The sequence below is a fragment of the Triticum urartu genome, chromosome 3A (genome assembly GCF_056163025.1).
Source record: "Triticum urartu cultivar PI428250 chromosome 3A, HENAU_Tu73, whole genome shotgun sequence".
In the NCBI taxonomy this organism is placed as follows: Eukaryota; Viridiplantae; Streptophyta; class Magnoliopsida; order Poales; family Poaceae; genus Triticum; species Triticum urartu.
Window position 1 is genome coordinate 716649025 of NC_141875.1, and position 144179 is coordinate 716793203.

General features: G+C 47.5%; 1 pseudogene; it reads left to right on the forward strand.

The window, feature by feature from the left end:
• The first annotated feature begins 35539 nt into the window (after positions 1-35539).
• On the forward strand, positions 35540-96866 carry LOC147982085 (uncharacterized; annotated as a pseudogene).
• Positions 96867-144179: the final 47313 nt, after the last annotated feature.

The window sequence follows — 144179 nt, forward strand, 5'->3', positions numbered from 1 at the left end:
AATGTTTGGACCAAGCACGGAGAAAGAGGGGTTATGATGGAAGACAATGAAGAAGAAGAGGACGACGACAGCTATCCTGGCCATGGGTTCCCTGAATACGATGATACAACAATAGGGGAAGAAGTTGAGCCGGTAATGCGGGAAGAAGCTGAGCCGGCAATGCGGGAAGAAGCTGAAGAAGAGGCATCAGATGAGCCCATTGATGATCTAGTTCGGGCCATTGCCGATGCAAAGAGAAACCGCGCAAGTGATTTGGAGAAGAAGAAGTTGCAGCGCATGTTAGAGGATCACAAAAAATTGTTGTACCCGAATTGCGTAGGTGATAAGAAAAAGCTGGGCACCACACTGGAATTGCCGCAATGGAAGGCAGAGAATGGTGTATCTGACAAGGGATTTGGAAAGTTGCTGGTAATGATAAAGGATATGCTTCCAAAGGACAACGAATTGCCCGAGAGTACGTACGAAGCAAAGAAGGTTGTCTGCCCTCTAGGGTTAGAGGTGCAGAAGATACATGCATGCCCTAATGATTGCATCCTCTACCACGGTGAGTACGAGGATTTGAACGCTTGCCCGGTATGTGGTGCATTGTGCTATAAGATCTGCCGCGATGACCCTGGTGATGTCGAGGGCCGGCGCCCCAGGAAGAAGATTCCTGCCAAGGTGATGTGGTATGCTCCTATAATACCACGGTTGAAACGTTTGTTCCAAAACAAAGAGCATGCCAAGGCGATGCGATGGCACAGAGAAGACCATAAGAAAGACGGAAAGTTGAGAGTACCCGCTGACGGGTCGCAGTGGAGAAAAATCGAAAGAAAGTACGGGAAGGAGTTTGCAGATGACGCAAGGAGCGTATGGTTTGGTCTAAGCGCAGATGGCATTAATCCTTTTGGGGAGCAGAGCAGCAACCATAGCACCTGGCCTGTGACTCTATGTTTGTATAACCTTCCTCCTTGGTTGTGCATGAAGCGGAAGTTCATTATGATGCCAGTGCTCATCCAAGGCCCTAAGCAACCCGGCAACGACATTGATGTGTACCTAAGGCCATTAGTTGAAGAACTCTTACAACTGTGGAATGGAACAGGTGTACGTGCGTGGGATGAGCACATGGGGGAAGAATTTGACCTAAAGGCGTTGCTGTTCGTGACCATCAATGATTGGCCTGCTCTCAGTAACCTTTCAGGACAGACAATCAAGGGATACCGCGCATGCAAGCACTGTTTGGACGGTACTGACAGTATATATTTGGCTAATAAGAATGTGTACCTGGGTCATCGTCGATTTCTTCCGAGCAGGCATCCCGTAAGAAAGAAAGGCAAGCATTTCAAAGGTGAGGCGGATCACCGGACGAAGCCTCGCCACCGTACTGGTGCTGATGTACATGATATGGTCAAGGATTTGAAGGTGGTTTTTGGAAAGGGTCCTGGTGGACAACCTATTTCGAAGAAGAAATCTATATTTTGGGACCTGCCCTATTGGAAAGACCTCGAGGTCCGCTCCGCAATCGACGTGATGCACGTGAAGAAGAATCTTTGTGTGACCCTGCTTGGCTTCTTGGGCGTGTATGGGAAGACAAAAGATACACCTGAGGCACGGGAGGACCAGCAACGTATGCACGGAAAAGACGGCATACATCAGGGTCATGCAAGCTACGCTCTTACCAAAGAAGAGAAGGAAATCTTCTTTGAATGCCTGCTCAGTATTAAGGTACCGTCTGGCTTCTCGTCAAATATAAAGGGAATAATAAACATGGCAGAGAATAAGTTCCAGAACCTAAAGTCTCATGACTGCCACGTGATTATTACGCAACTGCTTCCGGTTGCATTGAGGGGGCTTCTACCGAAAAACGTTCGATTAGCCATTGTGAAGCTATGTGCATTTCTCAATGCAATCTCTCAGAAGGTAATTGATCCAGAAATCATACCAAGGTTACAGAATGATTTGGTGCAATGTCTTGTCAGTTTCGAGTTGTTGTTCCCACCATCCTTCTTCAACATCATGACGCACGTCCTAGTTCACGTATGCGAAGAGATTAACGTTTTGGGTCCTGTATTTCTATACAATACGTTCCCCTTTGAGAGGTTCATGGGAGTCTTAAAGAAATATGTTCATAACCGTGCTAGGCTAGAAGGAAGCATCTCCAAGGGCCGTCAAAATGAGGAGGTCATTGAGTTTTGTATTGACTTTATTCCTGACCTTAAGCCGATTGGTGTTCCTGAATCGCGGCATAAGGGCAGACTGGATGGAAAAGGCACGCTAGGAGGGGAACAAATAATATGTATGGACGGACATTCTCTCACTGAAGCACACTAAACAGTTCTACAGAATTCCGCCTTGGTGGCTCCGTATATGGATGAACACAAGAATTTGCTACGCTCCAAACACCCGGAGCGGTCTGATGACTGGATTACACGTGAACAAACCAGGAGTTTCGCCAGCTGGTTGCAAGCACGTACCATGCATGACACCTCTATTGAAGATGACCTGTACTTGCTGTCCCAGTTACCATCTTCGAATATAATGACTTTCAAAGGGTACGAGATAAATGGTAATACATTTTACACGATCGCCCAAGATAAGAAGAGCACCAACCAAAACAGTGGTGTCCGCTTTGATGCAGAAACCAAGACGGGAAAGGAAACATATTATGGTTATATACAGGACATATGGGAACTTGACTATCGACGTGGTTTGAAGGTCCCTTTGTTTCGGTGCAAATGGGTCAATATGACACGAGGCGGGGTAACGGAAGACCCGCAGTACGGAATGACAACAATGGATCTCAACAATCTTGCGTATGCAGACGAACCATTCGTCCTAGCCAATGATGTGGCACAGGTTTTCTATGTGAAGGACATGTCTACCAAGCCAAGAAAAAGAAAAGATAAGGAAGCGAATGCATCGTACGATGAGTCAAAGCGGCACATAGTTCTTTCTGGGAAGAGAAACATCGTGGGAGTGGATGACAAGACAGACAAGTCAGAAGATAATGAAAAGTTTGATGAAATTGCTCCATTCACAGTGAATATTGACCCGAGCATCCCGTTAAATGATGAAGATTTTCCATGGCTACGACGCAAAGGGACACACGCGAAGAAAAAGTTTCACACCCAAAGATCTGGGATGTGATCGGCTTAACTATCATCACTTTCTTCTTTGTTTCACACCCAGGAGGGAATCTCTATAATAGTTAGGGTAGCTAGTTATGTGTTTTGGCATTTGAAACGCGAAGAAATTTTATGTGCAAGCAAATTCTTTCATGCATTTATTGATTTTTTCAGCTAAATGACCCTGAAATTGAAAAGCATTTCAAATGAACTCAGAAAAGGATGAAAGTTGGCATGGTATCATCATTTCACCCACATAGCATGTGCAAAAAAGTAGAGAGGGTTACCGCAAAAACTGGATGCACTTCGTGTACAAAATGGACAATCTGTTTCGAAGTACCAAATTGAATATAATGATAAAACACACTAATATTAAACATAAGAAAAAAGAATCACTGGAAAATGTATTTTTAAAGTTAAGTTACTCACAAACTAGTGATTCACACAAATTTCAAATAATTCAAAATTTAAACTATTCAAATTTAAAAACTACCGGCACTAACTGAAAGTTTCTAAAAACTATCAAAAATATTCACAAAGAAACTCTAAATACAGCAAAAAACAACTAAAAATAAATAAAACAAAATAAATAAAGCAGAAAAGAAAAAACTAAATGAAAAAAGCCCACCTACCGGGCCACAGCGGCCTGCATACGACTAGAAACCCAACCTGTTGTTGGGCCAGGATGTAGGCCCACAAGCCCGACAGGCCCCATAGGGCAGAGTAGTTGAGGTAGGCCAAGAAGGCCTGCTTTAGAGAGGAGCTCGAGACAGCAGCGGCGGCGGGGCTTATAAGCAGGTGTGAGCGCCCTTCGGCTAGCGAGGTGGGACTAAACTTCTGCGCCCCTCGCCTGGCAGCGCACCCCCTTTAGTACCGGGTCGTGGCACCAATCGGTACTAAAGGGGGGGCCTTTAGTACCGGTTGGAGCCAGGAACCGGTACTAAAGGGGGGTGCTTCCCGCTGCTTGGCCTGGCCAAAACAGGCCTTTAGTAAAGGTGTCCCCTATATAAGAAACACTTCGAAAATTTTCAGTTTCTCATCTCCCACTTCTCTCTGCCGCCGCCCCGTCGACCCGCGCGGTCGCCGCCCCCGTCGCGCTGTCCCCGTCGACACCGCGACGCCCCCGTCCTCGTCGCGTCGTCCCCGTCGACTCCGCGGCACCCCCGTCGCCGTCCCGGTCGCCGATCCCCTCGCTTCGCCGTCGCCGTCGCCTTTGGATCGACCTCGCCTCCCCGTCGCCGTCGCCTCGACCTTGCCCACGCGCTCTGTGAGCCCCTCCCCCGGCCCCTCTCCTCCCTCCAACCGATCGTAGCGCACACTGGCGCCGGCGCCGGCGCCGACCGTAGCGCACACACACACTACATGCACACACACACACACACTACACACACACACTAGACGCGCACACACACACAATTTTTCTGTTTTTAGCTTTTAGTTTTTTCTGTTTTTCTGTTTTTCATACAAAGTTTTAGATGAATTAATTAATTAGATTAGATTAATGTCAAATAGTATGTAGAAATGTTAGTTATAATATATATAATGTCAAATGTTATAGAAATGTTAGTTATATAGAAATGTTAGAAATTTTGGAAATGTTAGTTTTAGCTAGCTAGATGAATTAGATTAATTTCAAATTGTTAGACGATGATCGATGTTTTTTTAGTTTCTTATATTTTTAGTTATAAAATTTAGAATTTGCATATATGAAATCATCACAATCCATCATTTAAAAAATGTTACTTTACTTTTACGGCATATAGTATTTTGTTGTCAACGATGCCCGGCCCACATCCTCGCCGTTGACACGTCCGCGATGATGTCCTGCTTCAGAGGACCCATGTCCGGGACTGGACTCCGCTGGGCTGGCACTGGGAGGTGCTACCTTCAGGGGCGCGACGCTTGGTGAGGAACCCGGCCCCGGGTCCCGTCATCGACCCTCATCTCCTTTGGTGGCATTCGCGTGGGCCACTTCCGGTGCGGAGGGAGCCGGCCCCGCCGGAGGTGGTATGTCGCCGTGTCAGGGAGGAGGACGAGCACGTCCATCGCTACATGGCTGCTATGGACGTCAGGTTCTCCAATACCTGGCAGGTTCTTTAGGGAGATTACCCGAGCTATGATCCAGTGATGGATCCTTCTCTTTGGGTGTCCACCGCCCGCACCTCAGGAACCGCGAGTGGCCTAGATTACTCTGTAGTATTCGATCTTTATTAGCTTGCTAGCTAGCTAGCTAGTGATGTATTCAATATTATATCTATTATTCGAGATGATGTATTCGAGATTATATCTATTATTCGAGACGATGTATTCGAGATTATATCTATTATTCGAGACGATGTATTCGAGATTATATCTATTATTCGAGATTATACTAAATTGTTTTATATTTCTTTTGGCATAGTTAAATAAAAGCTATGGCGGACAATACCGACAGAGAGAGAGAACAGAACATGTTCGGTATCATACACGGGCCAGATGATGAACAGAATGAAGAAGATTTTGACGGCTCTGAATTTCTAAACAACACCGGAGAGGGTGATATGATATTCGATCGCGACGACCGAGAAGATGAAGTCATGAACTACGACGAAGAACATGTTGATCCTGAAACAACAAACACCGGCGAGGTATATATATTTATATAAGCAGGAATCTGGTGATCATCGCATGTTTTAAATGAGTTGAAGATATATTAACGAATCGATCATTCTTCTTTCAGCCATTCGGATCGAGCAAATCTTCCGGCAACAGGACGAAACGAGGCCCGAACAAAAAGTTGAAGGAGGGCGTAAAGTACAATATCGAGGCATTCAAACCTAATGGCGAACCATTAGCGCCTAAGAAGATTGCGGACAAGTTCGTTCGTCAGTGCGGAGTTCTTGTGAAGGACCAACTCCCGATCTCCCTTCAAGAATGGCGAAAGCCAGCAAATCCACGTCCAGATGTTACTTTTGTCGACGAGAATCAAAAAAATCTGCTTTGGGATACTCTCATGGAACATTTCACCCTACCAGATAATTTCACAGAAGCAGATGTGCGGAAAGTCAAGGACGCTGCTTTTAGGAAGATGGCGGTTGCATTCAAGAACCACAAGAGAATGACGTGGGAGAAGTACGTCAAGGGAGGAAGGAAGACTCCAGTATTCGAGGGGATACTAGAAAATCAAAGTGCTCATTGGGACGATTTCGTGAAATTCAAGGATTCAGAATTAGCTAAGGAACGGTCGAGAATAAACAAGAAGAATGCCGAAAAAAGGATAAGTTCCATAAGCTGGGGCCAAGTGGCTACGCTGTGGCAATGCCTAAGTGGGATAAGTCTGAGAAAGAGATGGAGGATGCAGGTGTCACTCCGGTTACTATGAGCTGGCCCCCCAGGTGCAGGACTTGGTTCTATGCGCATGGGGGGGAGTTGGACCCGAAGACAGGCAATGTTTCGACGAAGGCATGTCTGAACGGAGCCGACGATGCGCTACTTGTTGCAATAGAAGAGGCTCGATCGGGGGTGTTCCAACCCAACAGAGAGAACGACGAGCTTACGCGTGCCTTGGGAAATCCTGAACACCCGGGAAGAACACGAGGCAAGGGCGCTCTTCCGTGGTATGAGGGGTTTTCGGACTGGAACGCCGACTACAGAACCCGTGCGAGAAAGGAGATTGCGGAGGAGAAGAAGAGGAATATGGAGGAGGAGCAGAGGAAGCAGGACTATGAACGCCTTCAAGGCCTAGAAGCAAGTCAAGCGGAATTGGCAGCTAAATTCCAGCGGCAGCAGGAGCAGATCGACTCACTTAGCCAGCAAAGGGGGTCTCAGCATCTGCAGCAGCTAGCGGATGATCCAGCATTGGATACCACCGCCCCATCCATGCCGAGAAGCAGCGTGGGTTCCACCCCGGGCGACGCAGTAGTGCTGGATAGATACCCCGTGGATGACATCACGGAGAACACTAACTGCGAGCTACACTTCAAAATAAAGAACATATCCATGAAGGTGGCGGACGCCGTTGCTTTTTCAAATTCCCCTGAGGCAACCTTCCATTGCAACCCGATTCCAGCGGGCTATGCTCGTGTCTTGGTTGATGAGGTGGTGGACCCATATTCGGAGCTACAGCTTGACATTCCTGGAGGTGACGACGAGCACACATTGGGAGAGGCCATACATCGTGTCATCCTATGGAGAAAGGATTGCATCATCTTTCGAAGGCCACCGACACCGCGTCACCCGACTCCTCGTCGAAGTCCGCCACCGAGTCAGCAGACTCCCGCTCCTCCAAGTCCACCAACGCGTGAGGCCACTCCTCCTCCTCCAAGTCCGGCAAAGTGTCAGGCCACTCCTCCTCCAAGTCCGACACAGCGTCAGACGTCCACTCCTCCTCCAAGTCTGGCACAACCTCAGGCCACTGCAAGTCCGGCAGAGCTTCAGGCCACTCCTCCTCGTCCAACTCAGCCCCGTCAGCCGTCTCCTCCGCCTCAGCAGTCGCAGAAGAGACACCCCACAGCTATGGTGCGTAGCGGTACGAGTCGAGGTCATAGTACAGGAAGTACAGGCGGAGGCAAGCGATATAAATATGGTCCAAACCTCACTACTCATCTTCCTGTGAGGGCTTACGACAGGACCGAGGAGCAAACCAATGCCATAGTGCAGGCAGAAGTCGACGCCCATTTTGGACCGAAACCGCCACCGCCGCCAAGGGAGAAAGTGCTTGTGAAGTAGTTGAACACTTCATTCATATGGCTCAACCACCAGCTCCAAAGCCTGTTGACTCAGACTATGAGCGCCACATCAGGAAGTGACATCGACGACGTCTACAGAAGGAGGCGAGCTCGAGCTCGAGCAAACAACAAGCAGCTGTCAAAAAATGCAGGAAAACCGTTGCCCAGCTGGGAAAACAGGCGGCGCAATCGACCCCCCCCCCCCCCCGCGCTTGTTGTGCCGCCAACAACACGTGACAGTACGCGCGCCCAATATTATTGTGGCCAAACAGTTTACGTTCCTGAGGTGGGCGATGTGGTAATAACCCAGGAGCATATAATGCAGGCTGAAGAACTCAAGATCACTGTTGGACAACTCCTCGAGATCTAGGACATGCCTGGGATTACAGAGGAGGAAATAAAACGGAAATATGTCCGGGGCCAACCTTTGGTCGAGCCAGAAGATGTCAACAAGCTCCCAACGAGAATGTATGAATTGCATCAATGGTACATAGACATTACCAAGAGATCCAATCGAGAGTCCCTCATGGTGAATGTCAAGAAGGATGATTACTACCATGAGAAAGCTGTGGCCGTTGAGTATCCTAAACTGTTTCAGTTATACAATCAAGACGCACTTGACAAATCTATCGTCAGTTGCTATTGTCTGTAAGTGATTTCTTCCTGTAATTATCCTCACTATATTCTTTTATGTGGTATTATGCAGGATGAAGATGTATGAAATGAGAAAAGGTAGCCACCCAAACACCGTTAATGAATACACATGGAAAATGAACAAGCATCTAGAAAAAGAGGTAGAGGACAGCATGCTAGAGTTCTTGAAGCGCCTCAAATACAATGAAGATATACTACTTCCTTACAACTTCCAGTGAGTCACACTTTCTTGTACTACAAATTCTCTGTTTTTGCCTACTAGCTAGCTACATGTTTTTGCTTACATATGCCCGCTTAATTAAGACATGCAAACGTGTGTGCATGCAGATTTCACTGGATCTTGTGTATCATTAAAGTTGATGCCGGAACAGTTGACATACTGGACTCGCTACTCAAAGCAAATAGTGATTATAACATCTTGTTTGGGATAGTCAACAGGTAATTTCAATCATTATTAACTATATATCTCGGCCTATTTAGTTCGTCATTAATTTCATGATATGAACTATTTAATAACCCCTTTATTCATTTTCTTTGTCGGCGGGCAGGGCTTGGGCAAGGTTCATCAGCGTCACGGAAGGCGAATGGAAACCAAAGCTGAAATGGTTTCGATCCAAGGTAAGTAATTAAGTAGTACTTGCTAGCTAGCTAGCTGCCATCTCTTTAATTATCATGCTTGATAAATTATTATCTTATCTAATTAAATTCCATTCTCGTAATAAAGGCCCTGAAGCAGGCGCAGGGGACTGATCTGTGTGCATTCTGCGTTTGCGAGAACATTCGCATGATGGCGTCCGAAAGGAGCAGATCTCAAAGACAGGAATGGGTACGCTTGTCAGAACACTATTCACAATTTTTACACCATTATCGATATCTAGTCACACAACTAATACACATGCATATTGATCTCCTTCTTAACAGTTCAAAGAGGTGCGGGACAAGCTCCCACCAACGGAGCGCATAGAAGCACTTCAAGAGGAAATAGCAGGATTTTTGCTCGACCAGGTCATAAATTCGAAGGGAGAATACTATTACCCGCTACCGCCCCCCTGAACCACTTCCAATTGTCATCGTGCTCCGAAGGCACCAATTAGGCTAATGCCACTGGCTCCGAAGGCAACATGCATATGTAGGAGAAATTGTATATAGCTATACACGTGTGTATGTGTAAATTAATATGGTGGTTTGTGAGACATTGATGATATATATATATATGATTGGTTCTACTAGAAATTCTATATATATATATATATGCATAACGTGTACAATGTGTAGTACCGTAAAATACCAGCAAACGAAAAAGAATTAAAATGGAAAACACAAAATTAAATGAAAAAGAAATCATAAAACCAAAAACCCCACAACCATTTAGTACCGGTTGGTGTTACCAACCGGTACTAAAGGGCTCCCGGCCCCCGGAGCTGGCTCGTGCCACATGGATCCCCTTTAGCACCGGTTCATGCTGAACCGGTACTAAAGGGGGGGGCCTTTAGTACCGAAACGTTAGTGCCGGTTCCTAAACCGGCACTAAAGGGCCTTACGAACCGGTGCTATTGCCCGGTTCTGCACTAGTGAATTCTCATTGGTGGAATCATTTGTGCCATGGATTGCTGACATGGAAAACATGCTGCCATTCATTCCCAGCACTCCCACCGTCCACTCATCCATCCATCCATCTAAAAAAGGAGGGGGAAAAAGGAGAAGCCCAACGCACCAATCTCTCCCTCCCTCTCTCGTGCGAACTCTCCTTCCCACCCTACGATCTCCCCGCCGCCACCAACCATGCCGGCCGTTTCCGGCGAGCTTAGGCCACGCACAGCACGACCCTGAGCTCCCCAAGATCTTCCCCCTCTGTTCAGATCCACGCCTCAAGGCCCGCAACCTCGCCCGCTGCTAGGGTTTCTTAGTCGGAACCCGCCACAATCGGCGATGGCGAGGCCTAAGCTCGCGAGATCTGTCACCGGCATTGGCCAGGTAGGCCCTTCCCATCCTTCCTTGCCTAGACCCACCCTCTCCTCCTCATCTCACCTTCTCCTCCTATACGCCCATTTACTGCAGGCCACCATGGCGTGGAGATAGCGACGACGGCAGGTGGGCGCAAGGCCTTGCCCTGCTCGACGAGGAGCATGGGCGCACCTAGCCACCGGCCATGCTCTGCTCAAGGAGGAGGGGCGGGAGGGGTCTGCTGCTAGAGAGACCAAGAGATCCTTCCCGAGCTCAAGCACGGCCACGACGACCCACTACGGTAGGTAGCATATCCCTCCCTCTCTACCTCTACTCACTAATGAAGCTAAGTTAAGGAATATTTGATGCAAATCCTGGTTGCCTCGAGGAATTCAAGAGGGATTAGTATGAACAAGTCCATTTTTTTTATTTAGTTAGTTAGTGCCAAACAGAGAGAGAAGATGAGGTCCAGATTGGTCAATTTGGCTGCCACTTCATGGATTTGTATCTATGCAACCATCTCCCTCCTGTTTGTATGGTTTGGATTGCAAGAAATTCAGTTTCGGGTGACCTGCACCTAGTTTAACTTCTCTGAATAATGAACCATATGACATAAATATGTTGTGTACATTCTGAATCCCTAACATGACAACAATTCAATTACTAGTGTTTGTGAACATAGCCTACCTGTTCACCAAATGAAGAATCCACCCAAGATTCTGGCCATGTCGGCAAGTCCACCCCGTCCAAGGACCTCAATACCATGCCTCCCTGTCTCAGATATTGATTTCCCCACCTTCAGGCTTGCTCCACTTTCCCTACAGGCTCGGCATGCAGCTCCAAACCATCACCATTGACTTCTAGAGGGCCTTCCAGGTCCACATCAAGCTCTACACCGGCCTTGTCCCTCCCTTTTGCCTCTATGGGTAAACTTACTTGCTACAAATTATTCACAATTTCTCCATTGTTAGCAGCATCTGCTTAAGTAGAATTTTACAACAGGTCATTAGCTGAAATTACAATAGTTAATTCTTTTATCTGTACGTTGCCTGATCTGTTGCTTGTTGCCAGATTCTTGTTATACCAAGTTTGTCTTGATTATCCTACGATTGTAGATTTATTTTTCTCTTGAAGTTAGGTTTCTTTTCATGCATGTCTAACATATACATGGAATTCTTGAGGTAAATAATATAAGGAGATTTTTTTGTGGTACATGTGCATGAACCTATAGTCGGTTATTATCGGCTGCCCTTTTTTTATTATATGCGGATCATTGTATAGAGGCTTATCTATGCATTAGTATTTGATGCTCTATCATGTTAGTTTCCTTGATCTGCTTTCTGGGCCTTACTGTCGGCATCAAAACCGGCGGATCTCGGGTAGGGGGTCCCGAACTGTGCGTCTAGGCCGGATGGTAACAGGAGGCAGCGGACACGAAGTTTTACCCAGGTTCGGGCCCTCTCGATGGAGGTAACCCTACGTCCTGCTTGATTAATATTGATGGTATGGGTAGTACAAGAGTTGATCTACCATGAGATCAGAGAGGCTAAACCCTAGAAGCTAGCGTACGGTATGATTGTTGATGTGTATGTTGTCCTACAGACTAGCTAGAACCCTCCGGTTTATATAGACACCGGATAGGGTTAGGGTTACATAGAGTCGGTTACAATGGTAGGAGATCTGAACATCCGTATCGCCAAACTTGCCTTCCACGCCAAGGAAAAGTCCCTTCCGGACACGGGATGGAGTCTTCAATCTTGTATCTTCATAGTCCAAGAGTCCGGCGGAAGGTATAGTTCGGCTATCTGAACACCCCCTAATCCAGGACTCCCTTAGTAGCCCCTGAACCAGGCTTCAATGACGACGAGTCCGATGCGCAGATTGTCTTCGGCATTGCAAGGCGGGTTCCTCCTCCAAGTACTTCATAGAAGATTTTGAACACAAAGATAGTGTCCGACTCTGCAAAATAAGTTTCCACATATTGCCCTAGATAGAATAATAATATTAACACAAATCTAATCTGCTTACGTATTCCATGGTGCGACACGCCACGGCCAAGCCTTTATCTAAATCGTTTCATTATCCCATCTCAGCGTGTTATGCGAGGCAGTTTCCTTGCACGTCTTGTCAAAGCAGAGATCGTGTCCCTTTATTCTGGGATTCTCATCAATACGGGTGTGGGTAACCCAACCGCGCCATTGATTATGGCGCTTCGAGATAAGCGAGTTTTACCAGGTTGGTGGGGACATGTTTCCTCCTTTGCCTATCCATTCTTGCGCACTCGAGCTCCAGCGCCCAAGTCCGCACTACCACCTCAACCTTCTCCAGTTATGTCCGGAGCGGGAGGCAAGTGGATGGTCTCCTCCATCATGGAGGGACACATAAAAAAGTTGAGGAAGGCCGGATATCTGGCCCGCGAGAAGGGGCAGCTCATCCCCACTCCTAGGCCCCATGAGAGGGTGGTATTTCTCCCCCATTTCCACCGCGGACTGGGCTTCCCTCTGCATCCATTTGTCCAGGGGCTCATGTTCTACTACGGCCTGGATTTCCACGATTTGGCCCCGAACTTCGTCCTCAACATCTCCGTGTCCGGTGCGTTTATCGTCGTGTGCGAGGCGTTCCTCCGCATCCGCCCCCATTTCGGCCTATGGCTTAAGACTTTCAACGTCAAGCCAAAGGTGGTGCACGGCAGCCAGGCGGAGTGTGGCGGCGCCATGATTGGCAAGATGGCCAACATCCTGTGGCTCGAGGGCTCCTTTGTGGAGACCCTGAAGGGGTGGCAATCAGGGTGGTTTTACATCACCGAGCCGCGCGACGCCGAATGGGTCGCACCCCCTGAGTTCCGATCCGGCCCCCCCACGCGGCTAACCTCCTGGAAGGAGACAGGCCTGTATTGGGGTAAAAAAGGAGAGCTGACCGGACTCCAAACATGCATCCAAACCCTAGTGGACAAGAAGCTCAAGCTTGTCAACATAGTCCAGGTTATGCTTGTTCGCCTGATCCTCCCGTGTCAACGACGGGCCTTGAACCTTTGGGAATTCGACCCGGCGTAGCATCAAACTGTTAACAGGCTCTTCGACACGACGTATGAAGATGCCTGGAGGGTGCTTTTCAAGGGCGCCCAGGCTCCCGCATCCGCTGCCGAGGATCGCAGATTCAGTACTCAGAATCACGCTCATGTGGTAAGCTGTTTTTATCCTTTTACAGGGTATCAGTTTTTCATAGTCTGACTTTATGCGGGATCTGAGTTCCCTTATCTTGGATAGGATTGGGTGGTGACGTCCGGACAGATCAACTGTCCGGCTCCTCTGCCCGAAGGCCGAGCGGACGTTCGCTTGGCGAAGCTGCTGGTTCCGGCGCCCTATGTGGTGCCGGAGAAGAAGGCCACGAAAAGGGCCACAGAGACTCGAAAGAGTGCCCGACGCCAGGAGGTGTCGGATTCGTCATCCGACGGTCCCGAAGCGCCTTCCTCTCGTGAAGACAAGGAGGAAGAAGAAGAGACCTCTCCCCCTCCACCGGGAGGAGAGAAGAAAAGGAAGGTCGCCCTCTCCGAGGAGGCCGGAGGGTCCAAGAAGGGGAAAACCCTTCCCCCGGACTGCTCCACCGACGCCGACGACGACGAAGAGGAGTGGCAGCCTAGGGCCAAGCCCCTGGCGAAATCGTAAGTGTCCGGATACCGGGGTAGTTTATAGTATTTGTTTTTTGCACAGCTTTCCCTTATGTCGAATATGTTTATGCAGCCCACCCAAAGACCAGCTCGATGCATCGTCGAGTGGCTCACGGGACCCGTCGGAGGTGAACTCGCTTCCGACGGCTTCATCCCCCCGCCCTGCGGACGACACCGAAGTGTTGTCCCAACAGGTTCCAAGCCGGGAGGAGGTGGTCCTGGAGGCGCCACAAGGCGACCTCCCGGACTCCAGGAGTAAAGGGGATGAAACCCCCTAGGGCTCCAAGTCTGACTTAAGGCCGGACACAGCTCCAAAATCTTCAAGGGTTCCAGAGTCCGGTGGGCGACCTCCTTCCAAGAGGAGCAAGCCTACCGTGCCGGTGACCTCTGCCCAACCGGAGGCGCCGGACAATATGTTGGAGGCGCGCCAAGGTGCCTCCATCGATGAGGCGCACCACACCATTATGAGTGCGGTGATCCAGAAGGTTCAGTCCGCCAAAAGCGGCGACGGGGACGATCGAGTAGGCGGGGCTCGAGGCAGGGCGGACGACGGCGATGAGGAGGACGATCGAGGAGGCGGGGCTCAGGGCGCGGCGACAGCGACGGCGACGGCGATGGGGCAGGGCGTAGCGATGGCGACGAGTAGGACGAGCAGCCTGGCGGCGTCGGCAATGGGGAATGGAGCAGTTGGCGAAAATTTCGCAAGGGTTGTATATATAGCCAGAGCAATGGTCCCAGTTTGTGGCACAAACCGTGACCAATGCCCCCCTTTGGTCCCGGTTGGTGCCACCAACCGGGACCAAAGGCCAATTTTCGGCAGCCCAAAGGGCGGGAAGCGGCGGCCTTTGGTCCCGGTTGGTGGCACCAACCGGGACTAAAGGGGGGCATTGGTCACGGTTGGTGCCACGAACCGGGACCAATGCCCCCTTTAGTCCCGGTTGGTGCCACCAACCGGGACCAATGCCCTTGTGCTGCCAGCGCCCAAAAGTTTAGTCCCACATCGCTAGCTGAAGGGCGCCGGCACTGGTTTATAAGCCCTGCTGTGCCTCCCCATTCGAGCTCCTCTCTAATGCAGGCTTTCGGGCCTAAACTTGCTACTGCCTGTGGGCCTATTGGGCCTCTGCGGGCCTGAATCCTGGCCCATGTAGGGTTTCTAGTCGTATTCAGGCCGTGGAGGCCCAGTAGGAGGCATTTTTTTTGGTTTTTTCTTTTTTATTTCTACATTTTTTGGTTTTTTATTTTTTTATTTCTACTTAAAACTAAATACTTATAGTTTTTTAGTGATTTCTTTTTGCTTTTAGGTCACAAAAATTATAAACTTTCTGTTAGTGCCATGTTTTAAATTTTGAATAGTTTAAATTTGAATTTTTAAAAATTTGTGTGAATCACTAGTTTATGAATAACTTTACTATAAAAATAGAATTTTTTTTCTATTTATTTTTTATTTATACTTACAACTAAATACTTATAGTTTTTTAGTGATTTCTTTTTGCTTTTAGGTCACAAAAATTATAAACTTTCTGTTAGTGCCATTAGTTTTAAAATTTTGAATAGTTTAAATTGGAATTTTATAAAATTTGTGTGAATCACTAGTTTATGAATAACTTTACTATAAAAATAGAATTTTTTTTTCTTCTTTGCTATTTATTTTTTATTTATACTTACAATTAAATACTTATAGTTTGATTTTAGGTCACAAAAATTATATTCTTTTTCCTATTGAAGAATATTATAGTTTTATTTTAGTTGATCATAACATAATATTTTAATTTATTGTTTTTATTTTCATAAAAGTTTTGTAGTTCATTCTGTTTGCTATTAATTCATTCTTTGAGCTAAATGACACTGAAATTGGAAAGCATTTCAAAATGAACTCTGAAAAGGTTGAAAGTTGGCATGGTATCATCATTTCACCCACATAGCATGTTCCAAAAAGTAGAGAGGGTTACGACAAAAACTTGATGCACTTCGTGTACAAAATGGACAATCACTTTCGAAGTATCAAAGTTTCGAAGCATAAGACATGAAAGCATTTAAAATGAACTCTGAAAAAGTTGAAAGTTGGGATGGTATCATAATTTCACCCACATAGCATTTTCTTATTGCGGGAGAAAGTCTTCACTTTTTCTTCGCTTGTGTCATTTGCTTATTGCGCCGTAACCATGGATAATCTTCATTGTTTATCAGGATGCTTGGGTCAGCCTTGACATTGAAGGGAGGAATTACATGAAACTTTTCATAATCTTCAGACATGTCTGTCTTGCCGTCCACTCCCAGGATGTCCCTTTTTCCTGAAAGAACTATGTGGCGCTTTGGCTCATCGTATGATGTATTCGCTTCCTTATCTTTTCTTTTTCTCGGTTTGGTAGACATGTCCTTCACATAGATAACCTGTGCCACATCATTGGCTAGGACGAACGGTTCGTCAGTGTACCCAAGATTTTTCAGATCCACTGTTGTCATTCCGTACTGTGGGTCTACCTGTACCCCGCCGCCTAACAGATTGACCCATTTGCACTTAAGCAAAGGGACCTTAAAATCAGGTCCGTAGTCAAGTTCCCATATGTCCACTATGTAACCATAATATGTGTCCTTTCCGCTCTCGGTTGCTGCATCAAAGCGGACACCGCTGTTTTGGTTGGTGCTCTTTTGATCTTGGGCGATCGTGTAAAATGTATTCCCATTTATCTCGTATCCTTTGTAAGTCAATACAGTCAAAGATGGTCCCCTGGACAACAAGTACAACTCATCACAAACAGTGTTGTCACCTCTGAGACGTGTTTCCAACCAACTGCTGAAAGTCCTGATGTGTTCACATGTAATCCAGTCGTCGCACTACTCCGGGTGTTTGGAGCGCAGACTGTTCTTGTGTTCATCGACATACGGGGTCACCAAGGTAGAGTTCTGTAGAACTGTGTAGTGTGCTTGAGACCAAGAATATCCGTCCCTGCATATTATTGAGTCTCTTCCCAGAGTGCCTTTTCCAGTCAGTCTCCCCTCATACCGCGATTTAGGGAGACCTATCTTGTTAAGGCCAGGAATGAAGTCAACACAAAACCCGATAACATCCTCTGTTTGATGGCCCATGGAGATGCTTCCTTCTGGCCTAGCGCGTTTACGGACATATTTCTTTAGGACTCCCATGAACCTCTCAAAGGGGAACATATTGTGTAGAAATACGAGCCCCAGGATGACAATCTCGTCGACTAGATGAACTAGGACGTGCGTCATGATATTGAAGAAGGATGGTGGGAACACCAGCTCGAAACTGACAAGACATTGCGCCACATCACTCCTTAGCCTTGGTACGATTTCTGGATCGATCACCTTCTGAGAGATTGCATTGAGGAATGCACATAGCTTCACAATGGCTAATCGAACGTTTTCCGGTAGAAGCCCCCTCAATGCAACCGGAAGCAGTTGTGTCATAATCACGTGGCAGTCATGAGACTTTAGGTTCTGAAACTTTTTCTTTGGCATATTTATTATTCCCTTTATATTCGACGAGAAGCCAGTCGTGACCTTCATACTGAGCAGGCATTCAAAGAAGATTTCTTTCTCTTCTTTCGTAAGAGCGTAGCTGGCAGGACCTTTATACTGCTTCGGAGGCATGCCGTCTTTTTCGTGCAAATGTTGCAGGTCCTCTCATGCCTCAGTTGTATCTTTTGTCTTCCCATACACGCCCAAGAAGCCTAGCAGGTTCACGCAAAGGTTCTTCGTCACGTGCATCACGTCGATTGAGGAGCGGACCTCTAGGTCTTTCTAGTAGGGTAGGTCCCAAAATATAGATTTCTTCTTCCACATGGGTGCGTGTCTCTCAGCGTCATTCGGAACAGCTAGTCCACCGGGACCCTTTCCAAAGATTACGTAGTGTAAATCATTGACCATAGCAAGCACGTGATCACCGGTGCGCATGGCGGGCTTCTTCCGGTGATCTGCCTCGCCTTTGAAATGCTTGCCTTTCTTTCGACGTTGATGGTTGGTCGGAAGAAATCGACGATGGCCCAGGTACACATTCTTCCTGCATTTGTCCAGGTATATACTTTCAGTGTCATCTAAACAGTGCGTGCATGCGTGCTATCCTTTGTTTGTCTGTCCTGAAAGGTTACTGAGAGCGGGCCAATCGTTGATGGTCACGAACAGCAACGCCTTAAGGTTAAATTCCTCCTGTCTGTGCTCATCCCACGTACGTACACCGTTTCGATTGCACAGCTGTAAAAGTTCTTCAACTAATGGCCTTAGGTACACATCAATTTTGTTGCCGCGTTGCTTAGGCCCTTGGATGAGAACTGGCATCATAATGAACTTCCGCTTCATGCACATCCAAGGAGGAAGGTTATACATACATAGAGTCACGGGCCAGGTGCTGTGATTGCTGCTCTGCTCCCCGAAAGGATTAATGCCATCCGCGCTTAAAGCAAACCATACATTCCTTGGGTCCTTTGCAAACTCATCCCAGTACTTTCTCTCGATTTTTCTCAACTGCGACCCGTCAGCGGGTGCTCTCAACTTCCCATCTTTCTTTCGGTTCTCACTGTGCCATCGCATCAACTTGGCATGCTCTTCGTTTCTGAACAGACGTTTCAACCGTGGTATTATAGGAGCATACCACGTCACCTTCGCAGGAACCCTCTTCCTGAGGGGCTCGCCGTCAACATCACCAGGGTCATCTCGTCTGATCTTATACCGCAACGCACCGCATACCGGGCATGCGTTCAGATCCTTGTATGCACCGCGGTAGAGGATGCAGTCATTAGGGCATGCATGTATCTTCTCCACCTCCAATCCTAGAGGGCATACGACCTTCGTTGCTGCGTATGTACTGTCGGGCAATTCGTTATCCTTTGGAAGCTTCTTCTTCAATATTTTCAGTAGCTTCTCAAATCCTTTGTCAGCCATAGCATTCTCTGCCTTCCACTGCAGCAATTCCAGTACGGTACCGAGCTTTGTGTTGCCATCTTCGCAATTGGGGTATAACCCTTTTTTGTGATCCTCTAACATGCGATCGAACTTCAGCTTCTCCTTTTGACTAATGCATTGCGTCCTTGCATCGACAATGACCCGGCGGAGATCATCATCATCGGGCACATCGTCTGGTTCCTCTTGATCTTCAGTAGCTTCACCCGTGGCAGCATCATTGGGCACATCGTCGGGTTCCTCTTGATCTTCACCAGCTCCCCCCGTTGCAGCATCACCGTATTCAGGGGGCACATAGTTGTCATCGTACTCTTCTTCTTCGTGGTCTTCCATCATAACCCCTATTTCTCCGTGCCTCGTCCAAACATTATAGCGTGGCATGAAACCCTTGTAAAGCAGGTGGGAGTGAAGGATTTTCCGGTTAGAGTAAGACCTCGTATTCCCACATTCAGTGCATGGACAACACATAAAACCATTCTGCTTGTTTGCCTCAGCCGCATCGAGAAACTCATGCACGCCCTTAATGTACTCGCGGGTGTGTCTGTCACCGTACATCCATTGCCGGTTCATCTGCGTGCATTATATATAATTAAGTGTCCAAATTAATAGAAGTTCATCATCACATTAAAACCAAAGTGCATACATAGTTCTCATCTAACAACATATAGCTCTCCAGAGCATCTAATTAATTAAACCATACATTGAAACTATGTAAAACATTTCAATGCGAAAACAAATGCGATCATAATCGCAACCAAGGTAACAATTGATCCAACGGCACAATGATACCAAGCCTCGGTATGAATGGCATATTTTCTAATCTTTCTAATCTTCAAGCGCATTGCATCCATCTTGATCTTGTGATCATCGACGACATCCGCAACATGCAACTCCAATATCATCTTCTCCTCCTCAATTTTTTTATTTTTTCCTTCAACAAATTGTTTTGTTCTTCAACTAAATTTAACCTCTCAACAATAGGGTCGGTTGGCATTTCCGATTCACATACATCCTAGATAAATAAAATCTATGTCACGTTGGTCAGCATAATTTTCATAAACAATAAATGAACCAATAGTTATAAAGATAATATACATACCAAATCCGAATCATAGATAGGACGAGGGCCGACGGGGGCGGATACCAAAACCATCGCACTATATAAGATGCAATAATAAATGTAAGAAAATGATACAAGTATCTATCTAAACATACAAGTAAGAATATTTTTCCTTTCAGAAAGAAGATAAGAACAAGAGGCTCACCACGGTGGTGTCGGTGATGAGATCGGCGCGGGTGATCGACGGCGGTGAAGACGGGGACGGGGCGTGACGGACCGCTAAATCTAGACAAATCTAAAGGAAAATGGAGCTTGGAGGTCGAGCTTCGAGAGGAGAAAGCTTAAGTAGTGTGGCTCGGGAATTCCATCGAACACCTCATGTGCATAGGAGGTGAGCTAGAGCACCACAAAGCCCTCTCCCCCTCGGCCAGAAAAAACAGAGCACTGTGCTCTGCTCTTACGCGAGGGGGTATATATAGGCACCTCATTGGTCCCGGTTGGTGGCATGAACCGGGACCAAAGGGGAGCCTTTGGTCCCGGTTCAAGCCACCAACCGGGACCAATGGTGGTGGGCCAGGAGCGAGGCCCATTGGTCCCGGTTTGTCCCACAAACCAGGACCAAAAGGTCCAGACAAACCAGGACCAATGGCCCACGTGGCCCGGCCGGCCCCCTGGGCTCATGAACCAGGACCAATGCCTACATTGGTCCCGGTTCTACACTGAACCGGGACTAATGGGCTGAGCCGGCCTGGACCATAGCCCTGTTTTCTACTAGTGTTTAGGGACTCGAAAAAACCTCTCGAACAGCGACCAACTCTCGCTTCATCATGACAGTCGGTTTTAGCTTTCTCCACTTAGGTGCTCGGCCCAGCTCAAACTGGGCACAATCGCAGTGGTTCTCCTAGTGCTACCTTAGCCAATATAGCGGAACGTAAGGCACCAAAACATAGGAGCCGGGCAAACCCAACTATTGACCCAAGACATGATTCGGACCCGATGCATATAATGCTATAAGTTCGGGGTGCCGCACTTTGTTAAAGTGCTCGGACTTCTCACACCATGTTGAGGGGTACTGAAGCCCCTGGCGTATTTAACATGTCTGCTTCAGGGGCAAGCTGCGGGATAGTATGCGAAACGGGTATACTGCTCGTGATAGAGACCACCTGGGATTTCCGTAATGCGGCATGGCTTGTCTGCTTCCCTGGTCCTTGCATCGTTTGTGTGGCAATTGAACTGCCGAACAAGCCTTCCGAAGAGTAGAGTCCTGGAAGTAAGAGAAAAGAGTAAAAAAAGTCGACAGCCCCTGGTGCAGTTTAAGCCATGTTTTGGGCGTGCCGTGATGGTGCCCCTCCCTTTATGCCCATGGTATTTCTAGGGCGTAGTTATGTACGCGAAGTACTGGCGTCGCCTTTTTGCGGGGGTTGGGGTTGGGGCCGCATTGCTACGCCTGCTCGGAACGTGCTAGGCGGTCTTGTTGTAGGTTACTCCGGGCGCGCTTGACTGTGTCCGGATGTTTAATGGCCGGACTGAAGAACTTCCTAGAGAGGCTGCTTTGTACTTTCGCTGCAAGGGCCGCCATGTGCTCCTCCGTTCGGAGGGAACGTTCGGTGTTTCCATTGACCGTAATTACTCCTCGAGGTCCTGGCATCTTGAGCTTAAGGTATGCGTAGTGCAAGACCGCATTGAACTTGGCGAATGCGGTTCGCCCGAGCAGTGTATGGTAGCCACTGCGGAACGGGGCTATGTCGAAGATTAACTCCTCGCTTCGGAAATTATCCGGGGATCCGAAGACCACTTCAAGTGTGACTGAGCCTGTACAACTGGCCTCTACACCTGGTATTATGCCTTTAAAGGTCGTTTTGGTGGGCTTAATCCTTGAGGGATCTATTCCCATTTTCCGCATTCTATCCTTGTAAAGCAGGTTCAGGCTAGTGCCGCCGTCCATAAGGACTCTAGTAAGATGAAATCCGTCAATAATTGGGTCGAGAACCAATGCGGCGAATCCGCCAAGACGGATGCTAGTGGGATGGTCTCTTCGATCAAAGGTGATCAGGCAGGAGGACCATGGGTTGAACTTTGGGGCGACTGGCTCTACCGTGTATACTTCCCTTAACGCGCGCTTCCGCTCCCTCTTCGGGATGTGGGTGGCGTATATCATGTTCACCGTCCGCACTTGTGGGGGAAAACCCTTCTTTCCATTATTGTTTGGCGGCCGGGGCTCCTCGTCATCATCGCTATGCAACCCCTTGTCTTCATTGTCCGCGCTTAATCTGCCTGCCTGCTTGAACACCCAATAGTCCCTGTTGGTGTGATTGGCCGGCTTTTCGGGGGTGCCATGTATTTGGCACAAGCGGTCGAGTATTCGGTCCAAGCTGCACGGGGCCCTGGGATTCTTTTTGAATGATTTTTTCCGCTGACCGGATTTAGAGCCTCTGAATCCGGCATTAACTGCCTTATCCTTACCATTGTCGCCGTTGATGCGGCGCTTCTGTTGGTTGCGACGCGACCTTCCACTAATGTCCCTGGTGTCCGAATGACCAGGGTTCTTGGTCATATTGTTGCTTCGAGCGAGCCAGTTGTCTTCTCCCGCGCAAAAGCGAGTCATGAGTGCCATGACAGCTGCCATAGATTTCGGCTTATCATGTCCTAGGTGCCGAGAAAGCCACTCGTCACGGATATTATGCTTGAAGGCTGCTAAGGCCTCTGCGTCCGGATAGTCCATTATTTGATATTTCTTTGTTCGGAACCGTGTCCAGAATTGCCTGGCCGATTCATCTGGCTACTGAATTACGTGGCTTAGGTCGTGAGCGTCTAGGGGTCGCACATAAGTGCCCTGGAAATTGTCGAGGAATGCGGCTTCCAGGTCCTCCCAACAGCTGATTGACCCTGTTGGCAGGCTGTTAAGGCACTGCCGAGCTGGTCCTTTAAGCTTGAGTGGGAGGTATTTGATGGCGTGGAAATCATCGCCGCGGGCCATGTGGATATGAAGGAGATAATCCTCGATCCATATCGCAGGATATGTTGAGCCATCATATGACTCGATGTTTACGGGTTTGAAACCCTCGGGGATTTGATGATCCATTATTTCGTTTGTGAAGCACAATGGGTGTGCGGCGCCTCTGTATTGGGCGATATCATGATGTAGCTCCAATGAGCTTTGTCTACTGTGTTCGGCCCTGCCGAATCTCTAGCCGGCATGACGGTTGTCGTCTCGAGCCGTGGGGTGCCTACGCGATCCATAGATCGATCTTGTTTGCCTTGTCTTGTCCTCCAACATGTCTCGTAGGTCCGGCGCATATTCCCGTGACTTGGTATGGGGTGCGGCTTGGGTGGAGGGCCATGAGGCCTCTCTGTCGCGACCATGAGGTGGCCTGTCGGCCGCGTCGAGTGCTTCCTCCTCTAATCGGGGTAGCAACCTGCGCTTCGGGTAGCGCTTGGAGGGGCGTTCGGGTTTATGCTCTTCGGCCGGAAGGACTTCAGTCCATCTATCGACTAGCCGATCTTGATCAGCTTTAAGCTGTTGCTGTTTTTTCTTGAGGCTTCTTGTCGTGGCCATAAGCCTGCATTGAAAACGCTCTTGTTTGACGGGATCCTCTCGCATGGTGAATTCGTTGTCGTCGAGGCTTGCCTCGTCTTCGGAGGGAGGCATACAATTATTGTCCTCGACCTCTCTGTCGGCCGCTCTCTCATGAGGGCTGGTTTCTCCATCCTCCTGTGTTAAATCTTGCTCGGGGGGAAGTTCTTCGGCGCTTTCCGGGGTATTATTATCTCCCGTGCTGGAATCGCCGTTTTTGTGTTGGCGGGATTTTGAGCGGCGCCGCTGACGCCGGCGCTTTTGCTGTTTCTTGGAGGGGTCATCCTCCGCTGTTCCATCACCCTCTCCCTCTTTTGGGGTGTCCACCATGTATATGTCATATGACGAGGTGGCTTTCCAGGGCCTAGTGGGCGCTGGTTCTTCATCGTCTCCTTCATCGGTGTCCATACCGTCGATGTCTTCGGAGTCGAAGTCGAGCATGTCGGTTAAGTTGTCGACAGTGTCTACAAAGTGGGTGGTGGGTGAGTTTTGAATTTCTTCATCATCCGTACCGCAACCTTGCTGACCGTAGTCCGGCCAGGGCTCTCCTGTCAAAGAGAGAGACTTCAGTGATCTAAGGATATCGCCGAAAGGCAGGTGCTGAAAGACGTCCGCGGCCGTGAACTCCATGATCGGCGCCCAATCGGATTCGCTCGGCAGGGGCACGGAGAGTTCGGAGTCCGGAGAAGAATCTGGCTCCATGGAGTCACGAGTCTTGCAGAGTACGGGGCTGGTGTTCGGCTCAACCACCGTTGGGATCGCGGCCCCCGAGGTGATGTCCAACTGCCCGTCCTCGATCGACGCGGTCGGCTCCGAACTAGGGGTCGGAGCCGATGCGGGTGCGGCCTCCAGGGCTCTGTTCGGTGGCAGAGCTAGATCATGCTCGTCCTGACAGAGCGGCACGCTCGGCAGTGGTTCAAATCCGTCGAAGATCAAGTCCCCGCGGATGTCGGCCGTGTAGTTTAAACTTCCGAATCTGACCTGACGGCCAGGGGCGTAGCTTTCGATCTGCTCTAGATGGCCAAGTGAATCGGCCCGCAGTGCAAAGCCGCCAAAGACGAAGATCTATCCGGGGAGGAAGGTCTCACCCTGGACTGCATCGCCATTGATGATCGTAGGAGCCATCGGGCCTGACAGCGACGGCATAGAGGAAGTCTCAATGAAAGCACCAATGTCGGTGTCAAAACCGGTGGATCTCGGGTAGGGGGTCCCGAACTGTGCGTCTAGGCCAGATGGTAACAAGAGGCAGGGGACACAAAGTTATACCCAGGTTCGGGCCCTCTCGATGGAGGTAAAACCCTATGTCCTGCTTGATTAATATTGATGGTATGGATAGTACAAGAGTTGATCTACCATGAGATCAGAGAGGCTAAACCCTAGAAGCTAGCCTACGGTATGATTGTTGATGTGTATGTTGTCCTACAGACTAGAACCCTCCGGTTTATATAGACATCGGATAAGGTTAGGGTTACATAGAGTCGGTTACAATGGTAGGAGAACTAAACATCCGTATCGCCAAGCTTGCCTTCCATGCCAAGGAAAAGTCCCTTCCGGACACGGGATGGAGTCTTCAATCTTGTATCTTCATAGTCCAGGAGTCCGGCGGAAGGTATAGTTCGGCTATCCGAACACCCCCTAATCCAGGACTCCCTCACTTACCATCATTTTTTTCTTATACGCGGCAATGGCGGGAGTGCCATATTCGGCAGAGGAAGAGGATGAGAAGAAAGAAGGCTTGGGCGTCAGTGGGTGTTAGGTGGCGGCGGCCTTCCGCTACCTGCCCCATGGCACCTCACTCTACCGCGGTGGCAACTATGTTGGGGAACGTAGCAATTTCAAAAATTTCCTACGCACACGCAAGATCATGGTGATGCATAGCAACGAGAGGGAAGAGTGTTGTCCACGTACCCTCGTAGACCGAAAGCGGAAGCATTATAACAACGCGGTTGATGTATGTCAGGACCCCGATCCTAAGTCACACCGATCTAGCATGTAACACTTCATATCACTTTGCGGCCTCACGCACGGTATTCCCACGGGTGCCACCTTACCTGGCCCGGGAGCGTTTACGCCTTTTTTCTCACGTATATGATAATGTCGCTAGCATCCATATGATAGAGAACCCGGGCCGACATGGCTAGTCGTGAACCCAAAGCGGCACCAACCTATGGGGACAGGCATACATGAATCACATCGAGCATGTCGGGCAGCAGCGTGTGAATCCGGGCTGTAGCACTAGGCTAACAGGACTCCAGTGAACCGGGCTGTAGCAGGCTAGGCAGGACTCCGGATGTCACCGCGTGACATTTCCCCGAAGGGACAGACACAGGAACGAAGTGAAACACATGTCGTCCAGTCAAGTGTCCTGAGCAGTACTGCTGGGCTAGCAGGACTCCGGTGAACCGGGCTGTAGCGGACTACTATGGCTCATGGAAGCACTAGACTACATTTCCCCATAAGAGAGGCTGCCAAGGATAAACAACTAGATTGTCGGATCCCACACATACCAAGCATTTCAATCATACACACAATATGCTCGATTTGTGTAAATACAACATGGCATCACAACATAACTCTACGACTCAAGTATTTATTCATTAGGCTCCGAGGAGCGAGAAATTACAAACATGGGTCTCATGACCCAACAATCATAGCATACAAATCAAAGCACATGCAGAAGCTTAACATGTCTGAGTACAGACACCTATAAATGAAAAAGGCTAAGAAGCCTGACTATCTACCAGATCCTGCTGAGGGCACAAGATCGTAGCTGAGGTATCAAGCTAAACGTCGAAGTCCACACGAAACTACTAGCAAGACTGACGTCTCTCTGCAAAACATAAAAATAGGCAAACATGAGTACAAATGTACCCAGCAAGACTTACATCAGAACTATCTACATATGCATCGGTATCAATAAAGGGGGTGGTGGAGTTTAACTGCAGCAAGCCAGCTTTGACTCAGTGGCTAACCTGAACTACGACTACAAGCAACTCTTTTGAGGTGGCGCACACGAGTCCACATATTCACCATTCAATACACCGCTATAGATTCGCTCCCGTCTCCCTACAAGAAGGCCATCCATAGCACTCACACTTATCTTGCGAGTTTTAGAGTATACACTTTCACTTGTCTATGAACTGTTATAGGCAACCCAGAAGTCCATTACTGCGGACACGGCTATTCGAATAGATGATGTTTACCCTGCAGGGGTGTACTTCTTCACACACGCTCTCACCACTTACCGCTGTTTACATGACATGTACTCAGCAACCTTCAAGCGGAAGCCCAATGAGGGTGTCGGCCATGGCCTACCTAAACATTCAAGTCTCTATTCCAGGTTTAGCGCCTATCCAGGTTCCATCCGCAGGGAGTCCGGCCGAGGTTTCCACATACGGCCCCGGACGATGTGTACAGGGTTCCGAGAGACCTAACGGGCGCCCGGCATGCCCGGCCACGGTGTATCTACCGCATCATAGCCCACCCCTAGGGTCAGCATTACGCACGGCCGCCAACACATATCCTATAAACACCAGAAACTAGTTGCAACTCCTGGACAGTGGACAAGGGTGATCAAGAAGCCGAGAGGGTCCGTTGGTTTCGGGCCCAATGCGTGGTAGTAACTGTTCATGGATCACAAACACAGAACTTAGTTCCTCTCACCACAACCTTTACCAAATCGTGTTCACACACTTAGCTCTCAACAGTAGGACATGTTTACACACCTCTGATTCATCCCCGATGAATCAAACCTGACTCAACTCTAAGCAGTAGCAGGCATGACAAACAAACATGAATGAGTAGGCACATCAGGGCTCAAACAACTCCTACTCATGCTAGTGGGTTTCATCTATTTACTGTGGCAAAGACAGGTCATGCAGAGGAAAGGGGTTCTACTACCGCAGCATGTCACAGTTGAATCGTTGTTGTCCTAATGCAGTAAAAGAGAGCAGGAGCGAGAGAGTGGGATTGTATCGGAATGAAAAAGGGGGTTTTGCTTCCCTGGCACTGCTGAAGATAACATAGTTCCTCATCGGTGTCATCGATCTCATCGTCGAAACCACGTCTATAGAGAGGGGATAAATACCGGCAATAGAGAAAGAAACACAATCAATGCAATGCACAATACGATGCATGATCATGACATGTCAATATGCTGTGGTTTGAGCTAATGCAACTAGCAACATGTTAAATGGAGTTGGCTTGAACCCTAGGTTCAAATTCAAACTCCATATGTGAGAGTTTAAATTCCATTTATATGAATTGGCCTAATCAGCAGCCATAAGTTGTTCTAACATGCATGATAATTTTTTAATAATTTTTCTAATAATTTTTCATATCAAAACTATTTCATTTGGAGTTACGGTTGATTTTATATGATTTTTAGAAGTTTAGGATATTTTCTGAAATAAATAAATCATTTCTGATTTATTTATAATCCTGAAAACAGATTACTGCATCAGCCTGACATCATCATGACGTCAGCAAGTCAACGGGGCACGGTCCAGGTCAAACCTGACCAGTGGGGTCCACTAGTCAGTGACACAATGTTGTTTAGTGTCAATGACAGGTGGGACCTGGTCAACGGACACGTCAGCACAGTCAATGCTGACGTGTGGGTCCAGGGTAATTAGATTAAACTTAATCTAGTTTAGTTAGCCAGTTAGTTAGGATGTGGGGCCCGGCTGTCAGTTTCACCGGAGGTTAATTAGTGGCGCAATTAGCTGCTAATGGTTGTGCCACGTCAGCACAACCGGAGTTAGCCGCCGGTGAGGTCAGTGACGGGGGAACGGCTCGGGTTTGGCCCATGGGCGACCAAACCCGCGGAGGAGGGCATCTACGCGTTGCTGGAGAACACGCGCATCCAACGGTGCAAGCAGCACCTGCTAGGGCGGCCGGAAACGACGACGGCGTCGAGGTCAGCGGCGACCGGGGCTCGGGCGTCGATGGATTCGGCGCTACGGTGAGCAAGGTGTGCGTTGCTTGGCATCTACGGCAGCTGCAAGTGCTAACGGGGCTGTTGGGCATGCTAGCTTGACAAAAGGATCAACGGACTGACGCCGGCGATGAGCTCGGGCGGAGGTGAGCTTCGGCCTCGTTGAACACGACGGCTACGGTGTGCAAAAGGACGCTGTGTTAGGGGGTAAGTGACCGGAGGCTCACAGCGCGTCAATTGAAGTACTCGTCGGGCTCGGGGAAGGCTTGCAGACGACGGCGATCGCCGGATCCCGCGGAAGAAGACGGCGGCGTTCAGGAAGAAGCAGGGCTTCCCGACCCGCGTGGCTCGGCAAGGAGGAGTAGGGCGACGGGGTGGTTCTTCTAGACACGACGGAGAGGCGGGGCAGTGGCTCTGGCCGCGACGAACGGCGTCGGTGGCGGTGGGCATGCTCGGCCATGGGGACGGAAAGCAGAGGAGCGAAGGGGGGAGAGAACCAGAGAGCGAGAGAGAGGAAGAGAGGTGCGTGGCATCTCCAGGGCGACGTCGGGAAGGCGGCAGCAAGCAGGAGGTGGCGCGTGCGTGTTGGCCCGCGTCGACTGCAATGGGCTGGGCCAGCTGGAGTTCGGCCAGATGGGCTGCCAGGAGGTAAGCGCCAGGTAAGGTTTTCTCCTCTCTCTATCTTTCCTTTTTATGTTTTCTATTTTCTATAATTGTGTTTGGCTTTATTAAAAATGACAGGGTATCTCCAAAAATCATGAAACTGCTCCATGTCACTGTTTGGAATATTTCCAACGGCAAACATTTCAGTTTGTGATTATTTGAGCATTTAAAATATTATTAGCAATTAAATGCCCAAATGCAAATACTATATAATTTAATTCAAAAATCCAGAATGGCCTAGAAAATGTGCACCATTTTTGGGAGAGGTTCTAGACCAATTCAAAAATGATGAACTTTTATGAAGGGCATTTTGGATTCATTGAAATGTTTTTCAGTTCAACCTAGTATTTTCAGGGGGTGGTGGGGTTTATTGATCCCCATTTCAGGTTTAAGAGAAATTTAAACATGATGCAACACAAGACTAGCTAACCCAGAGCAGACCAGAAGTAGGGATGTGACAATGTAGTCGTACGTCTTCACGGCCCGAACGATCAAGCACCGAAACTATGGCACCTCCGAGTTCTAGCACACGTTCAGCTCGATGACGTTCCCCGGACTCCGATCCAGCAGAATGTCGGGGAAGAGTTCCATCAGCACAACTGCGTGGTGACGATCTTGATGTTCTACCGCCGCAGGGCTTCGCCTATGCACCGCTACAATATTATCGAGGATTATGATGGAGGGGGGCACCGCACACGGCTAAGAGATCAATGATCAATTGTTGTCGCTATGGGGTGCCCCCTGCCCCCGTATATAAAGGAGCAAGGGGAGAGGCGGCCGGCCTAGGAGGAGGGCGCGGCAAGGGGGGAGTCCTACTCCCACCGGGAGTAGGACTCCTCCTTCCCTTGTTGGAGTAGGAGAGAAGGAAAGAGGTGGAGAGAAACAAGGAAAAGGGGGCTGCACCCATTGTCCAATTCGGACCAGAGGGGGGTGCATGCCTCCTTCCTTTTGGCCTCTCTCCTCTATTCCCATATGGCCCAATAAGGCCCATATACTGCCCGGCGAATTCCCGTAACTCTCCGGTACTCCGAAAAATACCCGAATCACTCGAAACCTTTCCGATGTCCGAATATAGTCGTCCAATATATCGATCTTTATGTCTCGACCATTTCGAGACTCCTTGTCATGTCCCCAATCTCATCCGGGACTCTGAACTCCTTCGGTACATCAAAACTCATAAACTCATAATATAACTGTCATCGAAACCTTAAGCGTGCGGACCCTACGGGTTCGAGAACAATGTAGACATGACCGAGGCACGTCTCCGGTCAACAACCAATAGTGGAACCTGGATGCTCATATTGGCTCCCACATATTCTACGAAGATCTTTATCAGTCAGACCGCGTAACTACACATGTTGTTCCCTTTGTCATCGGTATGCTCCTTGCCCGAGATTCGATCGTCGGTATCTCAATACCTTGTTCAATCTCGTTACCGGCAAGTCTCTTTACTCGTTCCGTAATACATCATCTCGCAACTAATTCATTAGTTGCAATGCTTGCAAGGCTTAAGTGATGTGCATTACTGAGAGGGCCCAGAGATACCTCTCCGACAATCGAAGTGACAAATCCTAATCTCGAAATACGCCAACCCAACAAGTTCCTTTGGAGACACCTATAGAGCACCTTTAAAATCACCCAGTTACATTGTGACGTTTGGTAGCACACAAAGTGTTCCTCCGGTAAAAGGGAGTTGCATAATCTCATAGTCATAGGAACATGCATAAGTCATGAAGAAAGCAATAGCAAAAAACTAAACGATCAAGTGCTAAGCTAACGGAATGGGTCATGTCAATCACATCATTCTCCTAATGATGTGATCCCGTTAATCAAATGACAACTCATGTCTATGGTTAGGAAACATAACCATCTTCGATCAACGAGCTAGTCAAGTAGAGGCATACTAGTGACATACTGTTTGTTTATGTATTCACACATGTATTATGTTTCCGGTTAATACAATTATATCATGAATAATAAACATTTATCATGATATAAGGAAATAAATAATAACTTTATTATTGCCTCTAGGGCATATTTCCTTCAAAGTATGTTTTACTTCCACAACTCCAGCCTCCTCTATGTGTATGTATATACGCCACCGACCACAAACCCTAGATTTAGCTTGCTTGTATAATATGATGTGAGTTATGCACTGTCCTCTCATTTATTTACTATAATGGAGATTTCAAATATGTTGTTATGCTGGAGGACAAGTCTCGTTAGGCCAGCAAAAGTGGGGAGCTACAAAATTACCTTACCTGATGTGAACTGTGAGCACCTGATCATTTTGCGTGTGCAAATGAATGGAAGTCAAAATGCTTTTGGTTGTGACTTACTTTTCCTTAGCAAATAATGTATGTGTTAATTAAACTTGAATCATTGTTTTATCCTATGATGCTATGTGATTCAGTAATAAATTAGTAGACTAGAATATTTCTTGTTTTGATCAGTTTTGTGTGGAAGATATGACCTTCTTTGAATACCCTTCTCATTATATGTTGCTCAAAGGTTCGCTGTCATAGCTCTTGTTCTTGTTTTTCTTGATCTAAGAAACATCTTGCATGCTATAGAAGTCCTATTAGCTAAACTTGCCTTGTAGTAGTCTCCATAAAAGTGGTTGTATTTTGAATTTAATTCTATTTGTTTGCTGAAGCGGAATGCTCATCACCTCATAGGGAAGATCTGAACCAAGTGACTGCAAGGGTTGTTTGGCAATGTGTAGGTCAATCTTACCCTTGCGGACAAGTAATATTTTTCTCCAGATTTAGTCTACATTGTCCAGGTTGTATACTTGGCTTGAGAACCATCAAGGTAATCCTCTTACCCCACATATTGTTCTACAAGAAAAGTATAAACAAGATTCAAGTGAGCGTCTATGGTGTTGCTTGTTCATATGATTTGTTCATGTGCTTCATGTTGTAATTCCAGTCAAGTAAAGACAACAGAAACATGGTACCCTCTTTACTACTGAAGTTTTGCAACCATGTTAATAGTTAATGCAAATTGTTGGGACTCTTCTGAGAAGATTATTTCATTAGTTTATTTGTGTAACTATTTCCTGTTCAATAATAAAGGTTGAGATCACTGCAAGAAATGGTTCTGATTGGTTCTACATCTGAATTATGTTAAATTCTACATATGAGGTTGTGTTTCCTCCATGTATACTTTGTGTGCATGTGTTTTTTGTGTTGAGGTTAACTATAGTTTGCAATCAGTTTGTTTTGGTTGTTTATGAGCTGTTTTGTGTTGTACTTCTCATGGTTCTGCTGTTTATTATACTGTGTTAAAGTTACACGATTCACATATCTTGATCTTGGAAGTTATTGATGTGAGATTTTTTTGCACAGTGTTGAGAGCTAACAGACGAGTAATCTTGCAAGTCCTGAAATTTCTATGGGAGTATGTCTTAAAGTCTTGTGTTTCTGTTCATTGATGTGAACTTTTAAGTCTCACTGTTGAATGTAAAACCACCATTTGTCTTTCGTTTGCTCATATTTTGTATGCTTTCTTATGTTTGATTATTCCTCTTACCAGGATGATCTGAATCACTCAGAAGAAGCGGATGGTAGAAGGAGGGCACAAGAAGCTTCGTTTCTCATTGCTGTTATGTGTGATAACTTAAAACTTGTGCTTCTCATCCAATCTTTGTAGAACTATGTTGTTGTGCGCTTGTGCACTTGTTGGATCCTTTTGTTGTGCACTTGCATATGTAGAACTATTTTTCTGTACACTTTTAGAATCATTTTGCTGTGCACTTCTTGGGCCTTGAACCTTGGTGTGTAGAGGAGTCGATGGATGATGTATTTTATTTCATGTGATGTGCTACTGAAATGAAATATACAGTTTATCTACAATATTGTATTTTTTGTACTTGTTTTTTAATGGGCCTATCTTGAGATATGCATGTTGCTGACAAAATAATGCATCAGCCCAAATAGATTAGACATTTTTTATAATAAAATATGTATTGGGCCAAGCCCATGTAGGCTAGATTGGTGGACTAGGCTGTGAAATTTATGATGATTCCTTTGGTCACTAGCAATTCCATGTCAGCTCAGCCACATCAGATCCTACGTGGCTCAGAGAAATGGGTAATGACCAAACCAAAATTTTGGTCAATAGAGAGCTGCGGCCAAAATTTTAGAAAGGTCATGTTTGTTCGTTCTTGACGACCAACTATTGACCTTTTGAATTTGGTCAAAACAGGGTCATAGAACATGAATAATGACGATTTAGTGACCTAAATGGAGGGTCAACAATGAAAAAATTTCTTGTAGTGCAAGTTCTCGAGGATTTAAGCGCCAAACAAGAGAAAGTTAATAAGCTTGCTAAGCATCTTGCCAGCATTATGGGTACCCAGGATATTGTTTCTTGAGCTCTTCTGAAGTGGTTTCAGTTCTGGACTTTTTTTGCTGCGGTGTTTATATGCTGCTTTGTTCCCTATATGTGCACTAGTGGCGAACTTTGATGCCCAGTGGATGTAATATGTGTAATAGCCGTGATAGCCTAGCGTAAGTTGCTTGCCTATTTATTTCCTTATTGTCTTGTTTATTTGTTTTCTTGTAGTCAGTGCAGTTCTTTTTCTGCGGTTTTCTACTGGACGCAATAGCCTATTTTTTAAAACTAGGCCACATTAACCATGGGCTACATATTTACTATAGTTAACATGGGCCTCTTACGAGCCGTAGACACAATGGGCCTTCTACGGGGCGTAGAAACAATGGGCCTTATACAGGCCGTAGACACAATGGGCCTTCTACAGGTCGTATCATCTATGGGCCTTCTACGGGCTGTACGATCGGTTGGCCAAACATGGGCCAATAACAGACCACATTATGGTCGTAAATGGGCTAGAGTTGAAATCGTCCGTTCATGGGCCGACCATAACAGACTGACCATAACGGGCCGTCGTTAATCGGCCGTATTTGATGATGCTATGAAAATGGCCCAACATATTAACGGGCCACAAACGGGTCGACTGTAACCACGGGCTGAATTTGGCCCACAAGTAGAAAATGACAGTAACGGGCCGAAAGTAAACGAATGATGGAAATGAGCCCAAGAATAAATGAGTCCTGAGAAGGCCGAAATATAACATGGGGTGAAAAAACGGCCCAACGGAATAATGGGTCGTTAATGGGTATAAAGTGATACACTGTTCATTACGGGCCAGTTTCACCACGGGCCGTTAATAGGTATAAAGTGATACACTGTTCATTACTGGCCAGCTTTACCACGGCCAGGCTGTTAATGGGCCAAGAGTAATAAGGGCCACATATGGGCCTAAAGACGTCATGGGCCATACATGGGCCGAAAGTTAAAATGGGCTGGAATTATATTGGACGACCCATATGACGCTACTGGGACTAATTCGGATAGGCCGTAAACGGGCCCTGGGTTAGCGGGCTGTAAATGGGCTATATGCGAACAGGCCATTAACAGGCTTGCCTTGGGCCGGCCCGCCACCTTCTGACCAAGTCTAACGGGCCGGCCTTTTCACAGGAATGGGCCTCTATAGGGCCGTGCCAGGTGTCGTCGTATCATAAGCGCGTTGGGTCCAATGAGTGGATGACATCTGTCCCAGCGGCGAGCCGACACGTGTTCCCTCTAGCCAATGATGATTTTACACGTGGAAAATCCCCATTGGTCACGGCTGTTAACGGGTTATCGGATCCAAAACCGGACTCGATAACTTAACAGCGTTCCGTTACGGTGGATGCCACGTGTCTGTCACCCTTGATGAAAGCACTTCTTTGACGCGTGATTTATCGTCATGGAAGTGGACACTTCCGTGATGATAATTTTGGTAATGTCATGGAACACTTCTACGACAGCACAGGTATGACTATCTTGATTCTGTCATAAATTTGTCATGGATGTACATGCATGACAGAAAACGTGACCTACTGTGACAAACACATATCATCACAGAAGCGTATTTTTTTGTAGTGGTCAAACCTGCAAAAAATTAGGCTTACTATGTAGTCCCCATGGGCCGGTTTAATCAATATGAATGAGCCGGTCCTTCACATGCTTGTGCAGAATATAGTCCTTGTGTTGATTTAACAGCAATATGCATTAGCCCCCAAGTGCCAAGTACTCTTGCTTGCAAAGTGCTTGGGAATTTACTCTCATGAACCGCCGCATAAATAAAACCTTCGTCCAACATTAGCCCCCAAGTGCCAAGTGTTGTTGCTTGAAAATGGCTTGGGAATTAATATTGTATGTGGATACTCATAATTGTGACCCGGAACCTTGCGCAGGGCATCACTACTGAACTGCAATAAGAAGTATCTGAGTTGAAGAAATGGATGGAGGCACAAGAGACTGAAACCCAAAAAGACAACTACAAAATTGAATTCCATGTATCTGAACAAGAGAAACTGAAAAAAGTCTTTGAAGCGGAGAAAAAGGCCTGGGCTGAAGAAAAGATCGCTTTGACCCATCGAGCTGAGAAAGCGGAGGTGGCTCTTGAAGAGGTGACCACTGAATTGTCCGGCTTAAAATGCCATGTCTCTCAGATGGTGTTAACAATATTTGGTAAGTCCCCCTGCAAACATCAAATATTGAATCTTTCGAATGATCACATGAATTGTTATTGACTCACCTGATATTGTTATGCAGGGCCCAAGAGCACAAATCTTAATAGAGACATGCTGGTGAAACTAAAGGCGGTTTACACGCTCATGGAACAACTTTACACATCATCTCAGCGTGCCTTGGCCACAATTGCCCTGTCAAATGAAGTCCCCACACTCTTGGCGGATGTGCTGAAGCGGCTTTCTCTGCTGCCCAAGCGGTTCAATGAATTAATGTGGTCATCTGCCATAGTCGGAGCCATGGCTGCTTTAAGCCGGCCAAAGTGTGGCTACCGGAGTTAGACCCAGCCGACATCGCCATTGGATGCCCAAGCCTTAAAGAGGACGGCACACCATTTGAACAGAAGGACTTCACCACTTGTGTGAAGGAAATACGCCCTATATCTACCCGGATGACTGATGTGGCGGATCTCACTAAGTGCCAGCCGGGTTATGATGCGGCAAACCAGAAGATTCCAACGCCGCATTACCAAGTGACCAACATGATCCCTCCAATCCGTAAGAACACCTTCGCCCCTGAAGTTGACCCGGCCGGACTAATTGATGATGAGGCTGAATTTGAACCTTTGAATGGCATTGACTGGTCATCATCAACCTTCCAACTTTATTCATTATCATAATATATACATCGTCAAAATATGTATATCATGAGAGCCGGTGGCTCAAGTATAGTAAGGCCGAAGATGTGCGATATTCCACGGCCGGCGGGTCTCTTCCTCCGACTTACTTGAGTCTTTATGCTCTTGAACATCGATAAGATAGTATGACCCATTGTTCAAGTTCTTGCTAACCACAAAGGGTCCTTCCCAAGGTGGGGATAACTTGTGCGCATTAGTTTGATCCTGGATGAGCTTGAGCACCAAGTCACCTTCTTGAAAGGTTCTGGACTTAACCCAGCGGCTATGATCACGGTGCAGGTCCTGTTAGTAAATCGCCGAGCGGGCTACTGCCAAGTCACGCTTCTCATCTAACAGGTCAAGTGCATCCTGACGGGCTTGTTCGTTATCAGCTTTGACATAAGCCACCACGTGGGTCGAGTCATGAGGGATGTCACTCGGTAGAACCTCCTCTGCACCGTAAACCATAAAGGAAGGCTTGTACCCTATAGACCTGTTGGGGTTAGTATTGATGCTCCATATCACAGAAAGTAACTCCTCCACCCAACAACCCGGCGTCTGTTGCAAAGGAACCATTAGCCGGGGCATCATGCCTTTCAAGATTTCATCATTGGCTTTTTCAGCTTGACCATTGGATTGGGAGTGAGCTACTAATGAAACATCAAGCCAGATATGCTCACGTTGACAGAACTCCTTCATGGCACCCTTGGATAGATTAGTACCATTGTCAGTTATAGTGTTGTGTGGAAAGCCAAAACGAAGGATCACCTTTTTCATGCATTAAACCACCGTGGCTGTGTCACACATACTGACTGTCTTTGCCTCAACCCACTTTGTGAATTTTTCAACCGCCACCAAGAGGTGGGTCTTTTTATCTTTGGACCATTTGAAAGGCCCAACCATGTCGAATCCCCAAACTGCAAACGGCCAAGTAATTGGAATCATCCTCAACTCTTGAGCCGGCACGTCAGCCCGTCGTGAGAATTTCTGACAACCGTCAAACTTACTGACCAGATCTTCCGCGTCAGCATGAGCCATCAGCCAATAAAATCCATGACGAAAAGCTTTGGCAACAAGGGACTTTGAACCGGCATGATGGCCGCAATCTCCTTCATGAATCTCACAAAGAATTTCTTGACCTTCCTCAGGAGAGACACAACGTTGAACGCCCCAGTGACACTGCGATGATGTAACTCCCCATTGGCAATCGTCATTGACTTAGACCGCCGGGTTATCTGCCTAGCCAAGGTTTCATCCTCGGGCAACTCACCCCGGGTCATATAAGACAAATATGGCACTGTCCAATCTGGGATGACGTGAAGAGCCGCCACCAATTGTGCTTCCGGGTCTAGAACATCCAAGTCTTCCTCAGTAGGCAACTCGATAGAAGGGTTATGCAGAATATCCAAGAAAGTATTAGGTGGCACCGGCTTATGCTTAGATCCCAGATGGCTTAAAGCATCAGCCGCCTCATTCTTTTTGCGATCAACATGCTCCGCTTGGTAACCCTTGAAGTGTCCAGCAATGGCATCAACCTCACGGTGATAAGCCACCATGAGGGGATCCTTGGAATCCCACTTGCCTAAGACTTGCTGAGCCACCAAATCTGAAGACCATGGAGCAAGGCCTCATACTCAGCTGCATTGTTAGTACAGGGAAACATCAACCATAGCACATAACAAAATTTGTCACCTCAAGGGGAAGCTAAAACAACTCCAGCCCCAAGCCCTCCAATTGCCTGGACCCATCAAAGTGAATAGTCCAATATGTGTTGTCTGGCTTCTCTTCAGGCATCTATAGCTCTGTCCAATCATTGATGAAGTCCACCAGTGCTTGAGACATGGTAGAAGTGCGTGGCACATACTTTAGACCATGAGGCCCAAGTTCAATGGCCCACTTGGCAACTCGTCTTGTGGCTTCTCTATTTTGAATGATATCCCATAAAGGAGCATAACTAACCACAATGACGGGAATGACCCTGAGAGTATTGCTTAAGCTTCTGGCTTGCCATGAACACACCATAAATGAGCTTCTGCCAATGTGGATATCTCTACTTGGATTCAATAAGCACCTCACTGATGTTGTAAACCGGCCGTTGAACTGGCGTGTCTGTGTCAAAACCGGTGGATCTCGGGTAGGGGGTCCCGAACTGTGCGTCTATGGCAGATGGTAACAGGAGGCAGGGGACACGATGTTTACCTAGGTTCGGGCCCTCTTGATGGAGGTGATACCCTACATCCTGCTTGATTGATCTTGATGATATGAGTATTACAAGAGTTGATCTACCACAAGATCGTAGAGGCTAAACCCTAGAAGCTAGCAGATGGTATGATTGTATGTTGTCCTACGAACTAAACCCTCCGGTTTATATAGACACCGGAGGGGGCTAGGGTTACATAAAGTCGGTTACAAGGAAGGAGATCTACACATCCCTATCACCAAGCTTCCCTTTGTTGGGGATCGTAGCAGAAATTTAAAATTTTCTACGCATCACCAAGATCAATCTATGGAGTAATCTAGCAACAAGGGGAAAGAGAGTGCATCTACATACCCTTGTAGATCGCTAAGCGGAAGTGTTGCAAGAATGCGGATGAAAGAGTCATACTCGTAGCGATTCAGATCGCGGTTGATTCCGATCTAAGCGCTGAACCACGACGCCTCCGCGTTCAACACACGTGCAGCCCAGTGACGTCTCCTACGTGGTGGTGGTGGTGGTGGGAAGACTCCGTGTAGCAGCAGCACGACGGCGTGGTGGTGGTGGAGGAGTGCGGTACTCCAGCAGGGATTCGCCAAGCACTACGACAGACGAGGAGGGAGAGGGGTAGGGCTGCGCCAACAGGGAGATCGAATTGTGTGTCGGGCTGCCCCTTTGCCTCCACTATATATAGGGGGAGAGGGAGGGCTGCGCCCCCACCTAGGTTTCCCATCCCAAGGGGTGCGGCAGCCCTAGATCCCATCTAGGGTGGCGGCCACAAGGGGGAGAGGGGGAGGCGCACCTGGGGTGGGCCTTAGGGCCCATCTGCCCTAGGGTTTGCCCCCTTCCCCTCTTGGAGGCGCCTTGGGCCTTGGTGGGAGGCGCCCCAGCCCACCTAGGGGCTGGTCCCTTCCCACTATTGGCCCATGTAGGCCTCCGGGGCTGGTGGCCCCACCTGGTGGACCCCCGGACCCCTCCGGTGGTCCCGGTACACTACTGGTGATGCCCTTAACACTTCCGGTGGCCAAAACCATACTTCCTATATATCAATCTTTACCTCCGGACCATTCTCGAACTCCTCATGACGTCCGAGATCTCATCCGGGACTCCGAACAACATTCGGTAACTGCATACATACTTTCCCTATAACCCTAGCGTCATCGAACCTTAAGTGTGTAGACCCTACGGGTTCGGGAGTCATGCAGACATGGCCAAGACAACTCTCCGCTCAATACCCAACAGTGGGATCTGGATACCCATATTGGCTCCCACATGCTCCACGATGATCTCATCGGATGAACCACGATGTCAAGGATTCAATCAATCCCGTATACAATTCCCTTTGTCTATCGGTACGATACTTGCCCGAGATTCGATCGTCGGTATCTTGATACCTTGTTCAATCTCGTTTCCGGCAAGTCTCTTTAGTCGTTCCGTAACCCATCATCCCGTGATCAACTCCTTGATCACATTGTGCACATTATGATGATGTCCTACCGAGTTGGCCCAGAGATACCTCTCCGTTTATACAGAGTGACAAATCCCAATCTCGATTCGTGCCAACCCAACAGACACTTTCGGAGATACCCGTAGTGTACCTTTATAGCCACCCAGTTACGTTGTGACGTTTGGCACAACCAAAGCACTCCTACAGTATCCGTGAGTTGCACAATCTCATGGTCTAAGGAAATGATACTTGACATTAGAAAAGCTTTAGCATACGAACTACACGATCTTGTGCTAGGCTTAGGATTGGGTCTTGTCCATCACATCATTCTCCTAATGATGTGATCCCGTTATCAATGACATCCAATGTCCATGGTCAGGAAACCGCAACCATCTATTGATCAACAAGCTAGTCAACTAGAGGCTTACTAGGGACATGGTGTTTTCTATGTATCCACACATGTATCTGAGTTTCCCATCAATACAATTCTAGCATGGATAATAAACAATTATCATGAACAATGAAATATAATAATAATAACTAATTTATTATTGCCTCTAGGGCATATTTCCAACAGTCTCCCACTTGCACTAGAGTCAATAATCTAGTTCACATCGCCATGTGATTAACACTCACTGGTCACATCGCCATGTGACCAACATCCAAAGAGTTTACTAGACTCAGTAATCTAGTTCACATCACTATGTGATTAACACTCAATGAGTTCTGGGTTTGATCATGTTATGCTTGTGAGAGAGGTTTAGTCAACGGGTCTTGCCATATTCAGATCCCTATGTATTTCGCAAAACTTTATGTCATATCATAGATGCTGCTACCACGTTCCACTTGGAGCTATTCCAAATTGTTGCTCCATTATACGTATCCGGTATCTCTACTCAGAGCTATCCGGATAGGTGTTAAGCTTGCATCGACGTAACACTTTACGTCGAACTCTTTATCACCTCCATAACCGAGAAACATTTCCTTATTCCTCTAAGGACAATTTTGACCGCTATCTGGTAATCCAGTCCTAGATCACCTTTGTAACCTCTTGCCAGACATGTGGAAAGGCACACATCAGGTGCGGTACTCAGCATGGCATACCGTATAGAGCCTACGACAAGAGCATCTGGGACGACCTTCGTCCTTCCTCTTTCTTCTGCCGTGGTCAAGCTTTGAGTCTTACTCAACTTCACACCTTACAACTCAGGTAAGAACCCCTTCTTTGACTGATCTATTTTGAACTCCTTCAAAAACATGTCAAGGTGTGCTTTCTTTGAAAGTATCATCAGGCGTCTTGATCTATTTCTATAGATCCCGATGCCCAATATGTAAGCAGCTTTATCCAGGTCTTCCTTTGAAAAACACTCTTCAAACAACTGTTTATGCTTTCCAGAAATTCTACATCATTTTGAATCAACAATATGTCATCCACATATACTTATCAGAAATGTTGTAGTGCACCCACTCACTTTCTTGTAAATACAAGTTTCTAGCAAATATTGTATAAACCTAAAAGCTTTGATCACTCCATCAAAGCATATATTCTGACTCCGAGATGCTTGCTCTAGTCCATAGAAGGATTGTTGGAGCCAGCATACCTTTTAGCATCCTTAGGATCGACAAAACTTTGATTGTATCACATACAACTCTTTCTTACGAAAACTGGTAAGAAAACTTGTTTTTGACATCCATCTATCAGATTTCATAGTCTAAAAATACAGCTAATGCTAACATGATTCAGACAGACTTAAGCATCGCTACAGGTGAGAAATTCTCATCGTAGTCAACTTCTTGAACTTGTGGAAATACTCTTTCCCACAAGTCGAGCTTCATAGACGGTAACATTACCGCCCACGCCCGTCTTCTTCTTAAAGATCCATTTATCTCAATGGCCTGACGATCATCGGGCAAGTCCACCAAAGTCCATACTTTGTTCTGATACATGGATCCTATCTCGGATTTCATGGCTTCTATCCATGTGTCGGAATACGGGCCCACCATCGCTTCTCCATAGCTCGTAGGTTCATTGTTGTCTAACAACATGATATCTAAGACAGGATTACTATACCATTCAGGAGTAGTACATATCCTTGTCAACCTATGAGGTTCGATAGCAACTTGTTCCGAAGCTTCATGATCACTATCATTAACTTCCTCTTCAACAGACGTAGGCGCCACAGAAAAACTCTTTCTGTGTTGCATCACTCTTTGGTTGAAGTAAAGGTTCAACAACCTCATCAAGTTCTATCTTCCTCCCACTCAATTCTTTCGAGAGAAACTCCTTCTCGAGAAAGGACCCGTTCTTAGCGACAAACAATTTGCCCTCGGATCTGAGATAGAAGGTATACCCAACTGTCACCTTTGGGTATCCTATGAAGATGTGTTTATCCGCTTTGGGTTCGAGCTTCTCCGGCTGAAGCCTTAAGCATCGCAGCCCCAAACATTAAGAAACGACAACTTTGGTTTCTTGCCAAACCAATGTTCATACGGTGCCGTCTCAACAGACTTATATGGTGTCCTATCTAAAGTGAATGTAGTTGTCTCTAATGCATAACCTCAAAATAATAGCGGTAGATCGGTAAGAGACATCATAGATCGCACCATATCTCATAAGGTTCGATTACGACGTCCGGACACACCATTACCTTGTGGTGGTCCAGGTGGCTTCAACTGTGAAACAATTCCACAATGTCTTAAGTGTTTGCCAAACTCATAACTCATAAATTCTCATTGATCAGATCGTAGGAATTTGATCTTCTTGTTATGATGATTCTTAACTTCACTCTGAAATCGCTTGAACTTCTCAAATGTTTCATACTTGTGCTTCATTAAGTAAATATACCTATATCTACTCAAATCGTCAGTGAAGATGAGAAAATAGCGATATCCACCGCACACTTCAATTCTCATTGAGTCACACACATCAGCATGCATGATTTCCAACAACTCACTTGCCCGTTTCATTGTATCTAAAAACGGGGTCTTAGTCATCCTGCCCATGAGGCATGGCTCGCATGTGTCAAGCGATTCAAAATCAAGTGACTCCAAACATCCATCGACATGGAGATTCTTCATGCATCTTATGCCAATATGACCTAAGTGGCAGTGCCACAATAAAGTGGTACTATCGTTATTAACTCTACATCTTTTGGCATGAACATGTGTATTACTACGACCGAGATTCAATGAACCATTCACATAGGGTGCATGACCATGAAAGGTATTATTCATGTAAACAGAATAACCATTATTCTCTAACTTAAATGAATAACCGTATTGCAATGAACATGATCTAATCATATTCATGCTCAACGTAGACACCTGATAACATTTATCTAGGTTCAATACTAATCCCGAAGGCAGATGGAGCGTGCGATGGTGATCTCATCAACTTTGGAAACACTTCCAACACACATCGTCACCTCACCCTTAGCCAGTCTCCCTTTAGTCCGTAGCTTTTGCTTCAAGTCACCAATAATAGTAACTGAACCGGTATCCAATACACAGGTGCTACTAGCTAGGAGTACTAGTGAGGTACATATTAATAACATGTATAAATTTTGTTGAAGTTGCCAGCCTTCTTATCTACCATGCATTTGGGGTAATTCCGCTACCAGTGACCGTTCCCCTTAAAATAGAAGCACTTAGTCTCGGGTTTGGGTTCAACATTGGGTTCCTTCACTGGAGCGGCAACTGGTTTTCCATCCATGAAGTTTCCCTTCTAGCCCTTGCCCTTCTTAAAACCAGTGGTCTTGTTAAACCATCAACACTTGATGCTCCTTCTTGATTTCTACCTTTTGCGGTCTTAAGCACCGCGAACAGCTCCGGGATCAACTCCATCCCTTGCATTTCATAGTTCATCACAAAGATCTAGTAGCTTAGTGATAGTGGCTAGAGAACTCTATCAATCACTATCTTATCTGGAAGTTTAACTCCCACTTGATTTAAGTGATTGTAGCACCCAGACATTCTGAGCACATGCTCACTAGCTGAGCTATTCTCCTCCATCTTGTTGGCAAAAGAACTTGTCAGAGGTCTCACACCTCTCAACACGGGCATGAGCCTGAAATCCCAATTTCAGCTCTTGGAACATCTCATATGTTCTATGGCGTTCAAAACGTCATTGGAATCACGATTCTAAGCCGTAAAGTATGGTGCACTAAACTATCAAGTAGTCATGAGGATGTGTCTGTCAGGTGTTCACAACATCCACAGACGATGTTGTAGGGGTTTGCACATCGAGCGGTGCATCAAAGACGTAAGCCTTCTGTGTAGCAGTGAGGACACTCCTCGGACTACGGACCTAGTCCGCATCATTGCTTACAATATCTTTCAACTTAATCATTCTCTAGGAACGTATTGAAACAGGGAGATACAACATGAGCTATTTATCTAAAACATATTTGCAAAGACAATTTAGACTATGTTCATGATAATTGAGTTCATCTAATCAAATTATTTAATGAACTCCCACTCAGATAGACATCCCTCTAGTCATCTAAGTGAAACATGATCCGAATCGACTAGGCTGTGTCCGATCATAACGTGAGACGGACTAGTCATCAACGGTGAACATCTCATGTTGATCGTATCTTCTATACGACTCATGTTCGAGCTTTTGGTCATCCATGTTCTGAGGCCATGTCTGTACATGCTAGGTTCGTCAAGTCAACCTAAGTGTTTTGCATGTGTCCCGAGGCCATGTCTGTACATGCTAGGCTCGTCAACACCCGTTGTATTCAAACGTTAGAATCTATCACACCCGATCATCACGTGGTGCTTCGAAACAACGAACCTTTGCAACGGTGCACAGTTAGGTGGAACACTTTTCTTGAAATTTTAGTGAGGGATCATCTTATTTAAGCTACCGTCATTCTAAGCAAATAAGATGTAAAACATGATAAACATCACATGCAATCAAATAGTGACATGATATGGCCAATATCATTTTGCTCCTTTTGATCTCCATCTTCGCGGCTCCATGATCATCGTTGTCACCGGCATGACACCATGATCTCCATCATCGTGTCTTCTTGAAGTTGTCTCGTCATCTATTACTTCTACTACTATGGCTAATGCTTTAGCAATAATGTAAAGTAACTACATGACGTTTAACTTGACACGCAGGTCATCAACAAATTAAGACAACTCCTATGGCTCCTGCCGGTTGTCATACTCGTCGACATGCAAGTCATGATTGCTATAGGTTTCTAGCAAGAAAGTTTCTTACCTATGCGAAATCCACAACGTGATATGCCAATTTCTATTTACCCTTCATAAGGACCCTTTTCATCGAATCCGATCCGACTAAAGTGGGAGAGACAAACACCCGTTAGCCACCTTATGCAACTAGTGCATGTCAGTCGGTGGAACCAGTCTCACGTAAGCGTACGTGTAAGGTCGGTCCGGGCCGCTTCATCCCACGATGCCGCCGAATCAAGATAAGACTAGTAACGGCAAGTAAATTGACAATATCGACGCCCACAACTGCTTTGTTTTCTACTCGTGCATAGAAACTACGCATAGACCTAGCTCATGATGCCACTGTTGGGGATCGTAGCAGAAATTTAAAATTTTCTACGCATCACCAAGATCAATCTATGGAGTAATCTAGCAACGAGGGGAAAGAGAGTGCATCTACATACCCTTGTAGATCGCTAAGCGGAAGCGTTGCAAGAACGCGGATGAAGGAGTCGTACTCGTAGCGATTCAGATCGCGGTTGATTCCGATCTAAGCGCCGAACCACGGCGCCTCCACGTTCAACACACGTGCAGCCCGGTGACGTCTCCTACGCCTTGATCCAGCAACGGGAGAAGGAGAGGTTTGGGAAGACTCCGTCCAGCAGCAGCACGACGGCGTGGTGGTGGTGGAGGAGCGTGGAACTCCAGCAGGGCTTCGCCAAGCACTACGAGAGACGAGGAGGGAGAGGGGTAGGGCTGCGCCAACAGGGAGATTGAATTGTGTGTCGGGATGCCCCTTTGCCTCCACTATATATAGGGGGAGAGGGAGGGCTACACCGTCACCTAGGTTTCCCACCCCAAGGGGTGCGGAAGCCCTAGATCCTATCTAGGGTGGCGGCCACAAGGGGGAGAGGGGGAGGCGCACCTGGGGTGGGCCTTAGGGCCCATCTTCCCTAGGGTTTGCCCCTTCCCCTCTTGGAGGCGCCTTGGGCCTTGGTGGGAGGCGCACCTAGGGGCTGGTTCCTTCCCACTATTGGCCCATGTAGGCCTCCGGGTATGGTGGCCCCACCTGCTTGACCCCCGGACCCTTCCGGTGGTCCCGGTACACTACAAGTGATGCCCAGAACACTTCTGGTGGCCAAAACCATACTTCCTATATATCAATCTTTACCTGCGAACCATTCCGGAACTCCTCGTGACGTCCGGGATCTCATCCGGGACTCCGAACAACATTCGGTAACCACGTACATACTTTCCCTGTAACCCTAGCATCATCGAACCTTAAGTGTGTAGACCCTATTGGTTCGGGAGTCATGTAGACATGGCCGAGACAACTCTTCGGTCAATAACCAACAGCGGGATCTAGATACCCATGTTGGCTCCCACATGCTCCACGATTATCTCATCGGATGAACCACGATGTCAAGGATTCAATCAATCCTGTATACAATTCCCTTTGTCTATCGGTACGATACTTGCCCGAGATTCGATCATCGGTATCACGATACATTGTTCAATCTTGTGTCCGGAAAGTCTCTTTACTCGTTCTGTAACACATCATCCCGTAATCAACTCCTTGATCACATTGTGCACATTATGATGATGTCCTACCGAGTGGGCCCAGAGATACCTCTCCGTTTATACGGAGTGACAAATCCAAGTCTCGATTCGTGCCAACCCAACAGACACTTTCGGAGATACCCGTAGTGTACCTTTATAGCCACCCAGTTATGTTGTGACATTTGGCACACCCAAAGCACTCCTACGGTATCCGGGAGTTGCACAATCTCATGGTCTAAGGAAATGATACTTGACATTAGAAAAGCTTTAGCATATGAACTACACGATCTTGTGCTAGGCTTAGGATTGGGTCTTGTCCATGACATCATTCTCCTAATGATGTGATCCCGTTATCAATGACATCCAATGTCCATGGTCAGGAAACCGTAATGATCTATTGATCAACGAGCTAGTCAACTAGAGGCTTACTAGGGACATGGTGTTGTCTATGTATCCACACATGTATCTGAGTTTCCCATCAATACAATTCTAGCATGGATAATAAACGATTATCATGAACAATGAAATATAATAATAATAACTAATTTATTATTGCCTCTAGGGCATATTTCCAACAACCTTCCACGCCAAGGAGAGTCCCATCCGGACATGGGACGAAATCTTCAATCTTGTATCTTCATAGTCCAACAGTCCGGCCAAAGGACATAGTCCAGCTATTCGGAGACCCCTGAATCCAGGACTCCCTCAGTAGCGCCCGAACCAGGCTTCAATGACGATGAGTCCGGTGCGCAGATTGTCTTCGGCATTGCAAGGCGGGTTCTTCTCCAAATTCTGAATATCTGCTGAGTAGTGTCCGGCTCCCCATAAATGTTGCACTTCTTGGCTTCTGCGCCCAATAAGGGCTATCTTCCACGTGTCGAGCGAATGCGACGAGCCAAGGCATTTTTACATTCGCCACCCTAGCCATGTAAGTAAATTGTCTATTAAAGGGGCAGGTATTCTTAGATCCAAACCACACCATCCTCCCATGACGAGTATCCATCGGAGCGCGCTCGGAAAAATGCATTCCAACATGGTCGGCCATCGCAGCTCCTCTTCCCGCTCCCGTAGCCCTAAGCCCGGTGATTGGGAGAAGTGTTCCGTCCCGCATAGCCAATTAGTAGAGTTATAGACCCAGGGATTTCTCCCTCCAGCATACATGGTCCCCGTTCGAGCCGGGCTCGCCACTTATAATGGGGAGAAAGCGGAGAGCTTCCCCAATCCCTCCAAGGGGGAGCGGGTATGCCGTGTCCCTTATTTACTAAGGGGACTTGGATTTCCAATCCATCCGTTCCTCCGCGGCTCCTGGAGTTTTACGGCCTCCAGTTGCATAATTTCACCCCCGCTTCCATATTACACATCGCTGGTTATGTTGCCCTTAGTGAGCTGTTTCTGGGCTGCAGAGTTCATTTCATGCTGTGGAAGAGGCTATTGTGCCTTGTACCCCATACACAGGAGGGGTCAATATATCAAGTGGGCGGAGCCGAAATATGGCGCATCACCGGGATCGGATACCTGTCCGGTACCCTGAAGAAGATGTCCGAAGACTAGCCTTTGGAGTGGTTTTACATGGAGGACGTCCCCCTTCTAGACCCTATTCGGATGGGTCTTCCGAGTTCGACAATGCCCCTTTGAAGAAACACCGAAGCTGGTGTCTACGGAGCCCTCGGGAGGAAGACAAGGGAGAAGTCCTTTACTTGATGGGCCAGATAAAAGTGCCGGCTCAATCAGGATTGACAATAATCGAGGTTATGTCAATATGTATAATGCGGGGGGTGCAACCACTTCAATATCGAGGGTACCCCATGTGGTGCTTTAATGGGGAAGATGATGCCACCCGCTGCGGGCGTAAAGGACCGGACTTCGCTGCCGATTTAGCAAAAATTCTGTCAGAGTTGTTCAAGGGAGAGGAAGAGGAGTTCATTTGTATTAAGCCACAGGATGGATTCTCCATGTACAACCCTCCAAGCTGGGTGTGCTGTCACTTTTTACTCCCAACCTCCCCGCATTCCTCGTCATAAATACTCACCTTGGCGTTTCATGGCAGGAACTGCGAAAAGCTGTAAGGGAGGTCAACAGCCCACCTTCACAATCGGAGGACCCTGACCGGGCCCTCGATCCCAGACTCAAAGAGGATCCGGACATATTTGTGGAGCTGATCGACAGGACATTCTATCTATTGAGCTGCGATGATGCCATGGTGGCCATCATAGCCGATATCCTGGGCTACTCCCTGCATCGCTGGTAAGAAAATCTGGAGTCCCAACATTCGAGAAGAATTCCCTTTTATGCACTTCACCTACCGTACACATATGTTGTTTTACAGGGAAGGCCCTCAGGATGCCATGCCGAACCCGCAGTGACTTGCCAACGAGGGACACCAAAGCCGGGTAGGCCAAAAAGGAAGGCGGTCAGGACTGAGATGCCGGCGTAGAGGTATGATACAGAACCTCGCTCCGTGGTTGTCATCTTTCTTAAAATATAACGATGTCCATGTTTCCTGGTAGAGGTTGCCAATCATGCCTCCGCCTGTCGGGCTGCAGGGCCGAACATAGAGGAGGAAGCTAACACGGGGCGAACGTGGATGCGGATAGACTATCCGCTACAAATTCCGAAGTGGAGAGCGCCATGAACCACAGGTGTCGCCGGGTCGTACTCCGTGACGCTTGTTTCTCCCAAGAGGCATTCGATGCCTTCAACTCAGAAGACGCGTACATCCGTGCTTCTCAAAATGGTCTTGCCAGAGCCATGGACCAGTATGTAAAGGATATACGGGTAAGAAAATCTGACAATTATATCTATCAGTAGCCCCTAAGACTTGAAATAGTTTACAGAACTGATTTAAGGATCATTATTTGTGCAGGTTCTTACAGAGAATAATACCCAATTGTCTCAAGAGCTGGAAGAGTGCAAAGCCCAGCTGCGGGCCGCGGTGGCCGCGTTAAAGGAGTCCGAGAAGGCCCCCTCTGGTAACACTTGTTTCCATTGCAAAGAGTGACATGTACCAGATAGTATGCGGCATGCATGCATATCTAACCATAGATGTTGCACATGACTTCATAGTTAAATCGGAGACTGTGCCGGAGGATGCGCAACGTGCTAATCGACAGCTAAATGCTGGTGAACGCGTGCTTACGCGGGTCAGGCAGGAGAAAAATAATCTCTAGGATGCCAATATCCGGTTGGGCGTGGAACTGAAAGATGTCCAAGCCCAACTTGCGGACTCTGTGAAGGAGCATAAGCAGCTTCGATGCGGCATTTTCGGTAAGTGCTTGAACGAACTTTTGAAAGATTTCGGTGAAGAAGCCGGCTAATAGAGTTATGTCTGCAGGTATGCTGACGGGTCGTCCCACGGAGGAGATGCCCGGGTCTGCGGGTGATCTTCTACCAGAGCTCTCACAACTGCACGAACAAGTTCGACAGGTGATGCAGGGTATTATCTAAGCCTTGTGGCCATCCACCTCCCCGCTAGGAGGCATGGGGGAGCTTATAGAGAAGCTCAAGGGAGCATGGTGGAGCTTCCGATTATGGAAGATATCAGCCCGCCGACAAGGTGTGAGGGAAGCCTGGGCCATGGTGAAGACGCGATATACCAAATCTGACACAAACCACATGGCCGAGGTCGGACCTGTGGGGCACGATGGGAAAGAGATCCCCGTTAGTTTGGTGCATGACTAAGTAGAATTAGCCGCAAACTATTCCCACCAGGATTGTAGGCTAGATAGCCTGTTGGATGGTATAGAAGAAGAATTTAGTCAGTCTAAGTGACTGTGTACTTTAAGTGACATATATAATGTCCCTAGCCGGATTGTAAATCATTTGTCATGGCGGACCTTTTCGCTTCGACATCTGGACCCGATAGTCTGGAGTGTATCCGAATACCCGCCCGGTTATGTAAAAATTGGGGTATGCGTGGAAACCAGGCGTAGGGGTCATATGTGCTTGAACAAACAAGTACCCAACTAGCTATGTTATATTACATGGATAGTAAGAAACATCTTCTAGAGAGAATACTTTCGTTAAGGTTTCCTTTCCCTGGGTACGCATGCCGTAATGTGCATGTCCGAAATGTGAAAAGAGACACAGGCTATAACATCTGGGGGCATGTATCAAAATAAATAAAAGTCATCTTTTGTTCACCAACCGCATATTCCCTTAAGAACGCTAGCTTTCAGCTTCACCCAGTCTTAGGTACACATCCAGCTGACCCGGCAGTAACAATCGCAGAGATGCTCCCCTTATGACCTAGCCGAATTAACGGGAACGTAGGGCATAAATACAAGAGCCAGGCAACCGAGCTTGGCCAAAACTTAAGTCATATCGATGCATATAATGGTGAAAAAAGGTACATGCGGAAGAATAACACATGTGTGGGGCATAAAGCCCAGAAAAATAGTTATATTAAGCTTCTGTGTAAGAAGCCCCCCGGTATAATGAGAGCGGTTAGCGCGTCAAGATTGTGTAACAAAGACACAAGTTAGCCTTTTAAGGTCTTGAGGAGAAGAAAAAAGAAGAGAGAAAGAGTGAAAAGACAGATAAATGATACGTAAAAAATTGACGGGGGTAAGGAGACGAACATAGAGTCCAGCACTAGGCGTAGAATCTTTAGAGTATGGCTGCGTTCCATGGGTTTGGCTCAAGTCGATTGTCCGATGCATCCCGCAGATGGTACACTCCACCGGTCAGAACCTAGTCAATAATGAAGGGACCTTCCCATTTGGGCATGAGCTTGTTCTTTTTCTTCTCTGGCAGGCATAGAAACAGTTTGCCAACGTTATAGGTTTTGGCCCGTACTTCTCCGCTTTGATACCTTCGAGCCTGTTGTTGATAGAATGCGGAACGGGCTTTTGCTACGTCGTGCTCCTCCTCCAGGGCGTCCAAACTGTCCTGTCGATCGAGCTCGGCCTCTTTTTCTTCGTACACGCGCACTCAAGGTGACTCATGAATTATGTCGCAGGGCAGAACCGCCTCTGCGCCGTACACGATAAAGAACGGTGTGTATCCGATACTGCTATTCAGCGTGGTCCGCAGCCCCCATAGTACGGAGTCGGGCTCCTCTACCCAGTGCGTGTTTGATTCCTTTAAGGACCGCACTAATCTGGGTTTGATGCCGCTCCTGATAAGACCATTTGCTCGCTTGACTTGATCGTTGGTTTGCGGGTGATAGACGGAAGCACAATCGAGCCTGATGCCCATGTTGTTCCACCAAAGTTTCACCTCGTCGGTTGTAAAGTTCGTGCCGTTGTCAGTGATGCTGCTGTGGGGGATGCCATAACGGTGTACAACCCCAGATATAAAGTCTATCACCAGTCCAGATTCAGCCGTTTTGACAGGTTTGGCTTCTATCCATTTGGTGAATTTATCCACAATGACCAGTAAGTATTTTTTCTTATGGGTTCCCCCTTTAAGGGGTCCGACCATATCAAGCACCCAGACCGCAAAGGGCCGAGTAATGGGGATTGTTTGGAGAGCGGTAGGTGGCATATGGCTTTGGTTTGCAAAAAGCTGGCAACCGACGCAATGTTGGACCAGATACTGTGCATCTGCTCGGGCCGTCGGCTAATAGAAACATGTACGGAAGGCCTTGCTTACAAGGGCCCGGACTTTGGCCTACTGGCCGCTGATTCCAGCATGGATTTCTACCAAAAGCCTTCGTCCTTCCTCTTCGGAGATGCACCTTTGAAGGACTCCGGTAGTGCTTTTCTCATAAAGCTCTCCCTCGTGGACCTTGTAGGCTTTAGATCGCCGCACTATGCAGCGTGCCTCATTTTGGTCCTCGTGTAGTTCATGCCTGGTTAGGTAGGCCATGAACGGTTCTGTCCACGGGGTGATGGCGGCCATTATCATGTGGGATGAAGGTGTTATTTTGATGGCAGAGCCTCCGACTGTGTCAGAGTGTTCGGTATCTGGTGTTGTGGCCCCGTCCGGACTAGTGTTACCGGTGTCCCCTTCCCATACCACGGATGTCTTAAATAGGTTTTCGAGGAAGATGTTAGCTGGGACAGGGTCATGCTTAGCGCCGATACGGGCGAGGATATACGCCGCCTGATTGTTTTCCCGAGCCACATGGTGAAATTCAAGCCCCTCGAACCGAGCTGACATTTTGAGGACGGCGTTGTGATATGCCGCCATTTTCGGATCCTTGACATCAAAGTCTCCATTTATTTGAGATATTGCGAGGTTTGAGTCCCCACGCACCTCCAGGCGTTGAATGCCCATGGAAACTGCCATCTGGAGACCGTGTAATTGGGCCTCGTATTCGGCTACGTTGTTGGAGTTTGTGTATAGTATTTGGAGTATGGATTGGATTGTATCTCCGGTGGGGGACGTGAGGACGACGCCAGCCCCCAGACCAGCCAGCATTTTAGAGCCGTCAAAGTGCATGATCCAATTGGAGTATGCGTCGTACTCTTTAGGGACTTCGGCTTCTGTCTATTCGGCGACGAAATCGGCCAGTACTTGCGACTTAATGGCTCGCCGTGGTCTATATGTTACGTCGAACGGGAGGAGCTCGGTAGCCCATTTGGTAATCCGACCTGTGGCATCATGGTTGTTTATTATGTCATTGAGTGGTACTTCTGAGGCCACCGTAATTGAACACTCTTGAAAGTAGTGTCATAATTTCTGGGATGCCATTAATACTGCGTATGCTATCTTTTGATAATGTGGGTACCGTGATTTGCATGGAGTGAGGACAGTGGATACATAATATACCGGCTTTTGAAGTGGGAATTTATGTCCGTCCGTCTCTCGTTCGACGATGAGCACTGCGCTTACAACTTGGTGAGTTGCCGCTATATATAACAGCATTGGTTTGCCGACATTTGGCGCGGCCAAGATTGGGTTGGTGGCTAAGATGGCTTTTATTTCTTCCAATCCGGCTGTGGCTACTTCCGTCCACTTGAAGTGTTTGGTGCGCCGAAGATGGCGATAGAGGGGAGTGCCTTTTCTACTAATCGGGGGATAAAGCGGCTTAAGGCCGCCACACATCTAGTTAATTTCTGGATTTTCTTGAGGTTAGTTGGGATAGCCAACTGCGACAGAGCCCGGATCTTAGCCGATTTGCTTCAACTACTCATCAACCCGTGCACCTGCACGGGCTAGTTATTTCAATAAATATTATTAAACTTTTTTGATATAGAATAGTTCTATATAAACCAAAGGCAGAATTGATGAATACTAAGTTCAGTAATAATCTCTCAAGTTTACTATTTAAAACACAAAAACACATAGCTTGTTGTCACAGCCCTAGAAATCTTTTGTAATTAGTGGCATTGCATCCATGCATCATTTTCATTTTCAATTAATCTTGAAATGGGGATGCTTAAACCCTAGCACCAAATGAATCCAACTAGGGTCAAAATAAAATCTTTTTCATTGCACTCAAAATGCCCTCTAAAAATGTTCAGCATTTTTGGATTGAGGTGGAAGCATCTACCAAAAAATGGTTTACATTTTTGCAGGACATCTTTGGGCTTTGAATTAATTCAAACATATTTGATTTGGAGCTATTTAAATGCTATATATATATATTAAGTGCTCCAAAAATGCTGGAAGTTTTTATGGGTCATTAGAATAACTCAGATAGCACCCCTAATTATTTCCAGGATTCTATTAAATGGTTTAGTATTTTACCAAACCAAAATAGAATAAGAAAATAGAAAACAGAAACTAAATCAAAGAGAGAGAGAGAGAAGGACTAACCTGGAACTCACCTCGGCCCACCTACCTGTGCGGCCTGCTGTTGAAGCCGGCCCAGCCCAGCCACCCCCCCTGCCAGTTGTCTTCCTCCTCTCGCCAGAAGGCAGAGGAGAAGCTAGCCACGGCGCTGCGGCGTGCCACGCCGACAGCTGCCTGCCTGACTGCCTCCTTGTCGCTCTGGCCCTCCCTCGCGACGCCATGCATCCCCCGACCTCTCTCGCACTCTCCCTTGCCCTCATCCCCTCCTCTGTCTCACTCTCACGCGCACGGCCGAACGCTACCATCGTCGCCGCCTGTAGTTGCCGCAGCCAAAGCCACCTCCGAGCCTCTCCGACGCACCCCCGAGCTCCGCCGTGACGCCCCGGTCCTCTCTGCCGAGCCACATGACGCCGGACGCCCTAGAGCGCCGTCATCGACGCCATCGCCGTCCTCTGCCCCGACGATCGCCGCCCTTTGATTCGCCGCCTCCGACGCTTCCCCGACCCCGCTGGGCTTCTCTGCGAGTCCTCAGTGAGCTGCTCTTCCGTTCGCCCTTCTCCCAGCCGCCTCGCACCTTCCCTAGCGCTAGCGCTGCCGTGGCCGAAGCTCACCGCCGCCCAGCCATGTCGCCGCCGTGGCCACCGTCACCTAGAGCCGCAACCGAGTGCACCATCGTGCTCAGCATGTCTTCGCGCAACTGTAGCCACCCCCAGATCCTCCTGCCTTGCACCGTAGCGCCGAACCCGTCGTTGCCTGAGTCCCGGCCGCCGCCACGAGCTCAACTCCGGCGAGCTCACTCCACCGCAGCCTCTCTCGCTTGCTCCAATGGATGCGTGAGAGTGCCAGCTCTCTGTAGGTGGTCTCGGTCGCTAATTTGGTCACCGAAGGGAAAAATCCGTGCCCCTCCGCCGTATCGGCCTCGCCGGCAACTCAACGCCGGCAAGGTTGACCCCTGTTTGACCTCCCCAGCGTCCTGACGTGTGGGCCCGGTCCCTTGTTTAATTAGTGCTAGGTAATTATTGTTAATTAACTTAGTTAACTAGATGAGCCACTGACATGCGGGCCCAGCCCTAGATTAGTTAAGTTAATCACCTACTTAGCACTAACAGGCACTGTTAGTTAGATGTGACACTAACACGCGGGTCCCACAGGTCAGGTTGGACCTGGACCGGGCCTGTTGACCTGCTGCCGTCGGCATGACCTAATGCTGACGCAGTATTACTTTTTTGGATTTAATTTAATTCAGGAAATTCCAGGAAATGTTTAAAACTTAGCTCAGAATGAAATAAATTATATATGAAAAATTATGAGAAAAATTCAAGGAATCTATTTATGGCATTTTCATGCATGTTTGAACAATGTTTGTCCTCTGTTTTGGACAAAACAAATAAATGGCATTTAACTAATCATATATGGAGTTTGAATTTGAATCTTGTATTCAAACCAACATCATTTAATTGTGTTGCTAGTTGCACTAGCTCAATCAACAGCATATTGCCATGTCATGATCATGCATCATGTTGTTGCATCGCATTGATTGTGTTCTTCCTTGTTTGCCGGTAATTGTCCCCTCTTGGTAGACGCTGTTCCGACGCTATTATTGATGACACCGATGAAGAGCTATACTATCTTCAGAAGTGCCAGGCAAGCAAAACCCCCTTTTTCATTCTGATACAATCCCACTATCTCGCTCCTGCTCTCTTTTACTGCATTAGGACAACACCGATTCAACTCTTACATGCTGCGGTAGCTGAACCCCTTTCCTCTGCATGACCTGTCATTGCCACAGTAAATAGATGAAACCCACTAGCATGAGTAGGAATTGTTTGAGCCCTGATGTGCCTACTCATTCATGCTTCTTGTCATGCCTGCTACTGCTTAGAGTTGAGTCCGGTCTGATTCATCGAGAATGAATTGGAACGTGGTGAACATGTCCTACCGTTGAGAGCTAAGTGTGTGAACACGATTTGGTAAAGGTAGCGGTGAGAGGCCATGTAGGAGTACATGGTGGGTTGTCTCATTGCAGCCGTCCTCAGGAACTGAGCCCTGTGTTTGTGATCCATGAACAGTTACTACCACACATTGGGCTCCGGGCGCTCCAAGCTCTCTCGACTTATTAATCAACTTGATCTCTGTCCAGGAGTTGCAACTAGTTTCTGGTGTTTGTAGGTAGTGTTAGTAGTCTACCAAGTGGCACCCAGTACAGGTGGGCTTGGGACAGACTAGGCACAGTGGCCCGGTGTACCAAGTGGCACCCGGATGGTGGGCTTGGGAACCCCGTACACATCGTTTGGGGCCGTCAGCGACACCCCGGCCGGATCTCCTTGCGGATGGAACCCAAATAGGCGATAAACCTGGACTAGAGACTTGTGTGGTTAGTCAGGTCGTGGCCGACTCCCTCACCAGGCTTCCGCTTGAAGGTTTCCGAGATACACGACGTGGCGAGAGCGTGTGTGAAGAAGTACACCCCTGCAGGGTTATCATTATCTATTCGAATAATCGGATTCCTCGGATATGGAAACTTGGACCCCTTGCATAGTTCACAGACAAGCGAAAGTGGATACTCTAAAATGCGCAAGATAAGCGTGAGTGCTATGGATGGCGTTCTCATAGGGAGACGGGAGCGGATCCATAGTGGTGTATTGATATGGTGAATATGTGGACTCGTGTGCGCCACCTCAAAAGAGTTACTTGCAGTCGTAGTTTAGGGTACCCACCGAGTCAAAGCTGGCTTGCTGCAGTTAAACTCCACCACCCCTTTATTGATATCGATGCATATGTAGATAGTTCTGATGTAAGTCTTGCTGGGTACATTTGTACTCACGTTTGCCTATTTTATGTTTTGTAGAGAGACGTCACTCTCGCTAGTAGTTCCACGTGGACTTCGACGTTTAGCTTATTACCTCAGCTACGATATTGTGCCCTCGGCAGGATCTGGTAGATAGTCAGGCTTCTCAGCCTTTTTTTCATTTGTAGATGTCTGTACTCAGACATGTTAAGCTTCCGCATGTGCTTTGACTTGTATGCTCTGAATGTGGGGTCATGAGACCCATGCTTGTAATATCTCGCTCCTTGAAGCCTAATGAATAAATACTTGAGTCGTAGAGTCTTGTTGTGATGCCATGTTGTATGTACTCATATCGGGCATATTGTGTGTATGATTGAAATGCTTGGTATGACTGGGATCCGACAATCTAGTTGTTTATCCTTGGTAGCCTATCATATGGGGAAATGTAGTCTAGTGCTTTCTGAGCGATAGTAGTCCGCTACAGCCCAGTTCACCGGAGTCCTGCTAGCCCAGCATTACTGCTCGGAACACTTGACTGGCCGGCATGTGTTATACTTTGTTCGTGTGTCTGTCCCTTCGGGGAAATGTCACGTGGTGACTTCCGGAGTCCTGCCTAGCCTACTACAGCCTGGGTTACCGGAGTCCTGTTAGCCTAGTGCTACAGCCCGGATTCACACGTTGATGACCGACATGCTCGATAGGATTCATGTATGCCTGTCCCCATGGGTTAGTGCCGCTTTGGGTTCACGACTAGCCATGTCGGCCCAGGTTCTTTGTCATATGGATGCTAGCGACACTATAATATACGTGAGGCAAAAGGCGCAAACGGTCCCGGGCCAGGTAAGGTGACACCCGTGGGAATACCGTGCATGAGGCCGCAAAGTGATATGATGTGTCACATGCTAGATCGGTGTGACTCAGGATCGGGGTCCTGACAACTTTGGTATCAGAGCCTGACTGCATGTAGGATTACCAAGCCAAGCTGGTCGAAGTCGTGTCTAGAAATGCTTTAGTTATATAAGGGAATTGATTGTGGAAGGGAACGTAAGGCTCTTTTTACTCCTTATCCTCATGACCTTCTGATCTGAGTCATCTTATCTTTTCTACGGGGTTAAGAACTAGGCTTCTCTTCTATCTCTCAGGATGACGTGTTACTAAACCGTAGTTGCCTAGGATTGTTGAGTTCAAGCCTCAGTTCAGTTCCTACTACTTCCATATGTTCATTGTTGGCCTCAGAACCTTGATATGGTGATGTTGAGTGGTTATGCCACCATTTTTGCAGGATGTCCCAAATCATTTTGAGCATTTACAGCCGTTATGCTGTCCGAGTCATCCCAGGTTTCTAAAATAGTCTGATGCATTTGCAAATCCCTTCTTTCCGTTCCCGATGTTTCTTTGGGCCAGTTTAACCACACTAATTGCTGAGTTGAGGTATTCTATTGCCTCGACATATATGTTGGAATTATTATTATGACCCTAGGTGTCCTAGGGGATCATCTAGTAACCTAGCCATGTTTTGTATTTCTAGTGTGATGATTCTGGCCATTATTCTCGAAAGCATCTCGTGATGCCATCTAGTAGTAGGTATTCCACTCCTGTGTTCCTGACCCAAGATCCACTCTACTTACCTCGTGTTGATAGTGTTGCTCGTACCTTTAGGATATTAGTAACCTTTGCGATAGTCCTCGAGGTCTGTGGTATTTCCTTCTTCCAAATACCATGAACCATTAAGGCAGAAGTTCTTTGAACCAAAAGATCACCACTAGAGTACTCCTGTGGAGTTCTCCATTCATAATTGTGACTCTACCAGTCCTACCTCTCAGCATGGGTTATCCGGAAGGAATATGTTGAACTTGTTCGACATACTAACCTATGCATCCACAACTCAGAAAGATATGTGTTCCTTTGAGTTGTCCCTCTGTAGTTGTATTCCGATCCTTGTCTATCAGTTGATAGACAAGTTTATGTCATGCATTCGTGTTATCAATGTCTATTATTCTTGTGGTCCATCGAGCCATTCTATTCCGGAATGACTTGGAGAAACAAACTCCAGCACCTCATCCATTTCTTGGACTGGTCAAAGTAGTTGTATTCCGCAGATCAAAATGCCAATCCAGCTTTTGTTCTGTTCTACCTCGGAGTATTACCCCCTTTATGTCAGGATTGTCATAGGAATTGCAGCATCTCTCATGAATTCTTGACATAGTGATACTCTCTCCATCATTATTCATTTCTCGGTTTTCGTGTTGTTGCAACCAGAGTACCGACAAGTGAACCGTGATGTGTGAAATCAATACTCCTAGCAACCCCATTGCTTGGTGGTCAATGGATGATAATCTCATTCTTGGTGTGTTGATTATGGAATCATCATTCTAAGATTGATCGTGCTACCTAGTCCATTTTCCTGGTGCACTTTTCGATCAAGAGTTGGGATTATGTCTATCCTTGCTTATTTGATCATATTATCCTGCCTAAAGAGCAAGATTGATCTCGGGCTTAATAACATGTCGGTGGTTCGTGATTTTCCAAATATCTTCTCGGAAGTATTTCCAGGTTGTCCCCTGACCGCTATGTTAAGCTTGTGATCAATTTGGTTTGTTGTAACCACCCCTTCTCCAAGAATCTGTGTTGAATACCCTGAGCTAGTTGGTTAAGCTGAACAACAACTTGGAGAGTTGGAAGATAAAAGCTTGCCTAACTTAGTTCATTCCAAAGGGATATTCTTGTGTAGTGTGTGTTGAAGAAAGATGATATCTTCATCGATTGGTCCATGTGATCAGTTGTTGGACCTATTGTCTTATCAATCCTTTGATTTGAGTGCGGGCTATCGTCAAATAAAATCAGTACCAATGATGTTCGTAATGTTGTCTTACTCGTGGTTGATCCCTCGAGCATACACCATTACATATTTTGGTCTGACCAATAGTAACACATTGTTCACATAATGGTGGAAGTTCAGTGATGTGGAGATTCCGATGAGTTGCTGTTGAGCCCAACCGCAGCATCTTGTCTCCTCCATGATTCATGTTGAACATTGAGCTAGTGTTGGAAACTTTTGAAATCATTTTCTTCATACTATCTCATGAAGGATATGTTTGATGTAAGTAGTGACTTCCTCTAAGTTCACGTGCATTTGATGCAAGTTGCGGCCGTGAATTCGAGAAATTTTGTTTTTGCCTCCTCCGGAATCATCCCAAGTCAGTCATGCATATGTGCGAAGTATTCTATGGTTTGGCAGATTAATTACCTCCACTCCATTTGTATTCCTAGCACACCAAGCCACTGATTGATTTGTTCAAGGACAAGAAGTTCCTTCTTAAGAGCTAATCATGACTTATGCAAGGACTTCGATATCCTCAATGATGGTCCCCAACCTGAACTCAATAGTGTTTTATTATAAGGCTACTATGTGGTCATGCTTCTCTTGGACATCATGTTCACACGCTTGTAGCAGAACCCGCTCATGTTTTGGAGCTTGCTACCAAGTTCATCTCCCGAGAATCTCGCAACGCCATCTCGTTGGTTTGTGTTGCAAACTTTCCTTTTCCGGACATGCTATCTGGAATACCCTGTTACCAACCAGATCTGAATCTCAGGCAGGTATGATGGTTGGAAAATTCCTAGCATTTGCATTTTGTTCCCAGCTTGCACCGTCATTGTGCCATTCTACTTTGGGTCCCTCCATATCCGGTGATAAGCAAAGATCATCCATTGCGTTGTCTTCAACAAGGTAGTCCACATCGTCCATCCTAGTCCGAGTATGCGATTTCTTCGAGCTCTTTCAAAGGATCGTTGTGATTGCCTTAGGCTGGTATAAAGAATTTCAATGATCTTTGTATCAAAAGTAATTCTTTTTGCCACTTAAGGGAATAGTTCTTCGAGTCACCTTCCCCGAGGTGCCCCGTTACGGGATCATGGCAATTATTCCCTCGCCACCTTGACACCATCCACCATCTCTCTAAGCGTGGGATTGTTGCCCACCAAATCAAACCTCGTCGTTTGTTCTTCCATCCCTCTCGATGTGTTTTGTGTCTCAACTGGAGATGTTTCAACATCTCATTCCGCGAGTTGATCTTGTATAGCTAGATCTTCAAGAAGATCAATCCTAGTAGAGTTTCTTTCCGTCGTCATCGCATGGATGAAGATCTGAAAAGCGAGGATGTCAAGATCAACGTATGCAATGAATCAACAACCTTATGAGGTGCAACCTGGATCGTGAAGATTGTGTTGGTCTTGTGCCCCCTCTGTCTTCTTACCTCACGTCTTGAATCTCGGGACGAGATTCTTGTTTAGTGGGGGTGAGTTGTCACAGCCCTAGAAATCTTTTGTAATTAGTGGCATTGCATCCATGCATCATTTTCATTTTCAATTAATCTTGAAATGGGGATGCTTAAACCCTAGCACCAAATGAATCCAACTAGGGTCAAAATAAAATCTTTTCCATTGCACTCAAAATGCCCTCTAAAAATGTTCAATATTTTTGGATTGAGGTGGAAGCATCTATCAAAAAATGGTTTACATTTTTGCAGGACATCTTTGGGCTTTGAATTAATTCAAACATATTTGATTTGGAGCTATTTAAATGCTATATATATATATTTTAAGTGCTCCAAAAATGCTGGAAGTTTTTATGGGTCTTTAGAATAACTCAGACAGCACCCCTAATTACTTACAGGATTTTATTAAATGGTTTAGTATTTTACTAAACCAAAACAGAATAAGAAAATAGAAAACGGAAACTAAATAAAAGAGAGAGAGAGAAGGACTAACCTGGCACTCACCTCGGCCCACCTACCTGTGCGGCATGTTGTTGAAGCCGGCCCAGCCCAGCCACCCCCCTGCGAGTTGTCTTCCTCCTCTCGCCAGAAGGCAGAGGAGAAGCTAGCCATGGCGACGCGGCATGCCACGCCGGCAGCTGCCTGCCTGGCTGCCTCCTTGTCGCTCTGGCCCTCCCTCGCGACTCCACGCATCCCCTGTCCTCTCTCGCACTCTCCGTCGCCCTCATCCCCTCCTCTGTGTCACTCTCACGCGCACGCCCGAACGCCACCATCGCTGCCGCCTGCAGTTGCCGCAGCTAGAGCCACCTCCGAGCCTCTCCGACGCGCCCCCGAGCTCCGCCGTGACGCCCCGGTCCTCTCTGCCGAGCCACATGACGCCGGACGCCCTGGAGCGCCGTCATCGACGCCATCGCCGTCCTCTGCCCCGACGATCGCCGCCCTTCGATTCGCCGCCTCCTACGCTTCCCCGACCCCCGCTGGGCTTCTCTGCGAGTCCTCAATGAGCTGCTCTTACGTTCGCCCTTCTCCCCGTCGCCTCGCACGTTCCCTAGCGCTAGCGCGGCCGTGGCTGAAGCTCACCGCCTCCCAGTCATGTCGCCGCCGTGGCCACCGTCACCTAGAGCCACAACCGAGTGCACCACCGTGCTCAGCATGTCTTCGCGCAACCGTAGCCACCCCCAGATCCTCCGACCTTGCACCGTAGCACCGAACCCGTCATTGCCCAAGCCCCGGCCGCCGCCACGAGCTCAATCCAACGAGCTCACTCCACCGCAGCCTCTCTCGCTTGCTCCAATGGATGCGCGAGAGTGCCAGCTCTCTGTAGGTGGTCTCGGCCGCTAATTTGGTCACTGGAGGGCAAAATCCGAGCCCCTCCGCCGTCTCGGCCTCGCCGGTGACTCAACGCCGGCAAGGTTGACCCCTGTTTGACCTCCCCGGCGTCCTGACGTGTGGGCCCGGTCCCTTGTTTAATTAGTGCTAGGTAATTAGTGTTAATTAACTTAGTTAACTAGATGAGCCACTGACATGCGGGCCCAGCCCTAGATTAGTTAAGTTAATCACCTACTTAGCACTAGCAGGCACTGTTAGTTAGATCTGACACTGACACGCGGGTCCCATAGGTCAGGTTTGACCTGGACCGGGCCTGTTAACCTGGTGCCGTCGGCATGACATAATGCTGACGCAGTATTACTTTTCTGGATTTAATTTAATTCAGGAAATTCCAGGAAAAGTTTAAAACTTTAAAAATTCATAAAAAATCAACCATAGCTCAGAATGAAATAAATTATATATGAAAAATTATCAGAAAAATTCAAGGAATCTGTTTATGGCATTTTCATGCATGTTTGAACAATGTTTGTCCTCTGTTTTGGACAAAACAAATAAATGGCATTTAACTAATCATATATGGAGTTTGAATTTGAATCTTATATTCAAACCAACTTCATTTAATTGTGTTGCTAGTTGCACTAGCTCAATCAACAGCATATTGCCATGTCATGATCATGCATCATATTGTTACATCGCATTGATTGTGTTCTTCCTTGTTTGCCGGTAATTGTCCCCTCTCGGTAGACGCTGTTCCGACGCTATGATCGATGACACTGATGAAGAGCTATACTATCTTCAGAAGTGCCAGGCAAGCAAAACCCCCTTGTTCGTTCCGATACAATCCCACTCTCTCGCTCCTGCTCTCTTTTACTGCATTAGGACAACACCGATTCAACTGTTACATGCTGCGGTAGCTGAACCCCTTTCCTCTGCATGACCTGTCATTGCCACAGTAAATAGATGAAACCCACTAGCATGAGTAGGAATTGTTTGAGCCCTGATGTGCCTACTCATTCATGCTTGTTGTCATGCCTGCTACTGCTTAGAGTTGAGTCCGGTCTGATTCATCGGGAATGAATTGGAACATGGTGAACATGTCCTACCGTTGAGAGCTAAGTGTGTGAACACGATTTGGTAAAGGTAGCGGTTAGAGGCCATGTAGGAGTACATGGTGGGTTGTCTCATTGCAGCCGTCCTCAGGAACTGAGTCCTGTGTTTGTGATCCATGAACAGTTACTACCACACATTGGGCTCCGGGCGCTCCAAGCTCTCTCTACTTATTCATCAACTTGATCTCTGTCCACGAGTTGCAACTAGTTTCTGGTGTTTGTAGGTAGTGTTAGTAGTCTACCAAGTGGCACCCGGTACAGGTGGGCTTGGGACAGACTAGGCACAGTGGCCTGGTGTACCAAGTGGCACCCGGATGGTGGGCTTGGGAACCCTGTACACATCGTTTGGGGCCGTGAGTGACACCCCGGCCGGATCTCCTTGCGGATGGAACCCAAATAGGAGATAAACCTGGACTAGAGATTTGTGTGGTTAGTCAGGTCGTGGCCGACTCCCTCACCAGGCTTCCGCTTGAAGGTTGCCGAGATACACGACGTGTACATGGTGGTAAGTGGCGAGAGCGTGTGTGAAGAAGTACACCCCTGCAGGGTTATCATTATCTATTCGAATAGCCGGATTCCTCGGATATGTAAACTTGGACCCCTTGCATATTTCATAGACAAGTGAAAGTGGATACTCTAAAACTCGCAAGATAAGCGTGAGTGCTATGGATGGCGTTCTGGCAGGGAGATGGGAGCGGATCCATAGTGGTGTATTGGTATGGTGAATTTGTGGACTCGTGTGCGCCACCTCAAAAGAGTTACTTGTAGTCGTATTTCATTTTAGCCACTGAGTCAAAGTTGGCTAGCTGCAGTTAAACTCCACCACCCTCTTTGTTGATACCGGTGCATATGTAGTTAGTTCTGATGTACGTCTTGCTGGGTACATTTGTACTCACGTTTGCCTATTTTATGTTTTGCAGAGAGACGTCAGTCTCGCTAGTAGTTCCACGTGGACTTCGACGTTTAGCTTGTTACCTCAGCTACGATATTGTGCCCTCGGCAGGATCTGGTAGATAGTCAGGCTTCTCAGCCTTTTTTTCATTTGTAGATGTCTGTACTCAGACATGTTAAGCTTCCGCATGTGCTTTGACTTGTATGCTCTGAATGTGGGGTCATGAGACCCATGCTTGTAATATCTCGCTCCTCGGAGCCTAATGAATAAATACTTGAGTCGTAGAGTCTTGTTGTGATGCCATGTTGTATGTACTCATATCAGGCATATTGTGTGTATGATTGAAATGCTTGGTATGAGTGGGATCCGACAATCTAGTTGTTTATCCTTGGCAGCCTATCATATGGGGAAATGTAGTCTAGTGCTTTCTGAGCGATAGTAGTCCGCTACAGCACAGTTCACCGGAGTCCTGCTAGCCCAGCACTACTGCTCGAAACACTTGACTGGCCGGCATGTGTTTCACTTCGTTCCTGTGTCTGTCCCTTCGGGGAAATGTCACGCGGTGACTTCCGGAGTCCTGCCTAGCCTGCTATAGCCCGGGTTACCGGAGTCCTATTAGCCCAGTGCTACAGCCCGGATTCACATGTTGATGACCGACATGCTCGATGTGATTCATGTATGCCTGTCCCCATGGGTTAGTCCTGCTTTGGGTTCACGACTAGCCATGTCGGCCCGGGTTCTTTGTCATATGGATGCTAGCGACACTATCATATACGTGAGCTAAAAGGCGCAAACGGTCCCGGGCCAGGTAAGGTGGCACCCGTGGGCATACCGTGCGTGAGGCCGCAAAGTGATATGATGTGTTACATGCTAGATCGGTGTGACTTAGGATCGGGGTCCTGACACTTGTTTTGTTGCAAATGAATCTCATAACAATTATTTCTCCATTTCAAGAACACATGGGGAAACCCGGTCGATAAAAATAGAACACATAGGGAATCAAAATTTTAAATTACGTATACCTTTGACTATATAACCATAATCTTGTTATGCCAATACAATTTTGAAATATAAAGATTAAAATATGTCATGCTGCGAATGATTCCTCGGAAGGTTGTGCTGCTTTGCTCAATACAGTTTCTGTCTATTTCCATTTTTGAAGAGTTTCCTCATAAATAAGGTTTAATCCGCTGCCGTCGTGCATGAGCACTTTAGTAAGACGGAAGGCGTCCACAATTGGAGTGAGGACCAGTGCGACTGTTGCTTGGGCTGTTCGAAATTTAGGTTCGTCACTGGCATTGAAGGTGATAGTCGTGTCGCTCCATGGATTTATTGCTGCCACATGGCAGACTTCGGTAAGGCTACGGAGTGCTCGCTTACGCCTATTATTTGAGGCAAAGGTCTCGAAGACTTTCAATACTGTATTGCTATCCAAGGGATGGTGCTCTGCGGTGTTTTGGATGAGGAGATCCTCACCGCTCTTGGCCACCTGCCGGAGTACCGAACATGCTTTAAGGTTGTGTGTTGGTATGGTATCCGCTGTACTATGAATTTTGCAGGGCCCGTTAAGCCATCCCACCAATACGGTTCCACGCCATGTAGTGGGCTTTTGCTTCTTTGTGATTGAGTCAGGCGACTTATGAGAGTGCACCCGTTTAGTTCGGACTGGGGGTTTTGTCAGAGCCGGATTATCCCAAATTTTTGTTTGGGTTTTCCTGGCGCTTTCCATCGCACATTACTTCCGTACTATGGCCTCCAAGTCAGCAAAGTGTGCTATGTCACGGCGACTTATGGCGTTGAGGATTCCCATGTCTGTGCAATTGTTGCAAAAGAACGAAATTGTGTCTTCCTCACGACAGTCCTTGACCTTGCTCATTACAAGGACGAATCTGGCCCAATAGTGATGTACTGTCTCTTGGGGCTCTTGCCTAATGTGGGAAAGATCATTTATATCTGGGTGGGTGGGTGGATTTAAGTCCAGACATTGACCCAGTCTGAGACTCAGGGGCGGAGGAGTTTCCGATCTTGAAAGTTTGGGCTCCGGGATGTAGCCCCGCAGGTTTGGCATGCAGCCTGATTCTAGGTTCAGGTTTAGGGTGATGTCCTCCCGTGGACGGGTATCCGGCTCAGAGAGTTATGGAATCCGGACATAGTTCATCCTCAGGATAGAGGAAGATTCGCCACATTGCTCCTCCACCACCGCTATCTAATGGGTGACCGGCGGAGAGTTAATCTCCCTTTGGTCGGGTTTAAGCCCAATCCGATCGTAGTCCATAGCGACTCCCAGAGTTGTGGGCGATAATAGTCATACTACTTACCAGCATGTCATACTTTGATTCGGCGATATTGTCAGATGAAGCGGCCCAACCGACATTACATGACCGCGTTCATGAGACTAGTTCTACCGCCGTGCTTCGCACATAGGTGGCTAGTGGGTGTTTGTTTCTCCAACTTTAGTTGAATCGAGTATGACTACACCCGGTCCTTGTTGAAGGTTAAAACAGCACACTTGACGAAAAATCGTTGTGGTTTTTGATGCGTAGGTCAGAACGGTTCTTGCTAAACCCGTAGCAGCCATGCAAAATTTCCAACAACAAGCATAGGACATATAACTTGTTTTTGCAGGGTATGTTGTGATGTGATATGGTCAAGACGTGATGATATATCAATTGTTGGATGAGATGATCATGTTCTGTAACAGTTATCGGCAACTAGCAGGAGCCTTATGGTTGTCTCTTTATTGTATGAAATGCAATCGCCATGTAATTGCTTTACTTTATCACTAAGCGGTAGCGGTAGTCGTGATAGCAATAGTTGGTGAGATGATAACGATGCTTCGATGGAGATCAAGGTGTCAAGCCTGTGACGATGGTGATCATGACGGTGCTTTGGAGATGGAGATCAAAGGCACAAGATGATGATGGCCATATCATATAACTTATATTTATTGCATGTGATGTTTATCCTTTATGCATCTTATTTTGCTTAGTTCGGCGGTAGAATTATAAGATGATCTCTCACTAAATTTCTAGGTATAAGTGTTCTCCCTGAGTATGCACCATTGCTACAGTTCGTCGTGCCGAGACACCACGTGATGATCGGGTGTGATAAGCTCTAGTTCACATACAACGGCTGCAAGCCAGTTTTGCACACGCAAAATACTCATGTTAAACTTGACGAGCCTAGCATATGCAGATATGTCCTTGGAACACTGAGACTGAAAGGTCGAGCGTCAATCATATAGTAGATATGATCAACATAGTGATGTTCACCATTTAAAACTACTCCATCTCACGTGATGATCGGACATTGTTTAGTTGATTTGGATCACTTGATCACTTAGATGATTAGAGGGATGCCTATCTAAGTGGGAGTTCTTAAGTAATATGATTAATTGAACTTTAATTTATCACGAACTTAGTACCTGATAGTATTTTGCATGTCTATGTTGTTGTAGATCAATGGCCCGTGCTACTGTCCCTTTGAATTTTAATGCGTTCCTAGAGAAAGCTAAGTTGAAAGATGACGGTAGCAACTACACGGACTGGGTCCGTAACTTGAGGATTATCCTCATTGCTGCACAGAAGAATTACGTCCTGGAAGCACCGCTAGGTGCAAGACACGCTGCAGGAGCAATGCCAGACATTGTGAACGCCTGGCAGAACAAAGCTGATACTACTCGATAGTTCACTGTGCCATGCTTTACGGCTTAGAACCAGGACTTCAACAACGTTTTGAACGTCATTAAGCATATGAGATGTTCCAGTAGTTTAAGTTAATATTTCAAGAAAATGCCCGGATTGAGAGATATGAAGTCTCCAATAAGTTCTACAGCTGTAAAATGGAGGAGAATAGTTCTGTCAGTGAACATATAGACAAAATGTCTGGGTATCATAATCACTTCACTCAGCCGGGAGTTAATCTTCCGGTTGATAGTTTCATTGATAGAGTTCTTCAATCACTGCCACCAAGCTACAAAAGCTTCGCGATGAACTATAATATGCAAGGGATGGATAAGACAGTTCCCGAGCTCTTCGCAATTCTAAAAGATGCGGAGGTAGAAATCAAGAGGGAGCATCAAGTGTTGATGGTCAACAAGACCACCAGTTTCAAGAAGAAGGGTAAAGGGAAGAAGGGGAAGTTCAAGAAGGACGGCAAGCAAGTTGCTATTTAAGTGAAGAAGCCCAAATCTGGACCTAAGCCTGAGACTGAGTGCTTCTATTGCAAAGCGACTGGTCACTGGAAGCGGAACTGCCCCAAGTATTTGGCGGATAAGAAGGATGGCAAAGTGAACAAAGGTATATGTGATATACATGTTATTGATGTTTACCATACTAATGCTCGCAGTAGTGCCTGGGTATTTGATACTGGTTCTATTGCTAATATTTGCAACTCGAAACAGGGACTACGGATTAAGCGAAGATTGGCTAAGGACGAGGTGACGATGCGCATGGGAAATGGTTCCAAAGTCGATGTGATCGTTGTTGGCACGCTACCTGTTGGGGATATTACTACTGGGCATAAACCGGCCTACCTGGGCCGGATTAACTCCATCAGTAGTTCAAAGATGTTAAAGCCCAAAGAGGCAGATAAAGGCCCAGGGCCCGTAGGCGGTTTTACAACCTGTAGCCGTACATCAGCTTTGGGCATATACTTGTAATATAAGTTAGGAACAAGGAGAGACCAACCCGGATACGAGTGTGAACCGGTGTTGGGACTCTCTGAACCGGCAGGCGTCACCCATGTATATAAGGGGATGACCCGGCGGCGGTTCAGGGACGACAGACAACAACTCGAGACATAGGCGAAGCTTGTTTGCTCCCTAGTCATTGAAACCCCATCACAACTAGACGTAGGCTTTACCTTCCTCGAAGGGGCCGAACTAGTATAAATTCTCTTGCGTCCTTGTGTCCGCTTTAACCCCTTCAAGCTAACCCGTCGCGATGGCTGCACGACTAAGTCCTTTCTCTAGGACATCTGCCGTGACAAAACCAGGATAGTTGGCGCCTACCGTGGGGCTATCGCATGATGGTTTCCGATTCTTGGAGGGCCGCTTTGAAGGACTCGAGGGCTATGCTGTAGGCCGGATGACTAAGAGTCGTCGCGAAAGGCTCTACATCGGCGATGCAGGCTGGGGCCCCGAGGCCGGCTCAGTTGAGTACGGGTACCGGGTCCCCTTTGGTAGCATTCACGTTTTCATTGGTAAGATCGGCGAACCGGACCCTGAGCCGGACATCTGCACCGACCTCGTCGAGACGGCTCAGCGTGCGCAATCCGCCCGGGTTAAACCGGCCATGAAGCGTGCCTTCGTGGGAGTCATCCATGGAGGAAGTCATGAGGACGGATCGGGATTTCGCGGGGCGACTGTCATTTGTTCCGGTGACGAATCTTCGACCGGAGAAACCGAATCTCTTTATCAGCTACAAGATGGCCGGATTGGGAGCTGTTCTGATGGCGACAGTATTCCGGACCCCTCTGATCTACCCAACCAGGTTGGAATATTCATGGCCGGAACACAAGCAGCGCTTCATTCTTCGACAGTTGCGGCAATGATTTCCGGTTCAGCAGCAGCAACGGCCGCCGGGGCAGGAGGTCCTGTGTGCCCGCCGGCTCAGGTTCTATCACAGCTATTTGATGCGTTGGCTGTGCTTATGGTGGAAGTTAATCCGCCAGATCAGGACGTTCACAAATACATAGATTGCAAAGGTAAAGGAACAGATCACCCAGGCCAAGGCGGATCTGGCGGCTGAGGACACCAGGATGGCCGCACAGCGGGCTGCTTTAGACGCACAGGCCTACAGGCTTATGTTAGACCAGAGCGCATCACATGAAGTCATGAGAAGGAAGCACCGATCCCGCTTACCTCCGGTTCTCGTCGCCAGAGACCTTTTCAACACTCCAGGGCCAAGAGCCGGCAATCCGCTGGAGGGGAACCGGGCAGAAGCCCCTGGGACCGGTGCACCGGTTCAGCCTCATCAGATCGACCTGCCTCGTCAAAAGACCGTTATACCTCGGGATTCTTTAACACCTCCGGGTCACTACTCCAACCCAATGGACAATCTTGTTGCCGCTGCTGCATGGCTGGAGGCCATTCCAGTTGAAGGTGACTCGCCACAGGCAGTAGAGACGCGACCGGTCAAGGAACTTCTGAGGACAGCTTTGGCCCAACAGGAAGCGTACTCGTACAGCCGCGACCGGATCCACTTGACCCCCCGTCCAAGCCGGAGTTATAGCAGACATATGGATGAACCAGCAGTGTCGAGTAATGAATGACGTGGAGCACCCCGTGGTAACAACCCGACGGGTGGTGCTGATGACGCTAAGGAAGTGGGGAACCGGGCCCGAGCGCGCAGGGAGGCCGAGTTAGTCGCACAACATCAGGCTCGGCAGCTCACACCGGTTCGTCCAACCATTTCGATCGAGCCTGGTGTTACTTCTAGTTCTTTGGGGGCGCCTTGCCTCGTCCCCACTTTATGCAACGTGCGCCTGCCCAAGGATTTCAAAGGCCCACGCAAGGTACCAAATTATACGGCGGATCAACCACCAGAGACATGGGTAGAGAGCTATGAGATGGCCATGGAGATGCTTGATGTGGATGACACGGCATGTGCGAAATACTTCACCATGATGCTTGAAGGTACAGCCCGTACTTGGCTAAAAGGCTTGCCCGCTAATTCTATCAGCTCGTGGGCACAATTACGAGCCTGGTTTATCAACAATTTCAAGGATACCTGTAAACAGCCTATGTCGATAGTGGACTTAGCTGCATGCGTCCAGGAGGAAGGAGAGTCAACGACTCATTGGGTGCGCCGGGTTTCACAAGTGTTGCACTCCTCAGACCGCATCAACGCTGACACTGCAGTATTAACCCTAGAAGGCAACTGCCGGTTTGGGCCCCTGAAGTTGAAATTGGGACGGATGAAGCGTCATTGCACCGACATGGGAACCCTCATGGCCGCTTTGGTAAAATATGCTGATTCTGATAGTACCAAGGATCCCGAGTCTGATGATGACAAGACAGGGAAGGGGAAGAAGAACAGCAGCTCCAAAGGTCAGCAGCATCACCGGGTGGGTAATGGCGGAGGACGCAAGCGTAAAGCGGATGGCAACATGGATTTTGTGGCTAATACCAACGTACAGGACAATGGCCAGCGGTGCAAGGGCAGGCCGAAAAATCATAGTGGAGCACCCAACCCCAACCCAAACCGCCTGAACTATTTGCTAAACCAGCCCTGTCCAAAACATGGGATGAAGGAGGAGCCAGCAAACCACCTTTGGAAGGATTGTTTTATTATGCAGGAGTTCAAGAATTCTAATAATTTCCGGTATGATCACGGATCTGGCGGCGGCTTAGGATCCGGGCCGGGTTACGGTGGAGGAAGTTCCGGTTCAGGATTTAATGGTAATCCGGGCGGGCTTAATGGTCAAAATAGTCAGAACAACCAAGGTGGTTACAACCAACAGCAGCAACAGTCAGGTTACCAAAGCAACCCAAAGCAGTTGAGTAGTGGGCAATACCATGTCTTTACCACTAGTTTGGACAAGCGAGACCGGAAGGTTCAGAGGCGGGCAGTCAACTCTGTTGAACCGGCCACACCCCGTTATCTACGTTGTTCTAAACAACCAATCATATGGAACAGAGAGGATCACCCACTCCAGGTCGATAATCTGGGTCAGTTGGCTCTGGTGGTGGTGCCTCAGGTGGGAGGTTACAAGTTCACCAAGGTGCTCATGGATGGAGGGAGCAGCATTAACATATTATACTATGAGACCTTCCGCCGTATGGGACTAACAGATAAGAATCTCAAACTGCCCAATACAGTATTCCACGGTGTAGTGCCTGGCAAATCAGCATATCCCGTTGGTAAGATAGCTCTTGAAGTGGCCTTTGGGGGTGATCATGATTCCAGGTTGGAGACATTAATGTTTGAAATGGTGAAAATCCAAAGTCCATATCATGCCCTGTTTGGGCGTCCGGCATACGCCAAGTTTATGGCTCGGCCCTGTTATGTGTATTTGCAGCTCAAGATGCCGGGTCACAAGGGGACAATAACGGTTCACGGAAGCCGCAAAATTGCTTTGGAATGCGAGGAAGGAGATGCGGCTTATGTAGAGTCGGTTTGTGCCACTGAGGAGTTGAAATACTATAAAGACAATGTTGATCCGGCGGACATGACTCCGTTGAAGAAGCAAACTACGGAGCACGATCCGGCCCTGAAGTTCAAATCGGCAGCAGAAACTAAGCTGGTTGACTTCGTACCTAGTGATTCGTCCAAACAGTTCAACATCAGTGCCAACTTGGATCCAAAATAGGAAAGCGCCCTCATCGAGTTCATCTGTGAGAATCGGGACATTTTTGCATGGAAACCCTCTGACATGCCAGGTGTACCGAGGCAACTCGCTGAGCACACACTTAATGTGGATCCTAAATATAAACCGGTGAAACAGTTCCTCCACCGGTTTAACGAAGAAAGACGCAAGGTAATTGGAGAAGAGGTAGCCAGGCTCTTAGCAGCTGGCTTTATTATTGAAGTTTTTCAGCCTGAGTGGCTTGCCAATCCGGTGCTGGTCCTTAAGAAAAACGGCGCCTGGCGCATGTGTGTAGATTACACAGATCTTAATAAGGCTTGTCCAGCAGATCCTTTTGCCCTCCCCCGTATTGATCAAATCATTGATGCTACGGCAGGTTGTGAGCGTTTAAGTTTTTTGGACGCATATTCTGGCTATCATCAGATCAAGATGGCAGTTAAGGACCAGGAGAAGACGTCATTCATAACTCCCTTTGGAGCCTTCTGCTATGTGTCTATGCCTTTTGGGCTCAAAAGTGCCCAGGCAACTTATCAACGGTGTGTACAAAATTGTCTTCACAAGCAGATTGGCCGTAAAGTACATGCTTACGTGGATGATATCATAGTTAAATCCAGGGAGAAGGAGACTCTGATTGATGATTTGAAGGAAACCTTTGATAACCTAAGGACATACAAGATCATGCTCAATCCGGACAAGTGTGTCTTTGGTGTACCGGCGGGCAAGTTATTGGGTTTTCTGGTGTCCAACAGGGGAATTGAGGCTAATCCGGAGAAGATCACAACCATCACCTCCCTGGCTAAACCAAAGTGTATCAATGATGTTCAACGCCTGGCAGGCCGGATTGCCGCGTTAAGCCGGTTTATCAGCCGCCCTGGGGAGAAGGTGATTCCTTTATATCAGATGTTAAAGAAGATGGATCAGTTCATCTGGAGTTCTGCTGCGGATGAAGCATTTGAGGACTTAAAGCGGCAATTGGCCAATCCGCCTGTGCTCGCCGCTCCCATTGACAAGGAGCCGTTACTACTATATGTTGCTGCTAATGCTCGTGCGGTCAGCGTGCTATTGTGGTGGAGTGAAAGGAGACAGGTAAGGAGCATCGGGTTCAACGTCCGGTCTATTATATCAGCGAGGTACTCATTGAGTCCAAGCAAAGGTATCCGCATTGGCAGAAGCTGGTGTACGGAGTTTTTATGGCAAGCCGGAAGCTTAAGCAATACTTCCAAGGGCACCCAATTACAGTGGTCAGTTCTGCTCCTTTGGGGGATATCATCCAGAACCGGGAAGCAACGGGCCGAATTGCAAAGTGGGCTATAGAGCTGGGACCGTACGGTTCGAAGTATGTGCCTCGAACATCGGTTAAGTCTCAAGCACTTGTTGATTTCATCAATGATTGGACGGAAATGCAAGCACCTGAAGAAAAGATGGATCATACGTATTGGACCATCCATTTTGACGGATCCAGGCAGTTGGAAGGCTCGGGGGCTGGAGTCGTATTAACTTCCCCACGAGGTGATAAGTTTTGTTATGTTCTCCGTTTAATGTTCCCTTGTACTAACAATGCAGCTGAGTATGAAGCCTTGCTCCATGGTCTCCGGATGGCTAAAGAGATGAATCTAAGTCGAGTTAAGTGCTTCGGTGACTCGGACCTTGTGGCTCAGCAAGTGTCTGGCACTTGGGATTCAAAGGACCCACTCATGGCAGCATATCGTCGGGAGGTGGATATTGTTGCAGGTTATTTCCGAGGCTATCAGGTGGACCACGTGGACCGGCGGAAAATTGAAGCGGCGGACGCTTTAAGCCGACTGGGCTCTCAGCGCAAACCAGTCCCGCCCAATGTTTTTCTGGATGTGCTGCACAATCCGTCGGTGAAGATCCCTGGTGAAGAGGATTTGGCTATTCCTGATCCGGAGGCTCAATTGGTGGCAGTTCTTCATGTTATTCCGGATTGGACGCTTCCTTACCTGGCGTACAAGAACCGGGGTGAGTTGCCAGAAGATGAGATTCTGGCCCGGCAGATAATCCGGCGATCCAAGTCCATGGCTATCATCAATGGTGAGTTGCATCATTGCAGTGTGTCAGGAGCTTTTCAACGTTGCGTGTCTCCTGAAGAAGGCCGTGAAATTTTGCGTGAGATCCACGAAGGAGATTGTGGTCACCATGCCGGTTCAAAGTCTCTGGTGGCTAAAGCGTTTCGCCATGGTTTCTATTGGTTAACTGCTCATGCTGATGCGAAGGATCTAGTCAGACGATGTGATGGTTGCCAAAGGTTTTCAAGACGTGCTCATGTACCGGCTCAAGAATTGAGGATGATTCCAATTACTTGGCCGTTTGCGACTTGGGGGCTGGATATGGTTGGGCCTTTCAAAAGGTCCAAAGATAAGAAGACCCACGTCCTGGTGGCGGTGGACAAGTTTACAAAGTGGGTGGAGGCAGAACCTGTTAGCAAATGTGATGCGGCCACGGTGGTTCAGTTCATCAAAAAGGTGATTTTCCGGTTTGGATTTCCGCACAGTATTATCACAGATAACGGTACCAATTTGTCCAAAGGTGCTATGAAGGAGTTCTGTGAACGGGAGCACATCCGGCTCGACGTTTCATCAATGGCACATCCACAGTCCAAAGGTCAAGCAGAAAGAGCTAATCAAGAGATCTTGAGAGGCATCAAGCCCCGGCTCATGGTTCCTTTGCAGAGAACGCCGGGTTGTTGGGTAGAAGAATTACCATCTGTGTTATGGAGCATCAATACAACACAACAGATCAACAGGATACACACCGTTCTTCATGGTTTATGGAGCGGAGGCGGTTCTCCCCAGTGATATCCGTCATGACTCACCTCGTGTCACGGCTTATGTTGAAGCGGACAATGATACAGCACGGCAAGATGCTTTGGACCGGTTGGATGAAGAGCGTGACATCACAGCCGCCCGGTCAGCGATTTACCAGCAGGATCTCCGTCGTTATCATAGTCGCTGAGTCAGAACCAGAGCCTTCCAGGAAGGAGATTTGGTGCTTCGGCTCATCCAAGATCAGACTGATATGCATAAGCTATCCCCACCTTGGGAGGGGCCTTTCATGGTAAGCAAGAATTCGCACAACGGGTCGTACTATCTGATCGATATTCAAGAGCATAAGGACTCACATACATCAGAGGAAGAGACTAACAGGCCATGGAATATAGCTCAACTTCAACCTTACTATACCTAAGCCATTGGCTATACTTATGTACATACAATGTATATATTATGATTAACTATAATAAACCGGAACCTCAGCTAAAGCGAGGTATCTGTTCTTTTACATCATGTGAGGTTACACGGAGTTGCTCTAAAACGGCCTCCGGTTTACCCCTTGAGTTCGCTTTGCTAACAGCATCGTGTTATATCACTTGGAGGATTGGTCGTGTCCGAACCAATACCATGCCTCTTGATAGGCAAAAGCCACCAGATCACTTGGGGACTTGGTCATGTCTGAACCAGGCACGCCTCTTGGTCGGCCTAAGGCCACAAAATCACTTAGGGGCTTGGTCGAACCCGAACCATGACCACGCCATTTGGTCGGCATAAATGCCACAAGAATCACTTGGGGACCTGGCTAACCAGAACCATAGTTACACCTAACGGGAGCTTGGTCGTGTTTGACCATGGTTACGCCATTTGATCACCTTAAATAAATCTTTTTTGGCAAACGTTTTTGCCGTTGCTTTTGCTTCATACTTTTCTTTGAAGGGGGGTTTTTGCTTTTTATTGTGTTCTTTAAACCAGCAAAGTTTTTTAACAATCAATTGACGGAACACAGTTCACGTCAATCCGGAGACTATTTGCCCGGTTTGATCCTTGTTGTTAACATCCTCTTACGGAGTAACACGGTGTTTATCACAACCCGGCACGGTTTTATTATAAACCGGCACAATATGGAAGGAATTATCAGTACTCAAATTTTGGGTTATCACCCTTACTACAAAAAGTTGGTAAAACCAACGATGTGATTCAATGTCACAAGTATGATATATTTCATATTTTATTATACATATATACAGGAGTCGTTATTTCCTCCAACAGTGCGGGTTTACAAAACTCCGCTTCAAGGTTGGCCAAGCCAACTTCACACTCAACGGTGGCAGGTATTATGTATCGCAAATTTTTTTGATCATATACACTTAAAAATTTTGTTTTGGATGTTTTGACTTTATACGTACAGACATCATATTCCGCCTGACGGTACAACCACGGTGGCACTTAACGAATTTCTTATTTCAGAAAGTATTTTGGAAAGTTCATTACCACAGGAAGAACACGTTATGCACGAAAGCATATCAACGTCAAAGGTATCAGCTAGCCTATTACAAGGCAACACGGTGCCCATAATAACATAATTGTTTTTCACAAAGGAGAGACAGTTTCAAAACCGGCTTCCGGTTTAAGATCGGCCACCAGCCTGGCCTAATAGTTGTGGGTCATCCTGCGCCGCTTCAGCTTCCATTTCTCAACCCAGTGGCTGGAAATCCACAGTTGTCCAGTCGATTCCCATTAATGCTTGAAAAACAGCTTCGTCATGGATTAGCAAAGACGGAGCAATATCAGGAGCGTAAGTATGCTTACGGATTGGAGGGATCAGGTTTTCCAATTCATGGATTGGTGCAGCTATTCGCTTGTTCTAGCTGTCATATTTCGTTTGATAATGAGACAAATCTGCCTCCTCAGCCAGTTGACAAGCTAGCGGACGTACCTCCCGGTTTATGGCTCGCAAATCCGCTTCACCAAATTCTGACCCGTCTTCCTTCAAGCTGGGATAACCCTGAGCCGCTTCAATAGGATCAAAATCCGGCACCCAGGCTTTTGCCCGGATTAAAGCATTGATTGCACCGGTTCGAGCAGCAGATTTCTTCAGCTCTTCAACCCGGGCAGGAAGCACTGACAGTTTCATCAGAGTATCTTGAATCAAATTGGGCGCCGGTTTGTTATGAGATGCGGTGCAGATGATCCGCTGGGCACCAGTGTACAATTGTTCAACTAAGGTATAGGCGGCTTTCAGTTTCCCTGAAATACCATGTGACCAATGCGTGTCCCTGAAATACCATAAAGGGTTAATAAACCGGCGACCCTGTAAAGAAGGCAGAACCAATTCAGAAGACAAGATGGCTTACCAAAGATAGCAGTGGTCATGGCATGAACGTGCCGCTTTATGCTGGTCAGTTCATCTGTCACTGGTTTTAATGCAGCCTCGGCATCCTCTGCTCGTTTGGTCAAACGGACTTTTCAGTGGCCCAATCCGCCCGTTTCTTCTTGAAGTTCTCCTTAAGTTGTTCCATGGCGCTTAAGGCACTGGCCAATTCCTCTTTTGCTTTGGAGGTTTCAGCTTGTTGGGTTTTCAAGTTTTGTTGAACATCGACGACTTGGTTTTCTTTCGCCTTCAGCTTCGCCTGCAGGCAGACAGATATATGTTTCAACAAATCAGCAGAAGGATTCAAGTGCCAACCACATAACAAGTTATGTGCTTAACACTTGGGGGCTAATGCATATTCGATCTTCTTCTTTCAATTGTTTACAAAGTCCCAAGCTCAATACAAGTATTCAACTTGGCACTTGGGGGCTAATGGCTATTTGATCATATGTATTCTGATGCGGCAGTTTCATTTACTTAAAGCACCGATTTAACTATGCTAAGTTGAACCGGCCCTTGGGGACTACATCAGCAAATTTCAAAGCATCCAGATTCATATTATTAAGTCCCGGTTTGAAAGAGTATTTCAAATCGGCCCTTAAGGGCTAGGAGAGTCAACAAGAATGAAAGCATACAAGCAAAAAGGAGCATATGGAAGTTACCTCATATTTATCCTTCATCATATTAACCAGACCGACTTCATAGTCATGGCTGGTATATAGCCGGTTCAGATAGCCGGAATGGATATCTCGGGCGTTCAGAGCAGCATAAGCCGTCAGATCAGCATTCCACTTGCCTTTGCCAAAAGCAGCTAATTCCTCCTTGGCAGAATGTTTGGATAAAGCGATAGGGTTGCTTGGCTCAGTATGGCCAGTACCAGTAATGACAACTTCATCATCATTCGTACCGCCGGTTTGCACTAGAGTTGTTGGCTGGTCAGTAGGTTTCGCGAGACCGGTGGTGCTTTCAACCTGGAGGGAACCTGTGGGCTGATGGATAGGACCTGAGGTATCGGTAGGTCTTTCCTCAGCAGTAAGATCATCATCTGGCTGCGGTGGATCATTGGGAATATCCTCAGGAATAGCCGCTTCAAGATTGGGTGTTGTGCCTGGTTCAAGAATGACATCTTCTTCGGCTGCTTTATCCAGGCGGGCCTTCTTGCTCGGCCTAGGTTTGGCCCTGAGAAAAATAACAAAATTAAATACAGCATATGTTCTAAGGCAATATACTGCAAACATCACAAAAAATATAGCTTACCCAAGCACCATTTTGAGCGGTGGGAGCTGAGTAGCCGACGACTCGCCGGAAGATGAGTGGGAAATAGCCTGATAATCGGAGTCAGACGGATTAAGAGGTTGACGAAAGCAGCCCGCTTTAGGACAAGTACTGACAAGTGAATTAGAGACCTCGGAATGACGTTTCCGAACCGGACTGTTTGGTAAACCGGCAGAGGTAACTACCTGGCCGCTGTGCCGGGTGGTGCGGCGAGCTTCGTGTTGTTGAGTCTTCATAAGAAGTTTAGGATCCAAATAAGCAAGAGGATGAGAAAATTTAACTTTCCGGTTTGCCTGACGGATTTTTTGTGAAGGCAAAGTTTCTGAATCGGAAGAGAGAATAATTACCTCTGCAACATCCGCATGGCTGGCTTCGGCATCATCCTGACAAATATCATCATCAATAAGATGCATGAAAAATAAACCAAGTAAGTCAAGCTCTACCTCAAAGTCCGGATTATCCACCTCGTCATCAGGGGCCAGATTAGAAGATGCAGTGGTTCTTTTCCGATGGGCAGTCTTCTTCATAGCTTTAGTTTTTTGCCGGGTTGCTCTTTCCGATTTATCTGTTTTCTCTGGTTTCTCCTGCGGCAGCTTTTTGCTCCAAAACGGATCATCACCCTGATTATGCAGACACTGATATTAGAAACAATGGCCAGACATATCGATAACATATTCAGCAAAGAGAAAAATCAAAGTCTTACAGTTGGCGGTTTGTTGGTGGCGCTGAAGGGAAGCAGGCCGGTTCTAGCGCAGATGTGCTCCGGTTCATTCAGTATCTTACGCATAGCCTCCGTGATTTCTTCACCGGACAGCTGGAGTCTTGAATGTCGCAGTGGGTCATCCACACTATCAGTATATTCGCACATCAAACCGGAGCGCTGACTAAGGGGCAGTATGCTCCATGATATCCAACAGCGAGCAAGATCAACCCCTCTTAAACTGTTGGCCATAAAGGCTCTGAGCTTTGACAGCTGGGGAGCATATTTGCTTCTCTCCTGGGCAGTCAATCGTTGAGGAAAAGGATGGGTATTGCTGAGCCACTCTGAACGAAAACCAGGCAAGGGATTCTCACCAGCAGGGGAGGTGTCTTTGCAGTAGAACCATGTCTGATTCCACTCCTTCGGGTGACTATGCAGCTTGGCGTGAGGGTATGTGACCTCTTTCCTTTTTTGAATCGCCATGCCACCCAACTCCGTATTAGAGCCATCAGTAAACTCAGTACGGCGGTTTAGATGGAAAAGATCTCTGAATAATTCCACTGTGGGCTGCTCTTGAAAGAACACCTCTCAGAGCACTTGGAAGTGGCACATATTTGTAATAGAGTTGGGGCCAGTGTCTTGCGGATGGAGTTGGAAATCAGCTAGAACATCCCGGTAAAATTTAGAACCGGGCAGTTTAAAACCCCGGGCTAAGTGGTCTACGAAGACAACAACCTCTCCTTCTCGAGGTGTGGGGGGGCATTCTTTGCCAGGAGCCCTCCAATGGATGGTGTCTTTGCTGCCCAAGGCGCCAATCAGGACTAAATCATCCAGTTGATCCTCTGTGACATGAGAAGGGACCCAGTTGCACTCATACACTTGCTTGGCCATGATGAAATCTACAAGGTACATTGACATGTGCAACGTTAAACCGGAAGCAGATCTATCTAAACCGGAGTTTTATGAAGCAACAACATATGGCGGTTCAACAAGGGGACTAATGGCATATACCGGTTTGGAAAATTTTCTATCAGGTTAAACCGCCTGATCTAAACATTGAAGCAATTGAGATTGCGGATGGTTAAGTATGCAGAAACAGGTTTCACATGGTCTTGTTACGGCGTTGGATCTGAAGCAAGTTCAGAAAATAAGAAAAATAGTAGAAGATCAAAGCAGAACAGTATTGAATGAATGGGCAGAAGTATATGTGAGATCTACGGTTTTGGGCAGGAAACTAACGGCGGATACTAAAAGTTACCGCTACACAAAGCAAGGGTTCACATGTGCATCCAGGAGCTAGTACATGAGTATGAACAGCTGATGAACACCGCAAGAACACGAAGCCCTAGATCAGATCTATGTTGAGAAGAGCAGAAGACCTGCCAGAGCTGAGGAAGACGCGGAAGGTCGCCGTGGTTTTCTGGTGCGTTCAGGTTGATGCAGCGGCCAAAGATGATGCAGAAGACAATGACGGCGATGGAGCTCTGAGACTGGCAACGCGAAGAAGGCGAAGAGGAAGGGCACGAAGGGGAGAAAGGAAATGACCCTTCGGACCTATTTATAAGGCAAAGGACATGTGTCAGGCGCGGGGATCAAGGGACCGCCGATTTTGTAAGTAGGGCGGTCACCTCGGTCATTGTGAATCTATTAAACAAGAAGATATCATGGATGTTTTCTTTATGACAGATGATGTCACGCCGGTTTACAGCAAACAGAGAAGATGACGTCACGGCGGTTCAACAACTACAAGAAGATGTTGAAGACGAAGATTTTTGCTATGGTTTGACATGAACCTGTTCAAATCAATCTGGGGCCTAATGTTGGGGATATTACTACTGGGCATAAACCAGCCTACCTGGGCCGGATTAACTCCATCAGTAGTTCAAAGATGTTAAAGCCCAAAGAGGCAGATAAAGGCCTAGGGCCCGTAGGCGGTTTTACAACCTGTAGCCGTACATCAGCTTTGTGCATATACTTGTAATATAAGTTAGGAACAAGGAGAGACCAACCCAGATACGAGTATGAACCGGTGTTGGGACTCTCTGAACCAGCAGGCGTCACCCATGTATATAAGGGGACGACCCGGCGGCGGTTCAGGGACGACAGACAACGACTCGAGACATAGGCGAAGCTTGTTTGCTCCCTAGTCATCGAAACCCCATCAATTCCATCACAACTAGACGTAGGCTTTACCTTCCTCGAAGGGGCCGAATTAGTATAAATTCTCTTGCGTCCTTGTGTCCGCTTTAACCCTTTCAAGCTAACCCGTCGCGATGGCTCCACGACTAAGTCCTTTCTCTAGGACATCTGTCGTGACAAAACCATGACACTACCTCTACATCTACCTTCAGGATTAGTATTAGACCTGAATAATTGTTATTTGGTGCCAGTGTTAAGCATGAAGATTATATCTGGATCTTGTTTGATGCGAGACGGCTATTCATTTAAATTTGAGAATAATGGTTGTTCTATTTATATGAGTAATATCTTTTATGGTCATGCACCCTTGAAGAATGGTCTGTTTTTTTTTTGAATCTCGATAGTAGTGATACACATATTCATAATATTGAAGCAAAAATATGCAGAGTTGATAATGATAGTGCAACTTATTTGTGACACTGTCGTTTTGGCCATATTGGTGTAAAGCACATGAATAAACTCCATACTGATAGCCTTTTGGAATCACTTGATTATGAATCACTTGGTACTTGCGAACCATGCCTCATGGTCAAGATGACTAAAAATCCGTTCTCTGAAACAATGGAGCGAGCAACAGATTTATTGGACATAATACATATTGATGTATGCGATCCGATGAATATTGAGGCTCGCGGCGGGTGTCATTATTTTCTGACCTTCATAGATGATTTAAGCAGATATGGGTATATATACTTGATGAAACATAAGTCTGAGACATTTGAAAAGTTCAAAGAATTTCAGAGTGAAGTGGAAAATCATCGTAACAAGAAAATAAAGTTTGGCAAGAAACCCTAGTTGTCATTTCTAAAAGTTTGGGGCTATGATGCTTATGTGAAAAAGCTTCAACCTCATCACAGATCCGAAGGCAAGATATTCGTTGTTAAGAACAGATCCTTTCTAGAGAAGGAGTTTCTCTCGAAAGAGGTGAGTGAGAGGAAAGTAGAACTTGATGAGGTAACTATACCTGCTCCCTTATTGTAAACTAGTTCATCACAGAAATCAGTTCCTGTGACTCCTACACCAATTAGTGAGGTAGCTAATGATGATGATCATGTAACTTTAGATCAAGTTACTACCGAACCTCGTAGGTCAACCAGAGTAAGATCCGCACCAGAGTGGTATGGTAATCCTGTTCTGTAGGTCATGTTACTTGACCATGATGAACCTATGAACTATGATGAAGCGATGATGAGCCCAGATTCCGCGAAGTGGCTTGAAGCCATGAAATCCGAGATGGGATCCATGTATGAGAACAAAGTGTGGACTTTGGTTGACTTGCCCAATGATCGGCAAGCCATAGAGAATAAATGGATCTTCAATAAGAAGACTGATTCTGACAGTAATGCTACTGTCTACAAAGCTCGACTTGTTGTGAAAGGTTTTCGACAAGTTCAAGGAGTTGACAACGATGATACCTTCTCACCCGTAGTGATGCTTAAGTCCGTCTGAATCATGTTAGCAATTGCCGCATTTTATGATTATGAAATTTGGCAAATGGATGTAAAAACTACATTCCTGAATGGATTTCTGGAAGAAGAGTTGTATATGATGCCATAAGAAGGTTTTATCGATACAAAGGGTGCTAACAAAGTGTGCAAGATCCAGCAATCCATTTATGGTTTGGTGCAAGCATCTCGGAGTTGGGATAAACATTTTCATAGTGTGATTAAAGCATATGGTTTTATACAGACTTTTGGAGAAGCCTGTATCTAAAAGAAAGTGAGTGGGAGCTCTGTAGCATTTCTAATATTATATGTGGATGACATATTGTTGATTGGAAATGATATAGAATTTCTGGATAGCATAAAAGGATACTTGAACAAGAGTTTTTGAATGAAAAACCTCTGTGAAGCTGCTTATATATTGGGCATCAAGATCTATAGAGATAGATCAAGACGCTTAATTGGACTTTCACAAAGCACATACCTTGATAAAGTTTTGAAGAAGATCAAAATGGATCAAGCAACGAAAGCTGAGGGAGTCCTGGATTAGGGGGTATCCGGATAGCCGGACTATATCCTTTGGCCGGACTGTTGGACTATGAAGATACAAGATGGAAGACTTCGTCCCGTGTCCGGATGGGACTCTACTTGGCATGGAAGGCAAGCTGGGCAATACAGATAGATATATCTCCTCCTTTGTAACCGACCTTGTGTAACCCTAGCCCTCTCCGGTATCTATATAAACCGGAGGGTTTTAGTCCGTAGAACAACATACAATCATATCATAGGCTAGCTTCTAGGGTTTAGCCTCTCCGATCTCGTGGTAGATCAACTCTTGTACTACTCATATTATCAAGAATAATCAAGCAGGACGTAGGGTTTTACCTCCATCAAGAGGGCCCGAACCTGGGTAAAACATCGTGTCCCCTGCCTCCTGTTAACATCCCCCTTAGATGCACAGTTCGGGACCCCCTACCCGAGATCCGCCGGTTTTAACGCCGACATTGGTGCTTTCATTGAGAGTTCCTTTGTGTCATCGCCGTTAGGCTTGATGGCTCCTTCGATCATCGATAGCGATGCGGTCCAGGGTGAGACTTTTCTCCCCGGACAGATCTTTGTATTCGGTGGCTTCGCACTGCTGGCCAACTCGTTTGGCCATCTGGAGCAGATCAAGAGTTACGCCCCTGGACACCAGGTCAGGTTGGAAGCTTAAATTATACGGCCGACGTCCGCGGAGACTTGATTTTCGACGGATTGGAGCCCCTACCGAGTGCGCCGCACGGTCACGATGAGCATGATTTAGCTCTACCATCGGACAGTGTTCAGGAGAATGCACCAGAAACCGCTCCGACCCTCAATTTGGAGCCAATTGCGCCATCCATGGACGGGTGGATACACCCCGCCACGGAGGCCGTATTCTTAGTGGCAATTGAGCCGAATATCTACCTTACCCTTCACGGGAGCCGTGACGCCAAACTACCAGATTCTTCCCCGGCCACGGACTCCGAACCACCCGCGCCCTTGCCTATCGAATCCGACTATTCGCCGATCATGGAGTTCACCTCCGCGGATATCTTTCAACACTTGCCCTTCGGCGACATACTAAACTCATTAAGGTCTCTCTCCCTGTCAGGAGGGTCCTGACCGAACTATGTTCGGCAGGATTGGGATGCGGACGATGAATAAATTCGCCGCCCACCCACCACCCACTTCATAGCCATTGTCGGAGATTTGACCGACATGCTCGACTTCGACTCCGAAGACATAGACGGTATGGACGACAATGCAGGAGACGAACAGGAACCACTGCCCACGGGGCACTGGACGCCCACTTCAACGTATGATGTATACATGGTGGACGCACCCAAAGAAAACAACGACGAAGAGCGGAAGGACGCATCGATGGGTTGTTCCCTCAAAAAGCAGTCAATGCGGCGGTGTAAGCGCCGCTCCAAATCCCTCCTCGGCACAAATAATGATCATATAAACTCAACGATAGAGCAAGGTGAGCCAGCGGACGACAAAAACGGCATTGAACCATCATCCGACCACGGCAACACGGCGAATCAAACCAAACAACCCGACTCCGTCGAAGATAACAGTCCGGATAACATCACACCGGACAGGCACCCGGAGCAACAGAATGCCCATAAAAGGCTTGTTGCCACTGCGAGGAGTCTGAAAAAGCAGAAGCAAAGGCTTAGGGCTGCACAAGACACACTCAGAATCAGATAGAGTGAAGTACTCAACACTGAAGCGAAGTACGGCGGGAATCGCCACACCAAGAGCTACCCGAAGCGAACGTTGCTACCTAATTTTGATGATGAGGCCTTAGATCCCCCGCAATCAAAAAACAAAACGGCCATCCAGATGGATAGACGACCTCGTGGCCAACATAGAACGGCAAACGATGCTGCACAATAGCCGGTACGCGATCCACGTGAGGACTCGCATCCAAAGTACGGCGCAACCAGATCCATCTACGGACCACGCAAGCGCGCTCTAGCACGTAATGCAACACAACAAACATCCCAACACCACGGTACACCCAAATACAGGGGTGCCGCGCACCCCTTATGTTTCAACGATGAGGTGCTGGACCATGAATTACAACAGGAATTCAAACCCGTAAACATAGAGGCGTATGACGGAACCACTGACCCTGGGGTTTGGATTGAGGACTACATCCTCCATATCCATATGGCTTGAAGAGACAATCTCCACGCCATCAAGTACTTACCCCTCAAGGTCAAAGGGCCAGCTCGGCACTCGCTTAAAAGCCTTCCCGAAAACTCCATTGGAAGCCGGGAAGAGCTCGAAGACGCTTTTCGGACAAATTTTCAAGGGACCTATGTCCGACCTCCGGATGCAGACGATTTAAATCATATAACTCAACAGCCCAAAGAGTCAGCCCGAAAGCTTTGGAACACGTTTCTCACTAAAAAGAACCAAATAGTCGACTGTCCGGACGCCGAAGCCTTAGCAGCTTTGAAGCATAGCGTTCGAGATGAATGGCTTGCCAGACACCTCGGCCAAGAAAAGCCAAGTACGGTGGCAGCATTAACAAGCCTCATGACCCGCTTTTGCGCGGGCGAGGATAGCTGGTTAGCCTAATGTAGCACCAGCAACCCAAGTACATCGGAAGTCAGGGACAAAAACCTAATGCAGCAGCAAGAACAAGCGTCGGAATAAAGAAGACAGCCCGAAGAGCACAGCGGTAAATGCCGGATTCGGAAGCTCTTGGCCAGATCAGCAAAAGCTGACCTCCAAAGGCAACAGAGACGAACTGTCCAGCCTAAACAAGATTCTGGATAAAATATGTCAGATCCACAGCACCCCCGATAAACCTGCAAATCATACCCATAGAGAATGTTGGGTCTTCAAGCAGTCCGGCAAGCTCAACGCCGAAGACAAGGGACAGGATACACCAAGCGAAGACGAGGACGAGCCCCACAAGCAAAACACTGGGGAACAGAAGAAATTCCCACCAGAAGTCAAAACTGTAAACGTGTTACACGTGACGAAGGGGAGAAACAAAGCGGCACTCCTATAGACACATACCCCAGGGCCTATCACCGCGGTGTTCTGCCACTGGTCGTCCCAACCGATCACCTTTGACCATCAGGACTACTCGGCAAGTATCCGGTGTGTAGGATGGGCTTCCTTGGTGTTAGACCCGATAATTGACGGATACAACTTCACACGAGTCCTGATGGACGGCGGCAGTAGTTTAAACCTGATATATCAGGACACAGTCCGCAAAATGGGGATAGACCCAATAAAAATTAGCCATAGCAATACTACCTTTAAAGGAGTAACGGCAGGCCCAGAAGCCCATTTGTACGGGCTCCCTGCTACTAGAGGTTATATTCGGCTTCCCCGATAACTTCCGCAGCGAAAATTTAACCTTCCACATCGCTCCGTTCCAAAGTGGCTATCAAGCACTACTCGGACGCGAAGCTTTCGCTCGCTTTAACGCAATACAGCATTACGCTTCCGTCATGCTTAAGATGTCCGGTCCACGTGGCATCATCACAGTAAATGGAAATAGTGAGCACTCCTTGCGCGTGGAAGACCCTGCGGCCGCCTTGGCAGCCGCACACTAAATGGCCTCACCAACTAAAGCATCTGACAGGTCGTTAAGACCACGGACACGGGTGGACGAGTCCGGTACAGCTATATGTAATTGATACAGGTTCGATGGCTATACCCCTATTACAATACAAGGGGCTCAACGCGCGCGCACAAGTGGCAATCAGGCTCAACATTACTAATTTTGAACTATATATTGTTTATTTAGTACAACTTACCTTTTGCACGCCAACTTTTCAACTAAGTTCCTCTCTTTCTTCAGATTACCATCGTGCTAAACCCGTCCAGAATATGGCACAACAGAGACACAGGCGCAGACGTGTAGCAGGGACCCGTTCCAAGGATTCTTTTTAGATTAAGACCCTGCGTAAACCTTTTTTACTGTCTCTTGTTGATACACATCCCTCGGATTCTCAGTATAATATTGCATGTACTGGACACCAGGGGCTTATTACAATGGGCACTGTTTAGGCCCGGTTTACATCATAAAGACTGAATACCTTAGGGAGTGTTCGGCGTCGCGAGTTTGGCCTTATATGCATCAGCTCCGAATCATGTCTTTGGTCAAATGTTTGGTTTTCCCGGCTCCTGTGTTTTGCTACCTTACATTCCGCTCTATCGGCTAAGGCGGCACCAGGAGAACTACTGCGATTGTGCCCTGGTTCATCCGGACGAGCACCTCAGTAGAGAAAGCCAAAAACTGACTGTCATGATATAGCGTGAGACTGGTCAACCACTCCATGACCTAGTGGAATCTTCGGGATTCCTCCACTATAACGAAGGGCCGTTTCCCCGCCAGGCATGTACGCACCCCGAATTCGGATGAGTGCGGAGCCACCTGGGGCTATATAGTAGCACCACTATCAAATTCCTCTAGCTAAGTGAAAGTGTTAAAGTATTATAGTCCGGTTGCCTAGTTCGCTGCGCTATCACCTCCTTAATGGACCAAGACGTTGGATCAAGTGTGAACATGCGTCTTCTGGGAACACCCCCGCATTATACGCGTGGGGGCTGAAGCCGACGACTGCAATCTTTAGGTTATATACATATATACATAAACGGCCGCACAGGAGGCATCATAGCACTTTTGGGCAAAAGTATAAATAAAGACTTGATAAATTCAATAAAACATTGTTATTACAATGGGAATACATGTCACTCAAACATAATATTCTTCGAGCACTGAGCCTCTATTAAACGAGCGCCTTCAAGAACTTCTTCAAAGTAGTGCTCGGCAGCGACTTGTCCTATGGCAGAACCCTGTGCCGCAACAGTGGTGGCATCCATCTCCGCCCAGTATGTTCTGACACGGGCAAGGGCCATCCGCGAGCCTTCTATGCACGCCGACCTCTTCACAGCATCGATGCGTGGCACAGCGCCAAGGAACTGTTACACTAAGCTAAAGTAGCTATTCGTCCTTGGCACTCATGGCCACAAATGATCCACAACGGACCTCATGGCCAGTCCGGATAATCTATGGAGATCGGCCCAACCGGTCAATCGCTCATTCAGTAGCAGGGGACGGACTGGAGCGTGAAACTGTGACCAGAACAGCTTCTCCTCTTCGGGACCTTCCTGATCCTTGAAGTATTCGGCGGCATCAGCAGTGCTGGCAGCCAAATCCATGTACGCGTCCGTAGAACTCCATAGCCGGTCGAGAGGAGCATACTTCGGATCTCCGAACTTAGTCCGCAACAAGAAAGGGTTCCCAGACACGATATCTGTAGCCTGATTTAGCTCCTCCTTCGTCGCTCTAATTTTCGAGCGTGCTTCCTTGGCAGCCACCCGGGCCTTCTCCAGGTCCGTCCCTTTCGCCCGGTTCTCCTCTTCAAGAAGCCCGTAATTTTCAAAAGCATCTTTTAACTCCACGGCCATCTTGGCAATTTTTTCTTTGCTCTCGCAATGTGCGGCCTGCTCGGCCCTTAACTCTTTGGCCGCCTGTAAAGCGGCTGCATTGCTATCCCTGGCTTGCTCCCTGGCTCGGGCAAGCTCCGCCCGAAGGGTCTCCACGGTGGCCTCTCCATCTACAGTCACGACATATTAAAGATACTAACATCATGCTGCTCTTATTATGTGAAGGTCCCCAGAAAGGCCACTCACCCTGTGCCTCGTCAAGCCGCTTCTTGACAAGCACGATATCAGCATCTGCCGCATCCAGCTGCCACTTTAGTTCGGCATAGCCATCAGTCCGGCTAGCCACCGGAGCTTCCACCACCTGCACATAAAGGCAGTCTGGTTATTACCTTGGACTATGATCCTTTGTTTGCCGCCATTTTCAATGACAACCAGAGTCTCAAGGGCTACTATCTACACAGGGCACATCTAAAAATGTGCGGTACTTTCAAAAATGTACATCATTTCATGTACCTCAAAACCCGTCAGTAGACTCATAAAGGCTTCATGCATCCCGCTTTCGGCGGACGAAATCCTTTCAATCACCGTACCCATCAATGTGCGGTGCTCTTCTAAGATAGCCGCTTCCTCTAGCAGATCCCTCCATACACCCAACCGCGCACCAGACGGTGCCGGACTCTTTTGATTGCTCTCTTCAAGAGCCGGATACTGAGGACTTCGGTCGGACATAGGATTACCTTCTGGCCTTGCCGTATCAGGAGAAGCCCTCCACGACGACACCTCAGGGTCGCACGCTTCGTAAGGCGGTGTGGCAGGGGGAGGCGTTTCGCTCTCCATCATCTCTGGAATAAGATCCCCCGAAGATGAGCTCAGCTGAGAAGGGCTAAGATCCGAAATGGAAGATAAATACTTCGGTTATTTTCCTCAGAAGTAAGGTAGGATATCTTCACTATTAAGTACCTTTTGATCACTTACAACTTGTTAGAGGGCTGATTCTCGCACAGACATTGCGCAGCAAGAACACTCTCCGAGGCAGGACCCTCTGGCGGAGATTTCTTCTCCCGTTTGGAAACCTAGATTTCCGGATCTTCGGAGGTAGTCCTCTTCCTTCCTCGGGGAGTGAGAATGTCAGATTCTTTCCCATGGTTATCCTCCCTCGTGGAGGCGCTCATTCCCTTGGTTGCAATAGGTAGCGATGGAGGCCCGCTTTCGCCCTCTTTATTCCCCCCTTCATCTTCCTCTGAGGGCACCGGACAAGGTGCTGGATCGAGCATCTTTTCCAGCATCGGATTGTCCAAGCCTTCAGGAAGAGGGGCCGAACACCGGATCATCTTCGCCTTTGTTATCCAGTCCTGGTCAAAGAGCGATTCTTCAGAATGATGTCATGATAAATAAAAGGACAGTGTGTTCAGCCATGGGATTACTTACTTGGGCAGCGGTGCGGTTACTGCTCAGGCCCACGTCCTCGGTAGTGTCCGGACACTCTATTTGGGGTCCGAAGAACAATTTGTACATCTCCTCGTGCATCATGCCAAGGAAATTCTGAATAGTGCGCGGTCCTTCCGAGTTGAATTCCCACATGTGGAGGGGCCGGCATTTGCAAGGCTGGACTCGACGAACCAGCATAACTTGCATTACCATAACCAGACTTAAATCTCCCTCGAAGATATCTCGGATACGACTCTGCAGTATTGGCACATCCTTCACTGGATCCCAGCTCAGCCCCCTGCTGATCCATGACATCAGTTGTGGTGGAGGGCCCGAGCGAAAGGTGGCGGCAGCTACGAACTTGGCACTTCGGGGAGCTGTGACGTAAAACCACTCCTGTTGCCACAATCCGGACACCTCTGGAAAGGATCCCTTTGGCCATGAACATCAGCATCTTTGCTTATTAGAGCACCTCCGCACGCTGCTTACTGCCCCTCGACCATCTTCGGCTTCACATCGAAGTTCTTGAGCCACAGGCCGAAGTGAGGGGTAATGCGGAGGAAGGCCTCACAAACGACAATAAATGACAAGATGTGAAGAAGGGAATCCGGGGCTAGATCATGAAAATCCAGCCCGTAATAGAACATAAGACCCCTAACACAGGGATCCAGAGTGAGGCCTAGTCCTCAGAGGAAGTGGGAGACGAACACAACGCTCTCGTTGGGTTCGGGAGTAGGGATGACTTGCCCTCGGGCGTGCAGCCTATGCGAAATTTTGGCAGTCAGATATCCGGCCTCCATCAACTTCTTGATGTCCTCCTCCGTGATGGAGGAAGGCATCCGCCAGCCTTGAAGGCTGGATCCGGACATGATCGAAGGTCCGAAGCACCTAACCTAGGCTTTGGGTGTTAGAACTCGAGGCGAGGGAAGGATTCGATTGAGCACGGGAGGGAAAAAACTAAAAGCCTTGTCCCTTTATAAAGAGGGTGAATATCAAGCATCCTCCTCGTGGCTGTTTGGGACTTACCTAAAATCTAGGAGTCCTAGGCACGGTTGGGTTACCCACATCCCTATTGATGAGAATCCCGTAATAAGGGGAACACGATCTCTGCTTTGACAAGACGTGCTAAGAAACCGCCTCGCGTTATGTGCGGGGCTGGTTAAAGAAAAACTGTTCAAACAATTACTGGGTCATGGCGTGATGTCATTCTGCCAAAACATGTCAGCATATTAGATTTGTGGAAATATTATTCTCTCTACGGTGGTATGTGGAACTTATTTTGCAGGGTCGGACACTATCCTTGTATTCAAACTCTTCCGTGGTGTATTCGGAGGAGGAACCCGCCTTGCAATGCCGAAGACAACACTGCGCGCCGGACTCATCGTCATTGAAGCTTGGTTCAGGGGCTACTGAGGGAGTCCTGGATTAGGGACTCTCCGGACAGCCGGACTATATCCTTTGGCCGGACTGTTGGACTATGAAGATACAAGATGGAAGACTTTGTCCCGTGTCCGGATGGGACTCTACTTGGCGTGGAAGGCAAGCTAGGCAATACAGATATGTATATCTCCTCCTTTGTAACCGACCTTGTGTAACCCTAGCCCTCTCTGGTGTCTATATAAACCAGAGGGTTTTAGTCCGTAGAACAACATAAAATCTTTCCATAGGCTAGCTTCTAGGGTTTAGCCTCTCCGTTCTCGTGGTAGATCAACTCTTGTACTACTCATATTATCAAGAATAATCAAGCAGGACGTAGGGTTTTACCTCCATCAAGAGGGCCCGAACCTGGGTAAAACATCATGTCCCCTACCTCCTGTTACCATCCTCCTTAGACGCACAGTTCGGGACCCCCTACCCGAGATCCGCCGGTTTTGACACCGACAAAAGGGTTCTTGCCTATGTTACAAGGTGTGAAGTTGAGTCAGACTCAATGCCTGACCACTGCAGAGGATAGAGAGAAAATGGAAGTCATTCCCTATGCTTAAGCCATAGGTTCTATCATGTATGCAATGCTATGTACCAGACCTGATGTGTGCCTTGCTATTAGTTTAGGAGGGAGGTACCGAAGTAATCCAGGAGTGGATCACTGGACAACGGTCAAGAACATCCTAAAATACCTGAAAAGGACTAAGGATATGTTTCTCGTTTATGGAGATGACAAAGAGCTCGTCGTAAATGGTTATGTTGATGCAAGCTTTGACACAGGTCCTGATGACTCTAAGTCACAAACTGGAAAAGTATTTATATTGAACGGTGGAGCTGTCAGTTGGTGCAGTTGTAAGCAAAGCGTCGTGGTGGGATCTACGTGTGAAGCAGAGTACATAGCTGCTTCAGAAGTAACAACTGAAGGAGTCTGGATGAAGCAGTTCATATCCGATCTAGGTGTCATACCTAGTGCATCGGGTCCAATGAAAATCTATTGTGACAATAGTGGTGCAATTGCCTTGGCAAAGGAATCCAGATTTCACAAGAGAATCAAGCACATCAAGAGACGCTTCAATTCCATCCGCGATCAAGTCAAGGAGGGAGACATAGAGATTTGCAAGATACATATGGATCTGAATGTTGCAGACCCGTTGACTAAGCCTCTCTCACGAGCAAAACATGATCAGCACCAAGACTCCATGGGTGTTAGAATCATTACTGTGTAATCTAGATTATTGACTCTAGTGCAAGTGGGAGACTGAAGGAAACATGCCAGACAGGCAATAATAAAGTTGTTATTTATATTTCCTTATATCATGATAAAAGTTTATTATTCATGCTAGAATTGTATTAACCGGGTACTTAGTACATCTGTGAATACATAGACAAACAGAGTGTCACTACTATGCCGCTACTTGACTAGCTCGTTAATCAAAGATGGTTAATTTTCCTAGCCATAGACATGAGTTGTGATTTGATTAACGGGATCACATCATTAGAGAATGATGTGATTGACATGACCCATCCATTAGCTTAGCACTATGATCATTTAGTTTGTTGCTACTGCTTTCTTCATGACTTATACATGTTCCTATTACTATGAGATTATGCACCTCCCGAATACCAGAGGAACACTTAGTGTGCTATCAAACGCCACAACGTAAATGGGTGATTATAAAGATGTTGTACAGGTGTCTCCGATGGTGTTTGTTGAATAGGCATAGATGGAGATTATGATTTGTCACTCAAATTGTTGGGCAGGTATCTCTAGGCCCTCTTGGTAATGCACATCACTATAAGCCTTGCAAACAATGTGACTAATGAGTTAGTTGTGGGATGATGCATTACGGAATGAGTAACGAGGCTGAACTAGGTATTGAGATACCGACAATCGAATCTCGGGCAAGTAACATACCGATGACAAAGGGAACAACGTATGTTGTTAGCGGTTTGACCGATAAAGATCTTCGTAGAATATATAGGAGCCAATATGAGCATCCAGGTTCCGCTATTGGTTATCTACCGAAGATGAGTCTCGGTCATGTCTACATAGTTCTCGAACCCATAGGGTCTGCACGCTTAACGTTCGATGATGATCGGTATTATGAGTTTATGTGTTTTGATGTGCTGAAGGTTGTTCGGAGTGCCAGATGCGCTTACGGACATGAAGAGGAGTCTCGAAATTGTAGAGACATGAAGATTGATATATTGGAAGGTTATGTTTGGACACCGAAAATGTTTCGGATGAGTTCGGGCATTTTTCGGAGTACCGGGAGGTTACCGAAACCCCCCAGGGAGTTAATGGGCCTTAATGGGCTTTACTGGAAGAGAGCAGGAGGCGGCCAAGTGGTTGGCGCCCAACCCCCAAGCCCAATCCGAATTGGGGAGGGGGCCGACCCCCCTTTCCTTCTCTCCCTCTTCCCTTCCTTCCCCCTCCTAGTTGGATTAGGAAAAGGGGGAAACCTACTCCTAGTAGGAGTAGGAATCGCCCTTGGGGCGCGCCATAGGAGGCCGGCCTCCCCCTCCTCCACTCCTTTATATACGGGGAGGGGGCACCCCAGAGACACACAAGTTGATTCTTAGCCGTGTGCGGTGCCCCCTCCACATATTTCCACCTCGGACATATCATTGTAGTGCATAGGCAAAGCCCTACGTTGGTAACTTCATCATCATTGTGATCACGTCGTCGTGCTGACGAAACTCTCCCTCGTCCTCAGCTGGATCAAGAGTTTGAGGGACGTCACCGAGCTGAACGTGTGCAGATCACGGAGGTGTCGTGCGTTCGGTACTTGATCGGTTGGATTGCGGAGACATTTGACTACATCAACTGCGTTACTTAACACTTCCGCTTTCGGTCTACGAGGGTACATGGACACACTCTCCTGCTCGTTTCTATGCACCACATAGATAGATCTTGCGTGATCGTAGGTAAAAAAATTTGAAATACTACGTTCCCCAACAAAACTCTTAGCATGGAATTGCCAGGGACTTGGGAATGCCCCAGCAATTCGGGCTTTGCTGAATGTCTAGCAAAGATGCCTCCCCGATGTGATGTTCTTGTTGGAGACTCACCTCGACAGCTATCCGGCAGAAGGATTACGTAGAAGGTTGATGATGGACCAAAAGCTAGTGTGTCCTAGTGGTGGACGGAGAGGAGGATCAGTTCTCTTTTGGAATAATAATGTTAAAGTTCATAAGTTAGCACTAGATGATATGTTTACTGATGTGAAAATTGAGGAAAACAATAATTTGTTTTGGCGTTTGACTGGGATGTATGGAGAGTTTAAATGGGCGAATAAACATCTAACTTGGAGCCGTATGCGGCAACTGCACCATAATAATAATCTCCCTTAGCTCTTAATAGGTGATCTGAATGAGATTCAATTACTTCACGAGAAGGAGGGGGTAACCCTCGACCCATGCAGTACATGCAAGCTGTTCAAGAGGCTATAGATGACTGTGATTTGCATGGTATTGGCTTCCTTGGAGATCGATTCACCTGTCGCAGAGGGAGGATCAGAGAACGGTTAGATAGAGGCCTGGTAAAATGAGGCTTGGGCAAATTTATTTCCTCAAGAAACTTTGGAGAATATGGAGTTTAACCACTTAGACCATCGGCCATTATTCCTCAGTACAAATTACTATTCCAGTATGGGGAACAACACAGGAAGTGCATATCCGAAAAGGTTTGAAGCAAGATGATTAAGAGAAGAAAGTTTTAATAGCCAAGTTATGGAGGTTGGTCAAGTGTCGGGATTATCAGGTGTTGCTGAAAAGCTAAACATTATGCATGCAAAGTTCCATCATTGGGATCAACAAGTATTGGAAAAGCCAAAGAAGAGATTATGCAAAGCTCAAAGGGATTTTGGGAAGGTAATACCAGGCCCTATGGATGAAGAGTCTGATGCAAAAAAGAAAGAACTGGGTGAAATGATTGAGTATCTCTTAGAATTAGAAGAGATCCAAGCTAGGCAATACTCAAGGGCAACGTGGCTGACAATTGGAGACCGTAACACTGGGTTCTTCCAAGCTTTTGCTTCTACGAGGAGGAAGAGGAATTATGTGACAAAAAATTAAAAGAGGATGTAGGGAGCTGGTTAGAAGGTACCCCGGAACTGAAATCTCATATCCATGATTACCTTTATAACCTTTTTTACCTCGGAAGTGCAACATAGAGATGCTAATCTACTGCAGAAAGTACAACAAAGGTCACAATTTAGATGAATAATTTTCTATTAGCGCCATTTTCCCCGGAGGATGTAAAAAGTACGGTGTTTAACATTGGGGACCTAAAAGCCCCCGGTCCTGATGGTATACATGCTATATTTTTAAAGAAATATTGGCATATAGTGGGAGATGGGATAATGCATGAAATACTACAGGCCATCAACTCGAGGAAGATACCTGATGAGTGGAAAGAAACGGTCATTTTTATGATTCCAAAAGTGGAAGCACCAGAAAGGGTAACTCAATTGCACCCTATAAGCCTCTGCAATGTTCTGTATAAAATCGTCTCTAAGATGTTATCTTTGCTTCTGGAAAACATTCTGCCTGAAATTATTTCGCCAACTGAAAATGCCTTTGTGCCAGGGAGGATGATTACCGATAATATCCTGATAGCATATGAATGTGTGCATAAAATTAAGAATAAGAGGGCTGGTAAAAGTGGTCTTTGTGCGGTTAAATTGGACATGCATAAAGCCCATGACAGAGTTGAATGGTCCTTTTTATGTGATATGATGACTGCTTTGGGTTTTCATGAACACTGGATTGAAATGATGATTGCTTGTTTGAGTTCTGTCAGATATAAAGTGAGGTTTAACTCTCAGGAGACAGACTCTTTTATCCCTACAAAAGTGGTTAGTCAGGGAGACCCAATCTCCCCATACTTGTTCCTATTATGCACGGAAGGCCTTTCTAGCTTATTGCAGTATGAAGAAGAAGCTCGTGGCATTGAAGGGATCAAAGTGTGCAGAAATGCACCATCAGTATCATACCTCTTATTTTTTGATGACTCTTTGATTCTTATGGCAGCAGATACCTTAAATGCAGCCTCCTTGCAGCATGCTTTAGAGACCTACTGCTAGAGTTCGGGATAGTTGGCGAGCTTGTCGAAATCAAGTGCTTTCTTTAGCACTAGCACCGCTGACGTGTCCAGGGCGGAGATATGCCAGTTATTACACATTGACATGGAAGCTTTATCTGATAAGTATCTTGGGCTTCCAGTAATGGTGGGAGCTCATAGAAGTCATTGCTTCAGACATTTTTGTGGAAGAATAAAGGAAAGGCTAAGAGGTTGGATGGAGAAACTATTATCTACCGAAGGTAAGGAAATTCTTATCAAGTCGGTAGCGCAGGCAATACTAGTTTTGCCATGCGTGTCTTTAGTATTCTGAAGGGGATATGTAAAGAAATCCTTGATATGATTGTTGAAATTTGGTGGGGTGATGATGATAATCATAGAAGGATGCATTGGTACACTTGGTGGAAAATGTGTTGCCCAAAAAATGAAGGTGGTATGGGATTTAGGGATATGTACTCCTTTAACTTGGCAATGCTTTCAAAGCAGTGTTGGCGATTAATCACGAACCCAGACTCCCTTTGTGCCCGAGTGCTAAAGGCAAAATATTACCCAAACGTCGGCTTACTACAAGGTACTCTGAAGAATGGCGCATCATTCACATTGAAAAGTGTTATGAATGGATTGGAGACTTTCAAATTGGGATATATCTGGCAAATTGGTACGGGAGAAAATGTAAAGATTTGAGATGATCCATGGATACTAGGAAACCCAGATAGAAAGGGGATCTCTGCCCGGGGTCAAACTGTTCTAACAACAGTCAACGATCTGATTGATCCTAATACAGTGTCTTGGGATGAAGATTTATTACAATCTATTTTCAACCCTGTAGATGTCAGGAGGATACTACAGATATTAGTTAATCACAGTGCCTTTGAGAACTTCATCGCATGGCATCCTGACCGAAAGGGGCTGTTTACAGTACGCTCTGCATATAAAGTTCAGCGGCAACGATCATTCCAAGGATATGCAAATAGGATTGGACGGACAACTACCTCTCAAACTCCGAAAATATGGAGCAAACCATGGAAACTGGTGATTCCACGCAAAGTTTCAATCTTCTGTTGGTGGGCCTAGCATGGAATAATTCCATTAAAATCAATTCTTATGAATTGCCATGTAGGGTCTGCTGGTGGGTGCCCAATATGCCATGAGGTGGCTAAGAAAATAAAGCATCTTCTCTTTGGATGCGCTCATGCCAGGGAGTTGTCGAGTAGCCTGGGAATCCTTGAAATTGTCGAAGAGGCCATGGGTGTGGATCGATCTGGTTCAGCTGTGCTTGAACATTTACTAATGATGAATGACCTTCCGGTTCTGTCAAAACCAAGCCTAGATGTCAAACAGATTCTTATTACTATAGGGGGCTAGTACATTTGGTGGATCCGTCGTGAATTCACTCACAATGGGTCACCAGCGCAGTCCACGAGAGGGCCCATGACAGTTCTGGCTATTGCAAACAACTTCCATCAAGCAAATGAAAGGATTCAAGATACCCATGAAGAAAGATGGTTGAAACCCAATCCAGGATTTGTAAAGTTGAATGTGGATGCCTCGTTCCATGTGAATGAAGGTGCTGGAGCAACGGCAGCAGTCGCTCGAGATGAGAAAGGAAACTTCTTAGAAGCCCAATGCAAATACTTAACACATGTACCAGATGTGGTTACCTCTGAAGCTTTGGCAATGAGAAATGGCCTTGCTTTTGCAAACCCCCTTGGGTTTCCTAGAGTGGAAGCAGAATCAGATTCCAGAATGGATATTGAATACCGCTCATTCCAAATCAAATGGTCAGATGCTACTGATACATCTCCAACGTATCTATAATTTTTTATTGCTCCATGCTATATTATCTACTGTTTTGGGCAATATTGGGCTTTATTATCCACTTTTATATTACTTTTGGGACTAACCTATTAACCGGAGGCCCAGCCCAGATTTGCTGTTTTATGCCTATTTCAGTGTTTTGAAGAAAAGGAATATCAGAAGGAGTCGAAATGGAACGAAATCAACTAGAGAAGTTAATTTTGGAAGGAAACACACCTGATGGACTTGGACCCCACGTCAGAAGATACGGGAGCTGCCCATGAGGGTGCCCCCCCAGGGCGCGCCCCCTGCCTCGTGGGGCCCCCGTGGCTCCCCTGACGTGCTTCTTCTGCCTATATAACTCCATATACCCTAAAACTTCCAGAACGGACAATAAATCGGGAGTTCCGCCGCGAGAAGCCTCCGTAGACACCGAAAACCAATCTAGACCCGTTCTGGCACCCTGCCGGAGGGGGAAATCCCTCTCCGGTGGCCATCTTCATCATCCCGGTGCTCTCCATGACGAGGAGGGGGTAGTTCTCCCTCGGGGCTGAGGGTATGTACCAGTAGCTATGTGTTTGATCTCTCTCTCTCGTGTTCTTGAGATGATACGATCTTGATGTATCGCGAGCTTTGCTATTATATTTGGATACTATGATGTTTCTTCCCCCCTCTACTCTCTTGTAATGAATTGAGTTTCCCCTTTGAAGTAATCTTGTCGGATTGAGTCTTTAAAGATTTGAGAACACTTGATGTATGTCTTGCCGTGGATATCTGTGGTGACAATGGGATACCACGTGCCACTTGATGTATGTTTTGGTGACCAATTTGCGGGTTCCGCCCATGAACCTATGCATAGGGGTTGGCACACGTTTTCGGCGTGATTCTCCGGTAGAACTTTGGGGCACTCTTTTAGGTCCTTTGTGTTGGTTGAATAGATGAATCTGAGATTGTGTGATGCATATATTATAATCATACCCACGGATACTTGAGGTGACATTGGAGTATCTAGGTGACATTAGGGTTTTGGTTGATTTGTGTCCTAAGCACTACTAGGAAAAGGGCTATAGATAGGATTGATACTAATGGCGCACCATGGAAGCAGTGCGCCACTACTATATACTAATGGTGCACCAGTTGGTGATGCGCCATTAGTGTGGAAGACACTAATGGAGCACCAAAAACAGGGTGCGCCACTAGTATTAATTTTTTTTCCATTTTTCCATACAAACTAATGGCGCATCAGGTCGAAGTGCGCCATTACTAGTTCTAACTAGTAATGGCGCACCAGGTAGACAGTGCGCCATTACTGTAAAAAAATTATTCTTTTTTTTGCAAAACTACTAATGGCGCACCGTTTCATAGTGCGCCATTACTAGTTTAAACTAGTAATGGGGCACTATTACCCGGTGCGCCATTAGTATATATATATACTTTTTTACTTTTTTGCAAAACTACTAATGGCGCACCACCTGCAGGTGCGCCATTAGTAACCAGGGTTACTAATGGCGCATTTGCTGGTGGTGTGCCATTAGTAACCTGGGACCCCAACAAGATATTTTGGACAGCCCCACACCTACCCACTCACTTTCCCCACTTCATTCCCTCCACCTCCTTCTCCAAGCTTTCGGCTGCCTCCTCCTCCTCACCTCATTTCCACCATAGATTCATCAAAACTAAGTGGTGAAATTACCTTTTTTGATAGGTAAGTAAGGGGAAAGCTATCTTCATGATGTAGATCTACTTTTTTTCTCCCTAGCTCGCTCCAACAACGTGCACATGCACTTTTTGTGGCCTAGCTAGATCTATGTATGTTTGTGGTGTTGCATGTGTTTGTGGTGTTGCATATATGTTTGTATTTGAAGGTACCGGTATTTGAAAAATGCGATAGTTGCCAATATTTTGCCAGAATGTTTTGATTCATTTCCGTTTCGGCGAGAATTTTGGCACTATGCATTCTTTTTGGTCCTATTTTTAGGGAAGGTCATGCCAAATTTTTTCTTGGTTCTAAAATATCGTTTTGCTCTACCCCGCAGGCGACGATGGTCCACACGATGACTGAAGGCATCACGAATAGGTTTTGGAGCTCCGCGAAGGCCGAGATGCTTCAAAAGAATGAGACGGAGATAAGATGTCCGTGTCGAAGATGCAAGCTGAAGAGCCTTATTGCGGACACGGATTCCGGGAAGGTGCGGGACCACCTGCCCTTGCGTGGTTTCATGGATGGCTATCGGTGGCAAGGTGATGAAGATGACTATGAAGTCGTCCATGGGCGCCGGGAAAGAAATGAGGAAGGGCAACAAGACAAGTACCACCGCGGCAAGGGCGGGTGAGAAGACAAAGAATCTCCAGGACATGATCACGACGGTGATGCTGTACACAGTCATCATGTAGAAGATGTAGTACATGATGATGAGGAAGATCAAGACGAAGGGCATGATCACGAAGATGAAGATGCCAGAGCAGACGACGATGGAGGCTGGGTGCAGGACCCTCATATTCAAGGCTACTTCTCAACCAGACGGATAACGCAAGAGCTGCCGCCCGAGAGAAAGCCAAGCTGGATCAAATGGAGATAGACGCGGTTACTCCATTGTATGAAGGATGAAGGCCCGAGGATACCCTCCTGAAAGTAACGCTCATGGCTCTAGAGATGAAGGTAAAACACAAAATGACCGACGCATGCTTCGACGAGAACATGTCATTCTGGCACGAACGTCTTCCCAAGGGGAACAAGTGCCCGACCAGTTTCGAGGAGGCGAAGAAAATAGTGTGTCCTCTGGATTTACTGCACGTGAAATACCATGTGTGCATGAACAATTGTATCATTTATCGGGACGAGCACGCGGAGTCTACCATATGTCCGGTGTGCGGCGTCACTCGATACAAGAAGAGGAAGAAAGCTCCTCGAAAATAGGTGTGGTACTTTCCGATCACTCCTCGTCTGTAGCGGTACTTCGCGGACCCTAAGGTAGCAAAGCTCCTGCGTTGGCACGCGGATAGGGAGGAGAAGAAGCGGGAAGATGACGGAAATGATCCAGAGATAAATAAAAAAGACAAGATGCTGAGTGACCCTAAGGATGTGATCCAGTGGCAAGCGTTGAACTTCGAATACCCAGAATTTGGGAAGGATCCAAGGAACATCGTGCTGGGCGCGAGCACCGATGGAGTCAATCCGTTTGGCAGGGAGAGAAGCACACATAGCACCTGGCCTGTGTTTGTGTGGATGTACAACCTTCCCCCCTGGTTGTGCATGAAGAGGAAGTACATTCACATGAGTATGGTAATTGAAGGGCCGAAACAACCAGGGAACGACATCAATCTGTATCTGGGGCTGCTGAAGGAGGAGCTAGACATGCTGTGGAAAATGCCAGCCAATACGTGGGACGCCGCAGAGAAAGAATATTTCCCTATGAGAGCCGCACTGCTCAAGACGGTGCACGACTATCTCGGTTACGGATATCTCGCAGGGCAGGTAGTTCACGGATTTTCGGCATGCGTAAGGTGCATGGATGACACAACGTATCGCCAGCTAGGTAGAGATCCCGGATCTTCGAAAACCGTGTTCATGGGACATCGAAGGTGGCTTTGCGACGATGAACCATGGAGGAAACGCAAGGATCTGTTCGATGGTGAAACCGAACCCCAAAAACGCCCGTGTACGAGGAGCAGCGAGGAAATAGACGAGCTGTTGAAAAATTGGAAAGACTGCCCACTGCCGGGAAAGAAGCAAAAGGCGCTAGAGCCGGGAAAGAAACGAAAGGCACCAGAGCCGCTATTGAAGGTATGGAAAACGAGGTCTGTTTTCTGGGACTTGCCGTACTGGAAGATCCACCGTGTGCCTCACAGCCTTGATGTCATGCATATCACGAAGAACGTGTGCGAGAGTCTGCTTGGTACCCTGCTCAACATGCCAGAGAGGACCAAAGATGGGCCGAAAGCAAGGGCTGACTTGAAATCAATGGGCATCAGGCAGGAGCTTCACGCTAATGATGATGATGATGATTATGATGATGATGAGGCGAAGCAGGACACAGAAAGTCGTCGCAAAGGCAAAAAGGCCAAGAAGACCGGAAATGACTACCCTCCCGCGTGCTTCACTCTAAGTCAGGAGGAGATTGAGCAGTTTTTCACCTGCCTCCTAGGAGTAAAACTTCCTTACGGTTACGCGGGGAAGATAAGCAGATACCTAGACCCAGCGAAGCAGAAGTTCAGCGGGATGAAGTCTCACGACTGTCACGTGCTGATGATGCAGATACTTCCAGTTGCAATCCGTGGGATCATGGACGCGCACGTCCGTGAAACGCTATTTGGCCTATGCAACTTTTTCGACATCATCTCTCGGAAGTCGATTGGCATGAGGCAACTCAGAAGGCTACAGGAAGAGATCATGGTGATACTATGCGAGCTTGAGATGTACTTCCCGCCCGCATTCTTCGACGTTATGGTGCATCTGCTGGTCCATATCATGGAGGATATCATCCAACTCGGGCCGATGTTCCTGCACAGCATGATGCTGTTCGAAAGGATGAATGGTGTCATCAAAGGATACGTTCGCAACATGTCACGTCTAGAGGGAAGTACAGCCAGGGGCTTTCTGACCAAAGAGTGCATCTCCTACTGCACGAATTATCTAGGCATCGAGAACCCCGTTGGTCTGCCCACCAACAGGCACCTCGGCAGGCTCGCTGGATGGGGTCACCGTGAGGGTCACCGCGAAATGCATGTCGACTTCGAGGGTCGAGTCGCCGACTTTGAAAGAGCAAACCTAGTCACGCTACAACACATGGACGTGGTCGATTCTTGGGTGGTAGAGCACAAAACCTTTATTGAGAAGACGTACAATGACCGAGGCCAATAGAGGACGGATGGAGATATACTCAAAGAGCACAACTCATGTTTCACGCGTTGGTTCAAGCAGAAGCTTTTGTCATACCCTTTACATGAGGATTCTTCCACGGAAGAACAACTCATATTCGCCTTGTCACAGGGCGCCGAGCACAACCTGATGACCTATGAGGCGTACGATATCAACGGCTACACATTCTACACCGAGGACAAGGACATGAAGGGCGATGGTTATCAGAACTCCAGGGTAACGATGGAATCCTACACCGGTAACGACAAGGACAGATACTACAGAAGGATCGAGGAGATCTGGGAGCTGAGCTACGCTGGAGAGAAGGTCTCGATGTTCCATGTCAGATGGGCCAAGAGCGTCCTAAAAGAAGACCGGTATTTCACCACCATGGTTATACCCGAAGCCAAATCCAAGACCACGGGCGCAAACGTCACCGCGAAAAATGAGCCATGGTTACTGGCTTCCCAAGTGGACCAATGCTTCTTCATTACCGACCCGTCAAAGCCCAGTCATGTTGTTGTGAGGAGAGGCAAAAGGAAGATCATCGGAATGGATGGAGTAGCCAATGAGCAAGACTTCGACAAGTACGGCAACCCGAAGATCGAACATGACGACGACGATGAAGTAGCAGCACACACCACAAGAAGAAGCAGGACCACCCTACCTAAAGGACGTCCGTTCCACAGAAGAACTCCATTTGCGAAAAAGAAGGGCAAGAAGATTGTGAACAGATAGCTAGCTAAGATCGATTGTATTTAAATCGTAGTCTTCATTTCTTGATTGTATTTCATGGGCACTTTTTGATATCATGAATATTTTTAAATTTCATGGGCACTTTTTGAATTCATGAGGACACTTGATCTCGATCCCCCTCCATCTCGATCTCGATCCCCCTCCATCTCGATCCCCCTCCATCTCGATCCCACCCGCACCCTCCCCCGCTAGCTCCGCCGCCGCCGACGACCCACCGCAACCCTCCCCCGCTCCACCGCCGCTGACGAGCACCCAACCCCCCGCACCCTCCCCCGCTCCATCGCCGCCAACGGGCACCCCCCGCACCCTCCCCCGCTCCACCGCCGCCTCCGATGATATTTTCAAGTAACAAATTTGAATATATTTTTTAAAAAATTATTACTGTTTTTATAAAAAAATATTACTGTTATGATTTAAACAAGTTTGAACATATTTAAATACAAATAAATATAAAAAACAGCATTTAAATGCATAAAAAATTATTGGGGAGCCTAGGAATCGAACCCAGGACCTCCTCGTGTGTGTGTTGCATGCTGACCAATCCGGCTAGTGGGTGGGTTCTATTGTAGATATGGTTAGGTTTTTATAGATATGGCTAGTGGGCTAGATTAAAACAAAATTCTAATGGTGCACCGAGGGGTGGTGCGCCATTAGAATAGTCGTACTTATGGCGCACGACGGGGTGGTGCGCCATTAGAAAGCTTCCCCCCACACTAAATCCCCAATCTCTCTAATCTCTCCCCTGCCTCATCGATCTCACCCGCTGCCCCCGTGTTCGCCGTCCCCCTCACCGTCCCCCTCACCTCCTTCGCCGTCCCCAAGCAGCGTGGCCAGTCCGTACCAGGGAGGAGTGCCCCGACGGGCTGGGAAGCTGCTGCTGCCAAGTGACTCTCGAGGAGGACCGCCGCCGCAGATCGAGGAGGACCGCCACCGTAGATCGAGGACCGCCGCACCGACCAACCTCCTTGCTCATGCCACCCGAACCCGCCCGCCTCTCCCCGACACCGGCGCGCTAGCCAGTAGGTGAGTGAGGCGACCCTACCCCAATCCCATCTCCTAGTTGCCGCGGCCTCCCCTGGCACTCCGAGAAATCCGCAAGCGCCGCCTACCCCAACACTCCCCCCCTCCCTCCTTCTTCCCCAGCCCGCCCTGCTGCGTATTCGTGCCGAATCCGTCCCCTGCTCCTCCGGGCCTGTGAAATCAGAGCAGATTTATACTGGTCGTGTGTTGATTGAATGCCATGGCTGCGCTCTGACACGATGCGTAGGTGGGTGGGCTGGCGCGTGAGAGGGCAGATGCGGCCGTGTGATTAGTTGCCGTGTTGATGCGCAGGTGCCAGGGCATGATCGGTACAGCGCGTAGCTGGGGGCAGGGTGCGATCCAAGGATCTCTATTTGTGTTCTTCCATGTTTATAGTGGGGAAAACCTGAGACCTAGCCATGTCATTTTGGACTAAGTTAGGGCTCCCTGTGGCTGTTGGTGTTACCTGCAGTGGTGGAGGATCTTGTATTCACAATGTTGGTTCAGTACTCTGTATTATGTTGTCGAAGCCGGAGTCGGTGTTTTTCTAGAACAAAAACATGTGAGGCATGCCTGCTACTTACTTGAGCAACAAATGGGAACTGAGTTTGCTTTTGGACAGCCCTTTGATGTCTAGTGCAGTGAGTATCCTTGTTATAGTTAGAATTTAGTATAGCATGGCTACAGATTGCCTTGGTTTTTGGGTAAACTGAGAATTTGATCCATTTTTGTTGAGCTGCTAGTCAGTTCTTGGGAATTACATGCCTGCATTTATGTGGGGCATATGGCCATAAAGTAACTATTCCATCAAATTGTGAGCTTAATATATTTTAATTGAGCTCGTCAGTATTATCACACTATTCGTAACCGTCAATGCGACTCAATGATCAGGTGTGCAATAAACGTATATTTTGTCTTTTAGGTGAGGTATAGAATGAAGGATGAGTAGGAAACCTGTTGGCTCTTCTTGATGTATCTGGCCGCAATGAAAAATGGAAACCTATACTTGTGACACTATGTGGTTGTACATAAATCTGGTTTGCTTCATTAAATAAAACATTATTGGCAAGTTCAGTCTTGTTACTCCTAGGTATCTACAAATGAGTAGATGAATATTTGTTACTCCAAGAATGTGAACACTTGGTCCATATTCATTTGCAGTGAACATACATTTTCACTGTTCTTATATTATTTGCTTGATGTCAGATTATGCTATGAGGATATTAGTCTAAGCCCAGTCTTGGATGCATTGTTTTATCCTGCGGTGGTTAAACCGGTTCTGAAAATTATCTAGTTTGACCTGTACTTGTCCACCTATCATAATCTATTCTCTGACCATGGCAGTAGCTGGCATTTTGTTATGATAATTTCAGTATATATCTTACTGTTCTTTGCTGATCTCGTTGTATTTTCAATTCACAGGCAACTCTCCGACGAAGTCTCCTCCAGGTAATATATGTCTCATGCTTTCTAATGAGTACTTGTATACTGACTAAACTATCCACTTGCTATGCTTAGCTGCTCTGTTGTCTGAATCATGACACTTTGCCAGCTGAAACTTGCCTATCACACTGTCGCTGCATTGCTCAACTAAAAACACAAATATTTGTAGTTTTTGCCTGTCATAATGCAACTAAGCATACTAGTCTCAACTAAGCATACTAGTTTTTTGTAGTGAGACAGTAAGATAGTGAGACAGTAAGAAGGAAACTTCCCAGATTATGTAGAAAGAAAATACTTGGTTTGACAGCAAGTACCATGACATGAATCAAAAAACATATACGGTGGGAAAAATAAAATGGCAGAAACCTGGGAGGTTCTGGTTTGCTGTATCTCCACCAGTTTGGGTTGGTGAATGTGGATGATTTTTTTATCCTGTGAACTCATTGTACTGCGACAAGAATTTGGTATCATCATGGTGTAATTTTGTTAAAATTCTGGTTTTGTTAGATAGTGGCTACACTAATCTAGAGTGATACAATTTTCCTTCCCATTTGGTATCATCATGTTAAGTGTATACAGTTATAACATCATGTGGGTTTTTTTAAGTCTGTTTACAGCTCATGTGGGTTTTAACATCATGTGGGTTGGTGAATGTGGATGATTTTTTTATCCTGTGAACTTGAATGTTGCAATGCTGTTTTACAAAGATGATGATCATCTTGCTAGTTTGCTGGGTTTTGTCTCCGACCATTGTGTCGTTATGAATTTGAGGGTACCGGAGTTGCCCTTGAGTTTGCCGGAATATCGATTAACTTCCGTTCCGGCAAATTCGAGTACTCCATATGTCCTATTTTCAGCAAAGGTCATGCTAAAATTTTCCGTGAATTTTAGCATGACTTTGCTAAAAATAGGACATATGGGGTATTTGCGACTAATGCATGGGCCGGGGTATCTTAGTACTTAGTTAAGTAGGATCAACTGCCCTGCCATTCTTGCTGCATTAAACCATAGGTGGCAATAGAGCCAAGTTATTAGGCCCATCTTAGAATTCTCCTTAGCATCCATAAACCCTAGAGGATAAACCCAACATAGGTGGCAATAGAGCCAAGTGATTAGTGCCAAGTGATTAGGCCCAACCTAGGGTGCCTCGGCATCGATAAACCATAAATGATGAAAACTTAACTTGGCTACCCCGGATGCCTTGGTGTCGATGAGAACCTAAATGATGTACGCTTAGGCTTTTAGGGTGCCTCGGTGTCGACAAACCCTAAATGATGAGACCATGATCTTGTTCCTTGACAATAACCAACTTTTTGACCAAACTTTTTTCCTATTTAGAGCGAAACATGGCCCACAACAATGAGGCCGGTGGTTCGGGCGGCAAGCAATTCTGGGAGCTGTCCCAGGAGATGGAGGAACAACGTCACCGCTATGAGGACGCCGCGGAAGACACCGATCCTGATTACACAACCCCTAGTGGCGTCGGGGATGACACCACTGATGGTGCCGCCGAGGATACCACCACTGATGATGGCGGCGCACACATAGATGGCAGCCAACCGAAGAAGCAAAGGAAGGACCGGCGCCCGAATGCGCTCCACACCCTCAAGGAGGAATTCACTCAAGTGGACTCCGACGGGAATCCAACGGAGCCCAAACATATAGTCAAGGGGTACTCGGTTCAGCTCGGGTGCATTCTCCGGAGCACCGTCTCGATCAACACCGAGAACCTTAGGCATAAGGACCTAGGGAATTTGCGCAACCTCCTCTTCACAAAGCTGCACGAATGATACAAGTTCCCCGCCGAATTTGAAAACACACGCCTCTCAGGGAATAAAGTGAACAATGCCGCCCTCACGAAGGTAAGCACGACCCTATCTACTTGGAAAAGTGCGGTGAAGAGAATGATTGATAAAGGTGATAGTTATGAGAAGATCAAGGCGAAATATCCTTTGATGAGTGAAGATGAGTACAAGGAGTTCAAGATCAAGTGCGAGAGCAGTGCAACCTCCGAATCAAGTCAGTGGGGAAAAGAAATGCGGGAGTTGAACTTAGGGGAACACAAACTCGGTCCCGGCGGTTACAGAGTGGCGTAGCCTATATGGGACAAGGAGGACGCGGAGCGTGTCGAGCAAGGCCTACAGCCCCGCTTCGAGAAATACAGCGGTGACAAGCAGACCAGGAACTATGTCAGGGCCCGGTACAAGGAGGACCCGATAACAAAGGAGCTTACCACGGATCCGAAGACCAGGGCGCTTGAGCTTCTTTTGGTAAGGAATACACCCCCGCGTAATTAGCTCCATATGGTTGCACTCTAATTAATGCCCAATATTTCTAAATGGTTCACGTTCCTTTCGCAGGACACTGAAAGCAGTAGCGCGGGGTCGTTTAAGAGCTCCCCTTTCGACACCCCTTTAAATAGGGCGTTGAACGTAATGAAAAACAAGGATAAGCTCACTAAGCCGACGTCAGCTGGTCGTGTGGCCGGCAAAGGCTTGTCCACAAAATGGGGGTCATACTATACAGCTGGTGTGCGGAAGGAGAAAAAGACCAGCTTGGAAAGCCAGACGCGCGAGGTTGAAGAACTCAAGGCACAAGTGGCATGGATTCCGGAGCTTGTCCAAGAGCAAGTGCAACAACAATTTGGAACGACGCTCAACGCCATGGTGCCTACGTTGATTCATGGGCTGACGACGTGGATTGCGGGCGGCCAACAGAGGCCTCCCCCGGTTCCCAGCTTCACGGCCAGCAACTCTCACAGCGCGCAGGCGGCGCCATTGGTGTCTCCGGCGGCGGCGCCATTGGTGTCTCCGGCGGAGGCGGTATTCGTGTCTCCGGCGTCGGCACGGGCATTGGAGCTTAATGCACCTGGGTGTACGCCGGCCGGCACCTTGCCAACAAGCGCCCCCTCCGTCAGTTGCACGCCCGCCGTTGGCGGTGCCTCGACATTAGCCGAGCTCGACGGCATCACGGTAACTAAGCCTCTCGGCCGATGACTTCATCTCCTTGCCTTTGACTGGGCATCCCTGATGCCCTGTACATGTTTTCGCAGGGCACCGCCGACGTTCCTTGCACTCTTCTGCATTTCGTGGGCGCCGAGTTGGTCGATGTCGCCAAGGGCAGAATTGTTCAACCGGGCAACCCCATGTTCCACGGTAATCCGATGCCACCCACAATGTATAGGGTTGAAGTGGTTCGGGTGCTGCCAGGCTGCGACGAGCTGTTACCTCCGATTCGACCCGCTGGGGCCGACGAAGAAGATGAGATGACCCTCAGCGCCTGCGTAAACTAGCCCCTGCTTTGGCCGAAGAGCCAGATTCGTTTGGGGGCGGGGGACACCACCCCAAAGACAAGACCGCCAGTCGTGCCGGCGCCAAGCCATGGCAAGAACGCCGCAACGCTACCAGACCTGCCGGACATCCCTATGGCACAGGATCCGGACAGCCCTATGGCACAGGATCCGGATGGCGACGACAACGACGACGGTACATTTACCAACGTTGATAAGTACTTTGCCGAACATGGGTACGCTGACGAGTTATGCGGGCCTCTTTCTCAAGAACCCAACCAAGACAACCGCGATCTAGCTGGTACGGCAGAGAATTCCAATTGCAACAGGCGTCGTCTGGCGTTCAGTTCTCAGGACACGCCTCCAGCTCCCGCCTTCACCGAGCCTCAGATAGCTGAGGTGCGAAATATTATCAGCCCCAACACGCTGAAGAAGGCGGTCTGTGAGCAGAACTCGGTCCCATTACAGGAGATCAAGAAGAATGGACGGAAACGAAAGACTAACAAGGGCGCCGGTGCGAGCCAGCCATCACCGAGTTCGATCCGTGCTCAGGACGGGCCACCTTCACCTAAGGATATCTCGAGGAGGGTGCATGTGGCAGGTAGGGCGATGCTGCCGCCAAATATGCTGAATGCTGCAACCGGTGCTATGCGGAGTCTGCACGACAGTGTTGTTTCTTTGGAGAATCGGCGTCTTAGAGAGAAGGATGTGGCATACCCGGTTTTCGTGACCAAGGTGCCAGAGGGCAAGGGCTTTGTGGATGGCGACATCGGGGGTACGATCGTCCTGCGGTTTGATGACATCTTTGCTATGTTTAACCTTCATCCGCTGCACTACACCTTCGTTCGGCTGTTTTTGCTGAGTATGGAGATGCAGATCATTAGAGACAAGACCCCGGACATCGTGATAGTCGACCCCTTCTACATGTGTGCCAAGCACTTGAGCAGCGCTGGGGACCGCCAAGTTGCGAGTTCACACCTCGAAGGCGTCATTCTGGCAAACCCAGATAAGGATAACTTCCTTGTGGCTTACTTTCCCGAGTAAGTCATCCCTTAACCGCCCCGTAACATATGATTTCTTAGATTTCGATCGTTCTTTTTTTTCTAATATTCCGTGTTCTGTGCAGTGACACACATTGCACACTCATCCTCTTAAGCCCGAAATATTCCATGGCCACGTATTTCGACCCAAACCGTAACTCCAACATAGACTACACAAATGTCAAGAAAGTTCTTGATGATGTTCTCCCCGGCTACACCAAATCTGGAGGCACCTTCACCAGGGCAGTTCGTAAGTACGGCAAGCACATGTTCTCACACAATACGAAGTTCTGCTGCGTCAAGCAGCCGCCTGGCGGTCAGAAGGATGCCTACTACGCCCTCCATCACATGCGGGCGATCATAAGGGACAATCATCAACTTCTGCTACCAGATAATCTCAAAAATTGGGCCGCGAGCTTGTCGGCAGTCCAGGACGCGGACCTCAGACAAGAATTCTTTCGCATCCAGTCGGAGTTTGCGGACATCATCCATCAAGATGTCCTTCATACCTCGGAGCAGTTCTTCCTCAGATATCAACCGTCCAACAGTGAGATAGATGAAACGCTACAAATGCAGGGTGACAACAACCGCGATTTCATGACCATCACGCAGACGGCGGCTTCATCCATGTTCCTGTCCGATGAGTTGAGTCGAAAGTAGTGATGTGTAGTTCTAAAACATTGATTGGCTCATGTTGTAATTATACTTTAATGAATTCGTATGTCTCTTTGGTTTGGACAGTCGTTCAACTTAGATGTAATCGATGCTATTTATTAGTAGGACCATGAGTCGTGCTATTAATGTCTTGCTTTTCTCTTCCGATCCTTTTGTTGCATACTTACATATTGCTTATGTATTGTCTGTTGTTTGGCTTGTGCAAAGAGATGCCATCATATTTCGTGTACAAGGGTAAGGTTCCCGGAGTCTACGACGACTGGGAGGAGTGTCGGAGACAGGTTCACTATTTCAGCGGTAACAGTTACAAAGGGTACACCACTAGGGCGGAGGCCGAATGTAGATATGCCCGCTATCTAGCGGGAGAGAGGAGGGAGCGTTGGAGGAACCGGATGAAGACCAGTGTGATCGCGATGATGCTCATCGTGATGACCACAGCTCTCTTCTATGTGATGGTAGTTTAGATGATCGATATCGACTTGTAATGTGAAGGCAAACTCGATACTCGCGGTCTTGAGACTTGTAATGTTTTATCTTTGTTCGGTGTTTTGAATTCGGAGACTAATATGATGAATTGTATTCAGAGACTAATTTTCTATTGTATTCGATGAATCTGATGTTGCTGTGTGCTGCTGTCTATATTCTGTCCAATAATATATTTTGTAACCTGTGCAAAAATCACAAAAGCAAAAAAAAATAAAACCTAATATTCATACTAATGGCGCACCACACAAGACACTAATGGCGCACTTTGATCATCACACTAATGGCGCATTAACTACTGGTGCGCCATTACAATGCCAAAGCACATGGGTACATATGGCCCCCTGGGAGGCATTCTAATGGCGCACTGCAGGCTATACTTATGGCGCACTACGTGGTGCGCCATTAGAACACCAGATACTAATGGCGCATCGGTGGTGCGCCATTAGAATTAAATTCTAATGGCGTGATGCCAGTGGCGCACCGGTAGTGCGCCATTAGAAGGCAAATTCGGTGCGCCACTAGCATTCCTTTTCCTAGTAGTGAAGGTGTTATTCTAGTACGAACTCTAGGGCTGTTTGTTACCCTTATAGGAATAGCCCAACAGATTGATTGAAAAGAATAACTTTGAGGTGGTTTCGTACCCTACCATAATCTCTTCGTTCGTTCTCCGCTATTAGTGACTTCGGAGTGACTCTTTGTTGCATGTTGAGGGATAGTTATGTGATCCAATTATGTTAGTATTGTTGAGAGGACTTACACTAGTGAAAGTATGAACCCTAGGCCTTGTTTCCACACATTGCAATACCGTTTACGCTCACTTTTATCACTTGCTACCTTGCTGTTTTTATATTTTCAGATTACAAATACCTTTATCTACTATCCATATACCACTTGTTTCACCATCTCTTCGCCGAACTAGTGCACCTATACAATTTACCATTGTATTGGGTGTGTTGGGGACACAAGAGACTCTTTGTTATTTGGTTGCAAGGTTGCTTGAGAGAGACCATCTTCATCCTACGCCTCCTATAGATTGATAAACCTTAGGTCACCCACTTGAGGGAAATTTGCTACTGTCCTACAAACCTCTGCACTTGGAGGCCCAACAACGTCTACAAGAAGAAGGTTGTGTAGTAGACATCAAGCTCTTTTCTGGCGCCGTTGCCGGGGAGGTTAGCACTTGAAGGTATATCTTTAGATCTTGCAATCGAGTCTTTTAGTTTCTTGTTTTATCACTAGTTTAGTTTATAAAAGAAAAATACAAAAAAATGGAATTGAGTTTGTCTCATACGCTTCATCTATTTAATATCTTTCGTGAGTATGACAGAAAGGATAATTGTGCTCAAGTGCTAGAAGAAGAAATCTATAAAATGCTTGGCACTAAATATTTGAATGATGAGCATGATTGCAATGTTGTTAGTATGAATTCCTTGAATATCCATGATGCTAATGATATGCAAAGCCACAAGCTTGGGGAATCTATGTTTGATGAAGATGATATTTTTTGTCCCCCAAGTTTTAATGAGCAAATTTATTATGATGAAAGCATGCCTCCTATCTATGATGATTATTGTGATGACATGTATGCTTTAAAGAATAATTATAACCATGAAACTTGTCATCTTGATCTTAATTTTGAATCACATGATAGTTATTTTGTTGAGTTTGCTCCCATTATTATTCATGAGAAGAATTTTGCATATGTGGAAAGTAGTAAATTTTCTACGCTTGTAGATCATGAAAAGAATGCTTTAGGTGCTTGTTCTATTGTTGAATTCATTCATTATGCTACTGAAAATTATTATGAGGGAGGAACATATGCTTGTAGGAATTGCAATAATATCAAGTTTCCTCTCTATGTGCTTAAAATTTTGAAGTTATGCTTGTTTTACCTTCCTATGCAAGTTGATTCTTGTTCCCACAAGTTGTTTGCTCACAAAATCCCTATGCATAGGAAGTGGGTTAGACTTAAATGTGCTAGTCATATTCTTCAAGATGATCTCTTTATGTTACAATTCTTATCCTTTATGTGAGCATCCTTGAAATCATCATGCCTAGCTAGGGGCGTTAAACGATAGCGCTTGTTGGGAGGCAACCCAATTTTATTTTTTTCCTTGCTTTTTGCTACTGTTTAGTAATAAATAATCCATCTAGCCTCTGTTTATATGTGGTTTTATGCATTTAATTATTGTTTGTGCCAAGTAGAACCTTTGGGAAGACTTGGGGAAAGTCTTGTTGATCATGCTGTCAAAAACAGAAACTTTAGCACTCACGAGAATTGCTGCCATTTTTATTTGCAGAGTGCTATTTAGTTAATTCTTTTTGAAGATGATTAATAGATAAATTCCTCAGGTCCATCAATTTATTTGAGAATTTTATGACTTCCAGAAGTATACGTTTGATTCATATTACTACAGACTGTTCTGTTTTTGACAGATTCTGTTTTTCATGTGTTGTTTACTTATTTTGATGAATCTATGGCTAGTAATATAGTTTATAAACCATAGAGAAGTTGGAATACAGTAGGTTTAACACAAATATAAATAAAGAATGAGTTCATTACAGTACCTTTAAGTGGTGATTTATTTTCTTATACTAACGGAGCTTACGAGTTTACGGTTAAGTTTTGTGTTGTGAAGTTTTCAAGTTTTGGATAAGGATTCGATGGACTATGGAATAAGGAGTGGCAAGAGACTAAGCTTGGGGATGCCAAAGGGACCCCAAGGTAATATTCAAGGACAACCAAGAGCCTAAGCTTGGGGATGCCCCGGAAGGCATCCCCTCTTTCGTCTTCGTTCATCGGTAACTTTACTTGGAGCCATATTTTTATTCACCACATGATATGTGTTTTGCTTGAAGAGTCAATTTATTTTGTTAGGATTTTCTTGCTGTTTGAATAAAATACCAAGATCTGAAATTCTGAAATGTTAGAGAGTCTTCACATAGTTGCATAATTACTCGATTACTCATTGATCTTCACTTACATCTTTCAGAGTAGTGTGTCATTTGCTCTAGTGCTTCACTTCTATCTTTTAGAGCATGGTGGTAGTTTTATTTTGAAGAAATAAATGAACTATCATGCTTCACTTAGATTATTTTGAGAGTCTTAAATAGCATGGTAATTTGCTTAAAATCCTAATATGCTAGGTATTCAAGAATAATAAAATTCTATTATGAGTGTGTTGAATACTATGAGAAGTTTGATACTTGATAATTGTTTTGAGATATGGAGATGGTGATATTAGAGTCATGGTAGTTGAGTGGTTATGAATTTTATAAATACTTGTGTTGAAGTTTGTGATTCCCGTAGCATGCACGTATGGTGAACCGTTATGTGATGAAGTCGGAGCACGATTTATTTATTGATTGTCTTCCTTATGAGTGGCGGTCGGGGACGAGCGATGGTCTTTTCCTACCAATCTATCCCCCTAGGAGCATGCAAGTAGTACTTTGTTTCGATAACTAATAGATTTTTGCAATAAGTATGTAGTTCTTTATGACTAATGTTGAGTCCATGGATTGTACGCACTCTCACCCTTCCACCATTGCTAGCGTCTCTAGTACCGCGTAACTTTTGCCGGTACCATACACCCACCATATACCTTCCTCAAAACAGCCACCATACCTACCTATTATGGCATTTCCATAGCCATTTCGAGATATATTGCCATGCAACTTTCCACCATTCCGTTCATCATGACACATTCATCATTTTCATATTGCTTAGCATGATCATGTAGTTGATATAATATTTGTGGCAAAGCCACTGTTAATAATTCTTTCATACTTGTCACTCTTGATTCATTGCATATCCCGGTACACCGCCGGAGGCATTCATATAGAGTGATGATCATCATTCAACAAAGCATTGTCCCAAAAAAAGGGAGAAAGGCCATAAAAAAGAAAGGCCAAAAAAGGCTAAATAAAAAAAAAGTAGGGGGACAATGCTACTATCCTTTTACCACACTTGTGCTTCAAAGTAGCACCATGTTCTTCATATAGAGAGTCTCATATGTTGTCACTTTCATATACTAGTGGGAATTTTTCATTATAGAACTTGGCTTGTATATTCCAATGATGGGCTTCCTCAAAATGCCCTAGGTCTTCATGAGCAAGCAAGTTGGATGCACACCCACTAGTTTCTTTTGTTGAGCTTTGATACATTTATAGCTCTAGTGTATCCGTTGCATGGCAATCCCTACTCACTCACATTGATATCTATTGATGGGCATCTCCATGGCCCGTTGATATGCCTAGTTGATGTGAGACTATCTTCTCCTTTTTGTCTTCTCCACAACCACCATTCTATTCCACCTAAAGTGCTATGCCCATGGCTCACGCTCATGTATTGCATGAAGATTGAAAAGGTTTGAGAACATCAAAAGTATGAAAAAATTGCTTGGCTTGTCATCGGGGTTGTGCATGATTTAAATATTTTTTGTGGTGAAGATAGAGCATAGCCAGACTATATGATTTTGCAGGAATAACTTTCTTTGGCCATGTTATTTTGAAAAGACATGATTGCTTAGTTAGTATGCTTGAATTATTATTGTTTTTATGTCAATATGAACTTTTGTCTTGAATCTGATGGATCTGAATATTCATGCCACAATTAAGAAGAATTACATTGAAATTATGCCAACTAGCATTCCACATCAAAATTATCTTTTTTATCATTTACCTACTCGAGGACGCGCAGGAATTAAGCTTGGGATGCTTGATACGTCTCCAACGTATCTATAATTTTTTATTGCTCCATGCTATATTATCTATTGTTTTGGGCAATATTGGGCTTTATTATCCACTTTTATATTACTTTTGGGACTAACCTATTAACCGGAGGCCCAGCCCAGATTTGCTGTTTTATGCCTATTTCAGTGTTTTGAAGAAAAGGAATATCAGACGGAGTCGAAACGGAACGAAATCAACTGGAGAAGTTAGTTTTGGAAGGAAACACACCTGATGGACTTGGATCCCACGTCAGAAGATACGGGAGCTGCCCACGAGGGTGGGGGGCGCCCCCCCCAGGGAGCGCCCCCCTCCCTCGTGGGGCCCCCGTGGCTCCCCTCACGTGCTTCTTCTGCCTATATAACTCCATATACCCTAAAACTTCCAGAACGGACAATAGATAGGGAGTTCCGCCGCCAGAAGCCTCCGTAGCCACCGAAAACCAACCTAGACCCGTTTCGGCACCCTGCCGGAGGGGGCAATCCCTCTCCGGTAGCCATCTTCATCATCCCGGTGCTCTCCATGACGAGGAGGGAGTAGTTCTCCCCCGGGGCTGAGGGTATGTACCAGTAGCTATGTGTTTGATCTCTCTCTCTCGTGTTATTGAGATGATACGATCTTGATGTATCACGAGCTTTGCTATTATATTTGGATCCTATGATGTTTCTTCCCCCCTCTACTCTCTTGTAATGAATTGAGTTTCCCCTTTGAAGTAATCTTATCGGAATGATTCTTTAAAGATTTGAGAACAGTTGATGTATGTCTTGCTGTGGATATCTGTGGTGACAATGGGATACCACGTGCCACTTGATGTATGTTTTGGTGACCAACTTGCTGGTTCCGCCCATGAACCTATGCATAGGGGTTGGCACACGTTTTCGTCGTGATTCTCTGGTAGAACTTTGGGGCACTCTTTGAGGTCCTTTGTGTTGGCTGAATAGATGAATCTGAGATTGTGTGATGCATATCGTATAATCATACCCACGGATACCTGAGGTGACATTGGAGTATCTAGGTGACATTAGGGTTTTGGTTGATTTGTGTCTTAAGGTGTTATTCTAGTACTAACTCTAAGGCAATATCGTATAAAACCTAATATTCATACTAATGGCGCACCACACAAGACACTAATGGCGCACTGTGATCATCACACTAATGGCGCATTAACTGCTGGTGCGCCATTACAATGCCAAAGCACATGGGTACATATGGCCCCCTGGGAGGCATTCTAATGGCGCACTGCAGGCTATACTTATGGCGCACTACGTGGTGCGCCATTAGAATTTAATTCTAATGGCATGATGCCAGTGGCACACCGGTAGTGCACCATTAGAAGGAAAATTCGGTGCGCCACTAGCATTCCTTTTCCTAGTAGTGAAGGTGTTATTCTAGTATGAACTCTAGGGCTGTTTGTGACACTTATAGGAATAGCCCAACGGATTGATTGGATAGAATAACTTTGAGGTGGTTTCGTACCCTACCATAATCTCTTTTCGTTTTCCGCTATTAGTGACTTCGGAGTGACTCTTTGTTGCATGTTGAGTGATAGTTATGTGATCCAATTATGTTAGTATTGTTGAGAGGACTTACACTAGTGAAAGTATGAACCCTAGGCCTTGTTTCCACACATTGCAATACCGTTTACGCTCAATTTTATCACTTGCTACCTTCCTGTTTTTATATTTTCAGATTACAAATACCTTTATCTACTATCCATATACCACTTGTTTCACCATCTCTTCGCTGAACTAGTGCACCTGTACAATTTATCATTGTATTGGGTGTGTTGGGGACACAAGAGACTCTTCGTTATTTGGTTTCAGGGTTGCTTGAGAGAGACCATCTTCATCCTACGCCTCCTACAGATTGATAAACCTTAGGTCATCCACTTGAGGGAAATTTGCTACTGTCCTACAAACCTCTGCACTTGGAGGCCCAACAACGTCTACAAGACGAAGGTTGTGTAGTAGACATCAGTTGTTGCTGCCATTTTCGCTGAGTGTGTGGACATTTCATCGCTTATTGGGAATGTTGTCTTTAAGCATTGTGTTCGTTCTTCGAACCAACCAGCTCATGTGCTAGCTAGTCATAGTTTCTGTAATAGGATTAATTGCAGTTGGGTTAATGAGCCACCGGCTTGTTTTATTCCCAAACTATTGGATGATGTAATCCCTATTTAATTTTTGATAAAACTAGCCATGATGGCCTTCCCTAAAAAAGCGTTGTGTGTATTCATGTCAAAAAAAGGGGTCGCGTGTCTCAATACCACCGGCCGATTTACACAAAATTATACATATTTATATATATCAGCAAGTAGACAACGAACAAGCCTTCTTGAAAGTTGAACAAAATAGAAGAGGTGCTGGTACCATTTCTAATCTAAGAAAGAAAGAAGACCCAACAAACAAGGACACGCGTGGCAAGGAATAAAAGAGAGGGAATGCAAGGAAAGAAATAAAAGAGAGGCCCAAATAAAGATGGGATGTGCTGCGCTATAAAATAAATAGTAGAGGATGCATGGTAAGGACATCCCATAAATATGGGATTTAAATAAGATATTCATGGCAAGAAATAAAAGAAAGGCCTGATAAAGATGGGATTTGCTGGGCTATATCAAAGAAATATAAGAAAGGATGCACGACAACAAAATCCGAGGAGATCCAATAAATATATATGGGATATGCGCGCCATAGGAGAAATATATATAAGATGTAATGTGGGATGCGCTGTGTTATATAAAAGAAATAACCCGAATATATCTCTAACATGCCCCCGCATTCATAGCGGTAGCGTTGCGAACAACAAGAGCGTCACGAACGGCCAGACTGGAGAGAATAGCAGCAACGGTTGACATTCCCCTGCAGTCGTAGTGGGAGTGTCGTGGACGGTGTTGCGTAGCGGACGCATGCACTTTAGAGGAAGTCGTGGAGTTGCTCAACTGAGGTGGTAGTCCTTTGTGCTGTTATCGCGGTAGTTGAGAGTGGCGATGGTGTAGCCTTGACATCGTAGCCATGCAAAGAATGTCGTGGTCGATGTTGCGTTGTGGTAGCCGGTGTTGAGGAAATCGCTTTGGAGCCATAGGCGCAAGGAGGCGCCGAGTTAGTCATGGGAGCATTGGTGTCCAAGTAGGGATGCACTAGGAAGAAGACGTTGTTGACGACTCGTGGCGCTGGGATTGCCAAACCTGGGGACACATCATGGACGAATGCACGCATCAGTGCTGCCAGAAGTGGGCATGCGTAGATGGACGAGGACGAAGTTGACGAACCGCCACACTAGGCTTGCCAGGTCAGGGGACACGTTGTGGACGAAGGCACGTGTCGGCATTCTGGGAATGGGGTCCCCAGACTTGCCTGCATGCAGCCTGCGGCGTGGCTCAAGTGGGGGGCCCAACACGGCCCATCTTCAATAGCACAAGCTCAAGACCCTCGCGACGGGCCAAGCCTCGCGGGGCGGACGACCGGAAGCTTCCTCAGAAGCAGCCTCATCAGGTAGGCTCGCCAGGAGGCGGAGAGATCAAGGAAGGGGTACCTCGCGGGGAGCCCGTGACGCAAGCCATGACGATCGAGACCAGGCGGGCGCCAGGTGGGCGCCGGCCTGCGCAGTGTCCTTGTTTCCTCTTTGGTGCAAAGGGGGCAAGCACATGCCAAGGCATCAGGCAAAGGTTACCATTCTAGTGCAACGAGACCAAGACCAGCAGAGCGACAGGACGGAGGTCACCGTGGAGCCCAAGACTGTCTCATCACCAGTACTTTTGGCAGCCGAAGACCACCTCTGTTCAGGATAACTTGTACTAGATGTTCCCCTTCAAAATGGCCAATTGTTGGCGCCCTTCCCGCTCATTATTTTGGGGAGAGGCCCAGGGCATCTATAAATAGAGCTAGCCACCACAGAGTAGAAAGACAACTAGAAATCTAGGCACAACTAGGAGAGATCGGAGATCTAGTTATCTGCTAGAACCCTAGCAGAGAGAAAGAAAGGCGACTGAACTCACCCTAGCAGTTCATCGCACCAGCTCAAGAACACCTCTCGCGAGGCTATTCTTCCCTTGTTACTATTCCTCATCAGCCCCTGAGGCAATCCACCACACCACACACTGGAGTAGGGTATTACACCACAACGGTGGCCCGAACCAGTATAAACCTTGTGTCCCTTGTGTTGTTCATTGTTTCTAGTTCAAATCACGCAAGGAGATTGGACGTAGATCGGTAGGGGAGAGATCTCCGCGCGCACCCCAGTGTTCGAACCTCAAGGGTCTGCCGGAACCCGAAATCCGACATTTGGCACGCCAGGTAGGGGTGCGCCGGAATCTTTCTTCCGCTGTTCGTGTGTGATCTTCCGTTGTGTCCATGGCTGACGCTTGTCGGGCTCGCGCCGAGCGCCGGGCTGCTCTCGCCACCCGCGTCGCCCAGACGGCGCCCATCGGCAGACGCCCTCGTCATTCCCCGTCGCCTGCCGCCAACACCGCCACCGGCCCGGCGAGGAACGAGCAGCAGCCCTCATCCCAGCATCCTTCAGTACACCGCGCTGCTCCTGGCAAGACAGCTCCTGCACTACCGCCCCGTCGACGACCTCTACGAATACTGACTCGCCCGCATCACCGAGCTCGTCAGCGCCGCAGGGGGCTCCCCCTTTGCCGTCCCTCTCGCTGCCTCGCCCTCCATTCCGCGCGGAAGGCGAGGATCAGGAGGTGCCTCCACCACGTCCTCCCTAAGAAGGCGCCCTGGCTCCAAGGCGCGTAGCCCCAGGGCGACACCCTCTACGTCCGGCGCCTGCGCAGCAAGAAAGGAGCTGCCAAGAGATCCCTCGTCCTCAAGAAGGTGCTTGCGCACTCCCAGCACCGGTGCGCCTAGATCGCGTCCCTGCACCTCCACGCCAAGACCCCGTGCTGCTCCAAGCGGCGTGGCGTGGTAATCCCCAGGAACAAGCCTAGTACCAGCAAAAGGAACTGGTGACCATAGCGGGCTGCCGTGCTCTCACCCCCGAGCTACGCGACATCGCATGGCCAGACAAGTTCAAGCCTGACCTGCCCCCTCGCTACGATGGCACGGCGGACCCCGCGGAGTTCCTACAGCTCTACGACTATGCATCGAAGCCGCCAACGGAGACGGAAGGGTCATGGCGAACTGGTTCCCCATGGCGCTCAAGGATGGGTGAGGGAGTCCTGGATTAGGGGGTGTTCGGATAGCCGGACTATACCTTCAGCCGGACTCCTGGACTATGAAGATACAAGATTGAAGACTTCGTCCCGTGTCCGGATGGGACTTTCCTTGGCGTGGAAGGCAAGCTTGGCGATGCAGATATTCAAGATCTCCTACCATTGTAACCGACTCCATGTAACCCTAAACCTATCCGGTGTCTATATAAACCGGAGGGTTGTAGTTCGTAGGACAGAATCAACTCCATACACAATCATACCATAGGCTAGCTTCTAGGGTTTAGCCTCCTTGATCTTGTGGTAGATCTACTCTTGTACTACCCATATCATCAATATTAATCAAGCAGGAGTAGGGTATTACCTCCATCGAGAGGGCCCGAACCTGGGTAAAAACATCGTGTCCCTTGTCTCCTGTTACCATCCGGCCTTGACGCACAGTTCGGGACCCCCTACCCGAGATCCGCCGGTTTTGACACCGACATTGGTGCTTTCATTGAGAGTTCCTCTGTGTCGTCTCCTTGAGGCCCGATGGCTCCTTCGATCATCAACAACGATTCGGTCCAGGGTGAGACTTTTCTCCCCGGACAGATCTTCGTCTTCGGCGGCTTCGCTCTGCGGGCCAATTCGCTCGGCCACCTTGAGCAGACCGAAAGCTAGGCCCCTGGCCATCAGGTCAGGTTTGGAAGCCTAAACTACACGGCCGACATCCGCGGAGACTTGATCTTCGACGGATTCGAGCCACAGCCAAGCGCGCCGCACTGTCTCGATGGGCATGATGTAGCTCTGTCGCCGAACAGCGCTTTGGAGGCCGCACGCGCACCGGTTCCGACCATTGATTTGGAGCCTACTGCACCGATCGAGGATCAACGGTTGGACGCTGCCTCAGGGGCTGCGATCTCAGAGGCGATCGAGCCGAACTCCAGCCCCGCACTTTGCATGACCCGTGACTCCGAGGATCCGGACTCCTCCCCGGACTCCGAACCCCCCGCGCCCCTGCCAATTGAATCCGATTGGGCGCCGATATTGGAGTTCACCGCCGCAGACATCTTTCAGCATTCGCCTTTTGGCGACATCCTGAATTCTCTTAAGTCTCTCTCTTTATCAGGAGAGCACTAGCCGGACTACGGTCAGCGAGGATGGGATACGGACGACAAGGAAATTCAAAGCCCACCCACCACCCACTTTGTAGCCACTGTCGACGATTTAACCGACATGCTTGACTTCGGCTCCGAGGACATCGACGACATGGACGACGATGTAGGAGACGAACTGGAACCAGCACCTATAGGGCACTGGAAGGCCACCTCGTCATATGACATATATATGGTGGATACTCCAAAAGATGGAGATGGCGATGGAACAGTGGGGGATAACGCCCCCAAGAAACAGCCAAAGTGCCGGCGTCAGTGGCGCCACTCTAAATTCCGCCAAAGCAAAAACGGTGATTCCGGCACGGGAGATAATACTAGCCCGGATAGCACCGAAGAACACCCACCTCAGCAAGATTCGGCACAGGAAGATGGAGAAGCCAGCCCTCATGAGAGAGCGGCAGACCAAGAGGTCGAGGATGATAACCATACGCCTCCCTCCGAAGATGAGGCAAGCCTAGATGACGACGAATTCGTCATACCATCAGACCCCGCCGAACAAGAGCGTTTTAAACGCAGGCTTTTAGCCATGGCAAGCAGCCTCAAGAAAAAGCAGCAACAGCTTAGAGCTGCCCAAAATTTGCTAGCTGACAGATGGACTGAAGTCCTCACGGCCGAAGAGTATGAACTCGAAGGCCCCTCCAAAAGTTACCCGAAGCGCAGGCCACTACCCCAATCAGAGGAAGAAGCACCTACATCACCAGCGCATGACATGGCAGACCGGCCACCTCGCGGCCGCGACAGAGAGGCCTCTCGGCCCTCCACCCAAGCCATGCCCCAACACCGCTCAACTACGGATCGCGCAGGCGCCCTACGGCATGTGATAATGATCTTCACTCCGGATACAACAAATCCGGCCGGGCCGAACACAACAGACATAGCTCTTCCTAGCTGCATCGTGATATAGCCCAGTACAGAGGCGCCGCACACCCGCTATGCTTCACGAATGAAGTAATGGATCATAAAATTCCAGAGGGTTTCAAACCCATAAACATCGAATCATACGATGGCACAACAGATCCGGCGGTATGGATCGAGGATTATCTCCTCCACATCCACATGGCACGCGGCGATGATCTACACGCCATCAAATACCTCCTGCTCAAACTTAAAGGACCGGCCCGGCATTGGCTTAACAGCTTGCCAGCAGACTCAATCGGTTCTTGGGAGGACCTGGAAGCCGCATTCGTCGACAACTTCCAGGGCACTTACGTGCGACCACCGGATGCCGACGACTTAAGCCACATAATTCAGCAGCCAGAAGAATCGGCCAGACAATTTTGGACACGGTTCCTAACAAAGAAAAACCAGATAGTCAACTGTCCGGACGCAGAGGCCCTAGCAGCCTTCAAGCATAACATCCGCGATGAGTGGCTTGCCCGGCACCTGGGACAGGAAAAGCCGAAATCCATGGCAGCCCTCACGACACTCATGACCCGCTTTTGCGCGGTAGAAGACAGCTGGCTAGCTCGCAGTAACAACTTATCAAAAAACCCTGGTAATTCGGATACCAAGGACAAAAGTGGTAGGATATGTCGGAATAAGCAAAAAGCCGTGTTAGCAGCGACAGCAATGAAGACATGGCAGTCAATGCCGGATTCAAAGGCCATAAATCCGGTCAGTGGAAAAAGCCATTCAAAAAGAATACTCAGGGCCCGTCCAGTTTGGACCGAATACTCGATCGCTTGTGCCAGATACATGGCACCCCCGAAAGGCCAGCCAATCACACTAACAGGGATTGTTGGGTGTTCAAGCAGGCAGGCAAGTTAAGGGCCGAAAATAGAGACAATGGGATACACAGCGACGAGGAGGAGGAGCCCAAGCTGCCGAACAACAATGAATAGAAGGGCTTTCCCCCACAAGTGCGGACGGTGAACATGATACACGCAACCCACATTCCCAAGCGGGAGCGGAAGCGTGCGCTACGGGACGTATACGCGATGGAGCCAGTCGCCCCAAAGTTCAACCCATGGTCCTCTTGCCCGATCACTTTTGATCGAAGGGACCATCCCACTAGCATCCGTCATGGCAGCTTCGCCGCATTGGTTCTCGACTCGATCATCGACGAATTTCATCTCACAAGAGTCCTCATGGACGGCGGCAGTAGCCTGAACCTGCTTTACCAGGATACAGTGCGGAAAATGGGCATAGACCCCTCAAGGATTAAGCCCACAAGAACGACCCTTAAAGGCGTTATACCAGGTGTAGAAGCCAACTGTACGGGCTCAGTAACACTTGATGTGGTCTTCGGATCTCCGGACAATTTCCGAAGCGAAGAGTTACTCTTTGATATAGTCCCGTTTCGCAGCGGCTATCACGCCCTGCTCGGACGAACCGCATTCGCAAAATTCAATGCGGTGCCGCACTACGCATATCTCAAGCTCAAGATGCCAGGCCCTCGAGGAGTAATCACGGTCAACGGAAACACCGAACGCTCTCTCCGTACGGAGGAGCACACGGCGGCTCTCGCAGCGGAGGTACAAAGTAGCCTTCTCAGGCAATTCTCCAGTCCGGCCATCAAAAAGCCAGACACTGCCAAGTGCGCCCGGGGTAACCCATAGAAGGACCGCCTGGCATACTGTGAGCAAGCGTAGCAATGCGGCCCCAACCCTAGCCCTCGCGTACATAACTACACCCTTGAAATACCATGGGCACAGGGAAGGGGCATAATAACGGCATGCCCAAAATATGGCTTAAAACGTACTAGGGGCTGCCGGATTCCTTTTTAATTTTTTCTTACTTTCAGGTCTCCATACTTCGGACGACCTATTCGGCAATTCGACTGCCGCACAAACGATGCATGCTCCAGGGAGGCAGACAAGCCATGCCGCATTATGGAACTCCCAGGTGGTCTCTGTTACGAGCAGTATACCTGTTTTAAATACAATTCCGCGGCTTGCCCCTGGTCAGGACATACTAGATAGTCCAATATCTTTTGCTTATAATATCACTTGTATCGTTCTGCTCTGACAGCAGCCTTTATATAAAACAATGCATAGCTTTTGTCTATTTTCTGCATTACTCTCTTCTATATATGTTCATTAATGACATGTTGCCCCCGTACACGATGGTACGGCAAATACGCCAGGGGCTTCAGTACCCTTCAATATGGCGTGAGAAGTCCGTACACTTTCACAAGTGCGGCACCCCGAACTTATAGCACTATATGCATCGGCTCCGAATCATGATTTGGGTCAATAGTTGGGTTTGCCCGGCTCCTATGTTTTGGTGCCATACGTTCCACTATATCGGCTAAGGTAGCACTAGGAGAACCACTGCAATTGTGCCCCGGTTGAGCTGGGTTAAGCACCTCAGTGGAGAAAGCTAAATCTGACTGTCATGATGAGGCGAGAGACCAGTCGCTGTTCGAGAGGTTTTTCGAGTCCCTAAAGACTTATGCCGCTTCGAGCGAGGAGCCGGATTTTGTCCGGCCAAGGCGTGGATAGCGCCCCGAACTCGGTCTTCCGAACTAGGGGCTTCGCCGAAATTTAAAATTATAAAGTTCTATGGCTAAGTCAGAGTGTTCAAGCATTATAGTCCGATTGTCTGGTTCGTTGTGCTGAGCGCCTTCCTCGAAGGACCCAACTATGGGAAAAAGAGCGCTCAGGTTTTATCCCGAACACCCCAGCACTAGTGGCACGGGGATAGAAGCCGACGACTGGCCATCTCTCAATTTTTGATAAACGGCCGCACAGAAAATAATATTTTAAATTCAACAAGCATTGCTTAGCGCCTATGAACAAGTTTTCAGCGCACGGGATAAACACGAGCGAGTTCATTCAAAAATTACATCCTTGGTACATTCATCTGCCACAGGGCGGGCACCCGCAAGAACATCCTTATAGTAGTTCTCGGGCTTGCGATGCTCCTTCCCCGGCGGCGGCCCGTCCCTCACAAGCTTCTCACCGTCCAGCTTACCCCAGTGCACCTTTGCACGGGCAAGGGCCCTACGGGCTCCTTCGATGCAGACGGACCGCTTGATGACCTCGAGCCTTGGATAGGCCTCCACCAGCTGCCGCACCAGCCCGAAGTAGCTCCCAGGCAGGGCCTCTCCTGGCCACAGCCGAACTATGAAGCCCTTCATGGCCTATTCGGCCGCCTTGTGGAGCTCGACCAGCTGTTTCAGCTGGTCGCTCAAGGGCACAGGGTGTCCGGCCTCAGCATACTGAGACCAGAACACCTTCTCCGTCGAGCTACCCTCTTCGGCTCGGTAGAATGCGGCGGCGTCGGATACGCTGCGGGGAAGATCTACGAATGCCCCTGGAGAGCTCCAGATTCGGGTAAGTTACAAGTAGTTTACTATTATATTCCTGCTTTGCATAAAGAATGCCTTACCCGCGGCTATCTTCTTCATCTCCTCCAACTCTTGGAGGGCCTTTTGGGCTTCGTCCTTGGCAGACTTGGCAGTCTCAAGGGCCGCCGTGAGCTCGGACGCTTGGGTCTTTGACTCAAGCTCCAAACTCTCATGTTTTTTCATAAGAGCCTGAAGCTCTTGCTGCACCTCGCTGACATGAGCCCCAAGTTTCTCTCGCTCGGTGCGCTCCGCGGCCGTTTTCCTTTCGGCCTCGGACAGCGCCTTCTTGAGGGTCGCCACCTCAGTCGTGGCCCCTACAATAAGCAGTAAAATCCTGTTATTTTTTGCAATCACGCCTCTCTATTGGCACTTTTTCTGTAAGGTATTTCTTACCTTCTTTTTCCTCGAGCTGCCGCTTGGCCAGGCCGAGCTCTTGCTCGGTCCGCCCGAGGTCCTGTTTCAGGACACCCACCTCCGCCGTCAGTGCGGTGGTGGACAGCAGCGAAGCCTGCATACGCATATTGACTCTTTATTGTTAGACTCCTGTGAAAATTAATAGATCCTCTATTTGGCTTTTCTTTCCGAACGCCAAACAGAGCATCAGGGGCTACTATCTATGCGGTTATATTTTAACATATTTTTACTTACCTCGAAGCCTGTTAGAAGGCTAGCTTAAGCTTTAGTCAGTCCGCTCTTGGCGGACTGAACCTTCGGGATCACCGTACTCATAATAGTATGATGCTCCTTGTCGATGGAGGCACCTTCAAGCACCTCCAGCAGATTGTCCGGCGCCTCCGGTTGGACGGAGGCTGCCGGCTCAGAAGGCTTGCTCCTCTTGGAAGGAGTTCGCCTGCCGCGGTCCAGAATCGTTGAAGATTCTGGCACGGTGTCTATCTCAAAGCCGGACTTGGAGCCCTGGGGGGCCTTGTCCCCTTCACTCCTGGAGTCCGGGAGGTTGCCTTGCGGCTCCTCTAGGACCACCTCCTCCTGCCCCGGAGCTTGTCGCGACGCCACTTCGGCGTCGTCCACAGTGCGGGCGGAGACAGCGGGCGGAACGGAGTTCACGTCCGATGAATCCAGGGAGCCGCTTGACGACTCGTTGAGTTCGGCCCGGGGCGGGCTGCATAATTATGATCGACATTAGGGAAAGCTGTGCGACAAAGGAACATCATGAGTTACTCTGATATACGAACTTACGATTTCGCCGGATGCTTGGCCCAGTTGGGGCGGCCTCCCTCTTCTTTCCTCCCCCCACTGGAGGGGGAGAGGTTTCTTCTTCCTCCTCCTCGTTTTCACGGGAGGAGGGCGTCTCGGACTTGTCGGATGACGAGTCCGACACCACCATGTTGCGGGTACTCTTTCGAGTCCCCGTGGTCTTCTTCTTCTTGGCCTTCTTCTCCGGCACCACATAAGGCACCGGAGTCAGGAGCTTCGCTAGTAGAGCTGGGGCTGGGTCTTCGGGCAGCGGAGCCGGACAGTTAATCGGTTCGGCTACCGCCCGCCTAGCCTGTCAAAGGTAAGGGAGTTTAGATCCCGCATAGAGTCAAACTATGGAAAAAAAAGCTTAACATCCTGTAAAAGGTGTAAATGGCATACCTTGCTAGCGTGACGCTGCGAGCTGTATCCGCGGTCCTCGGAAGCGGATGCGGGAGCCTCAGCGCCCTTGAATAGCATCTTCCAGGCGTCCTCGTACGTTGTATCGAAGATCCTGCTGAGGGTTTGATGCTGCGTCGGGTCGAACTCCCACAGATTAAAATCCTGGTGTTGGCACGGGAGGATCCGGCGGACGAGCATAACCTTGATTATATTAACAAGACGGACTGGCTTGTTCACCAGGGACTGGATGCATGTTTGCAATCCGGTGACCTCTTTTTGTCACCCCACGACAGGCTCATCTCTTTCCAAGACATAAGCCGCGTGGGGGGTCCGGATCGGAACTCGGGGGCTGCGGTCCATTTCAGATCGCGCGGCTCGGTGATATAAAACCCCCTGGATTGCCATCCCTTTAGGATCTCCATGAAAGAGCCCTCGAACAACAGGATGTTGGCCATCTTGCCCACCATGGCGCCTCCGCACTCCGCCTGGCGGCCACTCACCACCTTGGGCTTGACATTGAAGGTCTTGAGCCAGAGGCCAAAATGGGGGCGGACGCGGAGAAAAGCCTCGCACACGACGATAAACGCCAAGATGTTGAGGATGAAGTTCGGGGCCAGATCGTGGAAATCCAGGCCGTAGTAGAATATGAGCCCCCGGACCAATGGGTGGAGTGAAAAACCCAGTCCGCGGAGGAAGTGGAGGAGAAATACCACCCTCTCATGGGGCCTTGGGGTGGGGATAAGCTGCCCCTCTTCGGGAAGCCGGTGCGCGATGTCCTTGGGCAGATACCTGGCCTTCCTTAGCTTGTTGACTTTGCCCTCCGTGACGGAGGAGACCATCCACTTGCCTCCCGCTCCGGACATTGCTGGAGAAGGTTGAGGTGGGAAGTGCGGGCTTGGGCGCTGGAGCTCGGGTGCGCGAGAGATGGGTAGGCGAGGGAGGAAGAAGGCGTAGGTAAAAAGGGTGGATCCTTGTCCCCTTATATGGGCGGATGCGGTTGTGCGTCCCCACCTGCCTAGTAAAACTTGCTTGCCTCCCAAGCGCCGTGATAAGTGGCGCAGTTAGGTTACCCACGTCCGTATTGATGAGAATCCCGTAAAAGGGGGGTACACGATCTCTGCTTTGACAAGACGTGCCAAGGAGACCGCCTCGCGAAACATGCTGAGGTGGAAAGGTGAAAACGATTCGGATGAAGGACTTGGCTCTAGTGTGATGACGCACTGCAGAATACGTCAGCAGATTTGATTTGTGTTAATATTATTCTCTCTATGGCAATATGTGGAAGCTTATTTTACAGAGCCGGACACTACTCTTGGTGTTTACAATCTTCTATGAAGGACATGGAGGAGGAACCCGCCTAGCAATGCCGAAGGCAATTTGCACGCTGGACTTGTCGTCATTGAAGCCTGGTTCAGGGGCTACTGAGGGAGTCCTGGATTAGGGGGTGTTCAGATAGCCGGACTATACCTTCAGCTGGACTCCTGGACTATGAAGATACAAGATTGAAGACTTCGTCCCGTGTCCAGATGGGACTTTCCTTGGCGTGGAAGGCAAGCTTGGCGATGCGGATATTCAAGATCTCCTACCATTGTAACCGACTCCATGTAACCCTAACCCTATCCGGTGTCTATATAAACCAAAGGGTTGTAGTCCGTAGGACAGAATCAACTCCATACACAATCATACCATAGGCTAGCTTATAGGGTTTAGCCTCCTTGATCTCGTGGTAGATCTACTCTTGTACCACCCATATCATCAATATTAATCAAGCAGGAGTAGGGTATTACCTCCATCGAGAGGGCCCGAACCTGGGTAAAAACATCGTATCCCTTGTCTCCTGTTACCATCCGGCCTTGACGCACAGTGCGGGACCCCCTACCTGAAGGAAATATGCCCTAGAGGCAATAATAAAGTTATTATTTATTTCCTTATATCATGATAAAAGTTTATTATTCATGCTAGAATTGTATTAACCGGAAACATAATACATGTGCGAATACATAGACAAACAGAGTGTCACTAGTATGCCTCTTCTTGACTAGCTCGTTAATCAAAGATGGTTATGTTTCCTAACCATGGACAAAGAGTTGTCATTTGATTAACGGGATCACATCATTAGTTGAATAATCTGATTGACATGACCCATTCCATTAGCTTAGCACCCGATCGTTTAGTATGTTGCTATTGCTTTCTTCATAACTTATACATGTTCCTATGACTATGAGATTATGCAACTCCCATTTGCCATAGGAACACTTTGTGTGCTACCAAACGTCACAACGTAACTGGGTGATTATAAAGGAGCTCTACAGGTGTCTCCAAAGGTACATGTTGGGTTGGCGTATTTTGAGATTAGGATTTGTCACTCCGATTGTCGGAGAGGTATCTCTGGGCCCTCTCGGTAATGCACATCACTTAAGCCTTGCAAGCATTGCAACTAATGAGTTAGTTGCGAGATGATGTATTACGGAACGAGTAAAGAGAATTGTCTGTAACGAGATTGAACTAGGTATGGGATACCGACGATCAAATGTCGGGCAAGTAACATACCGATGACAAAGGGAACAACGTATGTTGTTATGCGGTCTGACCGATAAAAGATCTTCGTAGAATATGTAGGAACCAATATGGGTATCCAGGTCCTGCTATTGGTTATTGATCGGAGACGTGTCTCGGTCATGTCTACATTGTTCTCGAACCCGTAGGGTCCGCATGCTTAAGGTTACGATGACAGTTATATTATTAGTTTATGCATTTTGATGTACCGAAGGTTGTTCGGAGTCCCGGATGTGATCACGGACATGACGAGGAGTCTCTAAATGGTCGAGACATAAAGATTGATATATTGGAAGCCTATGTTTGGATATCAGAAGTGTTCCGGGTGAAATCGGGATTTTAGCGGATTACCGGGAGGTTACCGGAACCCCCCGGGAGGTATATGGGCCTTAGTGGGCCTTAGTGGAAGAGAGGAGAGGTGGCCAGAGATGGGCCGCGCGCCCCTCCCCCCCTTGGTCCGAAAAAGACAAGGAGAGGCGGCCGGCCCCCCTTCCTCCTCTCTCTCCTCTTTTCCCCCCTCCAGGAATCCTATTCGAACTAGGAAAGGGGGGAGTCCTACTCCCGAAGGGAGTAGGACTCCTCCTGGCGCGCCACCTCTTGGCCGGCCAGCCCCCCCCTTTGAGCCTTTATATACGGAGGCACGGGGCACCCCTAAGGACACAAGTTGATCCACGTGATCATATTCTTAGCCGTGTACGGTGCACCCTTCCACCATAGTCCTCGATAATATTGTAGCGGTGCTTAGGCGAAGCCCTGCGACAGTAGTACATCAAGATCGTCACCATGCCGTCATGCTGAGGGAACTCTTCCCCAACACTTTGCTGGATCGGAGTCCGGGGATCGTCATCGAGATGAACGTGTGCTAGAACTCGGAGGTGCCGTATTTTCGGTGCTTGATCGGTCGGGCCGTGAAGACGTACGACTACATCAACCAAGTTAACGCTTCCGTTGTCGATCTACAAGGGTACGTAGATCACACTCTCCCCCTCTCGTTGCTATGCATCACCATGATCTTGCGTGTGCGTAGGAATTTTTTTGAAATTACTACGAAACCCAATAGTGGCATCCGAGCCTAGGTTTTATATGTTGATGTTATATGCACGAGTAGAACACAAGTGAGTTGTGGGCGATATAAGTCATACTGCTTACCAGCATGTCATACTTTGGTTCGGCGGTATTGTTGGACGAAGCAGCCCCGACTGACATTACGCGTATGCTTACGCGAGACCGGTTCTCCCGACGTGCGTTGCACATAGGTGGCTTGCAGGTGACAGTTTCTCCAACTTTAGTTGAGCCGAGTGTGGCTACGCCCGGTCCTTGTGAAGGTTAAAACAGCACCAACTTGACAAACTATCGTTGTGGTTTTGATGCGTAGGTAAGATTGGTTCTTGCTTAAGCCCGTAGCAGCCACGTAAAACATGCAACAACAAAGTAGAGGACGTCTAACTTGTTTTTGCAGGGCATGTTGTGATGTGATATGGTCAAGACATGATGCTAAATTTTATTATATGAGATGATCATGTTTTGTAACCGAGTTATCGGCAACTGGCAGGAGCAATATGGTTGTTGCATTATTGTATGCAATGCAATCGCGCTGTAATGCTTTACTTTATCACTAAGCGGTAGCGATAGTCGTGGAAGCATAAGATTGGCGAGACGACAACGATGCTACGATGGAGATCAAGGTGTCACGCCGGTGACGATGGTGATCATGACGGTGCTTCGAAGATGGAGATACTAAGCACAAGATGATGATGGCCATATCATATCACTTATATTGATTGCATGTGATGTTTATCTTTTATGCATCTTATCTTGCTTTGATTGACAGTAGCATTTTAAGATGATCTCTCAATAATTATCAAGAAGTGTTCTCCCTGAGTATGCACCGTTGCGAAAGTTCTTCGTGCTGAGACACCACGTGATGATCGGGTGTGATAGGCTCTACGTTCAAATACAACGGGTGCAAAACAGTTGCACACGCGGAATACTCAGGTTATACTTGACGAGCCAAGCATATACAGATATGGCCTCAGAACACGGAGACCAAAAGGTCGAGCGTGAATCATATAGTAGATATGATCAACATTGTGATGTTCACCAATGAAACTACTCCATCTCACGTGATGATCAGACATGGTTTAGTTGATTTGGATCACGTAATCACTTAGAGGATTAGAGGGATGTCTATCTAAGTGGGAGTTCTGAAGTAATATGATTAATTGAACTTAAATTTATCATGAACTTAGTCCTGGTAGTATTTTGCAAATTATGTTGTAGATCAATAGCTCGCGTTGTTGCTTCCCTGTGTTTATTTTGATATGTTCCTAGAGAAAATTGTGTTGAAAGATGTTAGTAGCAATGATGCGGATTGGATCCGTGATCTGAGGTTTATCCTCATTCCTGCACAGAAGAATTATGTCCTTGATGCACCGCTAGGTGACAGACCTATTGCAGGAGCAGATGCAGACGTTATGAACGTTTGGCTAGCTCAATATGATCACTAATTGATAGTTTAGTGCACCATGCTTAATGTCTTAGAATCGGGACTTCAAAGACATTTTGAACGTCATGGACCATATGAGATGTTCCAGGAGTTGAAGTTAATATTTCAAGCAAATACCCGAGTTGAGAGATATGAAGTCTCCAACAAGTTCTATAGCTAAAAGATGGAGGAGAATCGCTCAACTAGTGAGCATGTGCTCAGATTATCTGGGTACTACAATCGCTTGAATCAAGTGGGAGTTAATCTTCCAGATAAGATAGTGATTGGCAGAATTCTCTAGTCACCATCACCAAGTTAGTAGAACTTCGTGATGAACTATAGTATGCAAGGGATGACGAAAACGATTCCCAAGCTCTTCATGATGAAATCGATGAAGGTAGAAATCAAGAAAGAGCATCAAGTGTTGATGGTTGACAAGATCACTAGTTTCAAGAAAAGGGCAAAGGAAAAAAGGGGAACTTCAAGAAGAATAGCAAGCAAGTTGCTGCTCAAGTGAAGAAGCCCAAGTCTGGTCCCAAGCCTGAGACTAAGTGCTTCTACTTCAAAGGGACTGGTCACTTGAAGCGGAACTACCCCAAGTGATTGGCGGATAAGAAGGATGGCAAAGTGAACATAAGTATATTTCATATACATATTATTGATGTGTACTTTACTAGTGTTTATAGCAACCCCTCGGTATTTGATACTAGTTCAGTTGCTAGGATTAGTAACTCGAAACGGGAGTTGCAGAATAAACAGAGACTAGTTAAAGGTGAAGTGATGATGTGTATTGGAAGTGGTTCCAAGATTGATATGATCATCATCGCACACTCCCTATACTTCCGGGATTAATGTTGAACCTAAATTAGTGTTATTTGGTGTTTGCGTTGAGCATAAATATGATTTGATCATGTTTATTGTAATACGGTTATTCATTTAAGTAAGAGAATAAATTGTTGTTCTGTTTACATGAATAAAACCTCATATGGTTACACACCCAATGAAAATAGTTCATTGGATCTCGATCGTAATGATACACATAATCATAATATTGAAACGAAAAGATGCAAAGTTAATAATGGTAGTGCAACTTATTTGTGGCACTGCCATTTAGGTCATATTGGTGCAAAGCGCATGAAGAAACTCCATACTGATGGGCTTTTGGAATCACTTGATTATGAATCAGTTGATGCTTGCGAACCATGCCTCATGGGAAAGATGACCAAGACTCCGTTCTTCGGAACAATGGAGCGAGCAACAGATTTTTTGGAAATCATACATACTGATGTATGTGGTCTGATGAATATTGAGGCTCGCGACAGGTATCATTATTTTCTTATCTTCACAGATGATTTGAGCAGATATGAGTATATCTACTTGATGAAACATAAGTCTGAAACTTTTGAAAAGTTCAAATAATTTCAGGGTGAAGTGGCAAATCATCGTGACAAGAAAAGAAAAGGTTTCTGCAATCTGATCGCGGAGACAAATATTTGAGTTACGAGTTTGGTCTTCAATTAAAACATTGTGGAATAGTTTCACAAAGTCATGCCACCTGGAACACCACAGCATAATGGTGTGTCCGATCGTCATAACCGTACTTTATTGGCTATAGTGCAATCGATGATGTCCCTTACCGATCTACCACTATCGTTTTGGGGTTATGCATTAGAGACAACTGCATTCACGTTAAAATGGCACCATCTAAATCCGTTGAGACGAAACAATCTGAATTATGGTTTGGCAAGAAACCAAAGTTGTCGTTTCTTAAAGTTTTGGGTTGTGATGCTTATGTGAAAAAGTTTCAGCCTGATAAGCTCAAACCCAAATCGGAGAAATATGTCTTCATAGGATACCCAAAGAGACTGTTGGGTACACCTTCTATCACAGATCTGAAGGCATGACATTCGGTGCTAAGAATGGATCCTTTCTAGAGAAGGAGTTTCTCTCGAAAGAAGTGAGTGGGAGGGAAGTTGAAAACTTGATAAGGTAATTGTACCTTCTCCCTTATTGGAAAGTAGTTCATCACAGAAATCTGTTCTTGTGACTACTACACCAATTAGTGAGGAAGCTAATGATGATGATCATGTAACTTCAGATCAAGTTACTACCGAATCTCGTAGGTAAGCCAGAGTGAGATCTGCACCAGAGTGGTATGGTAATCCTGTTCTGGAAGTCATGTTACTAGACCATGACGAACTTGCGAACTATGAGGAAGCGATGATGAGCCCAGATTCCGCGAAATGGTTTGAGGCCATGAAATCTGAGATATGATCCATGTATGAGAACAAAGTATGGACTTTGATGGATTTGCCCGATGATCGACAAGCCATAGAAAATAAATGGATCTTCAAGAGGAAGACGGACGCTGATAGTAGTGTTACTATCTACAAAGCTAGACTTGTAGAAAAAGGTTTTTGACAAAGTTCAAGGTGTTGACTACGATGAAATTTTCTCACTCGTAGCGATGCTTAAGTCTGTCCAAATCATGTTAGCAATTGCCGCATTTTTATGAAATCTGGCAAATGGATAAAAAAACTACATTACTTAATGGATTTAAAGAAGAGTTGTATATGATGCAACCAGAAGGTTTTGTCAATCCTAAAGGTGCTAACAAAATATGCAAGCTCCAGCGATCCATCTATGGACTGGTGCAAGCATCTCGGAGTTGTAATATACGCTTTGATAAGTTGATCAAAGCATATAGTTTTATACAGACTTGTGGTGAAGCCTGTTTTTACAAGAAAGTGAGTGGGAGCACTACAGCATTTCTGATAAGTGTATGTGTATGATCGGAAATAATGTAGAATTATTCTGCAAGGCATAAAGGAGTGTTTGAAAGGATTTTTTTCAAAGAAAACCTCGGTGAAGCTGCTTACATATTGAGCATCAAGATCTATAGAGATAGATCAAGACGCTTGATAAGTTTTCTTTTTCAATGAGTACATACCTTTATAAGATTTTGAAGTAGTTCAAAATGCAACAGTCAAAGAAAGAATTCTTGCATGTGTTACAAGGTGTGAAATTGAGTAAGACTCAAAGCCCGACCACGGCAGAAAATAGAATGAGAATGAAAGTCATTCCCTATGCCTTGGCCATAGGTTCTATAAAGTATGCCATGCTGTGTACCAGACCTATTGTATATCCTACAATAATTTTGTCAAGGGAGTACAATAGTGATCTAGAAGTAGATCACTAGACAGTGGTCAAAGTTATCCTTAGTGGAATAAGGATATGTTTCTCGATTATGGAGGTGACAAAAGGTTAGTCGTAAAAGGGTTACGTCGATACAAGTTTTGGCACTAATCCGGATGACTCTTAGTCTTCATCTGGATACATATTGAAAGTGGGAGCAATTAGCTAAAGTAGCTCCGTGCAGAGCATTGTAGACATAGAAAATTGCAAAATACTTATGGATCTGAATATGGCAGACCCGTTGACTAAACTTCTCTCACAAGCAAAACATGATCGCACCTTAGTACTCTTTGGGTGTTAATCACATAGCAATGTGAACTAGATTACTGACTCTAGTAAACCCTTTGGGTGTTGGTCACATATCAATGTGAACTATGGGTGTTAACCACATAAAGATGTGAACTATTGATGTTAGATCACATGGCGATGTGAACTAGATTATTGACTCTAGTGCAAGTGGGAGACTAAAGGAAATATGCCCTAGAGGCAATAATAAAGTTATTATTTATTTCCTTATATCATGATAAAAGTTTATTATTCATGCTAGAATTGTATTAACCGGAAACATAATACATGTGTGAATACATAGACAAACAGAGTGTCACTAGTATGCCTCTACTTGACTAGCTTGTTAATCAAAGATGGTTATGTTTCCTAACCATGGACAAAGAGTTGTTATTTGATTAACGAGATCACATCATTAGTTGAATGATCTACTTGACATCACCCATTCCATTAGCTTAGCACTCGATCGTTTAGTATGTTGCTATTGCTTTCTTCATAACTTATACATGTTCCTATGTCTATGAGATTATGCAACTCCCGTTTGCCAGAGGAACACTTTGTGTGCTACCAAACGTCACAACGTAACTAGGTGATTATAAAGGAGCTCTACAGGTGTCTCCAAAGGTACATGTTGGGTTGGCGTATTTCGAGATTAGGATTTGTCACTCCGATTGTTGGAGAGGTATCTCTGGGCCCTCTCGGTAATGCACATCACTTAAGCCTTGCAAGCGTTGCAACTAATGAGTTAGTTGCGGGATGATGTATTACGGTACGAGTAAAGAGGCTTGCCGGCAACGAGAATGAACTAGGTATGGGATACTGACGATCGAATCTCGGGCAAGTAACATACCGATGACAAAGGGAACAACGTATGTTGTTATGCGGTCTGACCGATAAAAGATCTTGGTAGAATATGTAGGAACCAATATGGGCATCCAGGTCCCGCTATTGGTTATTGACCGGAGACGTGTCTCGGTCATGTCTACATTGTTCTCGAACCCGTAGGGTCCGCACGCTTAAGGTTACGATGACAGTTATATTATGAGTTTATGCATTTTGCTGTACCGAAGGTTGTTCGGAGTCCCAGATGTGATAACGGACATGACGAGGAGTCTCGAAATGGTCGAGACATAAAGATTGATATATTGGTAGCCTATGTTTGGATATCGGACGTGTTCCGGGTGAAATCGGGATTTTACCGGATTACCGGGAGGTTACCGGAACCCCCCGGGAGGTATATGGGCCTTAGTGGGCCTTAGTGGAAGAGAGGAGAGGTGGCCAGAGATGGGCCGCGCGCCCCTCCCCCCCTTGGTCCGAATAGGACAAGGAGAGGGGGCCGGCCCCCCTTCCTCCTCTCTCTCCTCTTTTCCCCCCTCCACGAATCCTATTCCAACTAGGAAAGGGGGGGGGTCCTACTCCCGGAGGGAGTACGACTCCTCCTGGCGCGCCACCTCTTGGCCGGCCAGCCCCCCCTTTGACCCTTTATATACGGAGGCACGGGGCACCCCTAAGGACACAAGTTGATCCACGTGATCATATTCTTAGCCGTGTACGGTGCCCCCTTCCACCATAGTCCTCGATAATATTGTAGCGGTGCTTAGGCGAAGCCCTACGACAGTAGTACATCAAGATCGTCACCACGCCGTCGTGCTGACGGAACTCTTCCCTGACACTTTGCTGGATCGGAGTCCGGGGATCGTCATCGAGCTTAATGTGTGCTAGAACTCGGAGGTGCCGTAGTTTCGGTGCTTGATCGGTCGGGCCGTGAAGACGTACGACTAGATCAACCAAGTTAGCGCTTCCGTTGTCGATCTACAAGGGTACGTAAATCACACTCTCCCCCTCTCATTGCTATGCATCACCATGATCTTGCGTGTGCGTAGGAAATTTTTTGAAATTAGTATGAAACCCAACACTACCCGAGATCCGCCGGTTTTGACACCGACAACGGGGCCCGCACCTGGCTCTTGAACCTGGCTCCTGGCACAATCTCCTCCTGGGACGAGATGCGCACTCGCTTCATCACCAACTTCCAGGGCACTCGCGACCGGCCCCCGGCCGTGAGCGATCTGCGCCGCATCAAGCAGTAGCAAGGGGAAACCGTGCAGAAATACATCCAGCGCTTCAGCAACGCTCGCCTCAAGATCCCCAAGGTGACTGAAGAAGCCATCATTTCGGCCTTCTCCGACGGCGTACGCGACATCAAGATGAAGGAGGAGCTTGCAATCCATGAAGACATGTGCACATCCCTGGAGCTGTTCAACTTGGCGACCATGTGCGCCAGGGCTGAGGAAGGGCGCCTTTCCCTCCTTGAACTCCCGGCTACTGGCCCAGAAGAGAAGAAGCCCAAGGCTAAGGATGTGAAGCGCAAGGGGGCTGCCGTACTTGCAGCAGAACCAGACACCAAGCGAGGCAGGGACCAGCCTGAGTCATCCAAGGGCAGCCGGTACTGTGTATACCACGACCTCCACACCCACAACAACAACGAATGTCAAGCGCTCAGGGCCATGAGAGATGGACGTGTCGGCCGACGCCCCGAGCGCAACGACAGGAGCTATGACCGAGGAGGAGGAAGAGGTGGAGGACGATGGGAAGACCGTGGCCCTCACCAACGGTGGCCTGACCGACCTCACGAGGACAGCTGGCAGGACCAGCCGCGCGAGGGAGGCTGGAGAGATCATCCTCGTGAGGATCGCCCGCATGGCAACGCAGGCCTTCCTCCTCTGCCGCCACCGCCAAGGAGGAATGAAGACCAACATCAAGATGAGGGGGCTGGGGGCTTCCAGGAGCCGCGCATGATCGCTTGCATCTTGGGTGGCGCGCAGGCCCTGGCCTCACAGCGCATCTTCAAGTAGTTTGCTCGCGAGGTGAATGCAGTCCTCCCCAAGCTTGAGGCCACGCGCCCTCTCAGGTGGTCTGCGTGCGCCATCACGTTCAGCTCAGCGGATCAGCTCAAGTGCGCGGCAACGGCCAGAGTCCTCCCAATGCTTTGCTCCCAGTCATCAGCAACGAGCAGGTCACCAGGACCCTCATTGACGGCGGAGCAGGACTCAACGTCCTGTCTGTCGAGACGTTCGACAGTCTCCAAGTTCCGTATGATCAGCTTCAGCCAACCAAGCCATTCTCGGGAGTCACTGATGGTTCCACTGTTCCAATACGGCAGGTTCGCCTTCCAGTCACCTTCGGGCAGCACAACAACTACCGCACCGAGCTCGTCAACTTCGACGTCGCGCACATCCGTCTGTCGTACAACGCCATCCTCGCATACCCAGCCCTGGCCAAGTTCATGGCAGTGACTCACCATGGATACAATGTCCTCAAGATGCCAGGAAGCGGTGGAGTCATCACCATACCCTGCGAAGAAAGGGACACAGTGTGTTCACTTGAGCGCGCGTTCCAAGCTGCAGCAATCGAAGACCCGGAGCACAGGAATGGGAGACCTCCCGAGGCGACCCTTAAGAAGAACAAGATTTCGCCTGGCACGAGCCACAAGGAGGAAGGCGCCTCTGGAGGTGTTGCGTCAGGGTCCGCGCCCAATCAGGGAGCTCCACCCTCTCTCGCATAGGAAGGCGCGCCCGGCGCCCTCCTCAGGCAGGACTCGGGGGCTCTTTCTTGGAGAGCCACCGACTTTGCCAAGGTCACGAGGGAGGCGCTCGGGCACCACTTGGAGGGGTGCTTCCAGGCACGTTTCCCTCCAGAAGGTACAAGGCAAGGAAGACCAAACCCTCAGGACTTCATCGCAAGAAACAACCAGGAGCTACAGGAGTCGAGCATCATAGGCGGCAGCCGCCTCTTGCCCACCGTGGCCTCACATCCAGGCGAGGATGGTGGGCTGCGCGTGTGCGTCGATGTGCCAGGGCTCAACCGAGCCGCATCTCAGGAGCGCCTCTGGCCTTCGCGTGTGGGGCGTTGCGAGGGTCCATCCCACAGCTACGTTCGCATGCCTTTCGGCCTACCGGACGCGGTCGCCGCTCATCAGCGTCTGCTGAGGAGCATTCTGGAGGCTCAGGAGGTCAGGCATTGTGCGGTCCTAGCGGAGATGGAGATGGCTCTCGGAGACCGACCTGTGCCCCCGGAGCCTCCCGAGGCTCCTGGACCCGGGGGCTCATGAGGGTTGTCGGTGTCAAAACCGGCGGATCTCGGGTAGGGAGTCCCGAACAGTGCGTCAAGGCCGGATGGTAATAGGAGACAAGGGACATGATGTTTTTACCCATGTTTGGGCCCTCTCGATGGAGGTAATACCCTACTCCTGCTTGATTAATATTGATGATATGGGTAGTACAAGAGTTGATCTACCACGAGATCAAGGAGGCTAAACCCTAGAAGCTAGCCTATGGTATGATTGTTGTGTATGGAGTTGATTCTGTCCTACGGACTACAACCCTCCGGTTTATATAGACACCGGATAGGGTTAGGGTTACATGGAGTCGGTTACAATGGTAGGAGATCTTGAATATCCGCATCGCCAAGCTTGCCTTCCACGCCAAGGAAAGTCCCATCTGGACACGGGGCGAAGTCTTCAATCTTGTATCTTCACAGTCCAGGAGTCCGGCTGAAGGTATAGTCCGGCTATCCGAACAACCCCTAATCCAGGACTCCCTCAGTAGCCCCTGAACCAGGCATCAATGACGACGAGTCCGGCGCGCAAATTGTCTTCGGCATTGCAAGGCGGGTTCCTCCTCCAAGTCCTTCATAGAAGATTGTAAACACCAAGAGTAGTGTCCGGCTCTGTAAAATAAGCTTCCACATATTGACATAGAGAGAATAATATTAACACAAATCGAATCTGCTGACGTATTCCGCAGTGCCTCATCACACTACAGCCAAGTCCTTCATCCGAATCGTTTTCACCTTTCCACCTCAGCATGTTTTGCGAGGCGGTCTCCTTGGCACGTCTTGTCAAAGCAGAGATCGTGTACCCCCCTTTTACGGGATTCTCATCAATACGGACGTGGGTAACCCAACTGCGCCACTTATCACGGCGCTTGGGAGGCAAGCGAGTTTTACTAGGAAGGTGGGGACGCACAACCGCATCCGCCCATATAAGGGGACAAGGATCCACCCTTTTTAACTACGCCTTCTTCCTCCCTAAGCGGAGGCAAGTGGATGCTCTCCTCCATCACGGAGGGCAAAGTCAAGAAGCTAAGGAAGGCCGGGTATCTGTCCAAGGACATCGCGCACCGGCTTCCCGAAGAGGGGCAGCTTATCCCCACCCCAAGGCCCCATGAGAGGGTGGTATTTCTCCTCCACTTCCTCCGCGAACTGGGTTTTCCACTCCACCCATTTGTCTGGGGGCTCATGTTCTACTACGTCCTGGATTTCCACGATCTGGCCCCGAACTTCATCCTCAACATCTCGGCGTTTATCGTCGTGTGCGAGGCTTTTCTCCGCGTCCGCCCCCATTTCGGCCTCTGGCTCAAGACCTTCAATGTCAAGCCCAAGGTGGTGAGTGGCCGCTAGGCAGAGTGCGGAGGCGCCATGGTGGGCAAGATGGCCAA